The sequence below is a fragment of the Ptychodera flava genome, chromosome 3 (genome assembly GCF_041260155.1).
Source record: "Ptychodera flava strain L36383 chromosome 3, AS_Pfla_20210202, whole genome shotgun sequence".
Taxonomy (NCBI): domain Eukaryota; kingdom Metazoa; phylum Hemichordata; class Enteropneusta; family Ptychoderidae; genus Ptychodera; species Ptychodera flava.
Window position 1 is genome coordinate 48,361,719 of NC_091930.1, and position 111,185 is coordinate 48,472,903.

Consider the following 111,185-nt stretch of genomic DNA (forward strand, 5'->3'; position numbering starts at 1 on the left):
GCTTCGTTAGGAAAGGTGCCACTTTTACGCACAGTGTTGGAGATATCCTAACAAGCAAAGATGAGGGTTTGTTTTTCTGTATAGTGACAAGTAACATTGTATGGATATCACTTGAACCCCGTGTAAGGGCGGGAAAAACAGGGATTGTATATCAGCTCACGTCATTTCTTGCATTCCACTCTGCTAGTCTCGGCGAATCTCTTTGTTTGCATTCCACTCTGCTAGAATCTCTTTGTCATACATCTCTGTGTTCATTTTTATCTCTCCCTCGTCTATTTTTTGCTCCCTTCGGCGACGTCCAATTTTTAAGAAGCGCTTTCCTAATATATTTTCCGTATTAATCTTCAGCATTTTTACTTTTGTGTACTCAAACAACATGTCTTTCAAACCGTCCCTGTCTGTCTGTCTGTCTGTTTGTCTCCCTCTCTCTCTCTCTCTCTATCTCTCTTTCTCTGTCTCTTTCTGTCTATCTTTCTGTCTGTCTGTCTCTGTCTCTGTCTCTCTGTCTCTCTATCTCTGTCTGTCTGTCTGTCTGTCTGTCTGTCTGTCTGTCTGTCTGTCTGTCTGTCTGTCTGTCTGTCTGTCTGTCTGTCTGTCTGTCTGTCTGTCTCTCACCCCCTCCCCGGCCCTCTATGATTGCTGCTTTTTGACAGTGGTCGAAGGCTTACATACGATTCATGTATTCCGAAAATGATCATGACTCGCCTGTAAGAAAATCCACTTCAGTGACAATAGCCATCATAATTTATTGAACATCGCTTTAACATGAACTGTGAAACCCCGATATTGTCAATTTCCTGCAATAATCAGCGTTTATGAGCTTGATCTTGAAAGAATCGATGTATCATTTCATAAATGTCGATACACACTAGGTATAAATTACCTCTTTGACATTTAAAACGACGAAGTGATGATTTATTTTTGTTTCAAGTCGGATTGACTACTGGTTTTTCCGTTGAGTCCTTGGGGATACTTACGTATGTGGTGCCTAGGTACATACAGCAAAATTAATCGTTGAACAAATAGTTCCGAAGTGCACTGGGAATGTACAAGGTTTCAGCAACAAAATGTAGAGGATTCATTTCAACAATTATTATTATTATTGTCCGTATTACAAAGAAAATACTTTAGTGGCCTTTTGTTGTGTCGTAACGTTCTCTACAACTGGTAATTTAGTGTGAAGGTGTATGTTACGGCTACTAATTATCAACTACAAAGAATATAGACACGACAAACGTAGAGTGTAGCATTCGACGGCATGGGAAATGTTGTCGGCCAAGTGGTCATGTAATATCTCGTCCCTCGAAGAGTTTAAGCATTAGGGCCATCCCTTGTAAACGATTCTGTTTTTAGAGAGAAATGTTTCCTAACGTCACTTTCGGCAAAATGAGTATGGCGTCATCAAATCTAACGAGTGACTGAACACTGCTGTTAACGAATCGTGTATGGGTAATAAGAACAATGACAGCGCGTTGCTGTCAGATAGACGGAGTTATATGACTGTTTTCATCGTGTATCTAGTGAGAAACTACGCCAGTGTGAATAGAGTGGCATAATATTCAGAGTTAATATTTCTTTGAAATTTAATAGTGCCATTGCAGCATTTACGTTGATGAGGACATGCTATGAGTGTACACTGGCAATGAAGGGTCAGTTAGTGGTAGTGTTTTCGAACACCAGCAGCACCCCCACCCCCCATCCCCCTGTCACGGCAGTTCTCTGACATGGAGGACGTTCATCAAGTAGCGGGTTATATATCCCGTCTGCCTGTTCCTGTGAATTCACCGTGAAATACCATGAATGACTCGGACTGAACGCTGTATTGGGTAATATTTGTCAGGCATAAGGTCCTGATCCACAAAAGCAAATCCATTCCTCAACATATAGGAAAACAAACGTTCTAAAAGAAGATTTTAATCTCAGTGGACCGATGTTAATGAGAACGGGCATTTTACAATTTTATGGTACGTCAGCTTGTCTTGAACGTTATTCGTTACGATATTTGCAGGCAGAAATACCTAGAGCGAGACGTGCATATCATCTAAACATTCCATATAGTACCTTTACTGTCTCATTTTACAACGTCTATGTGTAATACACCATGAACGATATTCCGGTAAAAATGGAGGAAAAATGCGTTTTTTCCTCCATTTGCAACATACGATTCGCATCGCACAGAAATGCCACGTGACAATTGCTATCTGAAAATGAATCTGTCCCTGTCTGGTGAACATCGTACTAAAAGACTAAAGATGCGCATCGGGGACAGATATTCTGACTTTCAAATCTTTAAAATAATACACTTGAGGTCTACCACTTGTGGGGCTCATTTTGAAGCTCTCGGTGTAAATAAAATTTTACAGGCTTATTCATTGTAAAAATATATATATAAAAAAAAAACAATTCCCCATAAATTTAACACAAGGATGGCGGTCATTTTGAATTTCATATTTTGTACATATTTCGTAATCAGCTTCTCTAATGCCAAATTTTGCACGATGACAGCTGATGTTTGTTCTTGATTTTGAAAAAGAATGGTTTAAAATTGCTTTTAGGAAAGTTTGAGTGAAAGTTTTAAGTTTTTAAATTTTCAAGGCGAGTTCTATCTTAAGGAATTACACGCCTCGAAATTAAAGACCTAAACTTTTGCACAGTTTTTCCTGAATAAGACCATTCTCTTATCAAATCAAAATATCAGGATTCATCATGAAAAGTTTGCTACAAAAAAAAAACGTACCCGACATTTATCGATATTTGAAATTAAAAGTGGCCGCCATCCCAGCATTTACTCTAAGGGGAAAAATAAGATTTTAGATTCAGTGTCGACAACTAAGACGTGAAATATTTTCTTACTTCAAGAGCTTTAAAATGAACCGCCAAATTGGTAGCTAAGAAAAGAATTGTAAAAATTTGAGAGTCTACTCATATCTGTTCCTGATGCGCATGCTACCTAAAAGAGACACAATCTTAGTTTTTTACCAAATTTTCATCACCATATGTTCCACAAAGCACGCGCACTGTGTTCCTCTTACAATATGTTGAATTACAAAGCACTGTCTTCACAACCACAATGCAGTGTTGTACAATATGCCACTGTTTTCACAATGAATTCCAGCCCAAGTTGTCACAAAAGTTATGACGACAATAATATTGAGCATTACACTAACTAGGAGTTGTGTTCAATGGACTGTTGTGTCGACATGATATTGGAAAAACAAGTTTATTCTGCCGGCGAAACAAAATACTGGCAATAATCAAAATGTACCTCTAAGTGGCTTTAAATGGACTCACTTTCGAAAGTTACTCTGTCTGCCATTCTAGCCATATATATGAGACGACACAAATACAATCTTAAGCTGCGAAAACTCTAGGAAACCCTAATTTCTTTCTAAATTTGTTTTTCCTCGACTGTGTTTAACAAAGTAATGAAAGTCCGACTCGCCATTCTTTTAATCACAAAAACAATTCTGAAACGCATTTTTACTCCAAACACATATTCACATAAATTGTTTTCTAAATTTCCGACACCGTTCCGCACGATTATTCTGGTTATTTTCTTTTAATATAAAAACCGAAGATACGCTTCATTTACTGTTCCCATTATACGAGCGGCAGAAATAAGCGGGCTATGCTGTGACGTCAGAAAATTTAACTGGGCATGCGCACGAAAACAACAAATTTGGGATTGACAGTTTTAAGGGGACAGCAGTCGTAACTTGGTGATAGATATTTTTGTCCTGAAAAACAATCATACGCACATTTTCTCCCTAGAGAATGCTTTAATGGCTTTGCCAAGACAACAATCATTGTACACCCGGAACAATGTTTTTGTTGATATTGAATTCAAGTCTTGACTAGTATTACCTTGTCAATACTGAAACACGTCATTACTCAAAACGGTCTGTGTCGGCAAATCCGAACGCTAGGCATTCAGACATAGCTTTTGGACCTCTGGATGTCTTTTTGCACAGAGAGACAGAGATAACTGAAAGGCAGTACGTGCCTTAAAAGTGAAACTTTCCTCAAGCTTTCCTTAATGAAATTTTCAACCTTCCTCTCACCGAATCAAGAATAAAATAAACGGTCACCATGCAAATTTTGGTACAAAAGAAACAAGCTACCTAACATTTACCGATATCTGCAATTAGAAATGGCCGCCATCCTCGTATTAACTCTATTGAGACATTTTTGAAAAATGAGACCTTAAAAACAATTGTTACACTAAGAAGAGCTTTAAGATCATGAGCCCCTTCAAGTGAAGATCAGAGACAATTGTAAAGATATTGATATTCCAAATATCTGTTCCCTCATTCATTCTACCTTATATGCATATCAAGCTAATTGGGATTTAATTCATCGCAATTCCATGAAGAACCAAATGTTATCAGTAAACACAAAAAGCACGTAGTTTAATTCGTTTGCCTGGCCGTTATTGTGTGCTTTGTACTTGCAGCTATAGGATCAAGCGTTGACCAGACTCAGTTCATTATATTGAAATAAATGAATAAATTACAATCTAAACGTGAGAACGTTTGAAGAAGCCAATATTTATCTGTTGGTATTTTTTGCGAACACGGGCTTATTTACCACTGCCTGTGCATGTCACATTTTAGACCTGCGAACTCATCACCCTCCCTCGCGCTCAGTTCCCTCTCTCAGTCTCTATTTCTTGCCTTCTTGCCTGTTTTCGTTCTCTGTTACCCTGAACTATTTTGAAGCAGGGATGGCGCATCGCAATCAGAGAGCTTTCATCTCATGTTGGATAAAGCTGAAGATAATAAGCCAGGTTTTTGGAGTTGTAACAGCATGCACGCGGGCTCGCCATCTATCGAATGATCGGATCCTACCTACAGTACTGCCTTGCTGACTTCCAAGCTGCCTTGCCTATCCAGACTGCCTCCCTCATTGCTTCTGTCAAAAGTCTTATTCGAATTAACGACTGACATTTTTATTTCTGGACGTGTACTTAAAACCTTCGATGTTCTGTTCGTTAGTTCTCGTGATTTACCTACGTTCTTCTGGCCATCAAAATCTTTCACAGCAATGATTCTCCCCTCCACCATTTATCATCTCCCCATTTAATGGCAGCAAAAACACAAACTATCGATACTTTTTACGCTCTCTTTTTCAAGATCATGCGTTGAAATTTTAAAATTCTTTCGTTGCGATATTTGGTAACCCTCAAGACAGTGTAAGTTGTGCGTTCACAATTATATGCGCTTTTGCAGGATATGAAGGAATACAGACGATAATATTTTTTTTTTATGAAGTAAGAGTGAAAATACATGGTGTATTTCTCAGCAAGGTGGTTGCTTACCTTCAACGTTGGTTGTGTCGCTTGCCTTGTATGCCGCGTAGAGACTCACGTAACGCCCTCTCTAGCTCACTCTCACTCACTGTACCTCCGGTCGAGTACTTGACAGATCTAAACACGTTCACATCCACCACGCATAGAGAATTTAGAGAACATAGTTGACACCTGGCGCAAGCGCATTATGAAAGGCGCCTGGATCATGATCCTCGCTAAAAAGGAGAAAGCGGAAAACAGGAAACAGGAGCTCGCACTGACGCCGGAGACCGTAGCCGTTGCCATGACAACAGGAAAATGGAAGAAACGCCATGGGAATTCAAAGTCGTCATAAAATGACGTTTACTGACAAGATGCAAACAAACAACAAATGACAGAAGTTACTAAACTTACATCCGTATACAAATCTGTACTTATCTTAGCCACATATCATGTGTCTATGAAGCTGTACGTTACCATGTACCTATCAACATACTTACCGAACAAGCTAGCCAGCCATCAGTACTGCTTGCTGGGTAGCAACAAATCGACAACCATCTATTTACGCTACCTTAATACACGTTATGGAGCGTTCAATCATATCATGGCGGAGGAGCAAAATCCAGGAGTTGAAGAGGGATGGTCGTGCTTTCTTTCCACACGGAGGGTTCACCAGATTGTCAAACAAAACAAAACCAAAAATGCCCACCATGTTTCAGCGTACAAAAGTACTCCGGTGTAAAAACCGGTAATTTTTCAGTGTCTTTTTCTGTGAATTCCGCAGTACACTGTGGCATAAATATAAGTATATGGGAATACTGTCTTGCTACCTTGTTGTCGTTACAAGTCTAAAGATGCTTGCCTTACTATTAAATTCTTACCAGTCGAATGCCAATGGTGGGTTCCAATTTGCCAGCAAGCCAAAGGTCATCTACCTGCCTGCCTGTCTATAGTATCCACACCTATCTACAAAACTGTCTATATCTACCTGCCTAGCTCCCACACCATGTATCTGTCCGTGCATGTTAAAATGTATAGCTTAATCATACAAACAAAATGAGGAACGTACAATTTACGTTTACTCTGTACAAAACGCCTTATATACTTTTAAGCAAGTAAAATGCTTTTGATTAATTTCACAGATCAATTGTGTGACTACCTCTGTAGGGATAATATTCATTTCTTAAAATCTTGATGAGTATAATATTTCCTATAGGTCTTCATTGCAATCATTTTTTATCATAAAAATAGAAAAACGAACAAGGTGTTGGATTTAAAAAAAAATAATATCAGCTTTATTTCTGTAGATATGAAATATAGAACTGATCATAAATGATTTGCATATGATTTGTAAACTCTGAAATAATTATGTTTTCTCTTGACATCATTAATGTAATATAATTCCTCAATCAATAATCTTATCACATTATCCTGTTTTAAAATTCTTGCCCTCTATACTGAAAAAGCTTCAACCATAATTAACATATTCAAAGCTTCAAACTGAATCTAGATCTAGAGAATAACCATATATAACATGTTTCCAGTGTGTGGTTTACTGTACATTGTATGCTCTGTTAAGGGCCTAGAAACAGTTACCCAAAATTGCTTTACTCGTTCACATTCAAAAAGAAAATGCTCACAGTATTCAAGAGAAATACATTGCTCACACATGGGAGAAGGCTCCTTCTTCCATCTATATAAATTGGATCTGTGAGGTAGTTTGTCATACAACAGAAAGTCTTGAATAAATAATGACATTATCGAGGAATATAACTGCAAAGGTTCCCTCGAGGAAACACATCACTGATAATTTGTCCCTCATCATGGTACTGAAAGACAGATAAACAATATAAATATTGTATGCATATCTCATGGTGTTGATAAGGACGTCATTGGAAGAACCGTACACGGAGATTCGTATTTGACATGTATAGTTTAATAATATCGACCGAAGAATAACAGTCTGTGACCTAAACTATTACTGTGACGATATCGCCCTGACCTTGACTCTGACGATGCTCCAAAAACACGAACTCATAAGAGGCATAATTTGCACCTATAAACATTCTCAACGCTAATTTGGCATTTGCTGCTAGACATTTTGTAAATATTCAAATAACAGTTGTATTAGTTACTCTTAACCGTATGACTCAGGGCTAACAACACAAAGCATAGTATGGGTGAAGGGAATTTTAAGATAACTTGATGCAAAAATTGACGTACGCACTATTGCATGCCATGCATATGGTTAGCTTTATAGATGATATAAGGCTGCTGCTGTTCAAAATGAGATTTCTAGATTCGAAAGCACCGATTGTATTACTTTTTTGGATTCCCGCGAACAAGTGACACGTCTTCAAAGATTTATTGGTCATTCGGAGGATGCGGAAAGTTGTCTCCGTCACCCAGGCTCTCAGAGTCCAGAGTGAATTTTGCCTCTGTCCGCTGCTGTGTTCTCGTCTATCCCGTCACCATCATTCCTGCCACCTTCTAGCATTTCTAACAAAAAGATAACATATTCCTTAAAGCGGACTAACCGGGCACTGATCTTTTATAAGACCTTTTCACAAAGACACACCATACCCCTAACTAATTTAGTAGCTGTATGTAGCTTTCAAGAGACAAGTAATGATCTTTTCGCTAAATAAGTAAATTTTTCTTACCAATCGCCCAGACCACCAAGAAACTATAAATTATTGTATTCTGGCTACTTTGACAGTGGCAGAAAAGACACCAAATATTCATAAGTATGTTACAGTATGTAATAAATTGTAATGGGTATTAAATGCTCGTGCTTTCTGTGTGCAAATGTGGTCGATTTAGAGATGCGCCCTCTATAGGCGAAATATGGCCATTTATGTTTAAAATATGTCATTAGTCCAACTGAATGTCAGACAGATAGCTGCTGTGTTCTGCCCTTTGTGTTAAAATATTTCGAAGAACGTTACGAAATATGCGCACAAGGTTCATAGATGAAACACAAAGGAAAATATTCAGTCAATTAGGTCTGTGGTGAAAAGAAAACCATTGTCTTTTTAAAGACCAGCAACTCGGCTACCAACGCAAACTTTCCAATCACCCTTAAGAATAATATCATCAACAGTATCGACGTTCAACATAGCGTATAATACAAGCTGCTAGTAAATGGTCACAGAAACACTGACACAAAGCTGGCGAACAGTCTGAAAATATATTAGATGCATTTGTAGGGTCTATGGCTGTTTTTAGGACAGTCTTACAAATATACCTTTTTAGCTGTGAGGATGGCGACCGATTGACACGCTGCATAACATCTTGATTCTCGAACTGATAAGAAAAAATAACACCATCTACCGGTTATAGACCAGGCGATGATAGAGTGATGGCATTACAATTATGGCAAGGTAAACGCTCTCTCTCTCTGCACAGGTTCTGTCATATGCTCATTCATTTTTTGTGATACCATTATTCTAAGCCTATGGATTTTCGTCAAACTGACAGAAAAGGTAGTTTTGAGTATTTTTGTACCTTCTTTATAAAGAAGACATATTCAACAATCTAGTTTTGTATGACTCTTTCATGTAGATGTATATAATTGTGGGCACGGAATTTGATAACGCTATTATATGGTGGGCAGTAAAATACTGTTTTGCGTTAATGCAACAGTAAACTGGTTGAAGATTTTGCGGCAGCAAAAATAGTAATTCTTTATCCAGCCAGGAAACCTACACCAGCATGAGGAATGTATATGGTACAAAGAATCTAAATCTTCAGATGCCGTGGTTTGCATCCGGCTTGGCTTTCCTCATTGGTGGCACGTTGCCGTAGGTGTGTACGTTGAACCATTCACTATCCCCTCTTTCCTCACGCAATAAGTCAGCAACGCATTGATGGATGAACACGTATTGGGACTGAAAGCAATATGAAAATATTGGTTTGAAGTAAACAAAAATGAATGTACCGGCCAAAGAAGAGGGCGCTAAGTCTCATTCCTAACAGCGGATGTATACATGTTATCCGGCTAGGCATTACGATGTAATGGCAGTACATATTAATAATCAAAGACTTGTCACCATTTATACCGTCGGCAGCGCATGAAGTGCTGGCCAAGCTGTGCCTAGAAAGTATACCCGGGTATAACGTCGAGGGATTGTCTGATGACAACATGACTTTTCCTTATTTTGTTACTCTGCCAATATAGGCGAACCCAATTGCAGGATGAGGTTACCCGGCGTAGCCAACTACCCAATGGAGTACTGAGGAGTACAGTGCCTTGCTCTGGGGCACAACATCGTGCCAGAATCTCGAACTCACCGTACGCGTCGTCTGTCAGTGAGTCCCTAACTCTTGACTTTCCAGGTCTCGAACTCCCCATTCATCGTCAGACACCTACCATCAAGCTATCGCTGCTAATTCAATGGTTTTCCCTATTGATTATGCCATTCGTCTGTGAAACACTCACCTCTGACTGAATCATGAACATTCGATGCATTCTCATCTCACAGACAACACCGTAGATATCAACATAGTCAACATTATCACGCATGTGTTGAATCAGTCTGTCCAGGGCAATGAAGGTACCCGTCCTGCCACCACCGGCACTGAAGGGGCGGGCGAGAGAGAGAGAGAGAGAGAGAGAGAGAGAGAGAGAGAGAGAGAGAGAGAGAGAGAGAGAGAGAGACAGAGAGAGACAGAGAGAGACAGAGAGACAGAGAGACAGAGAGAGAGACAGAGACAGAGAGAGATGCACTTTCAATGAGTGTTTTGTTGGTTTGTTTATGTATTTACTCGAAACAACGACACTCAATCTATGGAAATGTATATTGTTTCCTGAAAGCATATAGCCTTCATTACTCAAAAAGTGCTAAAAGTGTGCTTATGAACAGCGATTGTTAGAAAACATTGAAGAATAAGGTTGTTGGTAGCTAAATATTTCACGATCTTACCTGCAATGAACCACCGTTGGAGAGCTATCATCTTGCATTTGTTCACGCACAGCTCTGACGAAATACAATAAAGCCTGGGTGGCCTTCGGTACACCGTGATCTGGCCAAGCCGTAAAGTTGAAATGGCGAACTTTCTTACAAATGCCACCCTATTATGAATAAAGATAGTAATAAAGATATTTAGCAGGTAAGCTTGTTTCGCAAAAAACAATAATTTTGCCTCGATTTGTGATTGTTTCACTCCAAACTACAGAAAGATTCACATCCAATACCAAACACCATCGATTAACTTTTATAATTACTTATATAACTTAATTTAATAATACTTTATATTTAATGTTGAATCAGTTTTTTTATGAGGCCGGCCTTTTTCACGATAACGTGATTGATATGTTGTTATTGATCCACTATTGAGGATGGTATTTAGCCGAGTGGTTTGGACTGCACGACGGTTTCGCTACTAGATAAATTGGTGCCGTACGTTGTGAGTTCGTATCCGATCTAGAATTTACCTAATGTACTAGTAAACATGTTGCTTACGTTTTCCAGGTTGATCTCCCTCACAGTCCATTCCGGAAACACCTCTTCGCTTAACATATTGACTTGAATAGCGCCGTAGTACACGGGTTCGTTATCGAACGGCCAGTAGTGATCGCATTTCACCTGGAGATGGAGTGGTAATGCAGAATAATTTTGGGATGTTCAAAAGAAAATAATACACAAGTCATGTTGTTGGGTATATGATATGTGCCATAAGATTTATCAATACAATTTAGTGTAAGAATCTCTTTGGGCATTTCGCTCTCATACTGCCTTGCTTATATTCACTACACTGGACAAAATGATTGAAATACATTGAGTGTATATAAGTGGACGTATGGTATACCCAACGTATTTCAATTTTCTTTACTTTGTTATCTGTGACGTATATCTATGCAGAACCAGAGTTATAAGTGAGGCAGATCTTTGCGGACAATTACGCCATACTTACATGTAGTAAACTATTCAATAATTAACTTGCAATAAAAAGGAAATAGCAAAATCGTAGTCAGCTTTCAACTCTGTCGGTAAACACTGTCGGGAGTAAATATTTGGCTAGACCTAAAATTATTTTCGCGAGAGCTGAGGAATTTCCTGTCTAAATAAACATATTATCATATACATCATGGGAATAATTTTTAGATGATTGAGAAATGGCTCTACTTGATTTTTTCACTTATCTTTCTTTACGCCTTTTTCATCAACTTGCTGATAAGTATATGTCGATTGTACATTTTTGTAAGTCACTGGAAATCTAAACATTTCAAGAATCAGTTTTTGAGTTTGCATTTATCCCGAAATAGCTTTACCGTTGACTGAAGATTTCCTTAGTTTCAAACGTTTAAAAAGATCGATAATCTGATTCATTATTCCACCAAAGTGATGTTGGGCACAACGATGTGACGCTATCTCTCGAGGCTGTTAACATTACCTTTCCGCGTTCTGTACACTGCGTAACCATGACAATGGTCCTGACGTCATATTCCCAGATCATCCTCCAAAAGTCATCCTTTGTTCCTGGCAAAGGGCCCTGAGCGGCGATGAACTCTTTCGGAGAGTTGTAACCCTTCACAAAGGAAAGATAACATCACATCACATCAGGCAGAGGCAACCGAAAATTTGTTCTGACAGGGAGTCCTTGCCCTTTTACGCAAAATACATTGTGACTTTGCAAGAGCTAACAATTACATTGTACAACATTGCAAGTTTTATGTTACGTGTTCAATGTTATAAGGCAATATTTTCCAGTCAGTGATATCAATTAATTAATTATTAATTAACAAATGACGAAGAAGTTATTTTACTCTTAGTATTTTCCATGAGATTGCAGTCCGAATGTATAATAAAACACGTGTAAAGTCAACACAGAACACCCTTGGTAGCATTCTTGTAAAACATTTTAAACGATGCCTAGAAGTGTATCTGTCGGTTAGTGTGAAGGATGGAAACGCAGGCCAAATAAGGTCATATTCCCTACTGATTATCGCACATTCAGAAGAATTTTACCAATTATGATGCCATGCTCCAAAGATGGTCGCACCAGGATCATTAGTCGCATTCGTAATGATCTTATTAGTACTTACAGGTATCCAATTTGCATTGATGTAGTCTGAATTTTCATTTCCAGCTAGATAGAAAGCTGAACCCTTGTGCTATCATCTGTTGATAGAAGTTTTAGAAGTGTTTACATTTTAATTTAGTCAGAACATTATTGTGTGTAGTTAGATATGTGTGAGGGGAGCGAGAGAGATGAAAGGACTGAGACAGACCAACAGAAAGACAGACAGACAACCAGACAGATGTATAAACAGATAGAAACATAGACCATAGCGCTCGTCAGTATTCCCAAGTCACACGAGCTTTCAACAGTGACAGAGATATATAATCTCGGCCATCAACACGCTATTTTATTCACATAAGAACATGGCTCTCGAATATTTCCGTAAAACTGGATGAACACCTAGAAGACACTCAGTGGATTACCCTTTTAACGCAAAATCAGTACTTTGTTTATACTTACATGGTAGGATATTTGCATATCTGTTTTTGTCTTTGTTCTTTGCTAACTCAGATACATCACAGGTTTGATCTCGACCGACGCTACGAAGTTCCTGTAATGGTAAAAAAGATGTATATCATTTACTATTTATATAAATTTCAGTATGTTGTTTATCAGCTATTGAAATATTTCTCAAAAATGTTTCACGTTGTTTTATGTCATAGAAGAAAGCATGGATGTATTATAAATCGCAACGTCAAGGTTGAATGATAGAAATAGGTCTCTAAGACCCCAACGCTGACCTCATACTCCTCGGAGAATCGAAACTCCATGTCCGCACTCATGGTCTTGAAGTAATCCTTATATTTTGACAATTTCACAGGCCTGCAAGAGAGAAATGTTTAGTAGATACCCAAATTCATACCATGGGGTTTCTTCTGTATCGGCATTGTGGCAGGATCATACATTATTGAGGAGAGAATTGCAGATATACAAGAGCGAAATGTAACTTAGTATGCATAAGTTGGCAGAGGAGAGCAGTACTGTTATGATTGAGACAGTAACCCAAATTATTCAGCTTACATATAGTAAACTTCACTTGCGTTGGAATCACAGTGTCTACACTATATTGTATAATATTTTTGTCAATGTAAATGAATTTTAAGACTTAATATCCTCAGATCAGTACTTATAATATATATAATTGTTCAGCGTTGTGGCTCTAGATTTATTTTAAATCTATGAATTCCTGGCACTGCAAAAACTATATTTTAAAACATAGCATTAATGAACACATGGCCCATAATGGGAGAAAATAAACTTTGCACTCTATAATTTTACCTGGATTTTCACCTCGTACATTATGTAGTGTAAAGTTAACTTTCTTCCATTATTGGCCAGAAAGGGAGGGAGGGGGTTACATTATTGTTTAAGGTAGTTCATACCTCAAGTATGAGGACATAAACTTTTTCTCAAACTTTTCTCCGGAAATCTTTAAATCATGCTCTGTCAAAATCGATGTAAAAATTGGGGATCGCCATTCAAACTTTTTTGAACTAGAGAAACAAGTAAACCCAAATTCACTGATATTTGAAATTCAAAATGGCTGCTGCCTCTGTGTTAACTCTAACAAGAAAAAAATCGATTTTTGAAAAACTAAGACAACAAAACGTTTTCTTACACCAAAAGCTTGAAAGTGAGTCCCCACCAGTGGTAGAACAGAAAAAAGTTGTAAAAGTTTTAGAGTCCGAATATCTGTCCCCGAGGCGCATTCTACCTTACATAGTAACTGTCAATTGTATTATTCTCTTACTTTGGACGTTTGCGCTTCTTCTTCTTGTTTCCTTCTTGTCCGTCCACGACTGGCATGGGGTTCTCATTCCCCGTCAAGGAAGGATCACTAAAACAAAGCATGAATGACTATATTTACTATTTCTAGTTAAATAAATCTAAAGAAGTCATACTGGTAAAAATAAGAAAAGGAGAATGCATAAAGTATTTGTAATCTAGATAAAACTATTGCATCCGAATTCAGGGTAATGACAAGTTTAAGCTACGCCATGTTTCAACCGTTTTCCATTCAAAGATGTGAAAACGATACGGAACAAGGCAACTTCATAACACTTACATATCTCTCTATGCAATGTTTTGACGCTGCATAAAATATGTTCTACGATGGGCCTTCATAAAGACATCGTCGTGGTCGCATCGACAAAGCTCTTGTTCAGCAACATTGACCGAATTATAATTATATAATAAAACACATGGTCCATTGCCTATAGGCTAAACATTCCAACTTCCGTACCAAATAACAGCGAAACACATTTTAAAATAGTTGCATTTCACATATCAATGTAATCAGCATAATCTGATAATGTTGGACGACAGAAGTATTGCTAGGAGTATTTCCATACAGTAACTGCATGCCAGTCTATTATCCTTAAAGGGAAAATGATACCTTGAAACTATGCACAACTGCAAAATAGCTATTATAGTAATTTAAATCGTCTTGGCATCGATTTCCTGGAAATCAAATAACATGATTCTTTTCCCACCTTTTCCTCTTGCATGCATCAGGATACTTTCTTAACAAATAAATGATTCCAAGAATGATTAGAATGGCGAGCAGAAGTCCACCAAGAATGCTGAGGAGAATCCCAAGCCATGTTAGGTCAGGGGCTGGGGGAGGAAGAGATGACGAATATGCCATTAGCATACCCTGTGCCATTACTAAGGCAAATACGCATGCGCGCACATAAAATCTCGCGAGTGTTCTTACTGCGGAAGTCAGGAATTCATTCTTGCATTTCACAAAGAATTCATCCTGCATTTGACAAGCAGGCAATCGCCGATTTTACCTTGGGATGCACACAGAGCATACTAAACTAATTAGTGTTACTGAAGCGGACGAAACGTGGCCTACACGCCTTCTTTACGGTAAACTTGGCATAAGTTCGGGGCAACCATTACCAGTACCTTTTAATGCTATTTCCAATCTTTCTCTTCTGTATTTAGAAGATTAATCTTGCTCTACTGAACAACTTTTTAAAACAGCATTGTTGAGTTACGATCAGTCAATATTGTATCAAAACTTACAGGTATAATTGCCCCTTGAAATTTTATAAATGCTTACAGCTTTACCTACAGTTATTAAATTCAAAAAGGACTCAGATTATGTCTTTTGGTTCACAGAGAGAAAATATAGAAATGCCATAGCAAACCCAGAAATCTGTTTGTTGTTGTTTTGTTGTTGTTGTTGTTGTTGTTGTTGTTGTTGTTGTTGTTGTTGTTGTTTGTATTGTTATTTATGCTTATTAGTCGTGTTGTTGTTGTTGACCAATAAAATTCAAAAAATATAACTGTTGTGTTGTGGTTGTTCAAACGTAATGTAGATGTCATAAGAAACGCTGTCTTTGACCCGATGTAACTCTATGCTATCGTAAGTGTATAAAGAGTGTGTACGTTGGTATAGAGTTACATCGGATCAATGAATGATAATTCATGTTGCCTGCCCAAGGGATGGTGGTCATGATCGAAATATTGATGATGCCCGAGCCGTAGGCGAGGGCATCATCAATATTTCAATATTTCAATATTTCGATCATGACCGCCAGCCCGAGGGCAGGCAAAAAATCGTGATCTTGCCCTAGCTCTCATGTGTTATTATTTTTATTACACCGAACAAACTTCTTCGAGTACAGTTCGCCTTTCTGCATGAGTCCGGACCTCAGCGTAAAATGTTGTCAGTGCCAAGTCTAGGGTTGCCGCTGAAAGTTTGCCGATCTCCTCGGTTGCGTATCCAAATTTGTTGCTTGCATAGTCGCTAAACACAGAAATTGCATTCCTTGTTGCCATTTTCGTTCGTTTGCTGTTTACTTGCATCAAAATATTGTCTAACTGTGCCGGTGACAGCTCTGCATGACGTTTCGCAGCGATAGTAGCAAGTACAAGCGAACGACAATTTGTTATGCGCAGAAAGGAGGCGCAGTAAGTAAAATGACGTCATCCATGTAATATCAAATGCAGAGGGCATCATCAAGTTCGCAGAGGGCATCATCACGTTCTTTTACATGTCACGTGAGTCGTGTTTAACCAATGGCAGTGCACGCTGAATGAGTGAGGTGTAATAATGTCCTTTCTTATGACAACTACATTACGTTTGAAACAACTACAACACAACATTTATCTTTGTTGAATTTTTATTGGGCAACAACAACAACAACAACAACAACACGACTGATAAACATAAACAACAATACAAACAAAAGCAACAACAACCAGATTTCTGGGTTCCCCATGGAAATACAAACATTTGAAGTCGAAATGGTTATTCTATATCCTTTATATCACAGATACCGTTTTACTGTCTTTCTTACCTGTATAGACTGGTTCTGAAAGTTCTGTGTCCGTATAACCACCTGCTGTATATCCTCGAAATTGATATCTTTAACAATGATGCCGTGTTTTAAACAAAATAAGTTGGAGATTTAAGTTTATACTTCTAGTTCGAGACGAATAAACTTCAAAGAAGCATAAACAATGAAATGGTAAATAAAACAGAATTCTTTGATAGTTATTTCTTCTGTCAATATAAAATCCACGATTTGATGGTAATGACAGTATTTACTGTCTATAACTACTAAAAATGAAAGCGATAAGAAGAGAAAAGAAGATGTTGCGATGTATTAGTAACTATTACGGTGAATAGTTTCATTAAATTTGATTCACAAATTGTGGGACAGATTTGTTACCTGGTATGCTTTAAACTACTATTTCTTGAAATTAAATACAAATTGCATTAATAACCTTTGCTTTTGCCCTTTTTTGAAGATCATTTTTAACTACAAGGAATTTTGTCATTATTTGGATGATTGTTTCAAGCTAACAAGTGTTTTAAGTCTGCCTCTTGCTGGCCTCTTGACACTAAGTTACTCCTGACTGTTTTCAATTCTCCTTAGCATACCTGTTTCTCTGAACTGTGTCCTTTACGGAAGAATTACAGTTCATCCATTCCTCAGAATGCACTTTCACTTGAAATCGCATTTCTCACCTGTAGGGTGTTCCTTCCTTTAACGGCCCATTGCAGTAATTCTCAGTGTCGTTCTTAATGTCACATGTAGTATTTTCTCCGATTGTAATGAATATTGACGATGGTGATCGTCGGCGAACACTACTTCCACCTGTAAGAGCAGAATCAAAAAATTGGTTGAATTAAAACTCTCATTAATAATCATGTTATTTTAAGAATATATATATATATATATATATATATATATATATATATATATATATATATATATATATATATATATATATATATATATATATATATATATGGTAGAATTTGTTCCTAAGAAAATAAACATTACATGTTGCATTTATAACCAGCAACATGGCGGCTCAGTCACTTAACTAAATTCCGTGAATTATCTGAAACATACCTTCATACGGCCATGGATAATCATATCTCTCCTCTATTTGATATCTCATGGTAGTGCCTTGCGCTTGAGCCCATGTAGTCATTTGTGGATCTGGGTCTGTACCTCTCTCTGGCTCATAATCATCATATCTTCCTAATGAAGTAGCAGAGAATGATGTAAGTATCGTAATGGTTTATGTAAAGAATGGCTATCTATTGTGGATTAATTGTCTCATTGTTTACAAAACAAATTATCTTAAATTTATACAAGGAACTGCTCTCCGTATACCATGTAAGACTAGGATAACGCACACATGCACACATACATACATACATACATACATACATACATACACACACACACACACACATACATACATACATACATACATACATACATGCATGCATGCATGCATGCATGCATGCATGCATCATGCATGCATGCATGCATGCATGCATGCATACATACATACATACATACATACATACATACATACATACATACATACATACATACATACATACATACATACATACATACATACATACATACATACATACATACATACATACATAATTTCGAAAATAGTGGAACACAATTGCTTACCTGTTACGTCATCCTCTGTCACAATTACGCTGTAATAAAGCACTGGACCATGGTCATGTGTGAAAATGTCATCAGTAAACTCAACTGTTATTGTAGTCTGTGTGGTGCGTGGATTATTTGCTGGTTGACTGTCCGATGGTGCTGGAGCTACAAAGAACGTAAATAGGTAGAGACTTTATATTACGGAAGTCCTCACATCACTCTGCTGTAAAATTTTCCTATCGATAGATAGGAAATGCAAGCTTTTATTACACCTCACCAATAGTACTGATCTCGTTATTTGCTAAAACACCGCCACGTGACATTTCAAAATAGTGATATAGCATGGCTCGATTTGCTATTGCCCTCGACTCTTGCGCCACGCGCTAGCGGTCCAAATGCAAGTCGATGCGCATTGTACAAATGCTGGATTCTGTGATGACTTCAAATGTCCGATGTAATAAAATTAATAACACATGAAGATGGGCTGGTGATCCTGACTGAAATATAGATGATACCCTCACCTGCAGCTCGGGCATCATTATCAATATTTCGGTCAGGCATCATTATCCCTATATCATGATATTGTCCTCATTGTCGTGTGGTACTATACGCTACTATCGAACATATATCTACTTTCGAAAGAACATCATTAGCGTTTAATTCCTTACCGAACAACTGATTAAATAAAACTGAAACTTAAAAGAGTACGGTAAAAAGAATACTAACGGGCGATATCAGTTTCCCCTTGTGTGTAGATAGGATAACTCCTCGTTCTGTAAGGCTCCGGACTTAAAGAAGTTAAAATAACTAGGTACTCGGTGAACGGATCAAGGCCGGTGATATTAGAGGCCGGGTATTCGTCATCTTTATCAGGCAATGGTATATTGACGTTGTCTGGACTTTTGTCTCGTTCTTCATTCAAATACTTGACCGATATATCGTAGGATTCGAAATTCCCTTTCGGTTTATCCCATTGAACCAGCAACGATACAACTGTTGTTTCCACAAGGGTTAAATTTTCGGGTGCAACTGGCACTGATCACAACAACAGCAGCAGTAGTAGCAGCAGCAGAAGCAACATCAACAATAACAACAACAACAACAACAACAACAAAAATAATAATAATAATAATAATAATAATAACAATAATAATAATAATAGAATTGCAGTAATCGTCGTTAAAGTAGACAGGTAGCAGTTGTAATCGTACTTTGACATTATGGATATAATGACGTGAGGGTTTGCCTTAAAAATAAAACGTTATAGGCTTTGCGTGATCAGCTGCGAAGGAAATTCTGGTTTACTATGTAATATGAGCAGAAAAATATAATGATCCTATGTTTACCACAGCAATACACATTGATTCACAAACACTTTAACGCCCAGGATACAGGGCTAGCAAATTATGATTAAAGAACTTACACGGTCTTTCCGTTATTATTTGTGGTTTACTCTCAAGGTTACCAAGCATTGCCTGAACAGCAATGTTATACAGCTCGCCGGGATTAAGACCTGCCAACCGTGCATTCAATCCCAGGTCCGACTGTTGTTCCACATCTCCATGCTCTGGCTCATGGGTCACTTTGTATGCATCATAATTGCAGTCCTCACCAAGATTACAATCAGGTGCCACCCACTGGATCCGTATTTCCTCGTCGCTTTTTCCGGTCACTATTACCTCTCCTGGTCCTGGTGGATCTGAGTAGAATCAAAACACAAAACTGAATCGTGCGTGTCAAACTGACATTTCATCAGTGTCATTAAAATGCAAAACCACTTCATGGGCTGAGGTCCGATTATTATCCTTCTTGTTTTCATGTTTGTGTATACACGATTGGAATTATTTTAGGATAATTGGATCTTCATATTTTTCAATTTCTCAAAATTCTTAGGTTCCCAATAGCTCAATGTCTCAATATTACAAAATATTAATAAAAGCAAGTGTGTAACGTATAAAGAAAAGCAGATTAGCTTACGTTTGCAGATTTTAAAGAATTTGCTTCTCAATCCAATTATCCCAAATACGTTCTAATTGTGTTTGTTGAAAATTATGCTTGAGCTGCTAAACAGCATACACAGGTTAATTTCGCAAATTTTCTGCTAACAGCTTGTACTGACCTACATTAACACTTTATCTCGCACCCTTATCACCTGATTTTTTTTGGCATAGTTATCTCTAAACTCTAAATGTTCAAGTTAATTATTGTTTGTATCAGGCATTGTGAAGAAATTCATGGTTGATGTTTCACAATAGACATGTTTCTTCAATCTCTAGGTACCACAAGAAATCACTACTCCATGTATTTCTTGGGAATTTTATAGTGTCGTTTACGATCGATGATGAATGCGATAATTGTTTGCTAGCGGAAATCTTGTCATGAAGTCGCCCTTAAAATTCCGCTCATTATATTCCTCAAACGAAATTGCATGCAGATCAAAGAAAGGAAATGATACTACACCTGTTGTTACGTTGACTGGCACACTGCTATTGCTTGTTTTATCATGGGAATGCGTGTATACCTCGAAAGTGTACGTATCGCCAGATAGTAGATCCCGAAGACTCGTTGACGTAACCTTTGTAATTTGGACGCGTTGCCTTGTGTCAAGCTGACCCGTGTACTTTACGGTAAATTCTTCATACAAACTTGTGACATCGATATCCCAGGCAAGGTCCACGAAATCTGTTTCGACACGTTCACATCTAACGTTTGTCGCCGTGGCGGGAACTATATATTAGATAGTTAAGAGGCGAATAAATGATAAATACGTGTTGGAATGTGTTTATTGCCGATTACGGGATACTAGAGAAACATTGACGTAGGAAACCTAAAACTCTTAAACAAACAACTGATATACACCACTTCGAAGATAAAATGTTGTTCAACAGTGATTAAATAAATAGCGACAAACAGAGATGAAATACAATAACAATTTACCTGTTCTGTCCGTTTCGGTGGCAGGATCACTGCAAAGGGGGTCAACGTCACCATCTTCACCACTTATGGTCAATATATCGACTGAATACTCCGTGCCAGCAAAAAGTCCACGGAAGATGTGAGCTGTGATGCTTTGATCTGGATCAGAAATTTCCTCATTTCCAGACTCTGCGTTCTGTTGATTATCCATAGGGTCGTAGGTGAGAGCGTATCCAGTCCAGTATCCGTCAGGTTTGGCCCAAGTTATGACGAAACTGTCAGGAGTGGTGGCAGTTGTCAGTATATTTGATGCTTCTGGATCTGAAAACATGACGATGATAAATCATGCTTCACAAATACCATTGACAAAAAGTGATTGCGTTAAAATATTTCAATGCAATACGTCAATAACTTCACCACAAACAGGTACTGTATTGGGTTTGAAATTGTGACTCACCTCAGTATAAGAGTTTTATTTATTTTGTAGTAAATGAAATAAACAGTGACCCATAAAGGACTCAAACCAACATCTCCCGAATACATTTCGGATGTTCTACCAACTGAGCTAATGGATCACTTACTGTGGTCAGTCCTGTCACGTAGATGGGGCTCTTCATTTCATGTGCGTGTATAGTGAGTTTTGGCTAAACTCAATACCTAATCTTTCTGCCAAGGGATCCTATGGATTCAACAACCATTTAAATGACAGGACCGACCACAGTACTTCCAGCTGATCCATTAGCTCAGTTGGTAGAGCATCCGAAATGTTTTCGAGGTATGTTGGTTCGAGTCCTGCAAGGGTCGCTTTTCATTTCGTTTTATATAATATACTGTATGTTTCTATATAACATATTTCTGTTCTGACGACACTTTGTTTGCGACACTTCCTTTAAATTAGTGAGTTTTTTGGTACATTCTTGGAACGAACAAAACAGAGATGAGCTTTACAAATTTCCAGACCGTGCTTTAGGGAGCTATGGCTGTGATGATCTATGACCTTTACTTGCAAATATTCATATTCAAGGGGCAGCAACGTAGCTTATCCTTTCAATTTACGCTTCAGTGTGTAAAGTAGGTGAAGTGACATAGTAAACTACCCTATAAGAAGCACAATGATGCCAAAATATTACACTGTCATGAAAAACATTGCACACAAGTGTACGTTTGGATAAAAGTCAGCGTTCTGTCTTTTCTTCATTTCCATTTTTTATTAGTATTTTTTGTGAAGCTCTTTCACACATTTCAATGGATGCCAACATGTTAATCCGGGTTAAAAATCGTTGATGGATTTAATTATTAACGAAAATTGCTCATTACTCTGAAAACAAGACAACCCAGAGTTCTCTACCCTATCCCATCACATGTGCCCTTCTACTTAGGCGGCGGCGAACTGTACCGAGCAATGTTCCGGGCTATATGGATACGGACATAAGATGAAATAAGAAGAAATATAATTTTCTTTCCATCTTAAACATATAATAATGATGAATCTCTTCTTGGTCTTTTGGCCAGAGGTCCATATATCTTTCGTTTATGAATTTGACTTTGTTTGTGTACCGTCTTTTTACTGTCTGTTCTGTGCTGTTTTGTGTCTGTATGTTTATACAACTACTGTCTTATGAATTCTGACCTAGTGTTATTGGCTTATGGATTGGTATGATTGCGATTATGTACATGGAGAGATATAAGTACAAAACGCAAACTTGATGTACAATGCGGTTTTTCGAAAAACTGTTTGTGATGCACAAGAAACTGCAAGAATGTCAAAGCCACAAATACAAAACGAAGGTCCATTACTTACAAACTCGTTTGTCTTCAGATGCTGGTTCACTTTCTAACTTGTCGTCGTCATTTCCTGTCCCACTGACGGTGTAAACAGACATCGTATACAGATGACCGGCTGACAATCCTGTGCAATTATATTCCGTAGTATCAGAGACCAGATCTTCTGCAAGGTGTGGGGTACCTCCAGTTGAACTAATACACTCAATCCTATAGCTTGAAATTAGACCCTCTGGCCCTGTCCATGTTCCCTGAATAGAATTTGTTGATCTGTCATGTGAACTGACGCCAAAAGCCACCACAGTATATGGATCTACGGAAAACAAAGAAAAATATACGGCAAACGCTTTTTCTTATGAAGCTATGGAAAGAACGGACAATTCAGTAAAGCAAAACAGAATTCTACCGAGAGGGATAGAAATATTATCAACTGACAATTATTAGTTTAGTCATCAACATGTAGTCTAGTGATAGATCACCACGATTTTTACCTTTCTGCCAGCTTCTCATTCAATGTGTGCTAAAACATTTGCAAAAGTGAAAATTCGAGATGACAAAGTGAAAGCAATATTCTCAAGAATAACGACAACATTTCATTGACGCAAAGCATTGCATGGCCAATACCGAAACTTCAACACTGTAGATCGCGATATTGTTTTGTACTAATGACGAAAAACACAGAAGCGTCTACAAGAGTGAATTGAAATTTCATAAATTCATCCAAATGTGTGATTAAACATACGACTGTTTTCAATAGCGCAGATTATCAAAGCGTCAATATGAGTTTTATTTTCCACCAGTGTCAGAAAATTTCTTGTATAGACAACAAACGTTTCGATAAATTGTGCGAGTTTGTTATTTAAAGAAAAAACATACAAGGATATCAATCATCATGTTCTATAACACCCGAAGCTGAAAGATTTACAAAGATATACAAAGACGAGTAAGTCCATTATTTCAAAGGTGTCATAAATTTTTTTCGATAGATATAAAAATTTTGAGAATATTAGAGAACTAAATACGTAAGCATGACGCTGATAAAGTATGCAAACTACAGAAATAGCAAGAATTCCACAGCCACAAATACAAAAACAAGATTAAGTCCATTACTTACAAACTCGTTTGTCTTCAGATGCTGGTTCACTTTCTAACTTGTCATCATCATTTCCTGTCCCACTGACGGTGTAAACAGACATCGTATACAGATGACCGGCTGACAATCCTGTACAAACATATCCTGTAATATCAGAGTCGAGATCTCGTACATGGTGTGGATTACCTCCAGTTGAACTATTACACACAATCCTATAGCTTGAAATTAGACCATCTGGTCTTGTCCATGATCCTTCAATAGAATTTGTTGATCTGTCCGGTGAAGTGACGCTGAATAACCTAACAGTATTTGGATCTGCGGGAGAAGAAAAAAAAATCAGGCAAACGCTTTTCGCGGCGTAGCAATGAAAGAAACAGACAATTAAGTAGAACAAGAATTCTAGTGAGAATGATAGAAACATCATCGATTCGCAATTATCATTTAAGCCGTCAACATGCCGTCTAGTTATTGGTCAACAGGATGTCTGTCTTTCAGCCAGCTTCTCACCCAATGTGTGCTTAAAACTTTGTATAGTGAAAATTAAAGATGATAAAGTTGAAAACAATATTTTGAAGAATAAAGACAGACCATTAATGCAAAGCATTAATCCGCCGATACCAAACTACAACACTTCCGATCGTGATTCTCCTTGTACAAACGACGAGAAACAAAAAAGAACATCCATAAGGATGAATTTAAATCGTAAAATCATCCAAGCGTTTGACTAAACTTATCACTGCTTTCAATAGCGCAGCTTACCAAGAAATACTGCGTATTTATTATTTTATTCGTATCATAAAAGTTTTCTTAATATTAGATAACTAAATACATAAATATGACGCTGATAAAGTATGCAAAATAAAGAAACTGCAAGAAATTCAAAGCCAGAAATACAAAAAACACGATTAAGTCAATTGTTACGTGCAGAGAAAACGAACAAAAGGGTGAACTCAGCAGTTAACGTTTAAACAAAATTTATTACGAAAATAAAACTAATTGCTAAGTCAGGGATAGAGTACAAGCTTTAAAAGTGTACAGACTACTTATCTCAGCTGGGACGGCAAAGCTCCAGTCTCAGAGTTGTAACAGTCAGTTGGATGAATGAACAGTCCTTGCAGGCTTGAAGCTGCACAAAGTCCACAGTATAAATCCAGCGTTGGCAGTGAAGGTCTTGAAAAGTCTTGAGAATGACTACTGCTGGAGTTTAGTAACACACAAGAGACACGATCCCAAAAGTCTGACTGGAAGCTGTGCACGTCCCTTTTATAAAGGCATATAAGAACAATCTAGAACTTTTATTGACATGCTAATTACTGTTCTAAAATTATCTCCCTTACACAACTAATCAACTTTCCAGACATTCCAAACATGACTAATTGAATTCAAGGTTGTGAGGTCATCAAGGGCAGTGACCTTGAGAATGTTCTAGACTAATTGAACTCAGGTCATGATGAGTGTGGGGGAAATGACCTACATAACACCCCCTCTTCAAAAAAAGAAAATTTTTCAAAGAAAAATCTTTCTTTTACAAATGTAATCTTGAAAAAGATTTAAGTGCTCAATTTTTTTTTTTTTTTTACTCTAAAGTAAAATTTCTTGAAAGTGAACAACAATAAACTCTAAATACGAGAGAGACAGTCTGCAATTAAATTATCTCTGCCTTTGATATGTCATGTCAAGATTAAACTCCTGTAACATTAAACTCCATCTTAGCAATCTCTGATTTTTGCCTTTAAATTTCTGCAGAAAAACAAGAGGGTTGTGATCAATATAAACCACTATTGGCTGATTTGAAGAAGTAACATAAACTTCAAAATGCTGTAAAGCTAATATCAAAGATAAACACTCTTTTTCAATTGTAGAGTAGTTTCTCTGGGATTTGTTAAATTTGCGTGAAAAATAGCAAACAGGATGATCTATACCATGACTATCCTCTTGCAATAAAACAGAACCAGCAGCCGTATCACTAGCATCTACAGCTAATTTGAATGGCAAAGTGAAATCTGGTGCAGACAACACTGGGGCACTTTGCAGTATGGCTTGAAGTGTATGAAATGCCTGTTGGCATTGCTCTGACCAAACAAACTTTACTTTCTTTTTAAGTAAGTTAGTCAAAGGCTCAGTAATTGTGGAGAAATTTGGACAGAATTTTCTGTAGTAACCAGCCATACCGAGAAAGCGCATCAGTTGTCGTTTGCAGTTTGGTATGGGAAAACTTGAAATGGCACTGATTTTGGCATCAACAGGTTTTACCTCACCCTGTCCTACAGTATGTCCGAGGTAAGTTACCCTAGCCCAACCAAACTCAGATTTGGCAAGGTTGACAGTCAACATTGCTTTGCTCAGTCTCTCAAAGAACTTCCGCATGAGCTTGATGTGTTCCTCCCAGGTGTCACTATACAGGACTACGTCGTCAACGTAAGCTGCACACCGTCTAGCCCGGATATGACGTCGTTGATCATCCGTTGGAACGTTGCCGGAGAGTTCTTCATTCCGAATGGCATCACCTTGTACTGGAACAATCCGTCTGGTGTAACAAAGGCGGATATTTCACGAGCACGATCCGTCAGAGGGACTTGCCAAAATCCCTTCAGTAGGTCAAATTTCGTCACATACTTGGCTTTTCCCACTCGGTCGATGCAGTCATCAATCCTCGGGATTGGGAAAGTGTCTGTCTTTGTTAAAGTGTTGACCTTCCTAAAGTCCGTGCACATACGATAACTGTGATCTGATTTGGGAACAAGTATGCACGGCGAACTCCAGTTACTTTTACTGGGTTCAATAAAGTCATTGTCCAGCAGGTATTTGACTTCTTCCTGGAGATATTTCGCTTTTGTTGGATTCAGTCTGTATGGATGCTGTTTTTACAGGCTTACTGTCCCCAACATCAACGTCGTGATAGATGACGTTTGTCCTCGTTGGAACATCTTGAAACAGGTGTTTATATTCATGGAGCAGTTCTTTCACCTGTTGTGTTGTTCTGGCTGGAGGTGTGCCAACTTTGTAGACTCCAGCTTCTCCAGGATTTCTGAGTTCTGAAGCTTGACCGAGCCCAGCTTTGAGTTTAGAGTATTTTCACTCAAGTCAGTTTCAGTATCACTATCTTCATAATGGTTTGAACTGACTGCACTGACAGGCTGAGTTATAGTAGGATTATCCCTATCCAAATATGGCTTAAGCATATTTATGTGACATAGCTGTTTTGTTTTCGCCTGTCAGGTGTTATTATGATGTAATTTAAATCACTCAATTTCTTATCAATTAGGTATGGCCCAAGTAACGAGCATGGAGTGGTTTGCCAGGAATTGGAAGTAGAACAAGAACTTTTTGACCTGGTTCAAACTTCCGTTTTGAGGTGTTTTTATCATATTTGGTTTTCATTGACTGCTGAGATGACTCAAGATTTTCTCTGGCTAATTCACATGCTTTAGAGAGTTTTGTACGAAAATCTGACACATATTGCAAAATATTCAGACAATCATCATCGTCTGATAGGAATTTCTCTTTAACGAGCTTGAGTGGGCCACGGACTGTATGTCCAAATACAAGCTCAAATGGGCTAAAACCAAGAGACTCTTGAATTGACTCTCTAACAGCAAAGAGCGAAAATGAATTCCTTCATCCCACTGCTTCTCTGTGTCAAAACAGTAGGTCCTAATCATGTTTTTCAAAGTTTGATGAAATCGCTCAAGAGCACCCTGACTTTCTGGATGATAGGCGGATGACCTATACTGTTTAATGCCTACTGATCCATTACTTGTTGAAAAATACCAGACATAAAGTTGGAGCCTTGATCGGACTGGACACATTTAGGGAGGCCAAATAAAGTGAAAAATTTGACTAAAGCTCTCACTATAGTCTTTGTCTTTATATTTCTCAGTGGTATGGCTTCTGGGAACCGAGTTGATGTACACATAATTGTCAACATGTACTCATTTCCTGATCTTGTTTTTGGTAGGGGCCCAACACAGTCTATTAGTATCCTACTAAATGGTTCTTGAAATGCAGGAATTGGCTGTAAAGGGGCCTTTGGAATGGTCTGATTTGGCTTTCCTACCATTTGACATGTGTGACAAGTTTTACAGAAATGTGCTACATCCTGCCTGAGATTAGGCCAATAAAAGTGACTGAGAATTTTATGATAAGTTTTCCTTACTCCCAAATGACCAGCCCAGGGCGTTTCATGGGCCAGACGCAATATTTCAGCACGATAGGGCTTTGGAACCACAATCATTTGATGTTTTATAGCCCAATCGTCATCAACCAAAACATCTGGAGGTCTCCATTTACGCATGAGAATACCAGATTTTGTATAATAGGAAACAGAGCTATCTGAAGTTTTACCTTCATCATCTACCCTGTCAAACAAAGACAAAATATCTGGGTCTTTGTGTTGTTCTGCAATGAGATTTGATCTAGAAAATGTCTGACTTTGGTCAGCAGAAGTTTTACTGGAAGTTTCAAATCCACGAGGGATAACGGAATGATCCGTGTCAAACACCTGACTGAGAAAGGTGTCATTTAAGTCAACATCTGTGACATTATTCTTGAGAGTATTTTGATTCTCGGAAGTTTTCTTTGACATGGCTCGAGTAATTGCACACGAAGGAAATAAATCGGGTATCTCTTGTTCAATTGGCTCTGGATCCTGATCTAAACTAGGATTATCAGTCACAAGTGGATTAGTGATGACCTTGTCCCCAGCAAGGTCGTTTCCAAGAAGAAGGTGAATCCCTTCAAAAGGCAAAAAAGGCCTAATACCTAAAGCCACAGGTCCAGAAACAAAGTCCGAAGACAAATAGACATTATGGAGAGGAACAGGAATGTAGTCATTACAATCTACCCCCTTAATAAGAACTTTAGAACCTGAAAATGACTTTTCAGAAAACGGCAGGGTATCTGCCAACAAAAGAGACTGGGAAGCCCCGGTATCTCTTAAAATTTTGACAGGGGTAGCGGAAGAAAAATCACTAGAAAGTGATATAAAACCATCATGAAAAATGGTTCGAAAATACCCATAATGCTATCTTGAGAAGAATTGACCTGACCTCATTAATTGGGGATGAGAGGGGTTTAACCTCAGAAAATGTGTTGCACACATTATTAGACTCTAATCGAGTTGATGAAGAAATAAAGCCGGTGGGCTTAGATCCACTTTGACCACTTTGACCTTCACGTTTTCTTTTCAATTTGAAACACTCTGACATTAAATGGCCGTCTTTCTTACAATAATTACAAGAAAGTGTACCGAACTGTTTGTCAGAAGGAGATTGAGACTTGGATCTGATGATGTGGGAGTGTTACTTGAACTCTGTGAACTGTTGTCATTTGATTTCCTACTCTCCTTTGAGAAATTCTTGGATGAAAAGGACGAGTTAAATTTACCTGCATTGTTTCTGTATGAAAAGGACTGGGATGGTTTGCTGAGAAATGAAGATTTGTGGGTCAATGAATAATCATCGGCCAAACGTGCAGCAACCTCTAATGTATCTGCCTTTTGTTCATTGATAAATGTCTTGATGTCACTCCGAATGCACCTTTTAAATTCCTCAATCAAAACAAGTTGTCGTAATTTGTCATAATTCTGACTGACCTTTTCAGAAGAACACCAACGATCAAACAGTTGTTCTTTTGTTCGAGCAAATTCAACGTAAGTTTGATCTTTCACCTTCTCACAATCCCTAAATTTCTGACGGTAAGCTTCAGGCACCAACTCATAACCCTTGAGAATTAATTCCTTCACAGAATCATAATCTGAAGCCTGCTCTACTGACAACTGAATGTAAATTTCTCTGGCTTTACCAACCAAAGCACTCTGCAAAAGACTCCTTAGGCCAATTCAGACTCCGAGCAATTTTCTCAAAATGGAGAAAATATTTATCAACATCCTTTTCTTGGAAAGGGGGAACTAACCTGAAATGCTTAGTGATGTCAAAATTGTCTGAAGGGAAGAATTTTCCTGACTTTCCAAGCTCTAAACGTCTCATTTCTAACTGCAGTCGGTGTTCAGCTAATTCTCTTTCCTTTTCTTTTTCCTCTCTTTCTTTCTCCCTTTGTCTTTCTTCCATTTGCAATTCTTTTTCTTTCATTTGTAATTGCATTTGTATTTTTTCTTTTTCTAATGCCAATTTTTTAAGCTCCAAATCTGCCTGAATTTCTAATTCTAATTTTTTGAGTTCGAAGGAAGACTCAGGCTCATAATCTTTTAAGGCAGACTCTTCAAAATGGCCAGAATTAACTAAATGTTTTGCAATCTTGAATTGAATTTCTCGCTTGCGCATAGATCTTTTGACATCTACTTTAAGGAAATTTGCCAGTGCTATGAGGTTGTCTTTTCTGAGGGAATTAAATGTGTCCTGATCAAGGTCATCCATAAATTCGTCTGGTTTAAATTCCGCCATGATTAAATTTCGCTGAGTTCACAGTATATAGTAGTTTTGAAAAGGCTGTCAAAATGTTGTCAAACGGCTCAAAATATTCGTCTCCCGGACAAGCCCCCAATTTTGTTACGTGCAGAGAAAACGAACAAAAGGGTGAACTCAGCAGTTAACGTTTAAACAAAATTTATTACGAAAATAAAACTAATTGCTAAGTCAGGGATAGAGTACAAGCTTTAAAAGTGTACAGACTACTTATCTCAGCTGGGACGGCAAAGCTCCAGTCTCAGAGTTGTAACAGTCAGTTGGATGAATGAACAGTCCTTGCAGGCTTGAAGCTGCACAAAGTCCACAGTATAAATCCAGCGTTGGCAGTGAAGGTCTTGAAAAGTCTTGAGAATGACTACTGCTGGAGTTTAGTAACACACAAGAGACACGATCCCAAAAGTCTGACTGGAAGCTGTGCACGTCCCTTTTATAAAGGCATATAAGAACAATCTAGAACTTTTATTGACATGCTAATTACTGTTCTAAAATTATCTCCCTTACACAACTAATCAACTTTCCAGAACATTCCAAACATGACTAATTGAATTCAAGGTTGTGAGGTCATCAAGGGCAGTGACCTTGAGAATGTTCTAGACTAATTGAACTCAGGTCATGATGAGTGTGGGGGAAATGACCTACATAACACAATTTACTTACAAACTCGTTGGTCTCCAGATGCTGGTTCACTTTCTAACTTGTCGTCGTCATTTCCTGTCCCACTCACGGTGTAAACAGACATCGTATACTGATGACCGGCTGACAATCCTGTACACATATATTCTGTTATACCAGAGTCCAGATTTTCTGCATGGTGTTCATCACCTCCAGTTGAACTAATACACTCAATCCTATAGCTTGAAATTAGGCCATCTGGTATTGTCCACATTCCCTGAATTGAATTTGTTGATCTGCCCGGTAAACTGACGCCAAACGCCACCACAGTATAGGGATCTATGGAAAACAAACAAAAATATAAGGCAAGCGCTTTTTCTTATGTAGCTATGGACAGAGTGGACAATTAAGTACACCAAACCAGAATTCTACAGAGAGGGATGGAAGTGTTATCAATTGGCAATTATAAGTTAAGTCATCAACATGTAGTGTAGAGATAGATTACCACGATTTCTGTCTTTCCGCCAGCTTCTTATTCAATGTGTGCTTAAAAATTTACAAAAGTGAAAATTAGAGATGGTAAAGTTAAAAACAATATTATCAAGAATAAAGACAACATTTCATTGATGCAAAACATTACAATGCAAATACCGAAACTACAACACTTTCGATCGTGATACTGTTTTGTACTAACGACGAAAAACACAAAAGCGTCGACAAGAATGAATTGAAAGACTAAATTCATACAAATGTTTGACTAAACATGCGACTATAGCGCAGATTATCAAAACGTCAATATGTGTTTAAATTCCACTAGTGTGAGAAAATTCCGTGTATAGACATGAAACGCTCCCATTAAGTATGATGCAAGTTTATCATTTAAAGAAAACACATATAAGGAGATCAATCATCATATTATATAACACACGAAGCTGAAAGAATTCCAAAGCAATAAATACACAAATACAAGTAAGCCTACTACTTACAAACTCGTTTGTCTTCAGATGCTGGTTCACTTTCTAACTTGTCGTAGTCATTTCCTGTCCCACTGACGGTGTAAACAGACATCGTGTACAGATGACCGGCTGACAATCCTGTACACGTGTATTCTGTAATACCAGAGTTCTGATCTTCAGCATAGTGTGGATTACCTCCAGTTGAACCAATACACTCAATCCGATAGCTTGAAATAAGGCCATCTGGTATTGTCCAGGTCCCCCGCATAGAATTGGTTGATTTGCCCGGTGAAGTGACGCTTAACCATAAAACAGTATTTGGATCTGCGGGAGAAGAAAAAACCCCAAATATAAGCGCTTTTTCTTATGAAGCTATGGAAAGAACAGACAATTCAGTAGAGCAAACGGAATTCTACTGAGAATGGTAGAAAAATTATCAATTGGCAATAATTATCGGTTAATCTATCAACATGGAGTCTAATGATCGATCAACAGGATTTCTGTTTTTCCGCCAGCTTCTCATCAAATGTGTGCTTAAAACTTTGCATAGTGAAAATTAGATATTATAAAGTTAGAAACAATACTTTGAAGAATAAAGACAGACTACTTCATTAATGCAAAGCCTTACACAGCCAATACCAAAAAACTGCAACATTGCCGATTCTGATACTGTTTGTAGTAACGACGAGCGTGCACAAGGATGAATCAAAATTGTAAAATCATCCAAAATAGATACACAAACATCACGCTGACAAAGTATGCAAAATAAAGAAACTGCAAGAATTTCACAGCCATAAATGTACAAACACGATTAAGTCAATTTACTTACAAACTCGTTTGTCTTCAGATGCTGGTTCACTTTCTAACTTATCGTCGTTATTTCCTGTCCCACTCACGGTGTAAACAGACATCGTATACAGATGACCGGCTGTCAATCCTGTACAACTATATCCTGTACTACTATGGTGCAGATTATCTCTATGGTGTGGATTACCTCCAGTTGAACTGATACACTCAATCCTATAGCTTGAAATTAGGCCATCTGGTATTGACCATGATCCCTGAATAGAATTTGTTGATCTGCCTGGTGAACTGACGCCAAACGCCACAACCGTATTGGGATCTATTAAAAACAAACTAAAATATAAGGCAAACGCTTTGCTCGCAAAACTTTGGAAAAAAAACCAAACAATTAAGTACAACAAGCGACTATTCCACTGAGGGAGCGGGGTTAGAAATATTATTAATTGGCAATTATTGGATAAGTTATCGACATGCAGTCTAGCAATCGATCATGTAGTCTAGTAATCGATCACCACGTTTCTGTCTCTCCGCCAGATTCTCATTTGATTTGTGCTTTTCAAAATTGAAAGTTGGAATTGATAAAGTTATTACATTTTTACAAAACAATATTCTCAAAAACACAGACTAGACATTTCATTGATGCAAAGCAATATACTGCCAATTACTTTTAATTCAATTAGTATCATAAAATTTCTTGCATAGACATGACATGTTTCCATAATGTATGCGATTAAGCATGCGAGTTGATCATTTAAAGAAAAAATAAACATAACTATCAATTATCACATTATAACACACAAGAAACTAGAGATGATAAAGTGAAAAATAATGTTTTGAAGAATAAAGACAGACCAATTCATTAATGCAAAGAATTACAAGGCCGATACAAAAATTGCCACAGTTCCTATCATGATACTGTTTGCAGTAACGACGAGAGTCCACAAGGACGAATCAAAATCGAAAAATCATCGATATCCAAACATTTGACTGAACATACGATTGCTTTCAATAGCGCAGATCACCAAGCAATAGTGCATATTTGTTGTTCCCTTCGTGCCATACAATTTCTTCCATAGATATAAAACTTTTCTGAATATTAGGTAACTAAATCATGATAAATAAACATGGCGCTGATAAAGTATGCAAATAAAGAAACTGCAAGAATATCACAGCCACAAATACAAAAACATGACTAAGTCCATTACTTACAAACTCGTTTGTCTTCAGATGCTGGTTCACTTTCTAACTTGTCGTCGTCATTTCCTGTCCCACTTACTGTGTAAACAGACATCGTATACAGATGACCGGCTGTCAATCCTGTACAAGCATATCCTGTACTACTAGGATGCAGATTTTCAGCAAGGTGTGGATCGCCTCCAGTTGAACTGATACACTCAATCCTAAAGCTTGAAATTAGGCCATCTGGTATTGTCCATGATCCTTGGATAACGTTTCTTGATCTGCCAGGTGAAGTGACGTCGAATGCGCCCACAGTACTGGGATCTATGGAGAGCAAACAAAAATATCAGGCAAATGCTTTTTTCCTGCGTTGCCATGCAAGGAACAGACATTCAGTACAGCAAACTAGAATACAAGAAATGCTAGATGGATAGAAATATAATCAATTAACATGCATATCAAACATCAATTAGCGTGATTTCTTTTTCCAAAAGATTCTCATTCAGTGTGTGCATTTAATTGCAAAAGGGAAAATCAAACCAAATAATGTTATTACATTTTTACAAAATAGTATTCTGAAAAATAGAAGAAACAAGATCTAGCATTGTCGCAAAGTATTGAACTGCCCATAGCAAAAATGCGACACCTGCGACGGTGAAACCGGTTTGCAAGAACGCCGAGAAACACAAGAAGTGTTATACGCAAGGCTTAATAAAATCCTGAAATTATCAAACGGTTCGATTTAAAGATCATGAACTTTTTCTTTTTTAATACTTCAAATTACTAAACTACAATGGGTATTTCTAATTTAATCTATACCACAAGATTTCTTGCATGGACATAAAATGATTTCAGATAACATTAATATAACATTAATAAAAACTTATACAGAATGCAAAAAAGTATGCGAACTCATAGGACATACAACAGTGTCGATTATCAGATTGTCATACTCAACAAACTGCAAGAATTTCACAGCCAAAAATACATAAAAACAAGTAAGCCTACTACATACAAACTCGTTTGTCTTCAGATGCTGGTTCACTTTCTAACTTGTCGTCGTTATTCCCTGTCCCACTGACGGTGTAAACAGACATCGTGTACAGATGACCGGCTGACAATCCTGTACAAGCGTATCCTGTAATTTCAGAGTCCAGATCTTCTGCAAGGTGTGGATTACCTCCAGTTGAACTAATACACTCAATCCTGTAGCTTGAAATTAGGCCATCTGGTCTTGACCATGATCCCTGTATAGAATTTGTTGATCTGCCTGGTGAACTGACTCCGAGTGCCACAACAGTATTGGGATCTATGCAAAATCAACAAAAAATATCAGGCAAATGCTTTTCCCGATAAAGCTATGGAAAAATCCAGACAATTTAGTACAGCAAGCCACAATTCTACTGAGACGGGTAGAAATATTATCAATCGACAATTGTTAGTTAAGCCCTCAACATGCAGTCTTGTAATCCATCACCACGATTTCTGTCTTTCCGCCAACTTCTCATTCGATGTGTGCTTTGCAAATGTGAAAATCGGAGATGATAAAGTTATTACATTTTTACGAAAAAAATGTTGTCAAGAATAAAGACTGAATATTTCATCAATGCAAAGCATTACACTGCCAATATTGAAGCTGCAACACTTTCGATCGTGATACTGGTTTGTACAAACGACGAGAAACAAAAAAGCGTTCAAAAGGCTAAATAGAAATCCTGAAATAATCAATAGTTTTAAGTGAAAATACGACTGTTTCCAATAGCGCAGATCAACAAAACAACAATGTTTACTTTTAATTCCATCAGTGTCATAAGATTTCTTGCAGAGACATGGAATGTTTCCATAATGTATACGATTAAGCATGCGAGTTTATCATTGAAAGAAAAAAACGTACATAACTAACAGTAATCAGATTATCATACACAAGAAACTAGAGATGCTAAAGGCAAAAACAATATTTTGAAGAATAAAGACGGACCATTTCATAATGCAAAGCATTACACAGCCAATACCAAAACTGCAACACTTTCGATCGTGATACTGTTTGAAGTAACGACGAGAAAGACAAAAGCGTGCACAAGAATAACTTAACATAAAATTGCTTTCGAAAGCGCAGTTTACCAAGCAATAGTACGCATTTGGTATTTTATTCGTGCCATACAAATTCTTAACCAAAGAAAGAAAACTTTTCCGAATATTAGAGAACTAAATACATAAAGAAGACGCTGATAAAGCATGCAAATGAAAGAAACTGCAGGAATTTCAAAGCCATAAATACAAAAACATGACTAAGTCCATTACTTACAAACTCGTTTGTCTTCAGATGCTGGTTCACTTTCTAACTTGTCGTCGTTATTTCCTGTCCCACTGACGGTGTAAACAGACATCGTATACAGATGACCGGCTGTCAATCCTGTACAACTATATCCTGTACTACTAGGGTGCAGATTTTCTCTATGGTGAGGAGAACCTCCAGTTGAACTAATACACTCAATCCTATAACTTGACATAAGGCCTTCTGGTTTTGTCCATGATCCCTGAATAAAATTTGTTGATCTGTCCGGTGAAGTGACGTTTAACGCTCCCGCGGTATTGGGATCTACGGGAAAAAACAGAAATATAACGCAAGCGCTTTTCCTGGCGAAGCTATGCAAAGAACAGGCAATTCAGTAGAGCAAACCAGAATTCTAAGGAGAAGGATAGCAATATCATCAATTGGCAATTATTAATTAAGCCATCAACAGCTAGTCTAGTGATCGGTCACCAGCTTCGTATTCAATGTGTGCATAAACTTTGCAAAATGAAAATTAGAAAAGACGAATGACGAGAAACACAAAAACAAACACAACGCTAAATAGAAATCCTGACATTTTCACAAATATTTGACGCAACATACGACTGTTTTCACTAGCGCAGATTATTAAAGTTACAATGTGTAATTTAATTTCAGCAGTGTCATATGATTAGTTGTATTCACATTGAACGTTTCCATAGTGAATGCGATGATGTATGCGAGTTTATCTTTGAAAGAAAAAAACATACATCAATTAATCATCATGTTATCGTACTAAAAAAAACTGCAAGAATTTCACAGCCACAAATACAGTAATACAATAAGTCCATCACTTACAAACTCGTTTGTCTTCAGATGCTGGTTCACTTTCTAATCTTTCGTCGTCATTTCCTGTTCCACTGACGGTGTAAACAGACATCGTGTACAGATGACCGGCCGACAATCCTGTGCAATTATATACTGTAACATCAGAGTTCAGATCTTCTGCAAGGTGTGGGGTACCTCCAGTTGAACTAATGCACTCTATTCTATAGCTTGAAATTAGGCCATCTGGTCTTGACCATGATCCTCGAATATAATTTGTTGAACTGCGCGGTGAACTGACTCCGAGTGCCACGACAGTATTTGGATCTATGCAAAATAAACGAAAATATCAGGTAAACGTCTTTCCCGACAAAAGCTATGGGAAAACCCCTAGACAATGCAGTACCTCAAGCCACAATTCTACTGAGAGGGGTAGAAATATTATTTATTGACATTTGTAAGTTAAGGTAAAGGGCGACGAATTCGGACGCGCACACGCTTTAGAACGTTTCTGCGCAGATTTAACTCCAGCCTGCCGCAAATGGGTTACTTTGTAGCGCATGTATTTAACATCACCTGTCATTGTTGAAATTGCGCTTTTACCTAATTTTTTGACCCAGTCTCTTAGAAATACATGTGACCTATAACCTTGTCATATTTTGACCCCCTAGGAAGCTGGTTTTTATTCAATATGAGCGAAAAATTAACATTTCTCTCCCATTTACATGGCGCATATTACCCATTCACCTGGAGATATCGTAAAAAGTAGCGTGGTGACACCCTTTTATTGAAAGTGTAAACTAAATGGTATTATGTCAGGATTTTATTCGCCAAGTTTGGTCAAAATGACACCATTCAAAGCGACAGGAAGAAAGTTCGAAAATTATGCAGTGATATAATTTCGATGTCGTCATTTTGTAATCGATACTTATGTAAAAATTTCTTTACAAACATCATGAAAACTATACATTCGATAGATATGGATCTTAAGTCTTGGTATTTATTAAAATTAACTCATTTGCTAAGCTTTTTATAATTGCTTTCATTAGTTTAAGTGAATCATATCATTTTATTTATTTTTAACGACGCCATTTTAACGTCCGTTTCCATGGAAACGAGCATGGGACCCCCATTTTTTTTTATTTTTGCACTTGCACAACTTCCAAGAATATTTGTGCAAAGTTTCAAGAAATGACACCACAACTTAATTTTGACGTAATTCGTAGTACTTCACCTTAAGCCATCAACATGCAGTCTAGTAATCGATCACCACGATTTCTGTCTTTCCGCCAACTTCTCATTCGATGTGTGCTTTGCAAATGTGAAAATCGGAGATGATAAAGTAATTACATTTTTGCAAAAAAATATTCTCAAGTATTATACACCTTTGTGTGAACCTATCGAGTTTCGCCGTAACGTAAGTTTCGGTATCAGAGGACACGGAGTCCAATAACTTTGACGTTGAGTTCAATAACCTTAGGTGTCATTGGACACTATTTGACCTTTGACCACAACACACTTTCACGTCAACATGGGGAAAAAGAAGAGAATATTTACATTTTTTACAAAAATATATACTTCTTAGCATTGATCACTTCATAAATTAAATCACGGTCAGTCCAAAACCCTTGAATTCGAGTGAAATTATGCTGCTGACGTACAATTTCTACCAAGGGACATGGTGGGCCGGTGTTTTTTGGGGGTGGGTCGCCATCTTTCGCGCAAGCATTTTTGAAGGGTCATAAAATTTTGTGCAAGCCTATGGGGGAGGGTCACCTTTTTAATGCATCAAAGCTGAAATTGCATGTGCACGTATTGAAGAATATGGAATACTGAAAAAAGAAAATATACCTCCTGGCACTTACAGTTTCTTTCATTTCCATTTTCGGCGCGCCCTTCGGGCGCAAGTTTAAGGGTATAATAAACAATGTATTGATGATCCAAGCAGCTACATTGATTTAAGTTGTCATGATTTCTACTTATCCAACTCCTCTATTGTACATATAAACTGTCCCCTATAATGACGCTTTCAATAACAATTTCGGAGATCACTTATTTGATATCATTCTCCCATTGACAATACATCGGGTATAGGTCGGTTTCGAATGTTCATGAAGCTGTATGTACATTTTTCATTTTTTAAGGACATTGACAGAATACAAACTGTTCAGAATAGTGCAAAATGTCATCAATAACAACTGGAAGCTTCAGGTCGAACAACTTTTGAATAACAATTTAGGATCAGATAACCTATGAGTTATTTGTAGTTTCCTCATAGTCTACAATGTATAGAGAATCAACATTGGTGAAATTCCAAAATCAAATTTCTTGCACAACCATGGACTTGAAACCAATCTAGTCTAATCATTAACATTAATACTAATAATTAGGTGTACATAATTGCACAGATTTACCTAGTTTTGTGATGGAAAAAATATTCATAGTTTCATCATAGGCTACCATGCATAGTGAATGGACATTTCAGTGAAATTCCAAAATCAAATTTCTTGGACAACCTTGGACTTGAAACCACTGTAGTCTAGTCATGAACATTTATACTAATAATTAGTGTACATAAATGCACAGATTTACCTAGTTTTGTATTGGAAAAAAATATTCATAGTTTCATCATAGGCTACCATGCATAGTGAATCGACATTATCGATGAAATCTAAAACTTACATTTTTTTGTACATGCATGCACTTTTTACCTGCCACTGCAAGCAAAGTACATTTACATGAATTATCACACACATATGATTATATATTTTTTGGACAAAGCGTTATATCGGCCGCATTTTGCCTTCCTTTTAGGAGGGGACTTCAAAAGTATAGCTAGTCTGAAGGAGGTCTTGAACACATTGCAGGTTTGTTTGGGGGGGGGGGTATTGAGTAACAGGGGAGGGTCATTTATCTTCATGCACGGATAAGGGGGAAAGTCACTAATTTTTGTGCATGAACTTTTGAAGGGTCACTATTTTTGATGCAGCGGTGTTTCGAAAAACACCGCACCCCCCCCCCCCCCCACTGTAATTTATGTCCAGTCCACAAGTGCACTGCAAAGCACGGGTTGACATTTCGTTCTGTGCACTTAGCGGACGCGCTCAACGCGCTCTCAGTCTGCTCGCGATCGCTCAGTGTGCGACAGGCATCCAAGAGACGCTTCAATTTCGACCTTCTTCTTTTAAAGTTGAACAAAAAAGGTGTATTATAATAAAGTTATTCCCAAATACTGGAATTTCTATCCGAGTACATCGTTCAGCGGAGGTATTGTCCGAGACGCTACGCTACGCGTCTCGGACAATACCTCCACTGCACGATGTACTCGGACGTAAATCCCGGTATTTTTGGGAATAACTTTATAGAGTGTAGACAGAACATTTCATTGATGCAAAGTATTACACTGCAAATACCGAAAATGCAATTCTGTCGATCGTGATACTGTTTTGTACCATAGACCCTCTATGTCTGTACTGACAGCGAGAAACACAAAGCGTCAACAACGCTAAATACAAATCATTACATCATCAAAAGGTTTACCAAACATACGACTTTTTTCACAAGCGCAGATTTACAAAACAACGTTTACTTTTGATTTCATCAGTGTCATAAGAATTCTTGTATAGACATGCGAGGTTTATCTTTTACATAAAAAACATACAACGATATCAATTATCAGATTACCATACTCAACAAACTGCAAGAATTTAAAAGCCACAAATACAAAAAGGAAAGTATTAGTCAATTACTTACAAACTCGTTTGTCTTCAGATGCTGGTTCACTTTCTAACTTGTCGTCGTCATTTCCTGTCCCACTGACGGTGTAAACAGACATCGTATACAGATGACCGGCCGACAATCCTGTGCAATTATATTCTGTAATATCAGGGTCCAGATCTTCTACAAGGTGTGGGGTACCTCCAGTTGAACTAATACACTCAATTCTATAGCTTGAAATTAGGCCATCTGGTCTTGACCATGATCCTTGGGTAACATTTGTTGATCTGCCTGGTGAACTGACTTCAAGCGCCACCACCGTATTTGGATCTATGCAAAATAAACGAAAATATCAGGTAAACGTTTTTCCTGGCACAAACAATGGGAAAAACCCTAGACAATTCAGTACTGCAAGCCACAATTCTACTGAGACGGGTAGAAATATTAATTGACAATTGTAAGTTAAGCCATCAACATGCAGTCTAGTAATCGATCGCCACGATTTCTGTCTTTCCGCCAACTTCTCATTCGACGTGTGTTTGTAAAAGTGAAAATCGGAGATGATAAAATTATTACACTTTTTGAAAACAATATTTTCAAGAACAAAGACTGGGCATTTCATCAATGCAAAGGATTACCCTGCCAATATTGAAGCTGCAACACTTTCGATCGTGAAACTGTTTTGTACTAACGACGAGAAACAAAAAAGCATCGAGAAGGCCAAATAGAAATCCTAAAATCATCAACAGTTTTAAGTGAAAATACGACTGTTTCCAATAATGCAGTTCCAAAACAACAATTTTTACTTTTAATTCCATCAGTGTCATAAGATTTCTTGCAGAGACATGGAATGTTTCCATAATGTATACGATTAAGCATGCAAGTTTATCATTGAAAGAAAAAAACGTACATAACTATCAGTAATCAGATTATCATACACAAGAAACTAGAGATGCTAAAGGCAAAAACAATATTTTGAAGAATAAAGACGGACCATTTCATAATGCAAAGCATTACACAGCCAATACCAAAACTGCAACACTTTCAATCGTGATACTGTTTGTAGTAACGACGAGAAAGACAAAAGCGTGCACAAGAATAACTTAACATAAAATTGCTTTCGAAAGCGCAGTTTACCAAGCAATAGTACGCATTTGTTATTTCATTCGTGCCATACAAAGTCTTAACCAAAGAAAGAAAACTTTTCCGAATATTAGAGAACTAAATACATAAATATGACGCTGATAAAGCATGCAAATGAAAGAAACTGAAAGAATTTCAAAGCCATAAATGTACAAACACGAGTAAGTCCATTACTTACAAACTCGTTTGTCTTCAGATGCTGGTTCACTTTCTAACTTGTCGTAGTCATTTCCTGTCCCACTGACGGTGTAAACAGACATCGTATACAGATGACCGGCTGACAATCCTGTGCAATTATATCCTGTAATATCAGAGTCCAGATCTTCTGCAAGGTGTGGATAACCACCAGTTGAACTAATACACTCAATCGTATAGCTTGACATAAGGCCATCTGGTATTGTCCAAGTTCCCTGAATAGAATTTGTTGATCTGTCTGGTGAACTGACGTCGAACGCGCCCACAGTATTGGGATCTATGGGAAAACAGAAATATAAGGCAAACGCTTTTCCTGGCGAAGCTATGTAAAGAACAGACAATTCAGTAGAGCAAACCAGAATTCTAAGGAGAGGGATAGCAATATCATCTACTGACAACTGTTAGTTAAACCATCAACAGCTAGTCTAGTGATCGATCAACAAGATTTCTGTCTTTCCACCAGCTTCGTATTCAATGTGTGCTTAAAACTTTGCAAAATGAAAATTAGTAAAGAAGAATGACGAGAAACACAAAAAACATGCACAACGCTAAATAGAAATCCTGAAATTTTCCAAATATTTGACTCAACATACGACTGTTTTCACTAGCGCAGATTATCAAAGCATCAATGTGTAATTTTAATTTCATCAGTGCCATATGATTACTTGTATTGACATGAAAGGTTTCCATAATGTATGCGATAAAGTATGCGAGTTTATTATTGAAAGAAAACACATATACAAATACCAATCACCATCTAATCGTACTCAACAAACTGCAAGAATTTTACAGTCATAAATACACAAACACGAGTAGGTCTATTACTTACAAACTCGTTTGTCTCCAGATGCTGGTTCACTTTCTAACTTGTCGTCGTCATTTCCTGTCCCACTGACGGTGTAAACAGACATCGTATACAGATGACCGGCTGACAATCCTGTGCAATTATATTCTGTAATATCAGAGTCCAGATCTTCTGCAAGGTGTGGGGTACCTCCAGTTGAACTAATACACTCAATCCTATAGCTTGAAATTAGGCCATCTGGTCTTGACCATGATCCCTGAATAGAATTTGTTGATCTGCCTGGTGAACTGATTCCGAGTGCCACAACAGTATTGGGATCTATGCAAAATAAACATATATATAAGGCAAACGCTTTTCCCGGTAAAGCTATGGAAAAATCCAGACAATTTAGTACAGCAAGCCACAATTCTACTGAGAGGGGTAGAAATATTATCACTTGAAAATTGTTAGTTAAGCCATCAACATGCAATCTTGTAATCGATCACAATGATTTCAATCTTTCCGCCAACTTCTCATTCGATGTGTGCTCTGTAAAATCGGACATGATGAAATTGTTACATTTTTACAAAACAATATTCTCAAGAATAAAGACAGAACATTTCATTGATGCAAAGTATTACACTGCAAATACCGAAACTTCAATTCTCTCGATCGTGATACTGTTTTATACTAACGACGAGAAACACAAAACCGTCCACAAGGCTAAATAGAAATCCTAAAACCATCAAAAGGTGTCACCAAACATACGACTCTTATTTCTATAGCGCAAATTAACAAAACAATATTTTTTCTTTTTAATTTTATCAGTGTCATAAGATTTTTTGTATAGATATGTGTATTATTTTAAGAAAAAAACATACAAAGATATCAATTGTCAGATTTTCATACTCAACAAACTGCAAGAATTTCAAAGCCATAAATACAGAAACACAAGTAATTCTATTACTTACAAACTCTTTTGTCTTCAGATGCTGGTTCACTTTCTAATCTGTCGTCGTCATTTCCTGTCCCACTGACGGTGTAAACAGTCATCGTATACAGATGACCGGCTGACAATCCTGTGCAATTATATTCTGTAATATCAGGGTCCAGATTTCTTACAAGGTGTGGATTACCTCCAGTTGAACTATTACACACAATCCTATAGCTTGAAATTAGGCCATCTGGTGTCGCCCACGACCCCTGAATAGAATTTGTTGATCTGTCTGGTGAAATGACTCTGAACAACCTAACAGGATTGGGATCTGTTGGGGAAAAAGAAAATTATCAGGCAAACGTATTTTCCGAAATTTTACGGAAATAACAGATAATTCCGTCTAGTTCACCATAATTCTATAAATGTGAGAAAGATAGAAACATTATCGATTAATGATTACTGGTTACGGCACTAACTTAAAGTTCAGTTACGGATGTCGTGTGTGCGTTAAATTGGAAAAGTGACAATCAGAGACAATAATGTTATTAGATGTTTACAACAGTATTCTCAAATATTTAATGTAGATTACTGCAGTAATGCAATGTATTACACTGCCAATTTAGCTAACTGCAACGCATACGACGGTGACGCCTGTATGTACTAACAGTAACAAACACAAGAACCGTTACTGGAATCCTACAAAAATCTAAAAACTTGACTTAACATACTTTGTTATCAATACTGTATATTATCAAGGAACATTACTAGTAATTAACCAGACGAAAATGATTTTAGTTATTGTTCACTGTTTAAGCAGCCTTCTTAAAAGTCATAATTGGAATCTTAGAATAAACTGTAAAACTAACATATTTGATGATGTGTTTCTGTAGTACCAAAACTAGCAGAGTGATCCCTGATTTTTATTCGTGGTCGTGAAGGAGGATGGTTAAAGGATTCTTAAAGGAAAGCTTGAGAAAAAGTTTAACTCTCTTCATTTTAGGGCGCATATTGCTAGCGAAAAGGAAAGAAAAAGGGCATTATTTAATTGATCTTAAAGGATAAAGACTCAATTTGCCTACCTGTTCTTTTATTTACTGGTGCGGATGGATTTCCTTTACCGATGGCGTTAAAAGCCGTCACTATAATTTCATATTCTGCTCCTGCTGTTAAATCATAGACTGTTCCAGACCTTTCGTTCTCACTTACAGTTTCCGTGCCATTTTTACACGGATCAGCAGCAAGTACACAGGTAGCAGTAATCTCATAATATTCTGTATTATTATCTTCATGGATCCAACTGACCTCTATTGTGGAGTTTGTCCAAGATTGTACGGTTACATTACCTGAAAGAGAGATTACAGAGAAAAAAACATCAGAGGGTCATCACGATTGTATGCATCTTGTACTAGCAACGTAGAGGCAAAACAATACGTGGGTTGATTATGTCCCACTGTTTCAGATAATTGACAGTCTTAATGTACAAATTTAATGGATAAATAAATAGTTATTAAGCGATTTACTCGCCACAAAGACACGGTTTCAAGACTAAATATGCAGGTCAAGCTTTGAACGACTGTGAGCCCTTACTGATCATACCATCGGTCAAGTGAGTGATGTGAAGCACAAACTTCAGATTAGTTCTTTGATTATGGGGTCAAGGTGTTATTGCTGACAATAAGAATTCTGTTGCTCTTCTATTGTTGTGTTTACAGTATCTCTTCTCCTTCGTAAACAGTAAGGAAGATATCATCCAAACTGCTAGTGCAAATTGCCTTTGTAAATTCTGTAATAGATAACCACCAAACCTGAGGAGTTTCTGGTTTGGAATCGCCGAGGCAGTAGGCCAGGCGATTTTAAACCAGAAACCCCGAGGTGGTGGTGGTTATCTGACTTCAACAAAACTGCTACAATTACCACATAGTCCACTGAATGTGTTAGCCCATCCGAGTCGCAACGTACATAAATAGACAAAGCATTGGAAAATGTGTGATTAATCCCAAGTTCGGGATTCGATAACATCAAGTTTTCTCTGGTCTGTGAGGAGCATACAAGTTCACGTGTGAAAAAGTTTTCTTCGAGGAATAAATGCGGGAACAGGTGAACCGTTTATTTCTGGAACGTTATTAAAAATTTAGAAAATATGTTCAGCTGTTAAATATGTTTCAGAAATAACGTATTTCTTACTTGGGAGTCTTCACGTCAAACAAGAATCCTAGAACACTTAAGTGGGCTAAAAGCTTACAAACATTAAACATGCACAAGCTACCAATATCAGAACAGTTCAGGCACAAACGAACAAAAAGAAATTTTTCAGAAAGATAACGTGTTTTAATTTCAATCACACTCACTTTTCATATTCTTTGTTCAACAAGTTTCAGTCAGTATAAGGGTGTTAAGAATAGAACACAAATTTCTTTTTCGGTTAGAATATGTTCCATAGATTTTCAAAACGCAAGTGAACTGCATTCATGTGCATGTAAGCTAAATAACTCACCTTTGAGATAAACACATAGCTTCCGTCTATTTACAAAACAAACGTTACGTATAGATAATGATTTAACAAGACGAACTCGTTAATTGATCACAGGAGACCAACAGTGCGTATGTCCGACGGGCTAAAAAGTTGGTCTGAGTTGATGCGCAGACTTAATCAGTTAGTAGCACGTAGTCGGCTCACATTGTCAGTTGTGAAATAGTAGTGAAATACAATCTAAACGGACAGGAAAGCAAATCTCTTTAGGACATAACGTGATTAAAGTTTGTTTGCTATTAATTGTTGACAAAATTTTTGAATTAATATCTTAAATACACAAATTGCAATGCGTTCTTGAATATCATAAACCTTTATGATATTTCCCTTTATAGTTGACTCACAAACACCTATTCTCCAACAACATTCCTTAAAATGACGCCTCTTGAGTGAAATGTTTTATGCACATTGAAATCTGTACATTTTATGAAAATTGAGTATACTTATAAGTCATTCACGTGATTTTTGTTAAAATGTTAGGATAAACTCTCCGATGAAATTGGATGTTAACTTCAATTATCAAAACGAATATTTCAACCGAACGTTTCAACCGAAGGCATATGTCTGCCTCTGATACTGAACGCAACGATCGGCTCTGAGGTTCTGTTTTACAAAGATTGATGCACACAGGGCGGCGATAAAATTCCAGTATATCGTTTTTCGCTATATGGTAAACTGGAAGTTCCACTTTTCGGTAGCTGTTGACTATGCACTTAGGCTATACGAAAGCGCAATGCTTTACCAATAAGTCATATTGGCGTACCATAGAGAATCGTCACTTAAATGGCAGGCAATATCACCTCACTATAAAGGTGGCATGTAAATGTACGTGATAAGATATAACGTGAATGCCTTCACCTTGCCGTATTGCGATATGATGATAACATTCCTTTTGAGACACGCACCCACCCGACAATATAATGCAATTTCAACAAATCATGAAAATATAGCAAAGGTCATTTTCTTCAACCGAACACAAATGTAATGTTATAATATGGCGTTTACAGATGCAGCAAAGAGCCTTTAATTGTTGATTATTTACTTTCCGAATATATTATATTGTTACCGATTTTATTTATACAACATGTCGTCACTTGTGGCAGGGTTTAGCATACTAATAATTGTTAATAATTGTACATTGAGGGACAAAGACAAGCCTGCATAAAGACAAGCCTGTATCGTTAGTGGACCTACTTATCAACGCTCGAAGTATTTAGCGTACAGTAACAAAAATGTGCATTTTTGTACTGTCACGTAACCTCTCAAGTTTCAGGCCATCCAACGCAACTCTAAAGTACACATCTTATCGACCACCTGCAGTATTGTTAATGTTTACGGATCACAGCTTTTCACAGGTCGCTATAAGTATGCAAATTATGGATTTTGTTATTGTGATGCCTGAATCCAATATGGTTCGTTTCCCGTATGCTTCCTGTTTGATTTGATGCCAGCTCTACTGACATATATGCAATACACATAAAATCTTACTTGGCGTTGCTGGGGTTGGGACTGCGGTGCTTGCTGTAGGCACTGCAGCGGTGGTTCTATCTGTGGTTGGAAGTAACTCTACAGTCGACGTTGCCCCAAAGCAAAGCTCGCAGAACTGAAAGAGGTCGATAAGAGAGCATTCCATTGAATTACAAAGAAACGATTGCCTTGTGAACCAACACAAATATTTTGTTATTTAAAACTAAAATGCAACTGTTTGTTCGAGTCAGCCGGATGTTCGATGACTTTATTATTGAATAGCAGGAGAAATAAAATGGGAGATAATCCTTTGGGAATAGAATTGAATATTAAAAACTCCAACTTGTTTCAATGAAATCGATGTGATGCATTCCAGTAGAATTCTGTTGAGTTCATTTTAAATGCTATTCTTTCATATTTAATATCCGTCTTCTAACTTTTACTAATCAATTCCTGGTTTCCTTCGGATCTCGACGTTTCGATATCGACTATTGACATTTCGATGAAGAGGATTAATGACCTTGAAAGAGGTATCGCAAAATCAGCGTTGTTCATACCTTGTCACAACAAATTTGCCGGTCATTGTCTCTGTGTCCAAATTCTGACCATATTCACAGTATTTTGAACATGAGAGTCCATATTTGTATAAAAATACTGAACGAAATATTGCTGCCGTGGATAAAAGTTTGTATGGCAGAAAATATCAGGCCGGTATACGTCATGATCGATGCGGACACAAAATTAACACTTACCGTGAAACTTAAAACAAGAAGGAATAGCCGAACTCGAAGTCTAGGGTGAATACTGCCATTGTCCGTCAAAGTCATTTCCGTTTGTGTGTTGTTGAGATGAAATTAACATCCAAAAACTGAGGATGGTTACAGCACAGTGAACACCTGTAGACCGATTTCCAGTTCCACTAAGAAGGTCAAATGAGGTAATGCGGACAATTCATGGCCAGGTGGGGTACACTGAATGGTGGTAGTCGGCGACAGATTCCCAGAGATAAGTTGAAATATTTTAGATTAGTTGTTAGGATACACGTGAAATATCGATCGAAATCCTGAATCCGGGTTACACATTAATTTCCAGCAAACTAGCTACAATTATGCAAATAAGTCGATAGAAGTATCCTTGTAAGAAGACAGCGACGATCATTGTACGACAGGAGTTCCAAAGTATCTACACTTGGCCCGCTCCTGTCTTGGGTTTCCGTAAATGACTTACCTAGCTGTCTGTCACATTGCACTTGTAACCTATACGTTGACGATACAACATTCTATTTTGCTGGTACAGAAATTAATGAAATTTGAATCATGTTAGGGTGTTGTCAAGGTGAGGGGTTGGCTATTTGCTAATATGTTAAGCCGCCATATTGGAAAAAACAGAATTATGATTGTTTGCAGCAGACAAAATAAGCTTATTTAAATACTACGAAGTTAGAGCGCAGTCTGGACAATCAATTGATTGATAATATTATCTTGTAGTTCACATTTGAGATGCATATAAGTATATAGTTAAGGCAGAATGCACCTCGGGGACAGATATTCGGACTCTCAAACTTTTACAATTCTTTTCTGATATACCACTTGTGGAGTTTATTGCAAAGCTCTTGAAATTCGAAAAGTTTATTTTTCTCTATAGAGTTAACACAGCGATGGTAGCCATTTTGAATTTTAGATATTGGCAAATCCTGGGCTATTTGTTTCTCTAGTACTAAAACTTGTAAAGTGACCCCGATTTTTATTCTTGATTTGGTAAGACTGTGGTTCAAAGATTCATTAAGGAAAGTTTGAGCGAAAGTTTAAGGCGTTCATTCCCTTTTCAAACATGTACACGTTCAACCAACATTAGTGTCTAGGTTCAGGTCAGTATTTTTAGAATTCGTTTCTGAGCCGGCTCAATCTGCTATTTCAAAAAGTTAGATAAAAACGTGAGTAACCCAAACAACTAGTTCAAGATACGCCAAGCAACACGAAACGGATTTTATCATTACAAAATTCTAATGATTGGATATAATTCACGAGTGTGGCATGGAAATCAATGCTCAATATGCCGTCTAATCATGCTACATTGAGTCACAAAAATACATGGCAAATTTTGAGAATATGATAAGTTATTTTTTTCGAATTTTGTAGTTTTTGAACTCTATGTAGATCAGTCATGTACAAGAATCTTTCATCTGATAAAAGTTCTAACCGATTTGTCTTTATAAAATGACGTTACATTTGAAAGTAATGATGAATTATGGATGCTTCTGTTAAAATGCATATTTCGCGAATAACAGGGGCACATCTCCGTCTACTGCTAGGCCGACCTATCGACTAGGACACCCATTGAAAGTGTTATCACTGTTTACTTGTTTGTTTACGAACACGCTCGAATCTTATGTTGCATGTTGTATTAATATTCGCCAAGATCAAGTCACAGCATTGTTCTCCATGGCCCGGGCTAAGCCTAATGAATTATATGACAGAATTGTTTGTCTTTAATGTTCTCTTTTCCTAGAGTCTACACGTTAACCGCATTAGGCAAGAGAAAAACAATCTTGTTCATCGGATTTTTTTGAGCAAGGTTTAGGAGCGGAGAGCGAGAACTTTTATTTTTTCGGCAAAAGGTAACTGCGGTCCCTCGGACTTTTAGCCGGGATGCAGACAGGGCATCTCAGACAAGATACACTGATACTGGTTATTAAATTCAACACTATATTTCTCAACAATAACAAAGGGAATTACATATACAGTCAGTGTTTGCACTACATATTCTTAGTATTTCAACATTCTCTCAGAATAAAACTGATATTCACAGCAAATCACTGAAATCCAACAATTCAGTACTGTCCTTCAATATACTCCTGCTAGAGCCTAGCATCTGAGTTTTTCAATTTACTTTGGCCCCATGTCTTGGCCTCTTTACTGCTGTCCCGACACATTTTACACAATGGTCTAACAACAATGTATCGTGATCCGACTGAAGTTATATAGTCATGATTCAGAAGGTTCTCTTGTCCTCCATAATAGAAACAGCAAGCTTCAAATGATACTGTTGTTGTACTCTAGTAAGTTGTTTCCATTGGACTGGTACAGGCCACAGCTTGGCGTACAAGTATAAAATTTCCGAAATCAAAAATTAATTCCAAATCGGGAAAAGAAGAAGCGGCGATTCCGATGAACAATTTATTTTTTTCTTTCTGGCCTTGCCTACATTTTCTTCGGTTAGGATGTACAAGCCAAGATCTGACATTCCAGCATCTCGCCGTGATAACCAGTCCTCCTGTACATATCAGCGTGCCTGCCGAACTTCTGTTCAACGTAGCATATCCGGGTTCAACTTGATAAGAAATCGATCACCTATAACATACTGCATATCTTGTCAAATGGAGGCGAGTTGGAGACAACTAAGACAGGAAGTCACCTCAGTTTACTTCTCAGTCACGCCAGTCATACAAATAACATCAAAAACTTTGTGATGGTTAGGTTGAATGCCATGGTATGACTGTATCTAGAATGCAACCAATTGGTCAATGTTCAAAGAGACAATGACGCAGTATGCTCTCGATCTAAGCATAGTTGCATAGTTCAAATATTTGTATCAGCGGGAACGTTTCTGCTGTCTGCTGTTATCACAGCCTTTGATACTCAAGCACAATCAGGGAAAAAATACCTCGGCTCGGTAAACACAAATCGCGGTAGCAGTTATGCCGGACGAGTTCGGAATGTGCTGTGACAAGATCGATGACTCCTAGGGGGAAAAGCAACCGTTGGATCTTGATCAAGTGAAAAAAAATCAGCGTTTGTTTGCAGTAAACGAAAACCTAAAAATACAATAATTAAAAAAAAAGACACACGTGTCAAAAAAGACACAGGGTAAAGGTAATGATTGATCAGCGTGCACGATGTTGCATCGTCCTTGAAATGTGGAAACAGCCTGGAACACATGTGGCATAGATACAGTGAGCGCCCCCGATAGGAATGCTTCTTCACCTCTGAGAGGTCCCGTACTGTTTCCGTGCTTTATGATCGGATGGCGGAAGAAAAGGAAAATCCTGAAGTGGTACATGTATGATCATGCTTTCTTCTTCCTTTTTTTTTGTCTTATACTGATGCAAACGCTGAGACCACGATTTCGGTATTGTGATTTATCGATAGTTGTGACTGCAATGATGTTTAAGTATGTGGAGAAAGGAGATTGCACATGACCTATGAGCATACAATTTTCAGTATGAAAATCAAGTTCAATGGATGTGGTGTGGAAATAGCATTTATTCAGCACAAAGTTCGTGTAAATGTAGTGAGTGTCCTTACAAAAAATTTGTAAATTGAGTTCTAGAGATTTCCACACGAATTAAATTTTAACTGATTTGTGATTACTGGTAACAACGTCGTCCATTGATTGAAAGATGTTTACGTCACTGCTATTTTATTTAAATGACAAAATAAAGAAGTGAGCATAGCCAAGTTGATCAACTGCGCTGTTTGTGATAACCGTTCATCTGTGCTAAGCTGGCACGTTGCTCTTTTATTCAAAGATGACAGGTCCAGGCACAAAATCGCGTACCTTGACATTCTATCATTCTGCCGTGGTTAGTCGTGTCGTACTGCTACCAAGGGATCTCATTCGCTTATCGTCCGATAATTAGATCCGGTTCAGTACAGATTAGGACATTGCATTGCGGTCGGCCAATCAAAGATCGTCGTGTAAAAAGTAGACGGGAATATTTCATATTTCTCTCACTTAGCAATTTTGAAAAGAATTAACCACGAGCAATGAGCAAATGAATATGTCCATGCGGTTACAAATATACTAGCTCTGTTCAAAGATTTAATTCGAAGGGGAATATGGCATCAAAGTTTAGTGGGAAGTAAACTTTTAATTTTACATCTATCGGCATCGTTACACCACTGTAGGAATAATGTTTGTCTCTTATAATCTTGATGCTTGGGTAAAATATTTCCTATAGGTCTTCACTGCAATCATTTCAGATTATACAAATAGAAAACTGAACAAGGCCTTGGATTTTTAAAACTAAAGTAGGCTTTATTTCGGTAGACATTAAACATACAACTGATCATAAATGATTTACATATGATTTGTAAACTCTGAAATAATTCTGTTTCTCTTGACATTGTTAACTTAATATAATTCCTAAACCAATAATCTTATCACATTGTTTTAAAATTCTTGCCTTGCAGGCTGGAAAGGTTCAAACCATAATTATCATCTTAACAGCTTCAAATCTAGGTATACCTAGAAAAGAAGCATATATAAAATGTTTCCAGCGTGTGGTTAACTGTATATTTATGCTTTGTTAAGGGCCTGAAAAACAGTTGCCCAAAATTGCTTTACTCGTTCACATTAAAAAAAAACACAGAAAAAAACCAAAAAAAAACCCGCTCACAGTCTTCAAGAGAAATACATTTTGTTCACACATGGGAGAAGGCTCCTTCTTCTATCTAAATAAATTGGATCTGTGAGGTAGTTTGTAATACAACATAAAGTCTTGAATAAATAATGACATTATCGAGGAATATAACTGCAGAGGTTCCCTTGAGTAAACACATCACTGATAATTTTTTTTCCTCATCATGGTATAGTACAGATACACAATATAAATATTGTATGCATCCCATAGTGTTGATAGGGACCTAATTGGAAGAACTAGACATGGAGATTCGTATTTGACTTGTGAAGTTTAATAATATCGACCGAAGAATAACAGTCTGTGACCTAAACTATTACAGTGACGATATTGCCCTGACCTTGACTCTGGCTACGCTCCAAAAACACGAACTCATATCAGGCATAATTTGCACCTATAAATATTCTCAACGGTAATTGGTATTTGCTGCAAGCCATTTTATAAATAATTAATTAATAGTTGTATGGGTTACTCTTAACCGTATGACTCAGGGCTAACAACACAAAGCATTGTATGGGAGAAGAGAATTTTAAGATGATATGAGTTGCTGCAAAAAGATGATGTATGCATAATTCCGTTTATGCTGGTTAGCTTTATAGATGATTAAGGTTGTTGCTATTCAAAATGATATTTCTAGGTTCCAAAGCATCGATAGTATTACTGTTTGGATTCCCGCCAACAAGTGGGACGTCGTCACAGATTTGTTGGTCACTCGGAGGAAGCGGAAAGTTGTCTCCGTCACCTTCTCCGAGTCCCGTTTGAATTTCGCCTCTTTCCGAGGCTGTGTTCTCGTCTATCCCGTCATCGTCATTCCTGCCACCTTCTAGCATTTCTAACAAAAAGATAACATATTCTTTAAAGCGGACCAACCGGGCAATGATCCTTTATAACACCTTTTCACAAAGACCGCCATACCCCGAACTAATTCATGTAGCTGTATGTAGCTTTCAAGGGACAAGTCATTATCTTTTCGGTACATAATGTCAATTTTTCTTACCTATCGCCGAGACCCACCGAAAAATCTATAAATTATTGTATTTCGGCTCATTTGACAGTGGCAGAAATGAGATTAAAATATTCAAAAGTATGTTACAGTATGTAATAAATTGTAATGGGTATTAAATGCTCGTGCTTTGTGTGTGCAAACGTGGTCGATTTAGAGACGCGCCCTCTATAGGCAACATATAGCCATTTATGTTTTAAAATATGTCATTACTCCAACTCAATGGCAGCCAGATAACTGCTGTGTTCTGCCCTTTGGGTTTAAATATTTCGAAGAACGTTACGAAATATAGGCACGAGGTTCACAGATGAAACACAAAGGACAAAATTTCCGTCAATTAGGTCTACGGTGAAAAGAAAAGACCTCATCAATATAAAGAGCAGCAACTCGGCTACCAACGCAACCTTTCCAATCACCCTAAATTTTATGAATAATATCATCAACAGTATCGACGTTAAACATAGTACAAACAACAATGTGCTGGTAAATGGTAACAGAAACACTTACACAAAGCTGGCGAACAGTCTGAAAATATATTAGATACATCTTGGAGGGTCTATGGCTGTTTTTAGGACAGTCTTACAAATATACCTTTTTAGCTGTGAGGATGGCGACCGATTGACACGCTGCATAACATCTTGATTCTCGAACTGATAAGAAAAAATAACACCATCTACCGGTTATAGACCAGGCGATGATAGAGTGATGGCATTACAATTATGGCAAGGTAAACGCTCTCTCTCTCTGCACAGGTTCTGTCATATGCTCATTCATTTTTTGTGATACCATTATTCTAAGCCTATGGATTTTCGTCAAACTGACAGAAAAGGTAGTTTTGAGTATTTTTGTACCTTCTTTATAAAGAAGACATATTCAACAATCTAGTTTTGTATGACTCTTTCATGTAGATGTATATAATTGTGGGCACGGAATTTGATAACGCTATAATATGGTGGGCAGTAAAATACTGTTTTGCGTTAATGCAACAGTAAACTGGTTGAAGATTTTGCGGCAGCAAAAATAGTAATTCTTTATCCAGCCAGGAAACCTACACCGCCGGCATGGAGAATGAATATTGGTACGGAGAATGTCAATCTTCATATGCCGTGGTTTACAACGGCATCCGGCTGGGCTTTCCTCATTGGTGGCACGTTGCCGTAGGTGTGTACGTTGAACCATTCACTATCCCCTCTTTCCTCACGCAATAAGTCAGCAACGCATTGATGGATGAACACTTATTGGGACTGAAAGCAAAAATGGAAATAGTGCTTTGAAATCCAAAAATATTCTATGTACCACCAAAAGTTAAGGGCACTAAGTCTCATTCCTGACAGCGGGTGTATACATGATATCAAGCTAGGCATTACAATGTATTTGCAGTACATTAAAAATCAGAGACTTGTCACTATTTTATACCTTCGGTAGCGCATATAGTTCTGGCCAAGCTGTGCCTAAAAAGTATATTCGGGTTATAACGGCGAGAGATTGTCTGGTGACAACATGACTTTTTCTATGACTCATGCAATAGGCGAACTCAATTACAGGTGAGGTACCCATAGCCTACTACCCAATGGAGCAATGGAAAGTCAAGTGCCTTGATCAGGGGCACAATACTAGAGTGTCGAACTGCGCCGTCCTCTGTCAGTGAGTCCCTAACTCTTGACTTACCAGGTCTCGAACCCACCATTCATCGTCAGACACCTACCATCCTGATATCTCTGGTAATTCAATTATGATTTTGCTATTTGTCTATGCAACACTCACCTCTGACTGAATCATGAACATTCGATGCATTCTCATCTCACAGACAACACCGTAGATATCAACATTATCAACATTATCACGCATGTGTTGAATCAGTCTGTCCAGGGCAATGAAGGTACCCTTCCTACCACCACCAGCACTGAAGTGGAGAGAGAGAGAGAGAGAGAGAGAGAGAGAGAGAGAGAGAGAGAGAAGAGAGAGACAGAGAGAGAGAGAGAGAGAGAGAGAGAGAGAGAGAGAGAGAATAATGCGATGAAAATTAATGAACTTTCTTTGATGTTTTGTTGATTTGTTGTGTGTATTTACTCAAAACAACGACACTTAATCTATGGAAATACATATTTCTTCCTGAAAGCAAATGTGCTTATGAACATCTACTGTTAGAAAATATCGAAGAATAAGGTTGTTGGGTGCCAAATATTGCACGCTCTTACCTGCAATGAACCACCGTTGGAGAGCTATCATCTTGCATTTGTTCACGCACCGCTCTGACGAAATACAATAAAGCCTTGGTGGCCTTCGGTACACCTTGATCTGGCCAAGCCGTAAAGTTGAAATGGTGAAGTTTCTTACATATGCCACACTATTATGAATAAAGATAGTAAAACAATTCATTTTCTGTTTTTCAATGTATGATCGTCTTATCATCAACAGATGGACTTAATAGCACATCTGGCCATCCTGAATGGCTTTAGTTTATACACAGAGCAAACACATTTTTCTCGGGTCAATAGAAGGGTTTATGATTATACGCGTACGTCTCAGACGGCGCGCTGCGCGCTGTGGCATATGAATATCTGTGCGTGCGTGCGATTGTTTTGGTTTAGCTGTGCGTTCTTCTGTGGTTTTACTGCAGTTTTTTACCTCAGAAACCTTGCGAAATTCGTGTAATTTTTAAGACGCATTAATTTTCTACGCGAGGACTATTCTTATAGCTCGTCATACCCTCAAATTAAATCCACAGATTTTCTTAAATAAAGTTATTTATGAGGTTTAAAGACATTTTTTGGAGGCGTCAGATAAAAAGTGAATTGAGACTACAACATTTCGTTCATGTCAGGAAATCATAGCAAGAACTTCTTTTACCAGTGCAACTCTACGAAATATTCTAGTGTCAAAGATGTTTGCTAATAAACAATGATACGAGGTTGCTTGTCTTTAAAATAATACTACATGTAATTATGACTGCGAGTAGAAGTGTCGTTTGACGTTCCGAATGTCCGTGCTACAGGTACGCGACGCCTGGCTATCACGTGAAAAAAAAGACGCTACGCGTACTGATCGAACGACTCTATAAGTGTGTGTGTGTATATATATATATATATATATATATATATATATATATATATTCTAAAGAAATTAAGTCTCAACCTGTTGTCACGTCTGATCTGAACTAACACTTTACTTGTCAAAACACCTAGGGACGAATATCGTGTGTGACTAGAAAGTCAAGCGCCATCATTGTCATTGGTGTTTTCACCAGCATGCATGGCCCGTGCTGATAGGTTCGTTAATTCCTATCTCTTCAAAAACATCGGGGTTTTTTTTGAAAAATAACCACACCAATGTACCGTTCGCAGAGTAATCATTTTATGATTAGATTATATGAGTGCACTCAGATATTTAGGAGATTAGGTATTTCGCAAAAAAAAAACAATAATTTTGCTTTGCTTCGTGATTCTTTCACTCCAAACTACAGAAAGATTCACATCGATACCACACACCCTCGATTGAGTTTCATAATTAAATGTTGAGTCAGACAATTATGCGGGCGGCACTTTTTCATGATAGCATGATTAATATGCTGTTTAATGAACCACTATTGAGGATGGGGATTTAGCCGAGTGGTTTGGACTGTGATTCTTTCGCTACTAGATAAATTGGTGCCGAACGTTGTGAGTTCGTATCCGATCGAGAATTTACCGAATGCATTTGTAAACATGTTGCTTACGTTTTCCAGGTTGATCTCCCTCACAGTCCATTCTGGAAACACCTCTTCGCTTAACATATTGACTTGGATATTGCCGTAGTACACGGGTTCGTGATCGAACGGCCAGTAATGATCGCATTTCACCTGGAGATTGAGTGGGAAGACAGAATATTTTTGAGATGTTCAAAAGAAAATTATACACAAGTCATGTTGGGGTATATGATATGTGCCACAAGATTTATCCATTCACTTTAGTGTAAGAATCTCTTTGCCATTTCGCTCTCATACTGCCTTGCTTAATTCACCACACTGGTCAAAATGATTGAAATACATTGAGTGTATATGAGTGGACGAATGGTATACCTAACGTATCTTTGTATTTCAATTGTCATTACTTTGGTATGTGTAACGTGTATCTATGCAGAACCAGAGTTAGTCGTACTCAGATCTTTGCGGATAAGTTATACACTATACTCAGTAAACAACCAGTATTCAATAATTCGCTTGATAAACAAACAGCAACATCGCAGTCAGCTTTCAACTCTGTCGGTAAACACTGTCGGGAGTAAATATTTGACTGGACATAAAATTATGTTTGTGACGTCTGTGGAATTTCCTGTCTAATTAAAAATGTTATAATATACATCATTTGAATAATTTTTAGATAACTGAGAAATTTATCTACTCGATTTGTTTCGCTTATCGCATTTTACGCGTATTCGTCATCCTGCTAATAAATAGCTGTCGATTGATCACTGGAAATCTGAAACAATTTCAAGGATCAATTTTTGAGTTTGCATTTATCCCGAACTAGCTGCACCATTGACTGAAGATTTTCTTATCAGATAATTTCAAATAATGAAAAAGATCGATAATCTGATATTCCACCAAAGTGATGTTCGGCACAACTATGTGACTGTATATCTCAAGGCTGTCAACATTACCTTTCCGCGTTCTGTACACTGTGTAACCATGACAATGGTCTTGACGTCATATTCCCAGATCATCCTCCAGAAATCATCCTTTGTTCCCGGCAAAGGACCCTGGGCGGCGATGACTCTTCGGAGAGTTGTAACCCTTCACAAAGGAAAGATAACGCCACATCAGATCAGGCCGAGGCAACCGAAATTTGTCCTGATAGTAAATCCTTGCCCTTACAAAAATACGTGTCTCTCAGTGCAAGAGCTATACATTACACAATGTTGCAAGATTTACGTTACATGTTTAAAGTTATAAAGAAATATTTTCCAGTCATTCATATCAATTAATAATTATTGATTAATAAATGACGAATTTATTTTACTCAGTATTTCCCATTTGTAAAATGATGTAAAATGTTATGTTATGTTAGATATGTAGAGTAAAAACACGTGTAAAGTCAACATAAGTACACAAAAGACCCGTGGTAGCATTCTCGCAAAATGTTTTAAACTGTGCGTAGAAGTGCATCTGCAGGTCAATGGGAAGGCCACGTGTACGCCTCAAGGTTTTTATATAATGATGTCATCTTTATTCACGACTTTTTTATTATATAATGTAATTGGTTTAAGTATGGACTTAACGAAGCGCCGCTGACTTCACGTAAAGGGGCCAGATATCTTAACAATTATGGAAACGCAGACATAATAAGATCATATTCCCTACTGATTATCGCACATTTGGAGAATTTTACCAATTATGATGTCATTCCCCAAAGCATAGCAGCCTTATATGAATGGTCGCACCAGGATCATTAGTCGCATTCGTAATGATCATAGTACTTACAGGCATCCAGTTTGCATTGATGTAGTCTGAATTCACATTCCCAGCTAAGATAGAAAGCTGAACCCTTGTGCTATCATCTGTTGACAGACGTTTGAGAAGTGTCTACATTTTAATTTAGTCGGAACACTATGATTGTGTGTGTCGTTAGATGTGTGTAAGGGGAGCGAGAGAGACGAAAAGACTGAGACAGACCGACAGAAAGACAGACAGACAATCAGACAGATGTATAAACAGATAGAAACATAGATCATAGCGCTCGTCAGTGTTCCTAAGTCACACGAACTTTCAACATTGACAGAGATATATGATCTCGGCCATCAACACGCTATTTTATTCACATAAGAAAATGGCTCTCGAATGTTTACGTAAAACTGGATGAACACCTAGACGACACTCAGTGGATTACCCTTTTAACGCAAAATCTGTAATTTATTTATACTTACATGGTAGGATATTGCATATCTGTTTTTGTCTTTGTTCTTTGCCAACTCAGATACATCACAGGTTTGATCTCGACCCACGTTACGAAGTTCCTGTAATGGTAAAAAAGATATATCATTTAATATTTATATAAATTTCAGTATGTGTTTATCAGCTATTGAAAATATTTCTCAAAAATGTTTCACGTTGTTTTATGCCATAGAAGAAAGCGTGGATGTATCATAAATCGCAATGTCAAGGTTGTATGATAGAAATAGGTCTCTAAGACCCCAACGCTTACCTCATACTCCTCGGAGAATCGAAACTCCATGTCCGCGCTCATGGTCTTGAAGTAATCCTTATATTTTGACAATTTCACAGGCCTGCAAGAAAGAAATGTTTAGTAGATACCTGACATTGCCAAAACTAAAAAAAAAAACATAGCATTAATGAACACTCTGCTGGCCCATAATTGAAGAAAATAAACTTTGCACTCTATAATTTTACCTGGACTTTCGCCTCGTACATTATGTAGTGTAAAGTTAGCTTTCTTCCATCATGGGCCAGGAAGGGAGGGGTCACATTATTGTTTAAGGTAGTTCGTGCCTCAAGAATGAAAGACATAAACTTTTTCTCAGACTTTTCTCCGAATCTTTTAACCATGCTCTATCGAAATCAATCTTAAAAATCGGGGATTGCTATTCAAATTTTTGGAACTAGAGAAACAAGTAAACCCAAATTCACTGATATTTGAAATTCAAATGGCGGCTGCCTCTGTGTTAACTTTGACGAGAAAAAAAATGGATTTTTGAAAAACTAAAACAACAAAAGATTTCTTGCACCAAGAGCTTGAAAGTGAGTCCCCACAAGTGGTAGACAGAAAAAAGTTGCAAAAGTTAGAGAGTCAAAATATCTGTCCCGAGGCGCATTCTACCTCATAGTAACTGTCAATTGTATTATTCTCTTACTTTGGACGTTTGCGCTTCTTCTTCTTGTTTCCTTCTTGTCCGTCCACGACTGGCATAGGGTTCTCATTCCCCGTCAAGGAAGGATCACTAAAACATAGTATGAATGATTATATTTACTATTTCTATTTAAATAAATCTAAAGAAGTCATACTGGTAAAAATATGAAAAGGAGAATGCATAAAGTATTTGTAATCTAAATAAAAATATTGAATCCGAATTCAGGGTAATGACAAGTTTAAGCTACGCCATGTTTCAACCGTTTTCCATTTAAAGATGTGAAAACGATACGGAACAAGGCAAATTCATAACACTTACATATCTCGCTATGCAATGTTTTGACGCTGCATAAAATATGTTCTACGATGGGCCTTCATAAAGGTATCGTCGTAGTCGCATCGATAAAGCTCTTATACAGCAACATTGACCGAATTAAAATGATATAATAAACACCTGGTCCATTACATATATGCTCAACATTAAAACCTCCGTACCAAATAACAGCGAAACACATTTTTAAACATAGTTGCATTTCACATGTCAAGGTAATCAACATAATCTGATAATATTGGACGCAATGAGTATTGCTAGGAGTCTTTATATTCAGTAACTGCCAGTGTATTATCCTTAAAGGAAAAATGATACCTTGAAACTATGCACAGCTGCTAAATAGTTATTATAGTAATTTAATCGTCTTGGCACCGATATCCTGGAAATCAAATAACATGATTCTTTTCTCACCTTTTCCTCTTGCATGCATCAGGATACTTTCTTAACAAGTAAATGATTCCAAGAATGACGAGAATGGCGAGCAGAAGTCCACCAAGAATGCAGAGGAGAATCCCAAGCCATGTTAGGTCAGGGGCTGGGGTAGGAAGAGATGACGAATATGCCATTAGCATACCCTGTACCGTTACTAAGGCAAATACGCATGTGCACACATGAAACCTCGCGAGAGTTCTTACTGCGGAAGTCAGGAATTCATTCTCGCATTTCACAAGGAATTCATCCTGCATTTGACAAGCAGGCAATCGCCGATTTTACCTTGGGATGCACACAGAGCATACTAAACTAATTAGTGTTACTGAAGCGGACGAAACATGGCCTACACGCCTTCTTTAAGGTAAACTTGGCAGTATGCAAATTCGGGGCAACACGATTGAGCTCCATTAGCAGTACTTTTTAATGCTACGTCCGATCTTTCTCTTCTGTATGCAGAACACTAATCTTGCTCCACTGAACAACTTTTGAACACAACATTGTTGAGTTACTCTCAGTCAATATTGTATTCAAACTTACAGGTATAATTTCCCCTTGAAGTTTAACAAATGCTTACAGCTTTACCGACAGTTATTCAATTCGAAAAGGACTCAGATTATGTCTGTTGGTTCACTCACAGAAAATACAGAATATCATAGGGAACCCAGACATTTGGTTGTTGTTGTTGTTGTTGTTGTGTTGTTGTTTGTATTTTGTTTATATTTATTAGTCGTTTTGTTGTTGACCGATAAAATTCAACGAAGATAACTATTGTCATGAGAATTGCCATCTTTGACCCGATGTAACTCTATGCTAACGTAAGTCTATAAAGACTGTGTACGTTGGCATAGTAGTTACATTGGGTCAAAGAATGATGGTGTCCTTTCTCATGACATCTACATTACGTTTGAAACAACCACGCACAACTAAACATTTATCTTCGTTGAATTTTATTGGTCAACGACAACAGCAACACGACTGATAAACATAAACAACAATACAAACAACAGCAACAACAACAATAACAACCAGATTTCTGGGTTTCCTATAGAAATACAAACATTTGAAGTCGAAAATGGTTATTCTATATCGTTTATATCACAATGTGATATCGTTTTACTGTCTTTCTTACCTGTATAGATTGGTTCTGAAAGTTTTGTGTCCGTATAACCTCCTGCTGTATATCCTCGATATTGATACCTGTAACAGTGACGCCGTGTTTTTAACAAAATATGATGAAGATTTAAGTTTATATTTCTAGTTCGAGACGAGTAAACTTCAAAGAAGCATAAACAATGAAACGATAAATACACAGATATTCTTTGATGATTATTTCCTCTTTCAATATCAAATCAAGGATTTGATGGTAATGACAGTACTACTAAAAATGAAAGCGACACGAAGAGAAAAGAACATATTGCGATGCATTACGGTGAATGGAAAAGTCAAATTGTTGGACATGTTATGTTACCTGGTATGCTTTGAACTGCTACCTCTTGGAAATCAAGACAAAGTCGCATTTGTAGCCTTTGCTTTTGCACTATTACTAAAGATTATTTTTATCGAGCAGGAAATTTGTCATCATTTGGATGATTGTTTCATGGTAACAAGTGTTTTAAGTCCACCTCTCGCTGGCCTCTTGGCACTATGTTACACTTGATTGTTTTCAGTTTCCCTTAGCATTCCTGTTTCTCTGAACTGTGGCCTATACGAAAGCATTACAGTTCATCCATTCCTCAGATAAAGTTTAACTTGAAATCGCATTTCTCACCTATAGGGCGTTCCTTCCTTTAACGGCCCATTGCAGTAATTCTCAGTGTCGCTTTTAATGTCACACGTAGTATTTTCTCCGATTGTAATGAATATTGACGATGGTGATCGTGTGCGAACACTACTTCCACCTGTAAGATCAGAGTCAAAAATTTGTTGTATAAAACTGTCATGTAGAAAGGATGAAGAGTCAGAACGCATAGTGCATTCATAACAATACCAGGACTACTGTAAAAGCTGTCCTGAAATATCTTTTATTTTGCTAATGTGATAATAATCATGTTGTTTTAAGAAACGATATAGTGAAAAGCACACAAACAAATTATGGTAGAATTTGTTACTGAGAAAATAAACATTACACGTTGGATCTATAACCAGCAAATGGCGGCCCAAACACTTGATTAAATTCGGTGAATTATCTGAAACATACCTTCATATGGCCATGGATATTCATATCGCTCATCGATTTGATATCTCATGGTAGTGCCTTGCGCTTGAGCCCATGTAGTCATTTGTGGATCTGGGTCTGTACCTCTCTCTGGCTCATAATCATCATATCTTCCTAATGAAGTAGCAGAGAATGATGTAAGTATCGTAATGGTCTATGTAAAGAATGGCTATCTATTGTGGATTAATTGTCTCATTGTTTACAAAACAAATTATCTTAAATTTATACAAGGAACTGCTCTCCGTATACCATGTAAAGACTAGGACAACGCACACATGCATACATACATACATACATACATACATACATACATACATACATACATACATACATACATACATACATACATACATACATACATACATAATTTCGAAAATAGTGGAACACAATTGCTTACCTGTTACGTCATCCTCTGTCACAATTACGCTGTAATAAAGCACTGGACCATGGTCATGTGTGAAAATGTCATCAGTAAACTCAACTGTTATTGTAGTCTGTGTGGTGCGTGGATTATTTGCTGGTTGACTGTCCGATGGTGCTGGAGCTACAAAGAACGTAAATAGGTTAGAGACTTTATATTACGGAAGTCCTCACAATCCCTCTGCTGTAAAATTTTGCTATCTATAGGAAATGCAAGCATTCTATTACACCTCACCTATAGTACTGATCTCGTTATTTGCTAAAACACCGCCACGTGACATTTCTAAAAAGTGATACAGCGTGGCTCGATTTGCTATTTCCCTCGACTCTTGCGCCACGCGCTAGCCGTCCAAATGCAAGTCGATGCGCACTGTACAAATGTTGGATTCTGTGATGACTTCAAATGTCCGATGTAATAAGATTAATAACACATTAAGATGGGCTGGTGGTCCTGACTGAAATGATGACTTCAAATGTCCGATGTAATAAAATAAATAACACATGAAGATGGGCTGGTGATCCTGACTGAAATATAGATGATACCCTCACCTGCAGCTCGGGCATCACCAATATTTCGGTCAGGATCACTATCCCTATTATATATCATGATATTGTCCTCATTGTCACGTGTTACTATCTAAATAGGCTACTGTCGAACATATATCTACTTTCGAAAGCACATCATTAGCGTTTAATTCCTTACCGAACAACTGATTAAATAAAAATGAATCTTAAATGAGTACGGTAAAAAGAATACTAACGGGCAATATCAGTTTCCCCTTGTGTGTCCGTGGGGTCACTCTCTGTTCTGAAAGGTTCCGGACTTAAACAAGTTAAAATAACTAGGTACTCGGTGAACGGATCAAGGCCGGTGATATTGGAGGCCGGGTATTCGTCATCTTTATCAGGCAATGGTATCTTGATGTTGTCTGGACTTTTGTCTCATTCTTCATCCACATACTTGACCGATATATCGTAGGATTCGAAATTCCCTGTCGGTTTATTCCCATTGAACCAGCAATGATACAACTGTTGTTTCCACAACGGTTAAATTTTCGGGTGTAACCGGCACTGATCACAAAACAACAGCAGCAGCAGCAGTAGCAGCAGCAGCAGCAGCAACAACAACAACAACAACAACACAACGACAACAACATAAACACAATAATAATAATAATAATAATAATAATAATAATAATAATAACAACTCGTAGTAGTCGTCGTCAAAGTATGACAAGCAGCAGCTGTAATCGTGCTTTGACAGTGTGGATATTATGACGTGAGAGAGTTTGCCTCCAAATAAATAACCCTAATAGGTTTTACGTCAGGTGTGAAGGAAATTCGGGACTGGTTTACTGTTTAATATGAGCAGAATAACATAATGACACTACGTTGACCAAAGCAATAAACATTGATTCACAAACAATTAAACGCCTAGGATACAGGAGGTAGAAAAATGCCTAATTAAAATCCGTTGTCAGTAGCATATTTCTCATTGTCCAATGTTTTCTTTGTTCATAACAAAACCGATTGTCTTGTTGTACTTCAAAATCATATCAGTAGCTATAAAAGGTCGTTTGCCCCTCGAAATTGAGAGACTTAAAGACTTTACTCAAACATTCCTTATAGTCGGCTGAAAATATGGTTTGACCCTAAAAAAATTGCTACAAAAGGTTTCTCAAGGGATTTTTATAAAGTCAAATGTGCTTAATAACATAGTAAAAGTCTACCAAAATCTGACCACCGGAAAAGGTTTCTCAAGGGATTTTTACAGAGTCAAATGTGCTTAATAACATAGTAAAAGTCTACCAAAATCTGACCACCGGAAACGCGTCATTTTCAAGGTGGCGTCCAAGATGGCCACCATATACTTAAAATGGCCATAACTACTTAAATATTAAACCTAGACTAGTGATGTCTGTGTCTACCACCATGTTTTAGTGGTTTAGGAATCCACGTACCATATCTAGATTATATGCAAGTGGTCATAAGTCCCATAATTTGCATATTTGTACATGTATAAAAATAATCACTGTCACATTCTTCGTCCGGAACATGTTGCTCATTTGGATTTTCACAATTTCAAAGGTTAGGTAGTAGAGGGAAAGCAACTCCACACATCGTTCATATTTGGGTTGTTTGCGTTTTGTGTATGAAATTGTGTATAATATAAGTGTATGTCATGTTTGGCTGTTTTAAGTAAAGTGTTGCTTAGCCATGGCGAGACGTACCCGTAATCTACGTGTCTTGATGTTACTCCACACTGAAGCGGAGAGACTAGTGTGACACTGAGATCCTTTGGCGCTGTGGTTTCGAAAACAGATTTTCTTCATCAGTCGCTTAAAATTCATTCTTGATTGGTGAGCCGTGTTGAATAGTTGATTGTTTTTATTTGGTAGTATGTTGTTCCACTTACGTTTGTTGTTCAAGTAGGGAAGCTAGAATGTCTACTGGTTGGTCTTGATGTGTTTGTATAGGTTCGTGTGAACCTGAGTTCGAGCTGTCGTCGCTTTTATGAAGTCTGGCACTTATAGGTGTATCGCCTGTATTTCTGTTCATTCTATATGCGATTATTGGTTGATTTTGGAAAGGTTTTTAGTGTTTTGTCTTTTTCAAGTTCACTCCAGTTTTCTGTCAGCGAATGCTTGATTTTTGTCGTTTCGATGTACGGGCTATATGTTATTATGAAGACTACTGTATTGTTGGTGGCGCTCTTTCTTTCTTTTTGTTGTTCCAGCTGTTTTTTCTGCTTTTATTATCTGTTTCGCTGATAATGCGTTCTATTTCATTTTTTTATATTGTCGGTCTTGTAATTTTTCACTAAATTGTGACTTTCTATGTAAAATCGGTTTCGTTGTTGCATGTTCTGATGTATTGTAATGTTTCACCTTTGATCAGACCTTTGAATGTTGCTGCCGGATGGCATGAGTTTCATTGTAAGAACTGGAATGTATCTGTTGGTTTTATGTGTGTCTTGGTGTCGGGAATGTTCCTTTTGCTGTATCGACGACCTTTGTAGATAGTCAGGTGTGATTTCTTCAGAGGAGCTTTCAAACGAAAATTTGAAAGGAGGATGCATTTTGTTGATGTTTGATATGAATTCATTGAGTTCGTGTTGTGTTCCGATGAAAATCAGAAAATCATTGTCCCTGAACCTCAGCCAGGTCGGCATTTGTTGTTTGTGTTTCTGTATTATTCTCATTTCTGTCTCGTGAAATGTAATATCTGCTTTTTTTCGGAGACGAGAGAGATCCCATAAAGCATCCCATATTTGCCAGTAAAATTCATCGTTGAATTCAAATGTGTTGTTTTTTAAGATTATTTTTAAGCAGAGCTATCATGTATTTCGTTGGTGGCTGCTTGATTATGTAATTGTTTGATGATCTTTCCTGATTTAATGCTCTGCCGACTGATTCAACTGCCTCATTATATGGTGTATTTGTGTAAATTGAAATTACATCTAGTGTTACTAGTGTCGCATTGGCCGGAACTTTGATTGTCTAAATTTTCCGTATAAAGTCTGTTGTATCTTTGATGTATGTTGGTTGTTTCTTTGACGATTTGTTTGAGAAAGTGGTCAATGAATTCTGATATGTGAAATGTTGGACTGGAGCATCCACTTATAATTGGCCGTCCTACGAGCTTAGTTCCTGGTGGCAGCATTTTATGTATTTTCGGTAGAAGGTACCAAAGTGGTGTTCTTATTTCTCTATTGACTAATTCAAATATTCAAATATGGAATAGCTAATGTGTTTTTCATCGTACATTTCTGTTGTGAGATTGTGTATGTCTTCTATTGTAGTGTTTGTGTCATCTGTTACCAATTTTGTGTATATCGTTGATCGCTAAGTTGACGTTGGCATTCTCTTATGTAATCATCAGTGTTTAAAACTGCTATCCCCCGTCCTTTATCAAACGGTTCTATGGTTATCCTCTTGCTCTTCGATAGCGTTTTCAACGCTATTTGTTCTGCATGTGCCATGTTGTTTTTTTGTGTTTCGAATAGGTGTGTTAACAATAGCCAATTTTGTCGCTTCCAAATAATTTTCTAGTTTTTACTTCTCAGTTGTATGTGGGATCCATTTTGAGTTCATTTTGAATGGGTGTTGTACGGTTATCAAAGATCATCAAACAATACATAATCAAGCAGCCACAAACAAAATACATGATAGCTCTACTAAAAATAATCTTAAAAACAAAACATTTGAATCAAACGATGAATTCTGCCGGCAAATATGGGATGCTCTATGGGGTCTCCCTCGTCGCTGGAAAAAGCAGATATCACATTTCACGAGACAGAAATGAGAATAATACAGAAACACAAACAACAAATACCGACCTGGCTGAGGTTCAGGGACAATGTTTTCCTGATTTTCATCGAAACACAACACGAACTCAATGAATTCATATCAAACATCAACAAAATGCATCCTACTTTCAAATTTTCGTTTGAAAGCTCCTCTGAAGAAATCACATATTTAGACCTGGCTATCTACAAAGGTCGTCGATACAACAAAAAGAGAATTCTTGACACCAAGACACACATAAAACCAACAGATACATTCCAGTTCTTACAAAGAAACTCATGCCATCCGGCAGCAACATTCAAAGGTCTGATCAAAGGTGAAACATTACGATACATCAGAACATGCAATAACGAAACCGATTTTACAGAGAAAGTCACACAATTTAGTGTAAAATTACAAGACCGACAACATAAACATACCGCAATTATACGGTGTCGGTCTCATTTGATCAGAATTGGTACATACCAGTATGGGTACCGAAGATCAACAGTAAATGTTGTTTCTATCTGTTCAATGCAGGGAAATTCTACGTTGATGTTATGACAATGATTTCTGCACAGTACAACCAGAAAAACAACAAGAAATATTTAAACCTGAAAAACAAAAATGACAAAAGTAAATAACGTCTGAAACTTTAGGTACTGGAGGTCAACATGCAAAGCAAAAACAGCCAATCCTCTTAGTTTGAGCAGGTCTGTTAATATGTAACAGTTCAAAAACAATGACAGGAAATGACCAAGGTCAGTGGAGTAGCCTGTTTCAGTCACTGGCATGCCACCACTCCTACACATTTGCATGATTTCCCTTTTTCTTACCTCATTTGCACATTTTTGACGTCCATTCGAACAACGTCACATCTCAGCCCCTGCATCTACCTGTACACAAAATACTGAGATGGTAGCTTTGGCGGTAAGGGAGCTTTTGCATGTGACGGACATACATCCGCACATACATACCCACATACATACCGGTACATTGAGACACACAGACGCCCCCGACTCACCATATAAGCTGTTTTTGGTATTTATATACATACAAAATATGAGGTAAAAATGAAATAAAACGCATTATGAGAGAAACAGATCATAAAAGCAGAAAAAACAGCTGGAACAACAAAAAGAAAGAAAGAGCGCCACCAACAATACAGTAGTCTTCATAATAACATATAGCCCGTACATCGAAACGACAAAAATCAAGCATTCGCTGACAGAAAACTGGAGTGAACTTGAAAAAGACAAAACACTAAAAACCTTTCCAAAATCAACCAATAATCGCATATAGAAGGAACAGAAATACAGGCGATACACCTATAAGTGCCAGACTTCATAAAAGCGACAACAGCTCGAACTCAGGTTCACACGAACCTATACAAACACATCAAGACCAACCAGTAGACATTCTAGCTTCCCTACTTGAACAACAAACGTAAGTGGAACAACATACTACCAAATAAAAACAATCAACCATTCAACACGGCTCACCAATCAAGAATGAATTTTAAGCAACTGATGAAGAAAACTCTGTTTTCGAAACACAGCGCCCAAAGGATCTCAGTGTCACACTAGTCTCCCGCTCCAGTGCGGAGTAACTCAAGACACGTAGATTAGGGTACGTCTCGCCATGGCTAAGCAACACTTTATTTAAAACAGCCAAACATGACATACGGACACAGACATCACAAGTGTAGGTATAATATTTAAGTAGTTATGGCCATTTTAAGTATATGGCGGCCATCTTGGACGCCATCTTGAAAATGACGCGTTTCCGGTGGTCAGATTTTGGTAGACTTTTACTATGTTATTAAGCACTTTTGACTCTATAAAAAACCGTTGAGAAACCTTTTGTAGCAATTTTTTGGGGTAAGGCCTTTTTTTTCCATAAATGCATATACCAGCTAGCAAATTAAGATTAAAGAACTTACACGTTCTATCCGTTATTATTTGTGGTTTACTCTCAATGTTACCAATCATTGCCTGAACAGCAATGTTATACAGCTCGCCGGGATTAAGACCTGCCAATCGTGCATTCAATCCAAGGTCCGACTGTTGTTCCACATCCCGTGCTCTGGCTCATGGGTTACTTTGTATGCATCATAATTGCAGTCCTCACCAAGATTACAATCAGGTGCCGCCCACTGGATCCGTATTTTCTCGTCGCTTTGTCCGATCACTATTACCTCTCCTGGTCCTGGTGGCTCTGAATAGAATCAAAAGTCAAAATTGAACCCTGTGTGTCAAACTGACATTTTCATCGATGTCATTCAAATGCAAAACCACTTCATGGGTGGAGGACATTATTAATCGTATTTATTTGTATGTGTTGCAAAATATGCTTGAGCTGCCAAACAGCATAGACAGGTTAATTTCGCAAATTTTCTGCTGACAGTTTACACTGACCTACATTAACATTTTATCTCGCATCCTTATTACCTGATTTCTTTTGGGCCTAGTTATCTCTAAACTCTAAATGTTAATTATTGTTTGTATCATGCATTATGAAAAAAATCATGGTTGATTTTTCACAATAGACATGTTTCTTAAATCTCTAGGTACCACAAGAAATCAATACTCCATGTATTTCTTGAGAATTTTACAGTGTATGATGAATGTGATAATTGTCGGCTGGCGGAAATATTGTCATGAAGTCGCCCTTAAAATTCCGCTCAATATATTCCTCAAACGAAATTGAATGCAGATCAAAGAAAGGAAAAGGATACTACACCTGTTGTTACGTTGATTGGCACACTGCTATCGCTTGTCTTGTCATGGGAATGCGTGTATATCTCTATAGTGTATGTATCACCAGATAGTAGATCCCGAAGACTCGTTGACGTAACCTTTGTAATTGGACGCGTGCCTTGTGTCAAGCTGACCCGTATAGTTTACGGTAAATTCTTCATACAAACTTGTGACATCATATCCCAGGCAATATCCACAAAATCTGTTTCGACACGTTCCGATGTAACGTTTGTCGCCGTGGCGGGAACTGAATATTAGATAGTTGAGAGGTGAATAAATGATTAATACGTGTGGAATGTATTTATATATATTATATATATATATATATATATATATATATATATATATATATATATATATATATATATATATATATATATATATATATATATATTACGGGACACTAGAAACCTTAAACAAACAATTGATATATACCATTCAAAGATAAAATGTTGTCCAACAGTGATTAAATAGATAGTGACAAACAGAGATGAAATACAATAACAATTTACCTGTTCTGTCCGTTTCGGTGGCAGGATCACTGCAAAGGGGTCAACGTCACCATCTTCACCACTTATGGTAAATATGTCGACTGAATACTCCGTTCCAGCAAAAAGTCCACGGAAGATGTGAGCTGTGATGCTTTGATCTGGATCAGCAATTTCCTCATTTCCAGATTCTGCGTTCTGTTGATTATCCATAGGGTCATAGGTGAGCGTGTATCCAGTCCAGTATCCGTCAGGTTTGGCCCAAGTTATGACAAAACTGTCAGGAGTGGTGGCAGTTGTCAGTATATTTGATGCTTCTGGATCTGAAAACATGACGATGATAAATCATGCTTCACAAATACCATTGACAAAAAGTGATTGCGATAATATATTTTTTAATGCAATACGTGAATAACTTTACCACAAACGGGTACTGTATTGGGTTTGAAATTGTGACTCAGCTCACCATACGAGTTTTATTTATTTTGTAGTAAATGAACTAAAAGTGACCCATACGGACTCAAACCCACATCTCCCGAATACATTTCGGATGCTCTACCAACTGAGCTAATGGATCACTTACTGTGGTCAGTCCTGTCACGTAGATGGGGCTCTTCATTTCATGTGCGTGTATAGTGAGTTTTGGCTAAACTCAATACCTAATCTTTCTGCCAAGGGATCCTATGGATTCAACAACCATTTAAATGACAGGACCGACCACAGTACTTCCAGCTGATCCATTAGCTCAGTTGGTAGAGCATCCGAAATGTTTTCGAGGTATGTTGGTTCGAGTCCTGCAAGGGTCGCTTTTCATTTCGTTTACTATAATATACTGTATGTTTCTATATAACATATTTCTGTTCTGACGACACTTTGTTTGCGACACTTCCTTTAAATTAGTGAGTTTTTTAGTATATTCTTGGAACGAACAAAACAGAGATGAGCTTTACAAAGTTCCAGAAGGTGCTTTAGGGAGCTGTGACTGTCGCCTTTACTTGAAAATATTCATATTCAAGGGGCAGCAACTAAGCATGTTCATTCAATTTATGCTTAAGTATGTAAAGTGGGTGAAGTGACATAGTAAACTGCCCAATGTGAATCACAGTGATGTCAAAATATCACACTGTCATGAAGAAGATTGCAGGCAAGTGTACGTTTGAATAAACGGCAGCATTCGTCTTTCGTTCATTTTTCTCTTTTTATTAGTATTCTTAGTGAAAAAATTTCACACATTTCTTTGCACGCCAACATGTTCATCCAGGTATTACAGTCACTTAAGGTGGAATTAAACGAAAATTGCTCATTACCCTGAAAACATGGCAACTCAGAGTTCTCTACCCCATCCCATTGTCCTTCTACTTAGAAAGCGGCGAGCAATGCAATATGGATACGGACATGGACCTAAGAAGAAATATAATTTTCTTTCCTTCTTAGCCAAATTAAATTGATAAGCTACATGTATAGATATCGGCACGAAACGCAAAATTGGTGTATAAAACGGTTTTTTGAAAAACATTGTTATACACAAGAAACGTAACCGAAAGAATTTCACAGCCACAAATGCAAAAAGAAAAGTAAGTTCATTACTTACAAACTCGTTTGTCTATGACGCTGATAAAGTATGCAAAATAAAGAAACTGCAAGAAATTCAAAGCCAGAAATACAAAAAACACGATTAAGTCAATTTACTTACAAACTCGTTTGTCTTCAGATGCTGGTTCACTTTCTAACTTGTCGTCGTCATTTCCTGTCCCACTGACGGTGTAAACAGACATCGTATACAGATGACCGGCTGACAATCCTGTGCAATTATATTCCGTAGTATCAGAGACCAGATCTTCTACAAGGTGTGGATTACCTCCAGTTGAACTAATACACTCAATCCTATAGCTTGAAATTAGACCCTCTGGCCCTGTCCATGTTCCCTGAATAGAATTTGTTGATCTGTCATGTGAACTGACGCCAAAAGCCACCACAGTATATGGATCTACGGAAAACAAAGAAAAATATACGGCAAACGCTTTTTCTTATGAAGCTATGGAAAGAACGGACAATTCAGTAAAGCAAAACAGAATTCTACCGAGAGGGATAGAAATATTATCAACTGACAATTATTAGTTTAGTCATCAACATGTAGTCTAGTGATAGATCACCACGATTTTTACCTTTCTGCCAGCGTCTCATTTGATGTGTGCTTAAAAATTTGCAAAAGTGAAAATTTGAGATGATAAACAATATTCTCAAGAATAAAGACAACATTTCATTGATGCAAAACATTACAATGCAAATACCGAAACTACAACACTTTCGATCGTGATACTGCTTTGTACTAAAGACGAAAAACACAAAAGCGTGCACAATCATGAATTGAAATCCTAAATTCATCCAAATATTACGAAACATACGACTGTTTTCAATAGCGCAGATTATCAAAGCGTCAATATGTGTTTTAATTCCACCAGTGTGAGGAGATTTCTTGTATAGACATGAAACGCTTCCATAAAGTATGATGCAACTTTATCATTAAAGAAACAACATATAGCGATATCAATCATCATATTATATAAGACACGAAGCTGAAAGAATTCCAATGCCATAAATATACAAACACAAGTAAGCCTACTACATACAAACTCGTTTGTCTTCAGATGCGGGCTCACTTTCTAACTTGTCGTCGTCATTTCCTGTCCCACTCACGGTGTAAACAGACATCATATACAGATGACCGGCTGACAATCCTGTACACGTGTATTCTGTGATATCAGAGTTCAGATCTTCAGCATGGTGTGGATTACCATCAGTTGAACTATTACACATAATCCGATAGCTTGAAATTAGGCCATTTGGTCTTGTCCAGGTCCCCGCATAGAATTTGTTGATTTTTCCGGTGAAGTGACGCTTAACCACATAACAGTATTTGGATCTGCGGGAGAAGAAAAACCCAAAATACAAGGCAAACGCTTTTGCCTGCGAAGCAATGGAAAGAACAGACAATTCAGTAGAGCAAACCGGAATTCTACTGAGAATGATAGAAAAATATCAATTGGTAATAATTATCAGTTAATCCATCAACATGCAGTCTACTAATCTATCAAGAGGATTTCTGTTTTTCCGCCAGCTTCTCATCAAATGTGTGCTTAAAACTTTGCATAGCGAAAATTAGATATTATAACGTTCAAAACAATACTTTGAAGAATAATGACAGACAACTTCATTGATGCAAAGCATTACAAGGCCAATACCAAAACTGCAACATTTCCGATTCTGATACTGTTTATAGTAACGACGAGCGTGCACAAAGATAAATCAAAACCGTAAAGTCATCCAAAATAGATACATCAACATCACGCTGATAAAGTATGCAAAATAAAGAAACTGCAAGAATTTCAAAGTCATAAATGTACAAACACGAGTAAGTCCTTTACTTACAAACTCGTTTGTCTTCCGATGCTGGTTCACTTTCTAACTTGTCGTCGTCATTTCCTGTCCCACTTACTGTGTAAACAGACATGGTATACAGATGACCGGCTGACAATCCTGTACAACTATATCCTGTACTATCAGGGTGCAGATTTTCTCTATGGTGTGGAATCCCTCCAGCTGAACTAATACACTCAATCCTATAGCTTGAAATTAGGCCTTCTGGTATTGACCATGATCCCTGAATAGAATTTGTTGATCTGTCCGGTGAACTGACTCCGAGCGCCACAACAGTACTGGGATCTATTGAAAACAAACGAAAATATTAGGCAAACGCTACTGAGGGGGCGGGGTTAGAAATTATTATTAATTGACAATTATAAGTTAAGTCATCGACATGCAGTCAAGTAATCGATCACAACGTTTCTGTCTTTCCGCCAGATTCTCAATTGATGCGCGCTTTTTAAAAGAGAAAATCGGAGATGGTTAAGTTAGTAAATTTTTACAAAAAAATTTTTCTCAAAAACACAGACTAGACATTTCATTGATGCATGCGCATTATACTGCCAATTACTTTAAATTCAAACAGTGTCATAAGATTTCTTGCATAGACATGACATAAGAATTTATCATTTGAAGAAAAACCATACATAACTATCAATTATCAGGTTGTCATAAACAAGAAACTAGAAATGATAAAGTGAAAAACAATATTTTGAAGAATAACGACAGACCATTCATTAATGCAAAGCATTACAAGGCCGATACAAAAATTGCAACACTTCCGATCATGATACTGTTTGCAGTAACGACGACCGTCCAAAAGGACGAATCAAAATCGTAAAATCATCGATATCCAAACGTTTGACGAAACATACGATTGCTTTCAATAGCTAAGATTACCAAGCAATAGAGCGTATTTGTTGATCCATTCGTGCCATACAATTTCTTCCACAGATATAAACATTTCCGAATATTAGATAACTAAATACATAAAAATGACGCCGACAAAGTATGCAAATAAAAAAACGGCAAAATTTCACAGCCACGAATACAAAAACACGACTAAGTCTATTACATACAAACTCGTTTGTCTCCTGATGCTGGTTCACTTTCTAACTTGTCGTCGTCATTCCCGTCCCACTTACTGTGTACACAGACATCGTATACAGATGACCGGCTGACAATCCTGTACAAGCATATCCTGTACTACTAGGGTGCAGATCTTCTGCAAGGTGTGGATTACCTCCAGTTGAACTAATACACTCAATCCTATAGCTTGAAATTAGGCCTTCTGGTATTGACCATGATCCCTGAATAGAATTTGTTGATCTGTCCGGTGAATTGACGCCAAACGCCCCCACAGTACTGGGATCTATGGACAGCAAACAAAGAATATCAGGCAAATGCTTTTTTCAGCGTAGCCATGCAAAGAACAGACAATTCAGTACAACAAACCAGAATACTAGAAATGCTAGATGGATAGAAGATATAATCAATTAACATGCATATCAAACATCAATTAGCGTGATTTCTTTTTCCAAAGATTATCATTCAGTGTGTGCATTAAAATGCAAAAGGGAAAATCAAACAAAATAATGTTACATTTTTACAAAATAGTATTCTGAAAATTAGAAAACAAGATCTTGCATTCTCCCAAGTATTGAACTGCCCATAGCAAAAATGCGATATATGCGACAGTTGAAACCGGTTTGCGAGAAACACAAGAAGTGTTATACGCAAGGCTTAATATAAATCCTGAAATTATCCACCGGTTGGATTTAAAGAACATGAACCTTTCCTATTAATACTTCAGATCATCAAACTTCAATGGGTATTTCCAATTTCATCTATACCACAAGATTTTCTTGCATGGACATAAAATGATTTCAGATTACATTAATATAACATTAATAAAGACTTATACAGAATGCAAAAAGTATGCGAACTCATAGTACATATAACAATGTCGAGTATCAGATTGTCATACTCTAAAAACAGCAAGAATTTCACAGCCACAATTACACAAAAGCAAGTAAGCCTACTACATACAAACTCGTTTGTCTTCAGATGCTGGTTCACTTTCTAGCTTGTCGTCGTCATTTCCTGTCCCACTCACGGTGTAAACAGACATCGTATACATATGACCAGCTGACAATCCTGTACAAGCATATCCTGTACTACCATGGTGCAGATCTTCTGCATGGTGAGGATAACCTCCAGTTGAACTAATACACTCAATCCTATAGCTTGAAATTAGGCCTTCTGGTATTGACCATGATCCTTGATAATATTGTTGATCTTTCCGGTGAAGTGACTTCTAGCGCCACAACAGTATTTGGATCTATGCAAAATATCGAAAATATCATTCAAACGTTTTTCCTGGAAAACGTGATGGTGAAAACCCAGACAATTCAGTACAGCAAGCCACGATTCTACTGAGATGAGTAGAATATTATTAATTGACAATTGTTAGTTATGCCATCAACATGCAGTCTGGTAATCGATCACCATGATTTCTGTCTTTCCGTCAACTTCTCATTCGATGTGTGCTTTGCAAATGTGAAATCAGAGATGATAAGTTATTACATTTTTATGAAAACATATTGTCAACAATAACAACTGAACATTTCATCAATGCAAAGCATTACACTGCCAATACTGAAGCTGCAACACTTTCGATCGTGATACTGTTTTGTACTAACAACGAGAAACACAAAAGCGTCACAGGGCTAAATTGAAATAAAAAATCATTAATAGTTTTAAGTGAGCATACGACTGTTTCCAATAGCGCAGATAAACAAAACAACAATGATTACTTTTAATTCAATCAATGTAATAAGATTCCTTGCATAGACATGACATGTTTCAATAATGTATACTATTAAGCATGCGAGTTTATCATTTGAAGAAAAAAACATACATAACTATCAATTATCAGATTATCTTACACAAGAAACTATAGAGATGATAAAGGTTAAAACATATATTTTGAAGAATAGAGGCAGACCATTTCATAAATGCAAAGAATTACACAACCAATACCAAAACTGCAACACTTTCGATCGTGATACTGTTTGTAGTAACGACGAGAAGACAAAAGCGTGCACAAGAATGAATAAAAATCGAAAAAACATCCCAACCATTAGAATTTACAGAAGATTGCTTTCAAAAGCGCTGTTTACCAAGCAACGATGCGTATTTATTTTTTCATAGATGCCATACAATTGTTATAATAGATATAATACTTTTCCGAATATAAGATAACTAAATACATAAGTTAAGAAGCATGACGCTGATAAAGTATGTGAAATAAAGAAACTGTAAGAATTTCAAAGCCATAAATACACACCCGAGTAAATCTATCACTTACAAACTCGTTTGTCTTCAAATGCTGGTTCACTTTCTAACTTGTCATCGTCATTTCCTGTTCCACTCACTGTGTAAACAGACATGGTATACACATGACCGGCTGACAATCCTGTACACGTATATTCTGTCACATTAGAGTCCAGATCTTCTGCAAGGTGTGGAATCCCTCCAGCTGAACTAATACACTCAATCCTATAGCTTGAAAAAAGGCCTTCAGGTATTGTCCATGATCCCTGAATAGAATTTGTTGATCTGTCCGGTGAACTGACGCCGAACGCTCCGACAGTATTGGGATCTATGGGAAAACCGAAATATAAGCAAACGGTTTTCCTGGCGAAGCTATGAAAAGAACAGACAATTCAGTAGAGCAAACTAGAATTCTACTGAGAATGAAAGCAGTATCATCTATTGACAGCTATGAGTTTGCCATCAACATGTAGTCTAGTGATCGATCAACAGGATTAGTGTCTTTCCAACAGCAAAAAGAAAATAAAAAGCGTAAATAGAAATCTTAAAATTATCAATTTTATTAACTTAATATTCGACTATTTTCTCTAGCGCAGATTATCAATGTTACAATGTGTAATTTAATTTAATCAGTGTCATAAGATTACATGTATTGACATGGAACGTTTCCATAATGTATGCGATGATTTATGCGGGTTTATCATTGAAAGAAAAAATATAGAACAATAGCAATCATCATGTTATAGTACTCAAAAAAACTGAGAGAATTTCAAAGCCACAAGTACACTTAAACATAAACATCACGCTGATAAAGTATGCACAATAAAGTTAACTGCAAGAATTTCCCAGCCATAAATGTACAAACACCAGTGTGACGTAGTGTCATGTGATTATTATTCATGAGCTGTCATTACTATTCATGAGGGCATGTATATCTCTCTTGGCCCACGTGTACTGAAGCCAGTCTCCAGCTTAAAGGCGGAGCCTCCCTTTAAAAGGACGCCAAGGTATGGCGGCGTTCATTGTGTAAGTGGACACCAAACAGGCAACACGCGGGCACACGCTCCAGAAAATGCCACTTTTTAGTTTTTCCCGGCCGCAAAAACACAGACAGACTGCCAAGCGGTCAGCGCGAAGTTGCTGCCGATCGAACTCTGTGGTTATATTCAAAGTCTAACGCGACTCGAAGGCAATTTTTTAGGAAATTCGAGCGTTTGTGGTGGGGAATCAATGACCATTGGCGATTTGAAGCGACCGTCAATCAAAAGCTTGCATAAACTATGTTTGCAGGATTAGCAAAATGTGACAAAAGGTTGAGATCAGTTTGTGTAATCAATGTTATAGAAATCAAACATCGTACTGGCCAAGTGTTTGACTGGGAGGAGAACTCCACTAATGCGAGAACCTGGGATTGAAAAGTGCCGCTTTAACATCACTCTATGTACGTAGCTTAGAGCTTAGTGTAATAAAGTAGCATCTTAGATTATATAGTACTCGCTGTTTCCAGTCGTCTTTACATCCCTTCATCATTGGAATACCAGCCTTGCCGGCCCGGACACGCTACCACATAACCAACAATACCAACGTAACCTCGGTTATATCACATTGGTGCCAGCTTAAATGGGATTCTAACTCACATTCTCAAGACGGACTTGGAGGAAACCTGGTTGTAACAAAGCTTAACCCGTGAGTACTTTAAAGACACTATAAGCCGTGTGTAAGACACACTCTGAACTTTGAAAAATAACTGTGTGCTACTAAAAGCTGAGAGACTCGGAACGAACGCTTCTATGGTTGTGTAACCTGACTTTGCTACAAGCAGCAAGTTAAATATCTGCCGGAACTTTGGAAAGTTATCTGCAGGGGGAGACTGTTGTCATTTTATGTATGCATTGGTATGTGGACATACCATCATAGCAGAATCTCCGATACCTGAGATAGCCCAGCAGGACTGAATTTGCTGATCAACTTAATACTGGTTCAGACGTTGCCGTGTGGACGTAGCTGATAAACCAGAGATGAGAAGTTGGATTTTGTGAGCACTGTCAACCTTGAAGAGAACTCAACCATAAGCCAGCAGAAGCAAGTTCACAGAAGACGGGGGACAATTAAAGAAGACAAAAGAACTTTTGTGTGAAGTGAACTTAATTGAACCTTGCCGTGGACACTGTCAATGAAGCAACCGGACTTGCTTTTTTATGACTTTGAAATTTCTTGAAAATTTCTGTGTGCAGAGAATTTTCACAATCTTTTTGTTTCAGTGTTTAATTAATCTTTCAGTATACGCGGGAAGACACACCTGTTGACGCAAAAGACTGTAAGTACTTATATAAACACTTATTGAAACAAAGTCTTAACGATCTAAAGATAGGTTGTTTTCTTGGGTGAACGCCCCTTAACTAAGTACCTGTGTAAATCGTACGACAGGAAATTTGCATTTTTGTGATTGTGCACTTGTGTATTTTTCATTAGCAGTGAAAAACAAAGATAAGAAGCCGTGGGAAATACTATCATTCAGTTGCATTCAATTAAGAAATTTACACTGACTGGGTGGGGTCAACACACTTTGTGGTTGATACCATTGCATTCTAGGGGTGACCAGGTAAGTGCATATCTCTTACTACAGCTGTGTGCTAGTGAATGAATGAGTATGTCCGATACGGAGGGTGAAGTAAGCTTTCCAAGTATGACAGAAAGCCAAGACCCTAAAGTTAAAAGAGAGCCTATTGATGATTATGGCGCAACAAGTGGTTTAAGTGGAAAAGAATTAGCTGAAAACCTGTTGCATCAAAAAGAAAATTGAATCTGTATAAACAGGAGCAGGCAAATCACGCGCAGCATTTAGAGAGAGAACGCATGCGTATAGATGCAGAAAGACAGAAATATGAGCAAGAAAAACAATTTCGTGAACTTGAACTAAAGGCAGAAAGAGAAAAGCGTGAACACGATTTGAAAATGAAAGAATTAGAGGTAAAAGCGAAAACAAATTTGCATGATACGGATCGTGAGTTCAATGATTGGACTGCTAAGCTCCCTCAGTTCAAGGAAGGTGACAATGTTGACACACATTTGCGTACATTCGAAAGGCTAGCTCGAACGTACAGTTGGCCTAAGCGGATTTGGCCAAAGAAATTAGCTCCGACTCTTGTAGGTAAGGCCCAGGAGGCATATTCTAGGTTGAAAGAAGACGATGCCCTGGATTATGATAAGGTCAAAGTTGCTATACTTAGGAAGTATGAGCTCACCAGAGAGTCATACAGAGTTAAATTCAGAGCTTGCAAACATACAGATGAGGAGACATTCTGTATGTGGGGTGATATTGTTGCCGATACTTTTGACCGCTGGATGGAAACAAGTGGGGTTCCGTCTTTAAGTGGTGACGAAAAATATGAACGGGTACGTGAACTATTTATAATTGAGCAATTAGTTGAAGGCATACCCAAACAAATGCAAACATTGTTGAAAAGAAAGAGATCCTAAACACAATAAGGAGTTGGTAAAACTTGGTGACACATACAAATGTGCGCATTCTGGCGCTGCTAGCGATCAGACTGAGCGGAAGTGGGGTTTCAAAAGTTTTAACAATAAGAACAAGCAGCAAAAGAGGGTGAGGGAAAGAAGACTGATAACTCATCCCTGAGCAGTAAGAAATCAAAGCCCTCAGCTGCATGTTATACTTGTAGGAAAACTGGTCATTTGGTAAGAAATTGTCCCGAACAAAAGTCTGATAAAAATGCAGGTTCAGCAAAGACAAAGGTCGTTGGCCATGTCAAAAGTCAGGATGACAAAGGCTATGATATTTGGGCTGAATTTGGTAATGAATATCTACTTGGGAGAAATACTTACGTTGGGTGTTTAGACGGTAAACCAGTGAGTATTCAGAGGGACACGGGTTGTTGTCAAACCTTGGTAAAGCCAGAGGTCGTACAACAATCTAACTATTTGCCTGGACAGACTTGCAATATTAGTTTTGCAGACGAAACAGTGCACGAGGCGCCTGTTGTCAAAGCCCACATCGAAAGTTAAATTTTCACTGGACCTTTGCGTATGGGGGTATGGAAAGGTATACCCAAGGATGTTCTGCTAGGTGAGGACGCGCTTGCCTTGCAGGATCGCCGTGCGTTAGTGGTCACAAGACGTCAAAAGAAAGCGCAGGACGAGCGCGAGGCTATAGTTAAGCGAAATGAAATGGCGTCTGGCGTGAAAGCAATACCTGTTGAGGAATTGCCGACTCTCAGTGAAGCAGAAGAAAGTGATGATGACTTCGATGAGGAAGTAGAATCATCCGATGAAAGTAACAGTGCTTCAAAACACATTGACGAGGTCAGTGAAATCCAAGAGGTAAAGGGTCACATGACGAACACGATGAATCACTGGGTATCTCTAGATTGTTTGATGAGGACAATTTAAATGATTGGAAAGCGGATGATGTAAACAGTGAGAGTGAGTGTAATGATACCTCTCATGATGCATCAGCCCTTGACGAGCCGTTTGATGAGACTTCATCAGATCTGAGTGACATCAGTGATGACGAGGAAAGTGATGACGTCACTTCGAAAGTGTCTAAGAACATTTTCACTGGATTGAAATGTCAGCAGGAATATGCTGAAATATTAAGATTAGATCGGGATAAGTTAAGAGAACTTCAATCGGCCGATCCTACTCTTGCAAAGGTGCGAGAGCATGCAGATGCAAATCAATTGTTGGAAAATCAAACTGGATTTTCCTAGCATGAGAAATTATTGTATCGTAAGTGGATTTCTTCACATAAGGTGTGTGAAGTTAGACAAATTGTAGTACCGGCGGAATGTCGCAATGCATTGCTAAGAGTGTCACATGACATACCTCTGTCAGGACACCTTGGCATTGAAAAGACTAAACAAAGGCTGCTACAATACTATTACTGGCCCGTATTTTCAAGGATGTTGCAGAATACTGCAGGACTTGTAGTCCATGTCAAAAATCTGCAAGACGGAGAGCGTCTGAGAAAGTGCCTCTTGTTTCGATGCCTATTATAAATATACCATTTGAGTTAATCGCAATGGATATTGTGGGTCCCTTGAAAAGAACTCGACGTGGAAATAAGTTTATTTTAGTCATCGTGGATTATGCAACTCGGTATCCAGAGGCTTTGGCTATGCCAGACCAGGAAGCCGAGACTGTTGCGACAGCGTTGATCGAAGTTTTTAGTCGTATGGGACTACCTGGTGAAATTTTGACAGACCAGGGTACAAACTTCATGTCACGTCTTATGACTGATATGTGTGCGAAGTTGAAGATCTCAAAAATTCGAACTTCCCCATATCACGTACAAGGCAATGGATTAACTGAAAGTTTTAACGGAATGCTCAAGGCCATGTTACAACGTTTTGTAGCGGAAGACTCGAAGGAGTGGGACCGATATTTGCCGTACCTTCTTTTTGCGTATAGAGAAGTACCGCAAGCGAGTACCGGTTTCTCACCTTTCGAGCTAATGTATGGTCGAAGTATAAGAGGACCACTCACTGTGATCAAGGATCAGTGGACTGAGAAAAGTTCACAGGAGGAAAACTTGGCACAATACGTAATAACGATGCGAGAAAGGCTTGCCGACATGAGAAAAATTGTCAAAAAGAACATGGAAAAAGCCCAAGCACGACAAAAAAGGTGGTACGATAGGGGAGCAAGGAAACGTTCTTTTAGGAACGGTGATAAAGTACTTGTACTCTTACCTTCCTCCACGCATAAGTTGAGTGCTCAGTGGCAAGGACCATTCACTGTGGTGAGGAAAGTCTCAAACATTGATTACGAAATTGAGCGAGGTGGCCGTAGAAAACCAAAGCGGGTTTATCATATCAACATGCTGAGAGCACAGAAAGAAATAAATAAACCGGTGTATTTTGTTGACACTGTTGATGCTGTGTGCAACAAGGACATAGAAAACTCTATGTACTACACACCGGAGGATCAGAGCACAGAGACTTGGAGAGATGTAGTAATTGCGGATTCAGTAACTGAGGATCAGCGTGTGGAACTGTTACGCTTACTGCAAGAGTACAGTGATGTTTTAAAGGCATGCGTTGGCACCAGATTGTCTCATCAGAAAATTTACCCACCAGATTACAATTTCAATGGAAAACAAAAGGCTATCACACCTCCATAATCCTCTTACAGACTAGAACAAAGGCGATCCCAGGGATCGCGAGCAATGCCTTTAACTGATGTGCCTGGTTGTACTGATCACGTAGAACACGATGTGATAACTACTGACGAAACGCCAATTTGTCAGAAACCATATCGTCTTCCGCGGGCAGCTAAACAGACAGTTAAAGAGGAACTGCAGGAAATGCTGAAAGCTGGATTTATCACTGAAACAAAGAGTCCCTATGCCTCGCCTCTCGTTTTAGTTGAGAAAAAACAAGGCGGATGTAAACTCTGTGTCAACTATAGAAGACTAAATCAGGTTACGGTATCTGACACATATCCTATGCCTAGACCTGATGAATTTATTGAGGAAATCAGCGGATCGAATTATATATCGACGATTGATCTTACGAAGGGATATTGGCAAATTCCCTTGAGCAAACGTGCTCGGTAAAAGTCCGCCTTTATCACTCCTTTTCGGACTGTATGAGTTTACTGTTATGCCATTTGGGATGAAAAATGCGCCAGCAACTTTTCAAAGGTTAATGGATAAGACATTTAATCAGCCCAGAGAAAAAGCATATATGAATGACTGGGTCCACATGATCATTCATGGGAAGATCATGTTAAACACCTGCGTAGCATATTTGAGAGGTTACGTAGCTGTAAACGAACTGCTAGACCAACTAAATGCTATTTTGGTGGCAGTGATCGCATGAGGTTTCTTTCATTGGTTACGGTGCTGGAAGTGGAAAAATAAAACCTATGGCAGATAAGGTTAATGCTGTTGTCAATTATCCAACACCAGTGACAAAGCGTGACGTCAGATCATTTTTAGGATTAGCAGGATACTACAGGAAGTTTATCCCAAATTTCTCTGACATTGCGACTCCATTGACTGAGCTGACATGTAAAAATAGCCCAGCCAATGTTCAATGGACTCAGAGCTGTGTGGATGCTTTCCAGAAGCTGAAAGATGCTTTAGCATCATCACCAGTTCTGGCGGTTCCAGATTATAATAAGCCGTTTGTGGTGCAGACAGACGCGTCTGACCATGGTATTGGTGCGGTTTTGTGTCAGTATAATGACAAGGGAGAGGAACATCCGTTCAGTATATTAGCCGAAAACTCCTCTCCAGGGAGAGAAATTACCCAACTACAGAGAGAGAGAGTGTTTAGCCATTGTTTGGGCTGTGGAAGCTTTGAATCCTTACTTGTACGGGAGAGAGTTTACAGTTCAAACAGATCACAATCCGTTGGTTTGGTTAGACAAAATGTGTAGTAAAAATCGTAGGTTGTTGCGATGGAGTTTAATACTGCAAGAGCATCAATTTAAGATTGAGTACAAGAAGGGCAGCGAAAATACAAATGCAGACGCATTGTCGCGAATGTGGAGCTCGGATGTACGGTAGTATGTGAAGGTGCATGAATGATGTAGTGAAAGGGCTGTAGTGACCTGATATACACTGTTTTCGAAAATGCATGTTGAATTCCCAACCCTTATAGTAATGGTGTTTGTCCAGGTTGCTGTACCCGACTTAGTCAGTAGTTTTTTTTTGTCATGTACTTTCTTTTAGATTCAGTAGTATTAGCATTGTATTATTTCATTTTGATTTTTGCTGATTTCTGAATTATTTTGCCGTACTAGTGATGTAGACCCCTGTCTCCATCAAAATAAGGAGGGGGAATGTGATGTAGTGTCATGTGATTATTATTCATGAGCTGTCATTACTATTCATGAGGGCATGTATATCTCTCTTGGCCCACGTGTACTCAAGCCAATTCATGAGGGCATGTATATCTCTCTTGGCCCACGTGTACTCAAGCCAGTCTCCAGCTTACCATCACTCTATGTACGTAGCTTAGAGCTTAGTGTAATAAAGTAGCATCTTAGATTATATCGTACTCGCTTTTTCCAGTCATCTTTACATCCCTTCATCATTGGAATACCAGCCTTGCCGGCCCCGACACGCTACCACATAACCGACAATACCAACATAACCTCGGTTATATCACAACGAGTAAATCCATTACTTACAAACTCGTTTGTCTTCAGATGCTGGTTCACTTTCTAATATGTCGTAGTTATTTCCTGTTCCACTCACTGTGTAAACAGACATGGTATACACATGACCGGCTGACAATCCTGTACACGTATATTCTGTCACATTAGAGTCCAGATCTTCTGCAAGGTGTGGAATCCCTCCAGTTGAACTAATACACTCAATCCTATAGCTTGAAATGAGGCCATATGGTCTTGTCCACTGTCCCTTAATAGAATTTGTTGATCTGTCCGGTGAAGTGACGCCGAACGCTCCGACAGTATTGGGATCTGTGGGAAAACCGAAATATAAGCAAAACGGTTTTCCTGGTGAAGCTATGAAAAGAACAGACAATCAGTAGAGCAAACTAGAATTCTACTGAGAATGAAAGTAATATCACCTATTGACAGCTATGAGTTTTGCCATGCTAGTGATCGATCAACAGGATTAGTGTCTTTCCAACAGCAAAATGAAAATAAAAAGCGTAAACAGAAATCTTAAAATTATCAATTTTATTAACTTAATATTCGACTATTTTCTCTAGTGTAGATTATCAACGTTACAATGTGTAATTTAATTTAATCAGTGTCATAAGATTACATGTATTGACATGGAACGTTTCCATAATGTATGCGATGATTTATGCGGGTTTATCATTGAAAGAAAAATATAGAACAATAGCAATCATCATGTTATAGTACTCAAAAAAACTGAGAGAATTTCAAAGCCACAAGTACACTTAAACATAAACATCACGCTGATAAAGTATGCACAATAAAGTTAACTGCAAGAATTTCCAAGCCATAAATGTACAAACACGAGTAAATCCATTACTTACAAACTCGTTTGTCTTCAGATGCTGGTTCACTTTCTAACTTGTCGTAGTCATTTCCTGTCCCACTGACGGTGTAAACAGACATGGTATACAGATGACCGGCTGTCAATCCTGTACAACTATATCCTGATCTACCATGGTGCAGATTTTCTCTATGATGTGGATAACCTCCAGTTGAACTAATACACTCAATCCTATAGCTTGAAAATTGGCCAAATGGCATCGACCATGATCCGTGAATAGAATTCGTTGATTTGTCCGGTGAACTGACTCTGAATCCCCGAACAGTGCTGGGATCTATGCAAAACAAACGAAAATATCGGCCAAACGTAATTTCGTACAGCAAGCCACAATTCTACTGAGAGGGGTAGAAATATATCGATTGACTATTGTTAGTTAAGCAATCAACATGCAGTCTAGTGATCGATCACCACGATTTCTGTCTTTCCGCCAACTTCTCATTCGATGTGTGCTTTAAACATTGCAAAAGTGTAAATTGGAAATGTTAATTATTACATGTTTACAAAATAATATTCTCAATTATTATACACCTGTGTCTGTAACCTATGGAGTTTCGTCGTACGGTAACTTTCGATATCAGAGGGCACGGAGTCCAATAGCTTGGACGCTGAGTATAATAACCTTAGGTGTCATCAGACACTATTTGACCTTTGACCCCAACACACCTTCACGTCAACATGGGGGAACAGAAGAGAATATTTACATCTTTTACAAATATATATATGCTTCTTAGTATTGATCACTTCATAAATTAAATCACGGTCAGTCCAAAACCCGTAAATTCGAGTGAATACGGCTAGTTTTCAATCGGGTTCGAACCCACAACATACGGCATCAGTCGCCTAGCGGAGAGGCCACAGATAGAACCGCTCGGCTACATCTCCGCTCCCAAAAAAGAGTGGTTCAATAGCCGGCTAAGTTGTTACATTTTTTTTCCGACTGAGACCGCTCCACATGTTCTAGAGTTCGTGAAGCACTCACACACGCATTCTCACTATCACACATCGCACATACAAAATTTATCGAGGTGAAGAAACGAATTTCATCGCTTTAACTGGGCAAAAGATAACCTCGGGGACAATTATTCTATAATGACAATTATTATATAATGAAATTATGCTGCTGACCTACAGTTTCCACCATGTGCACTGCTCAGAGCAGGTTAAAATTTGTTCTGCGCGCTTAGCGGACGCGTTCAACGCGTTCCCGGTCTGCTCGCGATCGCTCAGTACGAGCATCCAAGAAACAATTCAATTTCGACTTTTTTCGTTTAAAGTTGGACCAAGAAGGTTTATCATAATAACGTTATTTCCCAATACTGGAATTTATATCCGAATACATCGTGCAGCGGAAATATTGTCCTCGATGCTAAGCGTCTCGGACAATATCTCCACTGCACGATGTACTCGGACGTATATCCCGGTATTTTTGGGAATAACTTTATAGAGTATAGACAGACCATTTCATTGATGCAAAATATTACACTGCAAATACCAAAACTGCAATTCTATCGATCGTGATACTGTTTTTTACCATAGACCCTCTATGTCTGTACCGACAGCGAGAAACACAAAGTGTACACAAGGCTAAATAGAAATCATTGAATCATCAAAGGGTTTATCAAACATACGACTTTTTCACCACCACAGATTTACAAAAAAACAATGTTTACTTTTAATTTCATCAGTGTCATAAGATTTCTTGTTTAGACATGTAAAGTTTATCTTGTATAGAAAAAATACATACAGCGATATCAATTATCAGATTATCATACTTAAACTGCAAGAATTTCACGCCAAAAATGCACAAGCAAAAGTAAGCCTACTACATACAAACTCGTTTGTCTTCAGATGCTGGTTCACTTTCTAACTTGTCGTAGTCATTTCCTGTCCCACTGACGGTGTAAACAGACATGGTATACAGATGACAGCTGACAATCCTGTACAAGCATATCCTGTACTACTAGGGTGCAGATCTTCTGCATGATGAGGAGAACCTCCAGTTGAACTAATACACTCAATCCTATAGCTTGAAATTAGGCCTTCTGGTATTGACCATGATCCCTGAATAGAATTTGTTGATCTGTCCGGTGAACTGACTTCAAGCGCCACAACCATATTGGGATCTATGCAAAACAAACGAACATATCAGGCAAACGTTTTTCCTGACAAAAAATATGGGAAAAAACAGACAATTTAGTAACGCAAGCCACAATTCTACTGAGAGAGTTAGAAATATTATCGATTGACTATTGTTAGTTAAGCCATCCACATGCCGTCTAGTGATCGATCACCACAATTTTTGTCTTTCCGCCAACTTCTCATTCGATGTGTGTTTGTAAAAGTGAAAGTCGGAGATGATAATATTATTACACTTTTTAAAAACAATATTCTCAAGAACAAAGACTCGACATTTCATCAATGCAAAGCATTACACTGCCAATACTGAAGCTGCAACACTTTCGATCGTGATACTGTTTTGTACTAACGACGAGAAACACAAAAGCGTCACAGGGCTAAATAGAAATAAAAAATCATTAATAGTTTTAAGTGAACATACGACTATTTCCAATAGCGCAGATCAACAAAACAACAATGTTTACTTTTAATTCAATCAATGTAATAAGATTCCTTGCATAGACATGACATGTTCAATAATGTATACTATTAAGCATGCGAGTTTATCATTTGAAGAAAAAAACATACATAACTATCAATTATCAGATTATCATACAGAAGAAACTAGAGATGATAAAGGTTAAAACATATATTTTGAAGAATAGAGGCAGACCATTTCATTGATGCAAAGAATTACACAGCCAAACCAAAATTGCAACACTTTCGATCGTGATACTGTTTGAATTAACGACAATAACGACAAAAGCGTCAACAAGAATGAATAAAATCGTAAAATCATCCAAACGTTTGACTAAACATACGATTGCTTTCAATAGCGCAGTTTACCAAGCAATAGTGGGTATTTGTTATTTCATTCATGCCATACAATTTTCTCAATAGATATAAAACTTTTGCGAATATATGATAACTAAATACATAAGCATGACGCTGATAAAGTATGCAAAATAAAGAAAATGTAAGAATTTCAAAGCCATAAATGTACAAACACGACTAACTCTATTACTTACAAACTCTTTTGTCTTCCGATGCTGGTTCACTTTCTACTTGTCGTCGTCATTTCCTGTCCCACTGACGGTGTAAACAGACATGGTATACACATGACCGGCTGACAATCCTGGACACGTATATTCTGTCATATCAGAATCCAGATCTTCTACAAGGTGTGGATTACCTCCAGCTGAACTAATACACTCAATTCTATAGCTTGAAATTAGGCCTTCTGGTCTTGTCCATGTTCCCTGAATAGAATTTGTTGATCTTTCCGGTGAACTTACTCCGAGCGCCACAACAGTATTGGGATCTATGCAAAGTAAACAAAATAATTAAGCAAACGTTTTTCCTTGCAAAAGCTATGAAAAAAAAAAACCAGACAATTTAGTAACGCAAGCCACAATTCTACTGAGAGGGGTAGAAATATTATCAATTGTTAGTTAAGCCATCACAGTCTGGTAATAGATCACCACGATTTCTGTCTTTTCGCTAACTTCTCATTCGATGTATGCTTTGCAAAAGTGAATATCGGACATGATGAAATTGTTTCATGTTTTACGGGACAATATTCTCAAGAATAAGGACAGAACATTTCATTGATGCAAAGTATTACACTGCAAATACTGAAACTGCAATTCTCTCGATCGTGATAATGTTTTGTACCATAGACCCTTTATGTCTGTACTAACAGCGAGAAACACATAATAGAAATCATTAAATCATCAAAAGGTTTCACCAAACATGCGACCTTTTTCCATAGCGCAAATTAACGAAACAACAATTTTATTTTTTATCTGTGTCATAATTTCTTGTATAGGTATGTGTATTATTAAAAGAAAAAACATACAAAGATATCAATTAAATTATTATAATACTCAACAAAGTGCAAGAATTTCAAAGCCACAAATACACAAACACAAGCAAGTCTATTACTTACAAACTCTTTTGTCTTCAGATGCTGGTTCACTTTCTAATCTGTCATCGTCATTTCCTGTCCCACTGACGGTGTAAACAGACATTGGTATACAGATGACCGGCTGACAATCCTGTACACGTGTATTCTATTATAGCAGGGTCCAGATTTCTAACAGGGTATGGATTACCTCCAGTTGAACTAAAACACTCAATCCTATAGCTTGAAATTAGGCCATCTGGTGTAGCCCATGACCCCTGAATAGAATCTGTTGATCTGTCCGGTGAAATGACTTTGAACAACCTAACAGGATTGGGATCTGTTGGGGAAAAAGAAAAATATCAGGCAAACGTATTTTCCGAAATGTTGCGGAAATAAGAGAAAATTCTGTCTAGTTCACCATAATTTTATAGATGTGAGAAAGATAGAAACATTATCAATTAATAATTATTAGTTGCGGCACTAACAATAAAGTTCAGTTACCGATGCCATGTGTGCGTAAAATTGGAAAAGTGACAATCAGAGACAATAATGTTATTAGATGTTTAACAACTGTTTTTTCTCAAATATTTAATGTAGATTACTGCAGTAATGCAATGTATTACACTGCTAACTGCAACGCATACGACTGTGACGCCTGTATGTACTAACAGTAACAAACACAAGAACCGTTACTGGAATCCTACAAAAATCTAAAAACTTGACTTAACATACTTTGTTATCAATACAATATATTATTAATATGTACTGCAGATTATTCTATTTTGCCCCACCACATAAAGTTGGTATTGAATCTCAGTAATGTGCATATGAGAAAAATAGTTCCTTTTCAAAATTCGGTTTCTGGCAGGATAAATTGCATATCATATTGACCACACAGTTGCTTCCTACACTTTATTAATTTTATAATAATAATACAAAATATTAACAAAAACTCCTTGTCAAACAGCTAAAACGTACTTACAGATTGAAGGAGAATGTCACAAGCCATCCATCAAATAACTATGCAAATTAGTCACGTGCCCATTCAATAATTTTTCGGTATTTTCACGCTAAATTATGCAAATGGGTATCAAATTTGGTGGACTATTTTATACTTTGGTAAAAAATTGTCGTCTGCTGTATACTGAAACCGGCTCGATTGAGGACCAGCATTACGACTGGCAAAATTGCGAATATGTTGATCATTTCGAAATTGAATTTTATTGCGGGGACACAATGGAAACACCTTGTGACACGGAGAAACAAGTATTTTTTAAGGATAACATGACGGTAGCGTCATTGACAGTGCCGTCTGGGACTGCGAGCACAGTTAGATGTGCCCGTGTCAACACAGCTGATGTCGACGTCCAAGTTGGAGCGCAGAAAAAACAAAACGAAATGAAAACAAGACGCGAAGTGGCAGTTTTGAAGGAATGGCTTATATTAACACCATGACAGAAGAAACTTGCGAAGTTCTAAAAATTCCACCACCTGAGTTAGATCTTTTTCTTAGCGACGGGACTCACTGACAAATTGAGTAATCACAGCGCTCGTGAAGCCTGCGTACAACGACTGCTCGATGCCGGCGTTCCACCAACTGTGGCTTCACAACTAAGCTAAGCGGGCAAAAAACTCAACCGTCATTCTGTGGCCAGTACAGACCAGTAGCGTCAGATGAGCAACATACTCGCCGGTACACAACCTGCATCCACGACCGACCGCGACCGGAAGTACAAGCCTGATGCCGGCCGAACATACACCGCGACCGGTTGCCGGTCCTTCGTATGCTGTTCGAGGTCCCTTGTCGTCAATGTATCAAAATGCCCTCCATCAGTTGCAGCAACTACCAGGGATGTTCTCAAATGCACAAATCAGTGGTGGATCGTTCAACTTTACCTTCAACATCACCGGAAATAATTCCCTATCTGAACAGTCTTCACCTGTATACCACGTTGCATCGCCTCCAGCCAAACGTCGCCGACCTGCAGTGATCTACTCCGATTCCGACTCAGATTGAATGATTCAACCGATAACATAATTAGACTTTCTTGTTTTGAAGTTTTACTCATTGTTCTTGTTTCAGTGTACATTAATTTTGATTATAATGATATAAAATACGAACGGTTTCACTTGAAAACATTTTGTAGTGTCATTTGTGTGAGTGACGTTGTTTGAGTGTACCAGCTGAGTGGCGAATAACTCTATAGTTAAGTAATATCCATCCGCCGACCCAAAGAATTTACTTGTTCGACGAAGTTACCAACGTGTGTAATTTGGGAACATATGTAATAATAACAGAACTCCATGACCTTGCCTTGACGTTTGTGTGGTACGAAAGTTATTTTCAATCATGATGCAGTGTATCCTTGCTGTATTTTCACTCGCTTCGCTCGTGAAAATACGGCCGCAGGATACACCGCATCACTCATGAAAATAATTTCCGTACCACACAAACGTTAAGGCAAGGTCATGGAGTTCTGTCATATTACCAAGGAGCATTATTAGGAATTACCAAGACAAAAATGATTTTACTTGTTGTTCACTGTTCAGGCAGCCGTCTTAAAAGTCATAATCGGAGTCTTAGAATAAACTGTAAAACTAACATATTTGATGCTGTGTTTCTCTAGTACCAAAACTAGCACAGTGATCCCTGATTTTTATTCGTGGTCGTGAAGGAGGATGGTTAAAGGATTCCCAAAGGAAGGCTTGAGCAAATATTTAACTGTTTTCGTTTTAGGGCGCATATCGCTACCGAAAAGGAAAGATAAAGGGCATTATTTAATTCACCTTAAAGGATAAAGACTCAATTTGCCTACCTGTTCTTTTATTTACTGGTGCGGATGGATTTCCTTGACCGATGGCGTTGAAAGCCGTCACTATAATTTCATATTCTGATCCTGCTGTTAAATCGTAGACCGTTCCAGACCTTTCGGTCTCACGTACAGTTTCCGTGCCATCTTTACACGGATCACCAGCAAGTACACAGGTAGCAGTAATCTCATAATGTTCTGTATATTATCTTCATGGATCCAACTAACCTCTATTGTGGAGTTTGTCCAAGATTGTACGGTTACATTGCCTGAAAGAGAGATTATAGAGAAAATAACATCAGAGGGTCATCACGACTGTATGCATCTTGTACTAGCAACGTAGAGGCAAAACAATACGTGGGTTGATTATGTCCCACTGTTTCAGATAATTGACAGTCTTAATGTACAAATTTAATGGATAAATAAATAGTTATTAAACGATTTACTCGCCACAAAGACACGGTTTCAAGACTAAAATATGCAGGTCAAGCTTTGAACGACAGTGATCCCTTACTGATCATACCATCGGTCAAGTGAGCGATGTGAAGCAGAAACTCAAATTAGTTCTTTGATTATGGGGTCAAGGTGTTATTGCTGATAATAAGAATTCTGTTGCTCTTCTATTGTTGTGTTTATAGTATCTCTTCTCCTACGTAAACAGTAAGGAAGATATCATCCAAACTGCTAGTGCAATTTGCCTTTGTAAATTCTGTAATAGATAACCACCAAACCTGAGGAGCTTCTGGTTTGGAATCGCCGAGGCAGTAGGCCAGGGCGATTTTAAACCAGAAACCCCGAGGTGGCGGTGGTTATCTGACTTCAACAAAACTGCTACAATTACCACATAGTCGACTGAATGTGTTAGCCCATCCGAGTCGCAACATACATAAATAGACAAAGCATTGGAAAATGTGTGATTAATCCCAAGTTCGGGATTCGATAACATCAAGTTTTCTCTGGTCTGTGAGGAGCATACAAGTTCACGTGTGAAAAAGTTTTCTTCGAGGAATAAATGCGGGGACAGGTGAACCATTTATTTGTGGAACGTTATTAAAAATTTAGTAAATATGTTCATCTGTTAAATATATTTCAGAAATAACGTATTTCTTATTTGGGAGTCTTCACGTCAAACAAGAATCCTAGAGCACTTAAGTGGGCTACAAGCTTACAAACATTAAACATGCACGAGCTACCAATATCAAAACAGTTCAGAGCACAAACGAACAAAAAGATATTTTTCAGAAAGATAACGTGTTTTAATTTCAATCACACTCACTTTTCATATTCTTTGTTCAACAAGTTTAGTCAGTATAAGGGTGTTAAGAATAGAACACAAATTTCTTTTTCGGTTAGAATATGTTCCATAGGTTTTCAAAACGCAAGTGAACTGCATTCATGTGCATGTAAGCTAAATAACTCACCATTTGAGATAAACACGTTTGAGATAAACACATAGCTTCCGTCTATTTACAAACAAACGTTATGTATAGATAATGATTTAACATGACGAACTCGTTAATTGATCACAGGAGACCAACAGTGCGTATGTCCGACGGGCTAAAAACAGGTGCAGCCAACGAACAATGCACTTTTAAAGAGGTCCTTACTATGATAAGATATATTGTGTATGACAAGCAATGTGAACTGACTAATTTTAAGTCAAGAGGGTAATTAATTAGCTGTTCATAATTTGCCCTCCCACTGAAAATTTTTCGACCTACCCTCCCGCACTCAAACTTCATTTTTACCCACTCTCCACTTATTTTTGCCTATTTCCCCTCCCCACTGTGAATTTTTGAAGCTCCCCTGCCCTGTGGCGAAAAAAACTTGCCGATTTCCCCTGCCCTGGAAAAAATTCCCCTCAAAATTTTGTCATTCCATTTCCCCTGCAGACATGAAAAGTTATAAGTACTTGCCCTGTGTCCCCATCCCCGGAAACACCATGGCTCAACTTCCCCTGTCCCCGTTTTAAAAGTAGCTTTCCCTCTCCTCGTTTTTCGCCAAGCCCTGTCCCCAGGACAATCAACCTATATCTGCCCTGCCCTACAAAAAAACTAAAATTTGCTCCCCTGCCACTTAAAAACATGTCCCCTGCCCGAGCAAAATTAGAATTTCCCCTGCCCTCAAAAATTGCTCCTGGAACAGCTTTTTCGATGAATAGCTCCGTTGGCTGCACCTGTAAAAAGTTGGTCTGAGTTGATGCACAGACTTAATCAGTTACTAACAATATTTGTAAGTGGTAAGATTTTATAATCTCGGCTACAAATACGTGCGATACCACGCATATTATTCCACTTTGAATGACATCATACCGCGGAATAAATAAACGGTATGCGATCATTATGACCTCATAAGTAAATGCAGCTAAATCAGATCTGTGCAATCAATGCTTCAGCTGTCTGGCTAGACAGATTTACCTTGTGATGGTTCACAACTGAGAGACGGTCGTTGGAACTGCGCATGTGCGACTTTCTTGTTTACAAACTATATATTTCACGCACTATATAAAGATGCATGATGTCAACATAGCTGCATCATTTAAATTTTACGATGTACGTTATGACAATCATCTTTTAACCTTCATCAATCACTAACGCAACTTGGATACAGTATTAACATCGGTCTTAGGGGTCCCTAGCGACCTTTGAGCGCAGTTCCGACGACCGCCTCCATTTAATCAATTAGTGACTTCTTAGTGTTTTGTGATCTATGTTATCTTTTCTATCGAACGTCGTAGCACGTAGTCGGCTCACATTGTCAGTTGTGAAATAGAAGTGAAATACAATCTAAACGGACAGGAAAGCAAGTCTCTTGAGGACATAATGTGATTAAAGTTTGTTTGCTATTAATTGTTGACAAAATATCTGAATATTTTAAATACACAAATTTTAATGCTTTCTTGAAATTCAGCGAGATTTAAACCTTTATAGTATTTCCCTTTGTAGTTGACTCACAAACACCTATTCTCCAACAACATCCCTTAAAATGGCGCCTCTTGAGTGACATGTTTTATGCACATCAAATCTGTACATTTTATGAAAATTGAGTATGCTTATTAGTCATTCATGTGACATTCTGCTTAAAATGTTTAGGATAAACTCTCTGATGAAATTGGATGTTAACTGCAATTATAAAAACGAATGTTTCAACCGAAGGCATATGTCTGCCTCTGATACTGAACACAACGATCGGCTGCTGGGTTCTGTTTTACAAAGATTGATGCACACAGGGCGGCGATAAAATTCCAGTATATCGTTTTTCGCTATATGGTAAACTGGAAGTCCACTTTTCGGTATCTGTTGACTATGTACTTGGGCTATACGAAAGCGCAATGCGCTACCATTAAGTCATAATGGTGTATCGTAGAGAATCGTCACTTAAATGGCAGGCAATATCACCTCACTATAAAGGTGGCATGTAAATGTACGTGATAAGATATAACGTGAATGCCTTCACCTTGCCGTATTGCGATATGATGATAACATTCCTTTAGGGACACGCATCAACCCGACAATATAATGAAATTTCAACAAAGCATGAAAATATAGCAAAGGTCATTCTCTTCAACCGAACACAACATGTAATGTTATAATATGGCGTTTACAGATGCAGCAAAGAGCCTTTAATTGTTGATTATTTACTTTCCGAATATATTATATTGTTACCGATTTTATTTATACAACATGTCGTCACTTGTGGCAGGATTTATCATACGATTAATTGTTAACGATTGTACATTGAGGGATAAAGCCGTCCCCTCTGTACAAAGGATCGTTGGCAGGCCTACTTATAAGCGCTCGAAGTATTTAGTGTACAGTAACAAAAATGTGCATTTTTGTACTGTCACCTAGCCTCTCAAGTCTACGCGCTAATGTTTCAGACCATCCATCGCAACTCTAAAGTACACATCTTATCGACCGCCTGCAGGTAGTTATAAGTATACAAGTTATGGATTTGTTAGTGTGATGCAATGTGGTTCGTTTCCCATATGCTTTCTGTTTGATTTTGATCATGCCATTTTCTGAGCTTTACTGACATCTGTGCTATACACATGAAATTCTTACTTGGCGCAGCTGGGGTTGGGACTGCGGTGCTTGTTATAGGCACTGCATCGATGGCTCTATCTCTGGTTGGAAGTAACTCTACAGTCGACGTTGCCCCAAAGCAAAGCTCGCAGAACTGAAAGAGGTCAGTAAGAGAACATTCCATTGAGTTACACAGAAACGATTGCCTTGTGAATCAACACAAATATTTTGTTAACTTAAAACTAAACTGCAACTGTTTGTTCGAGTCAGCCGGATGCCCGATGACTTTATTATTGAATAACAGGAGAAAAAAATGGGAGAAAATCCTTTGGGAATAGAATTGAATATTAAAAACTCCAACTTGTTTTAATGAAATTGATGTGATGCATTCCAGTGGAATTCTGTTGTGTTCATATTTTAAATTCTATTATTTCATATTTAATATCCGTGTTCTAACTTTTACTAATCAATTCCTGGTTTACTTCGGATCTCGACGTTTCGATATCGACTATTGACATTTCGATGAAGAGGATTAATGACCTTGAAAGAGGCATCGCAAAATCAGCAATGTTCATACCTTGTTACAACAAATTGGCCGGTCATTGCCTCTGTGTCCTAATTCTGACCATATTCACAGTATTTTGAACATGAGAATCCATATTTGTACAATAATACTGAACGAAGTATTGCTGTCGTGGATAAAGGTTTGTATGGCAGAAAATATCAGGCCGGTATACGTCATGATCGATGCGGACACAAAATTAACACTTACCGTGAAACTTAAAACAAGAAGGAATAGCCGAATTCGAAGTCTAGGGTGAATACTGCCATTGTCAGTCAAAGTCATTTCCGTTTGTGTGTTGTTGAGATGAAATTAACATCCAAAATCTTAGGATGGTTACAGCACAGTGAACACCTGTAGACAGATTTCCAGTTCCACTAAGAAGGTCAAATGAGGTAATGCGGACAATTCATGGCCAGGTGGGGTACACTGAATGGTGGTAGTCGAGCGACAGATTCCCAGAGATAAGTTGAAATATTTTAGATTAGTTGTTAGGATACACGTGAAATATCGATCGAAATCCTGAATCCGGGTTACACATTAATTTCCAGCAAACTAGCCACAATTATGCAAATAAGTCGATAGATCTATCCTTGTAAGAAGACAGAGCCGATCAGTGTACGACAGGAGTTTCAAAGGATCTACACTTGGCCCGCTCCTGTCTTTGGTTTTGTTACCTAGCTGTCTGTCACATTGCACTTGTAACATAGTAATACGCTGACGATACATCATTCTATGTCGCTGGTAAAGAAAGTAATGAATTCTACCATATTAGGGTCTTGTCGAGGTGAGGGCTAGTCTATTTGCTGATAGGTTAAACCTGCACATTGGGAAGACAGAATGTAAGATTGTTTGCAGCTGACAAAAAGAAGCTCATGTAAATGCTACCAATTTAGAGCTAAGTATGGACAATTAACTGATTGATCAAATTAATAGCCTTGATGATCTTGGTATTAATATAGACAAAAACTTGAACCTTAAGAGCCGTATTATAAATTATACAGTGAACAGCAAAGTCTCCCTTGTCAAATATGTTCACGTTCGCTCAACATCAGTGTCAAAAGGTCATGTCAGTATTTTTCTTTCGTTTCTGAGCAGGCTCAGTTCACAATTTCAAAAAGTTCAATAAAAACACGAGTCACCCAAACAACTCCAGATACGTCAAAATAAAACGAAACAAATTTTTATCATTACAAAATACTAATGATTGGATATAATGCACGAGTGTGGCATGGAAATCAATGGTCAATATTGTACGTGCAGAGAAAACGAACAAAAGGGTGAACTCAGCAGTTAACGTTTAAACAAAATTTATTACAAAAATAAAACTAATTGCTAAGTTAGGGATAGAGTACAAGCTTTTTAAAAGTGTACAGACTACTTATCTCAGCTGGGACGGCAAAGCTCCAGTCTCAGAGTTGTAACAGTCAGTCGGATGAATGAACAGTCCTTTGGCTTGCAGGCTTGAAGCTGCACAAAGTCCACAGTATAAATCCAGCGTTGACAGTGAAGGTCTTGAAAAGTCTTGAGAATGACTACTGCTGGAGTTTAGTAACACACAAGAGACACGATCCCAAAAGTCTGACTGGAAACTGAGCACGTCCCTTTTATAAAGGCATATAAGAACAATCTAGAACTTTTATTGACATGCTAATTACTGTTCTAAAATTATCTCCCTTACACAACTAATCAACTTTCCAGAACATTCCAAACATGACTAATTGAATTCAAGGTTGTGAGGTCATTGAGGGTAGTGACCTTGAGAATGTTCTAGACTAATTGAACTCAGGTCATGATGAGTGTGGGGGGAAATGACCTACATAACACACCCCCTCTTCAAAAAAGAAAATTTTTCAAAGAAAAATCTTTCTTTTACAAATGTAATCTTGAAAAAGATTCAAGTACTCAATTTTTTCTTACTCTAAAGTAAAACTTCTTGAAAGTGAACAACAATAAACTCTAAATACGAGAGAGACAGTCTGCAATTAAATTGTCTCTGCCTTGATATGTCTAATGTCAAGATTAAACTCCTGTAACATTAAACTCCATCTTAGCAATCTCTGATTTTTGCCTTTAAATTCTGCAGAAAAACAAGAGGGTTGTGATCAATATAAACCACTATTGGCTGATTTGAAGAAGTAACTTCAAAAGTAACTTCAAAATGCTGTAAAGCTAATATCAAAGATAAACACTCTTTTTCAATTGTAGAGTAGTTTCTCTGGGATTTGTTAAATTTGTGTGAAAAGTAGCAAACAGGATGTCCCATGACTATCTTCTTGCAATTTGTTGTTGGAAAACTTGAAATGGCACTGAATTTGGCATAAAGTATGCACGGCAAAGTCCGGTTATTTTTACTGAGTTCGATAAAGTCATTGTTCGGCAAATACTTGGCTTCCTCCTGGAGATATTCCGCTTTCGCAGGATTCAGTCCGTCTGGATGTTGTTCCACTGGATTACTGTCGCAGACATCTTCGTTGTGGTAGATGATGTTTGTCCTCGTTGGAACATCTTGGAACAAATGTTCATGGATTGGTTCTTTCAGCTGTTGTTGTTGTTCTGGCTGGAGGTGTGCCAACTTTGTAGACTCCAGCTTCTCCAGGATTTCTGAGTTCTGAAGCTTGACCGAGCCCAGCTTTGAGTTTAGAGTATTTTCACTCAAGTCAGTTTCAGTATCACTATCTTCATAATGGCCAGAACTGACGGTACTGACAGGCTGAGTTATAGTAGGATTATCCCTATCCAAATATGGCTTAAGCATATTTATGTGACATAGCTGTTTTTGTTTTCGCCTGTCAGGTGTTATTATGATGTAATTTAAATCACTCAATTTCTTATCATTAGGTATGGCCCAAAGTAACGAGCATGGAGTGGTTTGCCAGGAATTGGAAGTAGAACAAGAACTTTTTGACCTGGTTTAAACTTCCGTTTTGAGGTGCTTTTATCATATTTGGTTTTCATTGACTGCTGAGATGACTCAAGATTTTCTCTGGCTAATTCACATGCTTTAGAGAGTTTCGTACGAAAATCTGACACATATTGCAAAATATTCAGACAATCATCATCGTCTGATAGGAATTTCTCTTTAACGAGCTTAAGTGGGCCACGGACTGTATGTCCAAATACAAGCTCAAATGGGCTAAAACCAAGAGACTCTTGAATTGACTCTCTAACAGCAAAGAGCAGAAAATGAATTCCTTCATCCCACTGCTTCTCTGTGTCAAAACAGTAGGTCCTAATCATGTTTTTCAAAGTTTGATGAAATCGCTCAAGAGCACCCTGACTTTCTGGATGATAGGCGGATGACCTATACTGTTTAATGCCTAGCTGATCCATTACTTGTTGGAAAATTCCAGACATAAAGTTGGAGCCTTGATCGGACTGGACACATTTAGGGAGGCCAAATAAAGTGAAAAATTTGACTAAAGCTCTCACTATAGTCTTTGTCTTTATATTTCTCAGTGGTATGGCTTCTGGAACCGAGTTGATGTACACATAATTGTCAACATGTACTCATTTCCTGATCTTGTTTTTGGTAGGGGCCCAACACAGTCTATTAGTATCCTACTAAATGGTTCTTGAAATGCAGGAATTGGCTGTAAAGGGCCTTGGAATGGTCTGATTTGGCTTTCCTACCATTTGACATGTGTGACAAGTTTTACAGAAATGTGCTACATCCTGCCTGAGATTAGCCAAATAAAAGTGACTGAGAATTTTATGATAAGTTTTCCTGACTCCTAAGTGACCAGCCCAGGGCGTTTCATGGGCCAGGCGCAATATTTCAACACGATAGGGCTTTGGAACCACAATTTGATGTTTTATAGCCCAATCGTCATCAACCAAAACATCTGGAGGTCTCCATTTACGCATGAGAATACCAGATTTTGTATAATAGAACAGAGCTATCTGAAGTTTTACCTTCATCATCTACCCTGTCAAACAAAGACAAAATATCTGGGTCTTTGTGTTGTTCTGCAATGAGATTTGATCTAGAAAATGTCTGACTTTGGTCAGCAGAAGTTTTACTGGAAGTTTCAAATCCACGAGGGATAACGGAATGATCCGTGTCAAACACCTGACTGAGAAAGGTGTCATTTAAGTCAACATCTGTGACATTATTTTTGAGAGTATTTTGATTCTCGGAAGTTTTCTTTGACATGGCTCGAGTAATGGCACATGATGGGAAAAGGCCGGGAATGTCTTCCTCTATTGGCTCTGGATTTTGATCTAAACTAGGATTATCAGTCACAAGTGGATTAGTAATGACCTTGTCCCCAGCAAGGTCGTTTCCAAGAAGAAGGTGAATCCCTTCAAAAGGCAAAAAAGGCCTAATACCTAAAGTCACAGGTCCAGAAACAAAGTCCGAAGACAAATAGACATTATGGAGAGGAACAGGAATGTAGTCATTACAATCTACCCCCTTAATAAGAACTTTAGAACCTGAAAATGACTTTTCAGAAAACGGCAGGGTATCTGCCAACAAAAGAGACTGGGAAGCCCCGGTATCTCTTAAAATTTTGACAGGGGTAGCGGAAGAAAAATCACTAGAAAGTGATATAAAACCATCATGAATAAATGGTTCGAAAATACCCATAATGCTATCTTGAGAAGAACTGACCTTGACCTCATTAATTGGGTTGAGAGGGATTTAACCTCAGAAAATGTGTTGCACACATTATTAGACTCTAATTGAGTTGATGAAGAAATAAAGCCGGTTGGCTTAGATCCACTTTGACCACTTTGACCTTCACGTTTTCTTTTCAATTTGAAACACTCTGACATTAAATGGCCGTCTTTCTTACAATAATTACAAGAAAGTGTACCGAACTGTTTGTCAGAAGGAGATTGAGACTTGGGATCTGATGATGTGGAAGTGTTACTTGAATTTTGTGAACTGTTGTCATTTGATTTTCTACTGTCCTTTGAGAAATTCTTGGATGAAAAGGAGGAGTTAAATTTACCTGCATTGTTTCTGTAGGAAAAGGACTGGGATGGTTTGCTGGGAAATGAAGATTTGTGGGTCAATGAATAATCATCGGCCAAACGTGCAGCAACCTCTAATGTATCTGCCTTTTGTTCATTGATAAACGTTTTGATGTCACTCCGGATGCACCTTTTAAATTCCTCAATCAAAACAAGTTGTCGTAATTTGTCATAATTCTGACTGACCTTTTCAGAAGAACACCAACGATCAAACAGTTGTTCTTTTGTTCGAGCAAATTCAACATAAGTTTGATCCTTCACCTTCTCACAATCCCTAAATTTCTGACGGTAAGCTTCAGGCACCAACTCATAGCCCTTGAGAATTAATTCCTTCACAGAATCATAATTTGAAGCCTGCTCTACTGACAACTGAATGTAAATTTCTCTGGCTTTACCCACCAAAGCACTCTGCAAAAGCATAGACCAGGACTCCTAGGCCAATTCAGACTCTGAGCAATTTTCTCAAAATGGAGAAAATATTTGTCAACATCCTTTTCTTGGAAAGGGGGAACTAACCTGAAATGCTTAGTGATGTCAAACTTGTCTGAAGGGAAGAATTTTCCTGACTGTCCAAGCTCTAAACGTTTTATTTCTACCTGCAATCGCTGTTCTTCTAATCGCAATTCTTTTTCTCTCTGTCTTTCTTCCATTTCTAATCTTTCCTGCCTTTCTTTTCTTTCATTTGCAATTCTTTTTCTTTCATTTGTAATTCTTTTTCTTTCTCTGTCTTTCTTCCATTGCTAACTTTTCACGTGCCAAATCTGCCTGTATTTCTAACTCTAATTTTCTGAGTTCAAAGGAAGACTCAGGTTCATAATCTTTTAGGGCAGATTCCTCAAAATGGCCTGAATCAACTAAATGTTTTGCAATCTTGAACTGTATCTCTCGCTTGCGCATAGATCTTTTGACATCTACTTTAAGGAAATTTGCCAGTGCTATGAGGTTGTCTTTTCTGAGGGAATTAAATGTGTCCTGATCAAGGTCCTCCATAAATTCGTCTGGCTTGAATTCCGCCATGATTAAATTTCGCTGAGTTCACAGTGTAAAGTAGTTTTGAAAAGGTAGGCAAAATGTTGTCAAACGGCTCAAAATATTCGTATCCCGGACAAGCCCCCAATTTGTTACGTGCAGAGAAAACGAACAAAAGGGTGAACTCAGCAGTTAACGTTTAAACAAAATTTATTACAAAAATAAAACTAATTGCTAAGTTAGGGATAGAGTACAAGCTTTAAAGTGTACAGACTACTTATCTCAGCTGGGACGGCAAAAGCTCCAGTCTCAGAGTTGTAACAGTCAGTCGGATGAATGAACAGTCCTTTGGCTTGCAGGCTTGAAGCTGCACAAAGTCCACAGTATAAATCCAGCGTTGACAGTGAAGGTCTTGAAAAGTCTTGAGAATGACTACTGCTGGAGTTTAGTAACACACAAGAGACACGATCCCAAAAGTCTGACTGGAAACTGAGCACGTCCCTTTTATAAAGGCATATAAGAACAATCTAGAACTTTTATTGACATGCTAATTACTGTTCTAAATTATCTCCCTTACACAACTAATCAACTTTCCAGAACATTCCAAACATGACTAATTGAATTCAAGGTTGTGAGGTCATTGAGGGTAGTGACCTTGAGAATGTTCTAGACTAATTGAACTCAGGTCATGATGAGTGTGGGGGGAAATGACCTACATAACAATATGCTGTGTAATCATGCTATATTGAGTCATAAAAATCTGTGGCAAATTTGCGAAGATCAGTCCTGTACAAGAATCAGTTATCTGATAAAAAGTCTAACCGATTTGCTTTTTTAAAATGACGTTACATTTGAAAGTAATGATGAATTATGGATGCTTCTGTAAATGCATATTTCGCGAATAACGGGCAGCAAATCTCTGTGTACTGCTGGGCCGACCTATCGATTAGGACACCGATGGATTCGGCCCGACAGTGTAAGCACTGTTCACTTGTTTGTCAAACACAAAAAACGACAAAATTTTCACTGTAGATACCCGAATTCTGCACCATTTATAAAGGTTTCTGCAACTTCCTCTACTACGCAAACGGGAAACGTTATCTTCCGAGCAGTGTACGCGTTCAGCAATAACGAATTAGGTTTCAAACCAACTGCTGACGAATAAGCAAGTTTTATTTCTTTCGATTCGACGACGTTTCCATGGACATCTACCGCTTCAAACTTTTTTCAGAAGTAACTGTCATCTAAAAAAACTGGTTTGGCAAATATGACAAAGTTATGTCAAAAGATAGGTGGACTATTTTACTTCAGGCTGCATTATCATGAAGCAACAGACCCTCAGTGACACATATATTGAAGCTATAACAGTAAATGCATTATTAATTGACACATGATCAGATAGACTTTTAACAACGATGGCCATTCCTGGTCGAGTGACATCAAAGTCTATGAAGTCACTTAAGTTTTAAATACACAGAATTAACAAATGTTGTCAGGCGACAGACTGAATTTGCACATATCGGTTGTCGGTTTTAATTCAAAGTCTAAAATTGTAAATCCACATCAATATATGTACGTTTACTTCCCTATTGATATATACAATGAACAGAAATCCAGGGAATGTATTATAAAACACAAAAATCACCAACAAGTTCCCCTTTGCAATTTTTGGAATAATATTACAATAAAGTGAGGAGAACACGAGATAGGTCAATCTGCAAACTTCCTGCATCATAAGTTGAAATATACGCAGCGCAGAGGTTCAAAATACAAACTGACGAACTTAACACAATTTCGTTTTGTTGTGTATATACTGATTACAATCTCGTATCAGCTTAACATCAGCGTATCAACATCAATAGAGGCACTTATCTTTGTAAATGATTCTTGTCACTGTAATTTTAAGGTTACCGTGCGAGAAGGGTTTGTAAGAGAGGGAGTTAAATACCTTAAAGATACCTTAATTTAGCTACGTTTGCCGACTAAAAGTTATTTCCAAAATGGATATCGATGTATTTGCTTCCTTGAATTTTCGTGTCGAAATGTCTTCAAATTATGACAAGCTGCAGCTAGATTTTTCAAATAAACCCCACGGGTGAGGTTCAAAAATTGCCATTCCATCGGGAATAAGGATCTGAGCACGCGCAGTGACTGTGACCTGAGGTTGTTTTCTTTGATGACAGGATTGTCGATTTGAGAACACATGATCACGGTCACTCCTCAAGGAGGAGTGGAATGACCGTGCTGTAATCAAGATTTTAATAGGTGTCAAACATTTGCATAGATTCATACGTACCACTACTTTAGGCCTACCCGATTGAACTCAGTCTAGGAACAGAGAGTACAGTGCAAACTGCTGCAATTCACTATAAGGTTTCTGATTCTTAGTCAGTGGTCATCTACGAATTTATTAATCGTCTGAAACATTTGTTATTGTATTTTGTTTCGTCTTTTTGCACATGGTATAAACTTGCAGTAATATAGTTTGAAATGTCAGAAATGTCTGACACACTGTTTCGCACAACGTTGCCCGGCAAAAATGCTAAAACCTCCGGTGAGTGCAAAATCTTACACTTGCATATTACTTTTAGTATGCATACCAACTGTTACTTCTCTATCTTTGGCCATTTGAAATCAAGAAGGTCGTCATATTTAGATACATAAATTTTCTAACACCATACCGTTGCCTTAGTTTTACTAATCATGTCAGGGAGATACTACCACTCATTTTTTTTATCTGCGCCGGCTTAGGGGCTCGAAAATGAATTACTGCGGATAGCATGTGTTTTGCAATATCCTTCCGGTTATGAGAGTTGGGTAGAGGACAATCAAATTAAGGTATTTATCACCGACAAATATTTTCATGGTTGTTTACCCATGCACCTTACGCAGGGCAGATTCTGCTCATCCGGCCGACCAAGTCTGGTAACAGGATATACTTCAGATATCAGAATCGTGGTCAAGTTGGTCAATTACACGTCTGAAAAGTTTGTAGATTAACATTTTTTATCTACTGAGAGATAAGTGCTCGCATTAACTATGTTTTCGATGTCAGAAAATTGAAAGAGATGCAAGTTTTGCAGAAAGTTATGAACACGCTCAAACCTTATGTTACATGTTGTATTAAGGTAAATGCGCCTTGGGGACAGCTATTCTGACTCTCAAACTTTTACAATTCTGTTCTGATCTGCCACTTGTAGGGACTTATTTTAAAGCGCTTGGAGAGAGAAAAAACTTTAACCATCTTAGCTTTTGAAAATCAAAACTTTACTTTTTGCCCTTAGAGTTCAAACAGGGATGGCGGCCATTTTGAATTTCAACATCACTATGTTTGGTAATTTGTTTCGCCGTGGGTTCCAAATTTTGCACATTGACACCACTATTTTTATCGTTGATTTAACAAGAGAATGGTTGAAAGTTTAATACACGAAAGTTTGAGAAAACGTTGGAGTCTTTCATTTTTGAGGCGCATAGTACGTTAATATTGCAAAGATTGATTAAGCAAATTGTTCTCCGTGGCCTTGGCCAAGCCTAATGAATAGTATGAGCAGAATTGTTTGTCTTTGATATATCTTCGTAGAATTCAGACATTAACCCCATTACCTACATTTTCTGCGGTTAGGATGTACAAGCCAACATCTGACATACCATCATCTCGATGTGATAACCAGTCCTCCCTTGCAATATCAGCGTGACTGCCGAGCTTCTGTTCAACGTAGTATATCCGGGTTAAACTTGATAAGAAATCGATAATAGCATATTGCATATCTTGTCACAATGGAGGCGAGTTAGAGACAACTTAGACAGGAAGTCACCTCAGTTAACTTCTCAGTCACGTCAGTTATACAAATAACATCAAAAAACTTTGTGATGGTTAGGTGAATGCCAAATGGTATGATTGTTGGAATACAACCAACTGATCAATGTTAATCGAGACAATGGCGCAATGTGTTCTCGATCAACGCATAGTTGCATAGTTCAAATATTTCTGCTGTCTGCTGTTATCACAGCAGTCACAGCCTTTGATACCAAGCACAATCAGGCAAAAAATACCTCGACTCGGTAACCGCGGTAGCAGTTATGCCGGGCGAGTTCGGAATGTGCTGTGACAGTGTCTATGACGCTCGGGGAAGATCAGCCCCCTTTGCGGTAAACGAAAACCTAAAAATACAATAATTAGAAAAAGACACTGAGTAAAGGTAACGATTGATCAGCGAGCACGATGTTGCATCGTCTTTGTAACATGGAAACCCCCTGGAACACATTGGCATACAGCTGCAGTGAGTGGGCGCCATGATAAGAATGCGTCTTCAGCTTTAGGGAGCCTTCAGTAATTACAGGGGGGGTGGGCCGGGGGAATTGGGGGGAGGGTCACTTTTTAGAAAACAGTTCAAGGGGAGGGTCACTTTTTATAAACCTATCTTGGGGGGAGGGTCACTTTTGATAGAAGCTGATATTATGGCCAAAACTTTGATTGTCCGTGTGATATTTCCTGAATAGGAAATCACCAACAAAATACGCACACACTTATAGACCGCCATGCATAGTAAATTGACATTTGGTGAAATTCCAAAATCAAATTTCTTACACAACCATAGACTTGTAACCACTCTAGTCTAATCAAGAACAATAATGTTAATAATCAAGCATACATAAATGTACAGATTTATCTAATTTTGTACTGAAAAAAAATTATTCATAGTTTCATCATAGACCCCTATGCATAGTGAATCGACATTTTGGTGAAATTCCAAAATCAAATTTCTTGCACAACCATGGACTTGTAACCATTCTAGTCTTATCAAGAACAATAATCTGAATAATCAAGCATACATAAATGCACAGATTTATCTAATTTTGTACTGAAAACCCCAATGCATAGTGAATCGTTATTTTGGTGAAATTCCAAAATCAAATTTCTTACACAACCATAGACTTGTAACCACTCTAGTCTAATCAAGAAAATTAATATCAATAATCAAAAGTACACAAATGCAAACATTTATCTATTTTTGTATTGGAAAAAACTATTCATGATTTCATCATAGACACCATGGATAGTGAACCAACTTTTTAGATGAAATTCAGAAATCAATTTCTTGTACACGAATGTTCATTTTACTTCCCTATTCAAGCAAAGTACATTTAAATACATTATCAAACATATATTAAATATGTTTTGTGGGGGTAAATTGTCAATAATTTGCCTTATAGACTCCATGCATTATGATTTGATATTTTTGGATGAAGCACTAAATCAGCTACATCTTGCCTTCTTATAGTTGCACAAAATATGGTGACCCTCCCTAAACTGTATGAAATACCATATCTCTTGAAAAATTCTTATGTGATAAATTGCGACTGTCCCTCCAAAAACACCAGCCCTCCCCTCTGTAATTTGTCCCTAACATAACAATTGAACCAATTGTTATGTAAATTAGCTGATACTGTTTTATTTATTCCCGGGGAGAATACCGCAGTGATGGGGGGGGAGGGTCAAGTTTTAGAATGTCGGACAAGGGGGAGGGTCACATTTTAGACAGGAGGATTGGGGGGAGGGTCACATTTTACGGTACAGGTGTTCGCGAAATTCCCCCGGCCCACCCCCCTGTAATTACTGAAGGCTCCCTTAAGAGGACTCGTACGGTTTCCGTGCTTTATGATCGGAAGTAAAAAAAAATCCTTAGTGGTACATGTATGATCATGTCTTCTTCTCTTCCCTTTGTTTTGGCAAATACTAATGCAAACGTTGAGACCACAATTTCGGTATGGTGATTTATCGATGGTTGTGACTGCTATCATTTAACGTATGTGCAGGAGCAAGAATGCACACGAGCTATGATCATGAGATTTTCACCATGAAATTTCAATTCAAGAGCTATGACGCCGCATGGATGTGGAGTGGAAATACCATTATTGACAACTAAGTTCGCGTAAATGTAGTGAG

General features: G+C 37.8%; 3 protein-coding genes and 1 pseudogene across 3 annotated transcripts; all 4 read right to left on the reverse strand.

Moving 5' to 3' along the window:
• Positions 1-6,562: 6,562 nt before the first annotated feature.
• On the reverse strand, positions 6,563-23,263 carry LOC139130187 (receptor-type tyrosine-protein phosphatase beta-like; annotated as a pseudogene).
• A 799-nt stretch (positions 23,264-24,062) lies between these two features.
• Positions 24,063-54,144, reverse strand: LOC139129353 (receptor-type tyrosine-protein phosphatase beta-like). The gene is made up of 14 exons (XM_070694987.1): positions 53,976-54,144; positions 44,978-45,241; positions 43,933-44,226; positions 43,007-43,300; positions 42,161-42,454; positions 40,876-41,169; positions 37,156-37,449; positions 36,331-36,624; positions 35,041-35,334; positions 34,056-34,349; positions 32,872-33,165; positions 32,073-32,366; positions 31,132-31,425; positions 24,063-24,364 (listed from the first exon to the last, which is right to left on the reverse strand). The coding sequence occupies exons 1-14, from the start codon at positions 54,142-54,144 to the stop codon at positions 24,063-24,065; spliced, it is 3,969 nt and encodes a 1,322-aa protein (XP_070551088.1).
• A 16,892-nt stretch (positions 54,145-71,036) lies between these two features.
• LOC139129354 (fibronectin-like) lies at positions 71,037-78,965 on the reverse strand. Its single transcript, XM_070694988.1, has 7 exons — positions 78,884-78,965; positions 76,757-76,885; positions 75,524-75,813; positions 74,721-75,057; positions 73,784-74,077; positions 72,115-72,413; positions 71,037-71,060 (listed from the first exon to the last, which is right to left on the reverse strand). Exons 1-7 carry the CDS (start codon positions 78,963-78,965, stop codon positions 71,037-71,039), a joined length of 1,455 nt encoding a protein of 484 aa, XP_070551089.1.
• Positions 78,966-87,001: 8,036 nt separating this feature from the next.
• On the reverse strand, positions 87,002-87,933 carry LOC139129356 (fibronectin-like). Its single transcript, XM_070694989.1, has 2 exons — positions 87,852-87,933; positions 87,002-87,303 (listed from the first exon to the last, which is right to left on the reverse strand). Exons 1-2 carry the CDS (start codon positions 87,931-87,933, stop codon positions 87,002-87,004), a joined length of 384 nt encoding a protein of 127 aa, XP_070551090.1.
• Positions 87,934-111,185: the final 23,252 nt, after the last annotated feature.

Coding starts and splice junctions, on each gene's coding strand:
- LOC139129353 (XM_070694987.1), bottom strand. CDS start 54,144: ATGCTAGAAGGTGGCAGGAATGACGATGACGGGATAGACGAGAACACA. Junction 34,350..35,040: donor ATCTGAAGACAAACGAGTTT/GTATGTAGTAGG, acceptor TGCTCTCCATAG/ATCCCAGTACTGTGGGCGCA. Junction 33,166..34,055: donor ATCTGAAGACAAACGAGTTT/GTAAGTAATGGA, acceptor TGTTTTTAATAG/ATCCCAATACGGTTGTGGCG.
- LOC139129354 (XM_070694988.1), bottom strand. CDS start 78,965: ATGTCTGTTTACACAGTGAGTGGAACAGGAAATGACGATGACAAGTTA. Junction 76,886..78,883: donor ATTTGAAGACAAACGAGTTT/GTAAGTGATAGA, acceptor TGCTGTCCATAG/ATCCCAGTACTGTGGGGGCG. Junction 74,078..74,720: donor ATCTGAAGACAAACGAGTTT/GTATGTAGTAGG, acceptor TGTTTTCCGTAG/ATCCATATACTGTGGTGGCT.
- LOC139129356 (XM_070694989.1), bottom strand. CDS start 87,933: ATGTCTGTTTACACCGTCAGTGGGACAGGAAATGACTACGACAAGTTA. Junction 87,304..87,851: donor ATCTGAAGACAAACGAGTTT/GTAAGTAATGGA, acceptor GTTTTCCCACAG/ATCCCAATACTGTCGGAGCG.